The 140,720-nt window shown below is 39.6% G+C and overlaps 3 protein-coding genes across 4 annotated transcripts; all 3 read right to left on the reverse strand.

Annotated features, from left to right (window-relative positions):
• Positions 1–11,555: 11,555 nt before the first annotated feature.
• Positions 11,556–33,302, reverse strand: slc6a5 (solute carrier family 6 member 5). 2 transcript variants are annotated; one of them, XM_053324546.1, is made up of 15 exons: positions 32,835–33,302; positions 31,041–31,188; positions 30,282–30,413; positions 29,975–30,148; positions 28,165–28,315; positions 27,134–27,266; positions 25,397–25,531; positions 25,179–25,282; positions 24,208–24,332; positions 23,947–24,059; positions 18,011–18,142; positions 17,491–17,590; positions 15,628–15,728; positions 13,577–13,744; positions 11,556–11,711 (listed from the first exon to the last, which is right to left on the reverse strand). In XM_053324546.1, exons 1-15 carry the CDS (start codon positions 33,300–33,302, stop codon positions 11,556–11,558), a joined length of 2,340 nt encoding a protein of 779 aa, XP_053180521.1. The 2 variants fall into 2 exon arrangements, with proteins under 2 accessions (XP_053180521.1, XP_053180520.1); XM_053324545.1 differs by having other exon boundaries at positions 31,041–31,238; positions 32,831–33,302.
• A 5,674-nt stretch (positions 33,303–38,976) lies between these two features.
• Positions 38,977–97,333, reverse strand: prmt3 (protein arginine methyltransferase 3). Its single transcript, XM_053324537.1, has 16 exons — positions 97,293–97,333; positions 96,959–97,088; positions 95,774–95,856; positions 95,637–95,686; positions 95,242–95,347; positions 93,151–93,304; positions 92,485–92,626; positions 90,519–90,584; positions 88,269–88,390; positions 84,814–84,913; positions 70,253–70,331; positions 62,619–62,806; positions 59,887–59,973; positions 50,032–50,082; positions 48,906–48,993; positions 38,977–39,231 (listed from the first exon to the last, which is right to left on the reverse strand). The coding sequence occupies exons 1-16, from the start codon at positions 97,321–97,323 to the stop codon at positions 39,122–39,124; spliced, it is 1,587 nt and encodes a 528-aa protein (XP_053180512.1). The 5' UTR covers positions 97,324–97,333; the 3' UTR covers positions 38,977–39,121.
• Positions 97,334–101,564: 4,231 nt separating this feature from the next.
• On the reverse strand, positions 101,565–105,951 carry htatip2 (HIV-1 Tat interactive protein 2). The gene is made up of 7 exons (XM_053324540.1): positions 105,800–105,951; positions 104,664–104,853; positions 104,448–104,555; positions 104,089–104,226; positions 103,896–103,957; positions 102,950–103,194; positions 101,565–102,548 (listed from the first exon to the last, which is right to left on the reverse strand). The coding sequence occupies exons 1-6, from the start codon at positions 105,922–105,924 to the stop codon at positions 102,978–102,980; spliced, it is 840 nt and encodes a 279-aa protein (XP_053180515.1). The 5' UTR covers positions 105,925–105,951; the 3' UTR covers positions 101,565–102,548; positions 102,950–102,977.
• Between the last annotated feature and the right edge of the window lie 34,769 nt (positions 105,952–140,720).

A 140,720-nucleotide genomic window follows, 5' to 3' on the forward strand; every position in this document is an offset into this window, starting at 1 on the left:
CTCCATTCCTTCCTATCCTCTATCCTTCTTTCCTTCCTTCCTCTTTTACTTTTTCTCTCCTTCTTTGTTTCTTTCCTTCGTCCTTCCTTCCTTTCCTTCTTCTTTCTTTCTTCCTTCCTTGACTTGAGGACAACAGGAGAGTTAAACAAGTGAGAGTAAGCCCTTCAGTTTTAAAGAAAGGAAATATTAGTGTTACAGCATTTTTTTTAGACAAGGCTCTTTCTTATTTCAATGTAACAATGCCCCCATGAACTCCTTAAATACAAAATAGTTTCAGAGCAAATCACTCCAGCCAGGTTCCAAAGACTTGTGGAAAGACTTATAATGCCATTGGTTTAGGAATAAGATGTTCAAAGCAGACAGAGCAACATTTTGCCATTTCAGAGAGTGTTGCTTCCAAAATATACAGGTTCTTCTAAAAGGCCTTCGATATAGATTTTTCTTTAGCTTTAAAAGTGGACCATTTTTAATTCCCCCCCAAACACCTGGAAAGCGTTTGACCTTTCAGCAAGCTAAACACAGCTTAATTGATCATACCTGCAGGGCTACGCATCAGCTCATTTGATCGTACAGTAAATTAGATGGCTGAAGGCCATTGTGAGGTTTAGTTAACCTTTATCCCCCATATCAATCAATTAATCAATCAATCTTTATTTATATAAAGCACCAAATCACAACAAAGGTTATATCAAGGCACTTTTCACCTAGAGCAGGTCTTGACCATATTCTTTAATTTAATTTAGAGACCCAATATTCCCCCAGGAGCAAGCACTTGGCAACAGTAGCAAGGAAAAACTCCCCTTTAATGGGAGGAAACCTTAAGCACAAGCGGGCTCTGGGTGGGCGGCCATCTGCCTTGACTTGGGTTGACAGAGAGAGAAGCGAGGATAGAGATAAAGATAGAGAGAGCAAGTAAAGAGGTACTAACTAAGGTCAAGATTTCCTTAATCAGCCCATTTGGGATGGGGTCTAAGACACAGATTGATTGTTTCGACGAAGTAATTGTTGCAGTTAGTTAAGGAAGGTCAATTGGAGAAATATAAATTGGGTTTTATAGCTGTTTCTAAGGTTCCTGTGTTTGTGGATAAATATGTGCCAGTAGAGAGTGGGAGGTGATGAATTTTGTCTCTAATAGTTAGATTTTTATTATTAAAGAGGCTCATGAAATTGTTACTACTGAGAGTTGTAATAATACATGGATCAATAGAGTTATGACTCTTTGTCAGTCTGACCAAAGTGCTGAAAAGGAACTTAGGGCTGTTTTTATTCTGCACTATTAATAATGAGTAATGGCCGGCTCTGGCATTAAAGAAGGCCTTCCTATATGTTTTAAGACTATCTTGCCACACTAAGCAAGATTCGTACAGTTTGATGGAGCGCTATATTCTTTCAAATTTCCACAATGTTTGCTTTAATTTGCCGCTTTGGGAGGTATACCACAGAGCTAACCTCTTTTGCTTCATTGTCTTCTGTTTTAAAGGGGCTATGGAGTCGAGCGTCATTTACAGTGAGCCTGCAGCACTATCAACAAGATGATCAATTTGGGAGAGAAGTTTGGGAGTCCTCTGTTGTATTGAGACATGGTATTGAATTCAAAAGCTGGTAGAATCACTTCCTTAAATGTAGCTATACAGCACTATTAGATTGACATATAGTGAAGACTTTTTTATTTAATGGCCTGTAGTTCAGTAATAGGAAATTGAGCATGTGGTTATGACAGTGAGTGGGTTTATTTACACTCAGGGGAAAGCCAGTTCGGTCTAATAATGAGATAAACACATTGCTAAAGCTATCATTATTGTGTCCATATGAATAATAGTCAACTACTATAATTACTTCATCTATGCTAAGGACCAAGCTTGATAAAAACACTAAGAATTCATATAAAAGTTCAAAGTAGGATGGTCAAAGAAGTGGCTGTAAAGTTTTCCAGGTTGGGTGTGAAAGACTAAGAACAAGGCTTTCAAATAAGTTGTATTTTGATTATTAGGCTTGAGTTAAAAATGCAACTCCACCTCCTCAGCTGGTATCTCGAGACGAGTATTAATATGACTGGGAGAAATGGATATTGATTTATTTTGTGTTACTAAAAAAATGGCTAATACAGTTTTAGGTGACAGATGTTAAGAATCCATGTTTAATTCTCCTATTTTGTTCTTTTTTTATTAGATTTTTGTGAATAACTCCCTTTTGTATTTCCTTTAGGTTTAATTGATGTACATGGTTGGGGGGCAGACACAGTTTCTATGGGGTTTTGTTGGGGTAACTGCTGTAATGAAGAGACATGAGAGCAGCTCCATCTAAAGTAGGTATTTGCTTGATGCTTAAATAAGTCACTGTTTTGTAGCATATTTGCCCAATTAACGTTTTTAAGGTGATAATATGTCAGTTTTAACAGCTTGTTGCCTGCCTCCAAATGACCAAAAGCAACACATTTATATTTATATTTAAATTTAAAGGCACTGTATTTATTGTATGGCCTTGGCTGAAATATTAATATTGTATATCTTGCCTAACAGGACACTTTAAACAAACTCCAGTCTAAAATTGAACCAGTTTTAAATCAGCATGGAATGTATATTAAATGGCAGGTAACCATAGCAACAGTACTTCTGCTTAGTGCTGCCTTATTATTATTATCAGTTTATATCTCTTACTGAAACAGCCATGAGATAAACTGACTACCAACTTTCCAAAATTAGGCTAGAATTTTAATGTCATCATCTCTTAAATATTATACCCCGACACCATCAAAGGTGCACAACTCAAATAATCAAAAGAAAAAGAAAGAGAGGGAGGGAAATGTTGTCGGTGTGTGCTTGACGCTGAACTTGACAGAGGTGCAAATTAAAAGCAATGTTTGCCGAGTGTCTCTCGTGAATGATGCCCTCAAGTCAAGGAGAAACAATTAACACAACACTGGCTTTAAAGTGTGTTTAGACAGCGAAGCATTCTCTGACTCATTGCTATTTAATTACTGAGCTAATATATTTTACAAGCAGAAAGTCAAATAAATACATAAATAAAAGAGTACACAGATAAGCCGCACTACATTAACAATGTTAGGGAACGGGATAAGAGGCTTTTAAAAACCTAATTTCCTCCCTTATCTGTTGTTATCGTGTTGCATCACTTGACATTATGACAGGAAGCCAAAATAAAATGCTTCATATTTTAGCAGAGCTGATGTAAATGTTTCAATAGTGCATCTCATTTTTTTATACAGATCATGAAGGATTTTTTTTGTCAGCTGTATGGAGACAGGACTCTGCTGAAATTGTTTCAATTCTTCTTTCCTTCCTTCCCTCCTTCTTTCCTATTTTCCTTTCTCCCTCCTTCCTTCTTTCCTCCCTCCTTCCTACTTTCCTTCCTTCCTTTCTTCCTTCCTCCCTCCCTCCTTTCCTTCCTTCTTCCCTCCCTTCCATCCTTCCTCCCTCCCTCCTTTCCATCCTTCCTCCCTCCCTCCTTTCCTTCCTTCTTCCCTCCCTTCCATCCTTCCTCCCTCCCTCCTTTCCATCCTTCCTCCCTCTCTCCTTTCCTTCCTTCTTCCCTCCCTTCCATCCTTCCTCCCTCCCTCCTTTCCATCCTTCCTCCCTCCCTCCTTTCCTTCCTTCTTCCCTCCCTTCCATCATTCCTCCCTCTGTCCTTTCATGTTTCAATTCTACCCTTAAAACAAAGGAAAAACACCAAAGAGAGTCTTGACAAGGACATTTAAACATATTACGTTGGTGTCAGCAGTATTCATGTTCCTCATTTAAAAGCATGTAATCATATTTTTGCTATTGTAGTCGAGAAGTTTTTTTACTCCTCAAGGTCATCTTACTTCATTCTGTATCTCACCGAGCTTTCACCAGCTGACAAAATAAATCATGAAGGATTTTCTTGTCAGTTGAATGCAGACAGGAAACCATGAGCTGGGTCTTGTGTCTTCAAGCTGGGGGCCAGGCAACTTTTAACTGATGGTGAGGTAAACAAACAGGCTGTCGGGGCTCAGACTGCCGCGGTCAGAATGATAAATGTTTGAATGTCACCACCTGCAAAAAGGAGACAAAGTGTTTGTGAACACATCAAACTTTATATTTTTCCCTCCTGCAGAGATCTTTGATCTTATATTTGCAGGTTGAGCAGAGAAGGACAGAGCTGGCAGCACTTTTTTCCTCGATACAACGCTTAGGTTTGAGTGCTTTCAACAGATGCCAAATGATGCTATCGTTAGAAACAAAGAAAATAACGCCTCTGGTTTGTTATAATTGCTCAGCAGTTCTTCTGTTTTACACATCTATTGTGAATCTCCCCTTGGAGAAGTACTGTAAAGGTAAAATTCCACTGCAAATTACTTACCATCTGATCATTTTAGTTAAGTAGAGTAAATGGCTTAATTTAGGTAAATCACAGAGAAATGCATAATTCCTGTCATTTAGATTTGCATCTTTTTTTTATTATCTTTAAGCAAAAATTCTGAATAAAGAGGAATTGCAGTTCAAGTGGAAGGAGCTCGAGGCTTCTTTTCAAAGGCTCATCCAGCTTCTCAGTATGGATTTGACTGTGCTCTGGATGTGGCGCAGCCTTCTGAGGAGGAGAGCTTTTTGCTCCTGTAGGGAGACTGAAATAGAGGATTTGTCAAAGGAGGAGAATGCCAAAGATAATGAGGTAATGAGGTGATGCTGAGTTTTCCTGCTTGATGCTGCTAGATGTATCAAAGAAGCATCAAAGAAGTGCAACAGACTGTATGACATGTTAGTGTTCAACTGTTAATGTTATGGTTGTCACTGTGTTAGAAACAGGAGTTCAGCTAAGGTAAAAGAAAAAAAAAATAGACTGTTTATAGCAGCAGGTATACTGAGATTTCCAGGATGCACGTACAGGATGTCAATGAACATGTTATGAAGCTGTGAAGCCTGTCAATCATTTCAGCTACCTATGACAGTGATTTGAGTGAGATAGCATACTTTTGATTGGCAGAGTGTAAGAGAGGATGTTTGTGTTAGTTTGGGGAGTGAGAGTTAGACTAGAAGAGGGAGCCAAGCTGAAGATGCTAGTTCAGAGAGCACACTTTAAAGCAGACAGGTTTTGTTTTTTTGGCGTTGGCTGTGGCTTACAGTAGTCTGTGTGCTGCCTGCTAATAAAGTGCTAGCAAAACATCTTTTAAGCTTCTTACTTAGGGATGCTGCAGAAGATTTGATGTTGAATGTTTAGAAACACTATAAAGTGCAGTCACCTGTTTACTGTCTCAGCATTGGAGAGGTGTAAAGTCAAACTAAGATATTTAGTCATTGTCAGTGTGTTCAGTGTTTGTGAGGAAATATTTTTTTCTTCTGCAAGCTATTTCAATGCACAGGTAGTTGTGCTACTTTTGTCATGGGTTGATCAGTTGTGGTCATGTTTTTTCACTAATTATCCTGTCATCTCCACACCTGGTTGCAATCATCATCATCAGTTCCCCTTCATATAGGCCCATTTCCACTTGTCCTCTGCCAGATTGTCTAGTGTTTTCATGCCTAACTTTCCAGTGTTACTCTGCCTGTTTCATTCCTGCCTGTCTTGCCTGGTTCCCGGTTTTTGGATTTTTGCCTGCTCCCTTGGATTTGTCTGCCTGATTGTCTGTCTGTCTGTCTGCCTGGTTTAGACCCCTGCCTGTTTTTGACTCAGATTAAATATCTGTGGACTCTGAAAGATCTTCCTGTTGTTGTGCTTTTGGGTTCCCTGCCTTCTGAGCCGTTTCAACTTTACTGACTGTCTCCTCCAATATGGTTGGAGATACTCTTTACTAAAATGGTAAAACTGTGTAATTTATATCCTCCAAAAATACACACAGATGCACATGGTGCTTCAGAAATTATCTTTAAAAAAGCTGTAATATTATATAACTATACAGCAAAATTAATTTTATAAAAATAATCTGTTCTTTAATCCTGAATCACCGCCCATTTGGTATCGCTAACTAAAATCCTAATTATAATGCAATCAAAGTGTAATTAATAAGCCATTGGCATAAGCAATAGTTAATGTCGAAGTTTCTCTCCACTCAAAATGTGAGTTACATCACTGTGCAGAGTTCAATACCTGAAAGCTGTTTTCATATGAATCTGCTGAAAGGGGAAACTTTCTTTGTGCTCACCAATAATCTGAGTTCAGGACGTGTGCTGAACTCAGATAAATGCACTTTATACTACCAGTCTTTAACTATGTTTTATTTGTATATGATGTTTTAGCATGTTTTAGCTTGTTTTTAAATTAGATTTAATTTATTTTAGTATCTGAGACCTGAGTACTATATCTCGCTCACATGTCTGACATGATGACAAATAAAGCATCTTGAATCTTGAATCTTGAAATCTTGTGCTTACGAGCAGGATTTGCGACATTGCAACCAGTTTGGAGCCAATCCTGGTCCAGCATTCAACAAACGACATTTCAGGGTAATGGGATGCATCTTTGTCCAGCAGGTATTTGCATATCTGTAGATTGGAATAATTAATTAGAGGGAAAGAGTAGATTTTTATTGAGCCTATTGAACACCTTTTACAGAAAAAAGCATATTAGACTCAAATTAGTATTCAAAGTAAAGTCATTTATATACATTTGAAAATATCTGAAGGGGATGTTTTGACTTTTGTATTCAGGCACAAATTATTATTCATAGTATTTTTATATGTCTTTAAGCATGTCCAGAGGTGATTTATTTTAGGGACTTCTGGCATGATGTGAGGATATATTGCACTAATATGTGTGCTCCATGCAGATGGTTTGCTAATTAATTTGACATGAAAAATGCAAGCTCCTAGTGAGTGGTGTTCAGCAGCATCACAAAGAATGTATCAACAAACAAGATGCCTGCAGGAGCATTCAAATCATCTTTCTCTTTTTAATCTACTCCTCTTTGATCACAATTTCCCAGTTTAAAACAACAGTGTGTACTGTTTTCATATGGCTGCAATGCCTTCAGTTCAGTCATTATGCAGATGAATATAAAAGTTGACAGGTTGAACCACAGACGGGATTTATTATCTTAACCTAATTTCCTTGTTGTAAATTCTAGCATCGCAGCGGGGGGGGGGGGGGGGGGGGGCTGTCTGAAAGAAGCCAGCGACAATAAAGAAAACAATAACATTTATTTATTGATTCATAGGTTATACATTTCATGATATAATAGCGATATATTATTATTGGCAAAGATACTAATCCAATTGCATTTCTATACATAAATACAAAATCTGAGGTAGGGCCTCAAAGATTGGTGACAATGAAAATAAATAAATGCATTTCACATATATGATATATATATATATTTATATTCTTTTCTTTTTTTTATATATCTCACACCAATTTTAAAACATATTTGTTATATATCTACTCCCTATTTTTTAAATCAAAGGATGTCATGGGCTGTTGGAGGCACATATCTATATCCATAGGCAGCAGTACCTCACATAGAACACACAGAAATATATGACATTACTCAAGTAATTAGAAATTTAACCTATGCGATCATAGGTCACACAATAAAGTGCCAAAAAGACACAACAGACATAACAATAGGAATACTGGTACTATATGAGACAGACAATAAGCTATTCTGTGGTGTTATTTTGGAAATACATACAATATTATCTACCATTAGAGGACATCTATAAGGCCAATGGTTACCTGAAGATGTTTTGTAACGTATTGGCAAACATCAAGGAACACTACATGGGATATGAATGGCAGTATCTCAACCTCCTGTACGCAGATGACACGTTCCTTTTTTCTTCTAAAAGTTTGTTTTTCTGTTTTTCTCTACAACTCTACTTAAAGTTCTCTTTCTTTGGTTACCTATACTGCCCAAAGTTGACTTGCAGGCAAAGCGAATTAACACTTTTTTGTTCGTTTTTTTTTTTTTGTTTTTGTTTCTTTGTTTGTTTCTTTTTTTTCTCATTCTTCCTCCTCTATAAGAAGGAAAACAGCAACCCTCTGTTTCTTATGTAGAACAAAAAGCTTCCTAAAGTAAACATGCACGGACGTATAATAGTGTGAGAGGAAGGACAAGGATTACTATACGTGGACACTGAGTTAGAGCAACACAAACTGCACATGCAAGCTCTATATTTTATGAAGCTATGTGGTTGTAACAGAATCCTAAGCCGATTTTTTTTTCTCTCAAAACAAAAGCAGAGAAGCTCAGAGGAAATGGAAACACGTGGACGCAAAACACAAAAAATTATGGCTACTTATCTGCCGCCCTTAAGGAAATCATTCAAATCCATCTTGGGGCATAAAAAAGCTTTTTTTTTTTTCCAAGTCTACAAAGAGCATACTCTCCATTACATCCAACACATGATTTGAAATGCCAACCTGCTCCACCTAACCTTGCTTTCAAGTGAGCAGCTGCCATACGATTGAATATCTTTGAGCATTTTATACTGTTAAGTTTGTTTTACCCAGCTCAAGTTCTCAATTGGAGGTCTGAGATCCTCACATCCATCAAAAAGAGAACAAGGAGCTTCAGACCGAGGCATCCTGGGAAAAAAAAAAAAAAAAAAAAGTCCTGTGAATCTCCTCTGCTTCTTTCAGCAATCTACTCTGAGACTGGCCATGCAAACATCTGATTGACAGTTAAGTAAAACTAATTCAGAGACAAACACACACACACACACATTCATACACACACACATACACACACACAAGCATACGCAGACATACGTTATCACATTTGAACAAATAGAGCTAAATTGCACTAAGTCTTAACAAAAGCAACACTCTGGAGCAAGCAAGCTATTTAACAACAGGACGTTTGTGCTCATTAATTGATTATGTTTTGTTTTCAAACATACAAATCATATCTGTGCTATTTTCATGTCAAGGTTATGAAAAAAGACATGGCTTAGAGAAGTGGTTAGGGAGACCCTTAAACCTCTGAGCAGCTACTGTATCCCATACCTGCAGCCTTCATTAAAAACACTCAAGCAACAATTAAACACCTGTAGTGTTAAAAGTGTACTTAAGCCTGTCAAGACTGTGTCAACATCAAAATGCATACCCAACTAGTCAAATTGCAGAAAGGACTAATTGCCTCTGAGTGGATACATGGTGTTACTTTGAAGTTAATCGGTTGGCAGCCCACAAAGGAAAGGTTGTCTGCCTGTCACATTAAAGAGGCTGCAAAGTTGGTTGGACCGCCCGCTGAGATGGACTGGACTGTTCCTTCAGGCTGCTGTGGTGTTACATCTGAAATAGACATTTATGCTCCACAAATGCTCTTACATCTGCTCATTTGTGCTGATGATGTCTTCGCAGCACTTAAAGGGAAATATGTGCTTAATGACAGTAATTTGACTGATCCTGATGGACCGTTATTGTCTCCAAGGAAACCAAAAAAGTCGCTGAAAGCCTTTCATTTTCTGTATGTGCAAAGCAGAAAAAGGACAGTGTGATGACGGTCAACAAATTGGCTCAAGAAGAAACAATAAAATGTTCCAGTGGGTTACGTTGCATTTAAGGTAAGTAATTTCTTTTGTTAAGCCTAATTATTATTTGAATTTAAACATATTAAAAAGCAAGATACTTGATTTGGTATTGCACATAGTTGGTCAAAACAGGTTAAGTCACTTGCAATTGCACAATATGTATGATCATCATAAGGCTCATTTAAGTAAATCCCATGACGCTGCATGAAGAACCCATCAGTATTTGAAATGGCCAGCAAAAAGCAAAGACATGGTGATGCACTGAGGTCATCAGGAAGTAGTATTTTGATTCTGACCTCTTGCAACACACTTCCACACACCCCCTCCCATTATAATTTAGCATTGTTATGGCTCTTCTCTCTTGATTCCTATGCACTGAATGCTATTATTCCCACAACTACCGTATAGAAGTAGTCTGAATCGAGTATACCTGAGACCCTGTTTTCATGAGATCACACGGAGAAGCAAGAGGCATAAGTCTGAAATGGCAAAGAGGTCTCCGGAGCTCTACCACAAACAACAAGAGACAAAGTACACTTTCAGGAAAGAAAGAGGCAATTTTCTAGTCTAATCTTCATCTACTCACACATAGCAGCTGCTCCTAACACTGTAAGGACGTGACAACACACACGCTTACTACTTAAAGATCTTCTTTTTTCCAGAACTATACATTTTGTACAAGATATTAGAGAAACATGGGGTTCAGAGAGACATGAAAACACACACACACACACACGCACACACGCACACACACACTCAACCTCTGCCTTGCTAGCTCTCTCCTCTGCTGGAGGCTATACATACATATATTACTGTGTATGCATATATATATATATATATATTTCTATATATTTTATACTATATATTATTTCCCTACTGATGTCATGTAAAGATGGTTTTCACAAATGGCGTAACAGGTTCACAACACATACAACAATAAATACATCATCTAAAATATATGCACAGAGTGACTATCAGGTTGGGTTCTTGGGACTTAAAAATATTAAATGGCCACTTTATCACCTACTAAGGGAATGATAGACTACTCTAGTGGCATCCTACAATAGGAATGTGCTACTTTACATTCTAGGATAATACAACAGGAATAAGACTTAATAAATAGAGAAAGAGAGAGGGTATCACAAATGGTCCCTCAGGTTCAGAGAGAAAAATAGACCCAAGCTTCTATCACACTGCAGAGTCGTTCAAGGCCAAAGTGTATCTACAGAAAGTGGTAATCAGGATGTATTTGCTATACTCTACTGGGACGTCGGAGGCACAAATTGCAGATCTTGTAATCTATTTTTGACAAAGCAATAGCAACTGAGCAGTAGCTAGTGTGAATATACATATAGATACTGTTGGATAGGAACAAAATGTGATAACAGTGCATACAGTGTTTTTTTTTCTTCCTCTTCTTCTATTTTTATGAGGCAGTTGATATTATTTGTATTGCTGATGGAATTTTAGTATACAGATGGAACAAAACGCAAATCCCCGCCGAGCTTGTCGAATAGTTGTTTCTCTGTCGCTCAATTTTCTTTTAGTTTTCCTGTGTCTGCTTGCACCAAGATGATTCATTATCTCTGCACACAAATATGACGGCGCACACACACAAACACACACACACACACGCACACACACATACACACACACACACGACTCCATAGGGAGCAGCTATGGTGAGTCTAATATTGCAAGTGCAGTCTGAGCTGTGTCTTTTTATGACACAATTTTTCTCTTGGAATAAAGATCCCCGGAAAGGGTTCTGGTGTAATCAGTGGTCATGTGTGGGAGGCAATGATAGCCCATTAACTGAGTACAAAGCAGCAGCAGAGGAGTAAACTCCACCTGGGCACTCCACCCTCCTCCCTGAGAGGAGAGGGGAAGTGATGAAGAGGAGGAGCAGGAGGAAAGGGAGCTTGTTCCCACATCCACAATAATATGGAGGAAGAAAGGAAGCAAAGGTGGTGAAGCACAGAGTAGAAGAAAAAGAGGCAGAAGGAAGGAGAAAAAGAGGTGGAGGAGGAGTTGGTCTGAAGCGAGCACATCGCCCTCCTCCCGGCGCCCCCTGCAGGTGGTGGGTGTTGCCCCCTGCCAGGGTGGCTGTTACTGGTAGGAGCCCAGCTGGAAGTCCTTGGGTGGCAGTTTGAGGCCCAGGGAGTTGGTTCCCAGAGGGTCGATCATGTTCTTGTAGCGTTCTCCACGGTGCTTCATCAGGAAGGGACCCCAGTCGGGCTGAGGGGAGCAGACCAGCTTCAGACGCTGCAGGAGGAGAGGAAACACACAGCAGGTTCATATCAAGTCATAGCTTAAGTGAGAGACAGGGCACTGGCTGGCTTGCTTTGAGAAATATTTGGGGTTGCCTCCTAGTGGTAATGTATTTTTTAAAGCAGCCAAAACTCATAATTTTCATATACTACAGAGGGAATGAAATGTATAAGAAATATCACTAAGAATTTGGAATATGTTATTCCAGGTTTAATTAGCTGTACATTTGCACTCCCAAAACATTTTACATACTGATTGTGAGGAAGAAAAAAAAAGATTAAACAATATAAGATACTGTACAGACACAATCTTACTCTAAGGTGGAGTTAAATGGAAACTAGAACTTGTTATAATAGGATCAGACCACTCTGGCCTTTGATGCTGAACTGCATTTGGACTACATTTATGAAGCACTTTTATCCAAATATGTTTACAATGTGCCTCTCATTCCCCTATTCACACAAACACACTCTTATGGCAGCAAGCCAGCGTGCAAAGTGCAAGGCTAACCGCCCGGAAACATTTGGGTTCAGTGTCTTTACTCAAGGACACTTTTCAATTGATTAAATAATCACATACAGTGAATGTGTTGGTTCCTGTGACTTCTGGTATATGTTTATTAGCAGATTGCCCCGAAATATCAATGGTGTGAGCCACAATTAACTAAGGCTAGTTAATTGTGGCTCAGGAATTAGTGTTTTTCCATTAAGTGCAGGGTTGGTGGTTCGATTCTCTGCCCCTGCTGTCCACATGTCAACACCTGACCAATATATTGAACCCCAATTGGTCCCGATGGAAGGCCAGTGACTTGAAAAGCATCAATGTGAGTGTGTTGGTTTTCAGCATGTTCACTGTGGGTATGATTATTTAGACTACATTTGATTACTTACAGATATGCCTGTTTATATTTCATTTAGTGCAAAGAAGCTCTGACAGTCCTCCAGTTTATGGTCCCTTTTAGTCCTTGTTTTCATTGCTTACTGGTCCTCATGATATGTTGATGATAATGAGTAATGTCTACAGACCTCTTGCACTCCTCATTTTAAAACATTTTGTTTCATATTGTTCTTATAGTAAACTTATTGTATAATTCACTGAACTTGAGTGGATTTTCCGCACCTTCTTGGATTTTTACTGGAAACTGTGTTACTCTGATTGCATGGACTTTCATGAACTCTAATGACTTTGTCACTGTTGCTGAGATACAGTCTGTAATGTTACCTTATCAAACAGATATAGGAATACTAAAATCTTAGTGTATTTATTATGTAAGTTAACAACCTTAACCCAGTTGCCCTCATTAGCAAGCTTCTGCAGCATCAAATACAACTCAATGCTCAGCCACCCTTGCTGGATCCTCATGGTAGTTTAAAAATGTGAAGAAAGTTGTTGGGCGACACCCCTTGCAAATTATCCTCAAAACCTGTGGTGTGAAGTTGTTTTGCAGTAGCACAACACAATATCCCCCAAATCTAGGACTTAAAACTATGATTATGTATTTATTACAGCCTGCGAAAGACAGTAAATTAGAATGTAAATTTGGAGGATGGTCTATGATAGAGGCTGCTGTCAGAACTGCTAAAGGACCAGAGATGTTAGGACAGAAAGCCATGATCATCACCATCCATTAATTGGAGTATTTAAAAGGGACCTGCCGGGCTCCCAGAAAAATGTCCATATTACTACTCAGCCAGCAACCCGCCTCTCCCTGCTAATGAGCAAAGGATGAGACTATTGATTCCTCCAACAGTGTGTGTGTGTGTGTGTGTGTGAGTGTGTGTGCGTGTGCATGTGTGCAAAGCAGACAAAAACAAAACATACGTGCCAATGTCTCGTCACGGCTTCATCTCAATTATTACCTCACTTAGGGAGCCAGGGGCGAGGTACATCTTAATGAGGAACATGATAGGGATCCAGATGACGGAGCAGGTTACCATGAGCCATCCCATTATCATAGACCAGGTGGGGTAGGTGTAGTCCTCGTACGTCATCACCTTCCACTGGTACAGACTCAATCCCAGGATGCCCTGCAACGACCAGGCGAATTCACCAAATGCATGTTAATAAGATTTGTTACCTACCAATGAACAAAGTCAATTTAAATCAAACTGCTCCAGTGACAGTGACTGCTCACAATAAGGATGTGATTTTAACTGAAAAGTACCCACATTTTTTTAATTTAAGAGAACATTTCTCAGGACACTTCAATTTAGAGTAAAAATGGGTCATCTTAAAGCATTATTTAGCAGTATTTTAATAACAGTAAATATACTAATTTCTTGTTGAAAATCATTGCAAACATTAGCAACAATTGTGGCTATTCCTTCTGTAGGTTACTGTCAGGCCACAGAGAATAACCCCAAACCTCTAAAATTGTAGTTCCCAGCCTTCAGATATCACTTTTTTAAGTTTACAGACTTGTACGTGCTGATATTTATTGTAAAAGCCTGAGGGTTGTGTTGCAACTTCAGTCGCCTCGTAATAAAAGTACTACTATATTTGGCTATTGTATTGTTTCTACAGTGTGTGTTGACATCAGTGGCAGTGCAAAACCTTTACAATATGATATAACATCAATTAAACCTTTGAACCAATAACTAACATACAGTGTATTGGTAGTGGTATTAGCCATGGGTATCTGCAGATCACCCTTTTTTTTTTTTGATGTCTTAATAAAAGTACATTTTTAAGATAATATAATACAACCAATTCACTTAAATGAGAAAATGTGTCCAAAAAAACCTTATTTCAACATTCAGTGTAACTAATGGTGAAAAATATATCACATCACAAGCTGGTGTGATCCTAAAACTACGGCAAATTAGAGGGCTTACTTCAAAAGCCAATTCTGACTAAATTACTTTCCTTCTCTGCATTCTTTAGTTGCAAATCCTCAACGGTAAAAGTAAAAATGACTTCAAATTTTTAAGTAACAATGCAACAGTGCAAATTTCTTGTTAGATTGCTGCAATCACACATTAGCCTTGACTGAATACTAAGGGTGTTTATTGGCACTGAAAGGGAACTGTAAAGTAGATTTCTCCCCAATTAACTTGATTAAACTCAGGATGCAACACTAGAGCTATGTCCACTCTCCCATATAAAGAAGAAGATGGATGAATGTGGAAATAAGACCTTGCTTTTGTGATAAGTACAAGAAAGGGACCAATTCAACTTCTACAGAACAATTGGCTGAGAAAGATTAGCATGAGAGAAAGAAAAGGAAAACTGAAAAACAAGAGAAAAAAGACAGACAGGAATAGATTAGCCTGAGGTTGTGCATCAATGAGTTCCCCAAGGAAATCTGATCTCCCTCGAGAGCAACAGGATGACCAGCTGGCCAACCGCTGGTCCATTTGTCATCGTCATCTCCTCTGCTTTGGTGCTACAGTGGTTTTCATTACAATTACTGACATTAATGCTGGGCCAGTATCCAACACTGACATCCTGGTAAATACTGTGCATTGGAATTTACACCCTCTGCTATGCAGCATGTGAGCAAATGAGTGGCTATTATACAGAAAAATTTGTTTTCTGGGGCGTTAAAAGAAAAAATATAGTTGCTCACACTGTGGTTTGACATCATGCTAACTACTTGGCAGATGCCATTTTGAAAAACACCACACAAAAAAAAGATTGGGACATGACAGGAATTGGAAGGGAGAAATAATTTTCGATTCGAGCGTAACAGGAGCAATTTCCTGTACCTTGTTGCTTTCCAATGGCAAATCAATGAACTTGAAAGGCAACAGCGGAAATGGAAACATTTTCAGCTGTGCATGTCTGTGTGTATGTGTTTATATGTGTGTATGTGTGTGTGTGTGTGTGTGTGTGTGTGTGTGTGTGTGTGTGTGTGTGTGTGTGTGTGTGTGTGTCTGTCTAAAACTGAGATAAACAAAAACAAACATACCGTCAGGATGGTCGGAGTTACAAAGGCCCAGCAGATTCTCCAGAATCGGTTTGGCTGGAAACCAATCATCATTTCAATGTCCTCGCAAAACCTCTGCAGACCTGCAGAGGGAAAGGAATAAATATAAAAATATAAAAGTGACTAGGACAAGGCAGAGAGTGACCTGGATTTAATAAGGTCCCTTAATAAGGATCAGCAAATTCAATCCATCCTCATGAGAGAGTGTGTGTGTGTCAGAGAGGGACAGCAACAGAACATGAGTTTCTTTCATGACGAAGAAAAAGTGAGGGAGCAGATGGCTTCATCCTTCTGTCTTTATTGATGGATAACAATGAGTGACATGAAGAGGCAGAGTCATTTGATTATGTCACCTGTACTGATTCTCTGACAAACTGGAGGAGAGCTGTTTGCTTTGCTCCTTGGTATCTGCTTCTTTACTCACACCTGAGCTCTCTGTCTGTGTGTGTATGTGTGTGTGTGTGTGTGTGTCTGTGTGTGTGTTTGGCTTAGATGTTACAACAGAGACACCTAGTGGTCACCTCTGGAATAACATGATGTACAAAAGAGAACAGGGAAGCAAGAGTTACTGTATAGTATGAAAGATCTCTGGATGACCAGTCCCTTCTCTCATATATGTAGTTAGGGTATCAAAATGTGATAGATGATGATAGAATTAATTTAATTTTAGCTAATCTTTAATGGGGCACCCTATTCTCTGCACATGTAAATTAACTAGTCATGTTATGCAGCCTGTGAAAACTGTTGTAATACAATGTTTTCTGTGGCTTTGGAGGAGCTTTGTCGAGTCTGAGAAAAATCGAACTACATTACCGAGGTATCTCATTTGCTTTAGCAGACTACACATTTTCAACCTAAAGCCTGCATCACAAACTATTGGTTTAGAGTGGAAGGACGTGGGTCATTGCAAGTCTCGCAAAAGACATTATCAAGTTGCAAAACGGAAAAGTGAGCTTCATTATTTTTGGAAAATGGCCCATAAAAGCAACTAAAAGTCAGGATATTGCTGGCTTCTGTGGGAAAGATTGTGAACTTTTTTTCCTAACTGTCTCTCACAACTCAACTCGTGCCATACTAAATAGCTGAACTGCTCAGAGTAAACCTTGAAGCCTTCCCCATCTTGTCCACTGGAAGAAAACTCAATACGTTGATAAAAGTTTAATCGAATATATCAAATGTGTGAATGTCCTGTCAGCTCTTAGCAGAGTATTGATGTGATGTTAATTATGATATCTGACATCTAATGAAAGCTCTGAATACTGATGTTATCTGAAGCCAAATATGATTCCTTATGGGTTTTGTGGACTCTAGCTCTTTCCTCAAATGTCACCATCATATTTTTCCATCGACCTATTATTTGTTTAATGACAAAGAATCTCGGAAATAAATTTACAGTACACAAAATTTGCATAAAGTTATTCCTTACAGTCATAATGGCTGTCTGACTTTCAAAATGTCCAAATGTTCAAAAGAAGAATGTGAATATTGGACAAATTATCATGATTTTTGAAGATATTCGTGCCTCTAGATGGATGAACCTTTTCTAGATTGGACATTAATAATCTTTGGCCTATGTTTGTTTCCTTCTTTCTTTTTCATATTTGTATGTGTTAAATTGCTTTTATCATCTACTGCGTTGTTGAATGTCTGGTTGCAAACCAAATCTCCTTGGGGATTATAATACAGTTTAAGTTTAAGTTCAAGTTTCCTGTAGCACCACCGTCAAGACTAACAAGAACAAAATTGTCAGCATATCTCATCTAACCTTTTCATGTTGTGAGATGTAATGAACCTCTAGAGGCAGCTAGCAGGTGACGTGATGAAACAAGGAACAGCTATACTCACCATACAGGTAAGAAATCCCCACCAGCTCGAAGATGGCAATGATGACCAAAGAGTAGGAGGCTGCGAATGTGTCCACCAGCTGCAGCATGTACATCCCATTCTATCACAAACACACACAAACATACATAAATAAAATATTACAGCAGCGATTCCAGGAATTGGGTTAAAAATAACAACCTTCCTCTGTTACTTTTTTCCACCTCTGACTTGTCTGTGGTCATAATTTTCACGCTGACTTGTAGCAGATAATAAGAAATGACGTGTGGATCCTACTTTAGGCTGGCTTTTCTCCTCTGAAGTCTGGAGGGATTTTAATAAGACTCAGCCTCTCTTGTTCCACTCAGTGAGCCTGTCCTCAGAAGGCCGCTACTTCACTTTACATGCAGACATCTGTCGGCTTATTCAAAGAAAGAGTCGAAGGGCAAGGCTATAATGCTCAAATGTCCCCGCTCGGTGTGTATACTGATATATGTCTGTGTGTGTGTGTGTGTGTGTGTGTGTGTGTCCGTCCGTGTCATACCTCTGTGATCATTGGAAATCCCAGGATGAAGAAGCAGACGCAGCACACCAAGGTGAAGAGCGGTTTGTGTTTCCTCAAGTACTTGGGGAACTCGTCTGACACAGAGGTCACAATGGTCTCAATGGTGGCAAACTTGGATAGAGATGATTGTAAATGAGGAAGACGGAGGGAAAATGAGCCAGAGACAAAGTGAAAAATGAAAAGAGAGGGGAGACAATGTGGATAAGAGAGAGAGTGTTATATATTTTCTGTTTAATCAAATACATGATGAAAGGAGACGCTGCTCAAAACTGTTTAAAGGCTGTTAAAGGAAGTTAAATTCAAATAAATTAATATAAGAAATCACTTTGAAATATCAGTTTTTAAAAAGCAGTTTCAGGCCAACTCTAGAAAACACATATCCCAGCAGATTACAATTGGCTGCCTTCACTATAGAATTACTGAGATTTAGCCAATCAGGCCAGTATGCAGCAGCGTTTCATCTGGAAAACCCTCCAGTCAGCAGTTTTACTTCATTTGAATCAGAGCTGCTGCTGTCAGCAATTCTGTGTCCAGTGTTGTGAGGCGTTCCTCTTCAATTCATCCAATAAACACATTTTTACTGTAATTTCATTTATTTGCAAAACAAAATAAACAACATTATTCTAATGTTGAGCAGGAATAGATTTGAAAACAAATCAGCATGAAGAATTTAGATTACAATGGAGGGACCTGACAGGTGGAGTCTGCCTGGAGATTAGCAAATGTAACAAGATGGTAAAAGGGGCTCAGGACCCACAGGACCGCAGTGGATGAATATACAAACAGGCAAATTGAGGGAGGTCGGATTTGTGAGTATGTGTGTGTGTGTGTGTGTGTGTGTGTGTGTGTGTGTGTGTGTGTGTGTGTGTGTGTGTGCGCATTGAAGAAACCCATTGGCACCGAGCTATCTGCCACTTCTCCGCTCCTCTCCTTCCTCCTGAGCTCCCAAAACTAATTTCCCGTCAACATCCCAAGCCTATTACTGCCGAGTTGCTTTCTACAACAAAGCCACCAGCCTTCTCCTCTGAGCCGCAGCTGCCAAAGCAAAGTAACATCATCATTTACTGTTACTGTTGACTTGTGTCTTAATGCGCCGCTGTGCCCTCTGGTCCTCTGCTTGGCTCAGGAGCATCGCTGTGCACTTGGAGGAGTTTGGGTTTTATCTGGAATTGTTTGCACAGAATTGTACCTGGAGGCGCTTTGGACTTTTAAAAAAAAAAGACTTAAGTGTTTGTTCACTGAAGTTTCATCACGAATAAATGAGTGGAGTAACTGGCTTCTTTTTTTCTTTTTTTTTTTTGAAAAGTAAACTGACAAAATAACATTGATAAATTATCACTGTATAAATTTGTTATGGCTAATGTGTTCAGAAACAGGCCCGCCGCGGGGTCTAATCCAGCCCACTTTCCTTCCTGTGTTCTTTTCCTTCCTTCCTTCCTTCCCTCTTTTCTTCTCTCTTTCTTCCTTCTGTCCATCCATCTGTCCTTCCTCCCTTCTGTCCTTCCTTCCATCTTTCTTTCTTACCTTCCTTCCATCATTCTTTCCTTCCTTCCATCATTCTTTCCTCCCTTTCTGTCCTTCTTGTCTTCTATTTGTTAATTCCTTTCATCCTTCCATCCCTCTTTTCTTCCCTCCTTCCTCCCATCTTTTCTTCCTTCTGTCCTTCCTTCCATCTTTCCTTCCTTCCTTTCTTCCTTCTGTCCTTCCTCCCATCTTTTCTTCCTTCTGTCCTTCCATCTGTCCTTCCTCCCTTTCTTCCTTCTGTCCTTCCTTCCATCTTTCCTTCCTTCCTTCCTTTCTTCTATCTTTCTTTCCTCCCTTTCTGTCCTTCCTGTCTTCTTTTCATGTGTTCCTTTCATCCTTCCCTCCCTCTTTTCTTCCCTCCTTCCTCTCATCTTTCCTTTCTTCTGTCATTCCTCCCTTTCTTCTTTACTTAATTCTGTCCGTCCATCCTTTCTTTCTTCCCTTCCTCCTTCCTTCCTTCTTTCCTCCCTTCCTTCCATCTTTTTAATGATCTGGCCCACATTAGATCAAATTGGGCAGTATGCGGCCCTTGAATGAAAATCAGTTTGACATCCCTGACTTATATCATTTATTTCTAGTAGTTTTTCAGTCCACTTAATGAATTTAAGTCCAATATTCACTCTCTGTTTAGCTTCAGTTTGGTCTTCGCAGACTCCTGGGGGAAATATCTGGCTCTTTAGTTGTGAAATCCTCCATTTTTGTCATTGACTAATTGCTAACTTTATTATCTGCCGTTTGGCTCTGGGGGGAGGATGAATACGCTCAGTTTATCAGAGAGCTTCTTTTGCTGAAAGGTTGTTGCCTGCTGCTGGAAACCAGGGCTGAAAGAAAGCAGAGTTTGCAGGTTGGAAAACCAAAAACTGAGATAAAAGAAGACAAAAAGCCCCTTAAAACTGGAGGGGAACTGCAGAGCTGGTTAATAATTATCTGTGGATTATGAGAGACCCCTTTCAGATTACTTACAGTTATTTAATGAAACATATTTATTAGTGCAGCCTTTAAAAGTGTATGTATTCTTATTATTTTAATTAAGAATCAAAAAGGGGCTAATGTAGTCCTTGGGTTGAATTTTGCTGCCAGATGTTTCTACTGCTGTAAAGACATGGAAGTGTACTATAATGTATAATGTATTTGAACAACCCAATGAGATGTGTCTGATGATGTAATGTCATATTCGGTAAAAGAAACAACCCATGATGGTGTGCCTTCATGAGGAATAAAGATTAACGGGCTAAACATCTTTGCTAGAGATGAGTCTAATTATACAGTTTTAGTGTTTTATTAAAATAAATTGATCAATTTAAACAATCCCTAAATGGAGATAGTAAAGCAGAAGACAAATGTATGGTAAGATTGAGTTTGATAGGGAGCCACATAAATTCAAAAGTCATTATGCACTTTATTTTGTGATTCCATATTAAAATCCATAAATTAAGGACAGAATAAGAACTTAATTATCAGTTGGCAAATTTAATCATCTTTTTATAATTATTTTTAATGTTTAAGCTTAAAATTTAAGTTTAATTTGTCATTTCTTAGTATTTTAAAATTGTTGATTTATCAGTTTAATACTTTTCTGGTGGCACAAACCAGGCTCCAAATCAAACACACAAAGGCTAAAATGATTCTATTTTCACCATTACTTAACTTTACAATTTATTATTTCTGATTCTTTAGTGTATAAAACATCCTGAAATATAGCATCAAACAAAAAAAATACCATCTTAATTCTCCACAAGCCAAGATGACTTCTTCAAACACTCACTTTTAGAAGTTGGAGTCTGTAGGGCTATCTCTCTGAATTACGATGTACTTGAATTGTACTTAAATACGGCTTTAACATCAGTCTTTCTGTTCCAAAACTTTACGGTCAACTTAGTTCCCCTCACTCCAATCATACAGACCCCCCTCTGCTCAAGTGGCTAGGGGGGCTCCAGAGCACTTCAGCTGAAATCAGTCACAGTAGGTGGCACGCACTGGTAATTATGTTAATTGGGTCAATGTGTGCAGCATTTATACATAGCGGGATGATGCTACTGAAGTTGAGTGTTTACTCTGGGGCAGATAAAAGTCAAGAGACTCTCATTAATGAAGGAAAGCAAGTTGATGTTGGGAAACTTTGTGATAATCACTGTTCCGTGTTTCAGCAACAACAGAAATTGTGTTTTCGTCACATTGTAAGAGCCAGAAAATGTCAGAATTTACAAGCTACTGCACACTCACACACTAAATTGCATAAGTGACTATATTTCTTTCTATATGCCTTTTTCTGATCTGAGACTAATCTTAATCCTTACACTAAAATTCCTACCTTAGAGCTCCAATAATGAATATTTCTTATATTAACACCCATTAAAATGTGTTGTATGAAAGTAAGTGGCTGTTTGCATCATTTGATTTTTAGCCTCCTTTAGCTCATTATTTCAGTTTTATGGCACATGTACATGTACTGTAGCTGTTTTAATACTAAGCAGCAAACTACAGTAAGCAAAGTTAACAACTAGCTGGTGAAGAAATGAAATATCTAGCAACTAAAGAGGAAGATATATTTCCAAAAGGAAAGTGAATATTAAACTTGCTGTCATCAGGCGCACAAAAACATGACTATAAATGAATGCTATGTTGCTATGTGTCCCAAAGATGTGTAAATAGGCAACTGTTGTCTGTTAACATAATGTACATAATGAATTCATGAGGTGATAATGTGTCAGCTGTCTGTCTTTCAGCCTGTTTTGGCATTTTACTGTCCCTGCAAGCATTTTTAGATAAATTATGACTCACAATAAGCCTCGGATGTACTTGGCGTAGCTTAGCTTAGCATACAGCCTCAAAGCAGGGAAGGTGTATCCTGGCGTTGTCATAATTGAATAAATATGCTCCTAAACAACTCTAACACTGTCTTTACATGTTATATTTGAGTCCTTTGACACACGGGATAATATAATCGTACATCTAAGAATAGTTAGAAAAATCCAGTTGACATCTGGATTGACTCCAGACTCTATTTTTTTCATTTTTTGTTATATTGATCTTCTCGTCTTAATCTTGGACCTGATTCCTGATATAATTTCAAGATTAAGATGATTTTCGTTCCATTGCACGCTGATTAAAGAACATGGCTGGTGATTTTCTATTTTTTTCTGATTGCCAACAAATCTAATCTGATGTGCAGAGCCAAACCAATGACTCGATCTATTTAAAACCATCTTAAATTCAACGAATGTCCAACTGTGGAGGTGAAGTGAATGTTCATCTTACAGAAACTGTGAAGTTTTAAGATTTATTGTTGTGTCTTGCAACTGTTTTACAATGTTTCAGAGCATCTTGTCCTTTGGCTTGATGTATGTGTTTGTTAACCTGTGCATCCAAGCCCAAGATAAGTCGCAGTGCATTGTCAAGATGGTGAGTGGGGGGGGGGGGGGGGGGTGGGGGTCATTGGATGTGACCAGACATCAGCTTCTCACCTGTGTAAAGACCTCTGAGGCAAAGGACCCTGTTCACCCTCTCGACACAAAAGCTTCTAACTAGGTTATCAAAGCAAAGACAATATTCTGTAAAGGAAAATAAGAACAACCAGTTCCTTCAGCAATTACACTGTTAAATAAATGAGAGGCAGAGTACAAACTACAGGACTTGATGGTATATTAGCCAGGACTATATGCAATGGTAATCTTTGTGCAACACTTGCATGATGTAATATATTCTATATTTAATTAGTTGCTTCTAACGCCGATGCAGAGTTTGCTTCCCAGGGATCATCTAGGCAAACTATATATGAAGTATTTATTTGTCTCTACATGCATGTGTTAGTGTATGCTAGAGTGAGGATTCTTGCATAAGCTCTGTGTGTGTGTGTGTGTGTGTGTGTGTGTGTGTGTGTGTGCGTGTGTGTGTGTGTGTGTGTGTGTGTGTGTGTGTGTTTGTGTGTGTAGTGGGGGTTACTTCTATCTTTTAATGACTGTTCTGTGTACTTCTGCACCTTAACCACCCCGATTCCCCTATTTGAGATCATAAACAAGTATTGTGAGTGTATCCAAAGCCGGATATATCTTATTTTTCCATGCTTTAGACTTCTGTTGTTGACCGAAAGCTATTACAAAAATGTCAGTGAGCCACACTGCTGCACTACGTTTGCCACAAAGAGTATGGTTATGTTGGTTTGTTCAGATATGGCTCCAATATCAAATAACAGCAACCGTGATTTATGAAAAATCAACAGCCATATCCTTTAAGATGACAAACTTTGCCAAACAAGCTTATTTCTAACAATTTTGAGATATTGGCATCAATAGAGGAAATGAAAAGCAATATATCCTTAGTCTGATAAGCTTAGAAATGAACACACACATACATACATACACACACACACACACAGGAGGAGCGGTGGTTACCATGGTATCCAGGCCAAGAGTCAGGAGCATGAGGAAGAAGATGATCGCCCAGAAAGGAGACAGGGGAAGTCTGGTCAGTGCCTCTGGATACACCACGAATGCTATTCCTGGACCTGACAAACACACACACACACACACACACACACACACACAAAATTAAGGATACACACACACGGCAAATACCAATATGAGACTTGTGTATATGTGTTTCAGTGAGCAGCATCGGGCCTGCTGCGGCTGCCTGCAGGTCGGGTCTCTTACCTTCATCTGCCACCTTCTCAATCGGCACCTTCAACTCATGTGCCATGAAACCAATGACCGAGAAGATGACAAACCCCGCAAATACACTGGTGGCACTGTTTGTACATGTCACTATAATAGTGTCCCTGCAGGGGGGGGGGCGAGGAAAGAAAGAAACACAGGCTGAATAAGCAAAAACATCTATTTTACCTACTGCATGTTTTCTACACATACTACATGTAACAAGTTATATAGAATATGATACAGCTTTTTGATTTGGTTCAGGACATCATTGGCTTGTATAGGAACACAAAAGAGATCCAACAGTGCCCTCTGGTGGCGGGATTAAAAACTGTCTGCAAATATAGGGCTCTAGGAAGTGTTAGATTTACAGACAGTGTACATAAGAGGGTGTAATGCATTATACTGTAAAGTAGTTTTCTTTACTTTCTTTTCAAGTGGGAAATAAACCAGACACACATCTTCTAATGAAAACTCTAAAGAAAAAACCTACAAACTGCAGCCTCAAAAAAGAGTTAAATCACTAGTCTCTGAATTGAATTAAACATTAAAATCTTCACAAAGAAGGTTTTTTTTTTAACATTATTAATTTTATATTCATATATATTGTTGTATTATGGACTTTAAAGATTCTTCAGTTGCTGCAGGAAAAAAATATTTTTACAAATTATAAACAATTTTCCACGTGTTTATTTTCAAAAAAAAATCTTATTCTGCTGTTAAGTATGTTCATATGTTTTGGGCTTAGTGACAGTGTGATCAATAAAATGTATTTATATTTTTATGATTTCAAACACAGTGAAACGGATGCTTCAAGTGAGAGAAAAAATGAAAGAAACACTGAACTGCCGGCTGCAAAAGCAACATTTATTATTCACATCTCTATCAGATACATAGATACACTATCATGTGTCTATGGTGACAGTTTGAATTTGTTTGCCAAAAGCATAGTTTACCTTTTGTGTGTTTACCTGTAGCAGTTATTGTGAAACTTATTGTAGGAGGAGAGAGTGATGAGGCCTCCCCAAGCAGCCGACAGAGAGAAGAAGATCTGAGTGGCTGCGTCTTTCCACACCTAACAAAGAAAGTCAGAAAGAGCTGCAGGTAAAGGAAAAACACCCAGAAGATTTTTTTTCTGCAGTATGGAAATGTATATTTTTATGGATTTTAACTGGCAAGCATCAGGTACCTTTGCATCATTGAGTTTTTCCCACTTTGGTGTGATAAAGTAAAGGATGCCGTCAAAAGCCCCAGGGAGGGTAACTCCTCTGATCAGCAGGATCACCAGCACCACGTAGGGAAATGTGGCTGTGAAATAAACCACCTGACCAGAGAGGAGACGGCATCAGGCAAGGTGAGTGAGGGAAAAAAAGAGCAAGAATGGCACCAAATATATGATAATGAGAGCAAAAACATGTATAAAAAAAAGAGTACACTGGAAATCAGGTGGTGCTAAAAGAAGCATAGGTGTATGTTTTTACACCCCTCCTGTTCTGCATAGCACATGTTTGTAATTCACAGACAAGTGGGTCAAAAAGTTGCTGTTTCTGTGACACCATTAAATCAATTTTAGCTGACATATTTTTGAGTGATTATTTCCTGCAGATGAAAGGAACCTTTCTCCTTTTTACAAGTTTACATTAACTCACGATTCTCACGATCTTAGGTTGGTGTTTAATGCAACAATAAAGACTTTTTATTATGCTGAACCTACAATTACTTTTAAATGTATTATTTATTAATTATGTGGTTGATTAATCATATAGTCTGTAAAATGCCAGAAAACTTGATAGCGCTCATGATGACATCATCACACGTCTTATTTTATCTGATCTAGAGTCAAAAATGTAATGATGTTCAGTTTACGATCATGTATGACACAGAAATACTTGAAAACAGGGTTACTTTTTTGTGTGTTAGCTTATAAATGACTGAAACAATTATTCAGTTATCAAACTAGATGGCAATTATCTGTCCATTATCAATTAATCGTTCAAGCTTTAAAGGTAGCTTTGACTAACAATTAAATGAATACACACAAATAAATAACAAATTGATATGAGTAAATGTTGTGTAACTGAAATATCTGTCTAATAAATCTCTCTGTGTGACCAGCAGTACGGTTGAGAACACCAGTTATAGTTATTGGGATAAAATAAAACCATTGGTATCATTAAATACCTGAGTGTCACCACAGCAGCAAGGTGCATGTCACCTCCCTGTCCAGCAGGGGGCCCCATGCTCAAACATTTAAATCTCATCAGTCTCAAATCACATTCACATCTGGATACATTCACTTTAAAATTTTCCTGAATGCTGTTAATTCAAAATTAGAAACCCTGTCGACATTTTTGTAAATGCAAAACAAGTTCAAAGTAACATTTAATTTTATAATTTATTTTCTAACATCTATAGTTTGGGTTTGACAGAATTTTATCAAAATACAAATCAATTTAGAAACCTTTATAAAGTCTATTTAAGCTCTATGTGAGTGGAGATAAATTATTGACAACCAAATAAGTTTGAGAGGATCAAACTCATCAAACTGACATTGAAAGAACTACAACTAAAATTATTCTACACAGATTACAGCCCACATGAAAGAGGACATTAAAGACTCAGTATTGTTAGGCTCAGAGACGAACACATCCAGGTATTTTACAAACTTGGAACTGAATCTAAAAGTAAACCAGCTATCAGAAAACAAATGTATCTGCAACACAGCTCTGAGGACTGTTTAAATTAAACATTTGTAGATTCCTGACTGAGAGCTCACTGCTTGTATGTAACATATTTCACCACTAGGGGGCACTGTCATCTCTGCATTGAAAAGAAGCCTGAAATTAAAATTAAAATTGTTCTGCTGTTGGTAAACAGGTAAAACCAGCTGAGGAGATTAATTTCTGTAGTTAGTGTGTTTTCTTACCTTTCCCGATGACTTGATTCCTTTAGCTAAAGAGGCGTACACGATGATCCAGGCCAGGAATAGGCAACCTGCTAGAGGCCAGCGAATGTCTCCAGGAAATTCAATCCCTTTAGAGATGTGCAACACATTGTACCTGCGTGGGTGAATCAAACAGCAACACTCAATAAACTACAATATTATACACTCCAAATTCATCATTTTATCAAGTTATTTATGTATATTATTGAGGCTAACAGACCTTAATTCTCCTAGAAAAAGTAAAGAAAGAAATCTGGCAGTGCAGAGAGATTATTTTAGCTTGTTTCTAACACAAATCAGGTCTCATGTCTCTTGATTCTAGTATAGAGTGTCCTTTATTTTCCTGTTTCTAGAATATAGCTAAAACTAGTCTGTTTTGTATTTTCTGTTAACTTTGTATCTTCTGTTACAAATGAATCAAGAGGCAATTTGAACTTTTTGGAGATTGTTCTTCTTCTTTTTTTTTTAAGATGTACATTTTTCATTGAACATTACTTTCTTTTTTACACATGGGCCTTAAAGTTAAGTTTTGTGGTCTTATTCTAGACCCACAGATATAAGACATGTGGCTCTGTGAAACTTTAAGGAGCAACTGGGCAGATTTAAGTTGAAAAAAAAAAGATATAATCAAAAACATTATGATCAAACCAGGTCTTTTGTTGCTGTTTTCGATGATGGGGAAAATATTTTAAGTTTTGGTTGCCTTGTATTTGCAATTTTTCATCACCTTCACAGGCATTTAGGAGATTCAAGGTTTATGCATAGACAAGAATAAATTGTTAAACATGAGAGATGAGAGCAAGATCCCACCAAACAGCGAGGAAGTGCTCAATTTAAAAGTCTTGTCTTTGACCCTGGAAAACTTTAACATCTATGAGAAGATTAATCCTCCAGTCTTTGGACATATGGAAATTAGACCTGCATACCAGAATTTAAAGGCCTAACATTAGCTTCTATTTCATGTAAATCCTACTTTTACGCTGCAGTTTTCATCAGACAGAAGCTTCACTCACTTGAAGTACTCCTCACTGGGGCTGACGTAGGTCTTGTTACCATCCACAGTCATGTTCAACAGTTTCGTTAGGTTTCCCACAGTGTTAGCAGACAAACAGAAAGTGGAGTTCTTGATGGAGGTGATGTTTCTGTCCCGCAGGATGCACGTGTCTGTTCCAATCAGAAACCAATAAACATCAACTAGGAGAGACTGGCAGAGTGCTGCCGTGGGACAGAACTTACTGTCCGCTCAGGTTTTCACACTGAAAGTAAAACGGGAAGGGAACAGATGCATCTGATTTGGAGTTAAAGGAGGATTGACAGGAGGCTGCTGCAACAGGAAGAGACCTGGAGACTGCAGTATGGAGCCTCAGTGAGAACTGGACCCAGCCGTGTTAGATTTAGAGTTTTGTTCTTTTAGATATACAACCAGATAGAAATCATATATATTAGTATACTTAATCTGTGCCTTATTTCAGATCATTTCTAAAATAAAGACAATAAAACTTTCTTTTTCAAGCACATTTTTTCATGCAGATACAGAAGACAAAATGTGCAAACTAAATCTTTTTATGCTTTTTTTAAATGACAGAGATATACAAACACTTCAGATGCAGATAATAGACTTCTACTTTGCACAATTTGTTCTAAATTCAAGACTAAATACTTCTATAAACATATCTGATAATAACTAAGTTTTCTGTAACTAAACGAGATAGACAAAAGAACAAAAAAAATGACATTAACTCACACACAAATATAGCATAAAAATGCATCACTTCACGTATTTCGACACAAAAGTGCTACATTATAACATTATAAGTGTTTATAATTTTATCACATTGTAAATGTGTTGAAATTAAAATGTCTTCCTCACTACATGTGCAGGATGTAAATATATCAATACATTGGTAAGTCATATTCTAATAATTGTGTTGTCATTTGAACATGTTCTTATTTCCCATATTTTGTTGTATGTTGTTTTCCTTATTTATGAGATTTACAGAGAGGGGAGAGAGAGAGAGAGAGAGAGAGAGAGAGAGAGAGAGAGAGAGAGAGAGAGAGAGAGAGAGAGAGTGTGAGAGAGAGAGAGAGAGAGAGAGAGAGAGAGAGAGAGAGAGAGAGAGAGAGAGAGTGGGAGAGAGAGAGTGGGAGTGGGAGAGAGTGGGAGAGAGACTATTGTGTTGAACGGGCCTGTAGTTCATGTTGCAGCCAGCAGGGGTCAGTGCCGGGCTCACTGCAGCACTGCAGCAGCTCAGTCTGTACAGTAAATTTGTCAAGCAAGCAGTTTTTTGTGCTGAATTCACAGAATCGCTGAAGGCAAATATTACACGAAATGAACCGAATTTCGATATTAATTCGATGCAAATCGACATTAAACACCTCCGAGTTATTGTTCTGACGTTTCCTCACAGTTAAAACTGGATTTAATCACCAGTTTCATTCAAAAAAAAATACAAATCTCATGAAAGGGGGCTGCCACAGCTGCACACTGCAGCCTCACAGGAGTGAAATCTCCTTTAAACTGACTTTATAAGACTACAAATGGATCGAAATGATTAAACATGTTTAGTTTCTAACACAGTTAGGCCCTCTTTACATATTATTGGCCTATATCATCAAGAAGAAAAAACGAATTGCTCTGGATTTAAAGTGTTGAGAGTGAAAACACTGCAGAGATCACAGGTCAGGATTCATTATACCGCAGGACACCTCAGCTGAGGGAGCCATGACGCATTGCGCATTGTGGAGAGAGAGGTGCTTTTGGTGTGTAAGTGTGTAACTGTGTGTGTAAGTGTGTAAGTGTGTGTGTAAGTGTGTGTGTCTTACCTAGCAGCAGCATGTCTTTGTCCTTACATTCCACCGTGTTCCACTCATTCCTACAGTTAGCCCATGGCAGTGAGCCCTTCAACGAAGCGAACAGGTAGTACAGTGTCCAGCACATTATAATATTATAGTATATGGCTATCAAGACAGATATTATCAACATGGCAATCCCGCAACCTAAAATAAATAAATGAGACGAAATATATAAATTACTCTTAAGGGAAGTAGAGACTCGTGGTGATAAGAAATGAGTTTTATTTTTGATTTTTTTTTTCTTCTTGTAGTTGATTAGTTGTGGTTTACAGTTTACCTTGCAGAGCTGGGATGCATTTCCACACTGATACGGGCCCCTGGCTGGCAAACTGGCCCAGGGACACCTCCAGTAAAAAGATTGGGATCCCGGCAATGCCCAACATTGTCAGGTAGGGGATCAAAAAAGCTCCTGCAAGGAAATTAACAGCAGGCTACAGATCGCAGTCTAACAGACAAAACAAACCAAGAAAAAGCCTGAAAACTCACAAAGCTGTAGGATAAATGTAGCCAGCACGTGCGTACATAGATTATTACATCGATTAATGAATAAAAAATAATCAGTTATCTGTAAATAAAGTGGAGCATATATCACAAAATCAATAATAACATAAATTGATGATAACAATAATAATAATAATAATAATAATAATAATAATAATAATAATAACAATAATAATAATAATAATAATAATAATAATAATAATAATAATAAGAGAGTAGGAAATTCAATTTATTATTATTATTATTATTATTATTTGTATTATTATTAATAGTATTATTACTGACGTTTCACTTATGATGTTGATACATATTTTGGATTTTACAGGTACTTTTTTTTTATTATTCTTATTCTTATAACATTATTCTTATTTCTTTTTTGTCTATTTTTACATGTAAAATAGTCACTGGTCTTGTTCCGCATGGTTAAAGGCCTACACTACTTATAGTCTATAGCCAGTAACTTAAACCTTGACTTAAAACTGATTTTTCGTTTGTTTCTGTGTCGGATTTCAAACCATTAACCCTCAACTCTTACCTCCACCATTTTGGAAGGCAAGATAAGGGAACCTCCATACGTTCCCCAGTCCCACAGCATAGCCAACCATGGACAGAATAAAATCCAGTTTATTGGACCAGTTTCCTCTGGCCTTATTCTCATCTCCCCCCTCGTCATCATCTTCATCCTGAGAGGAAAAAACATGTTTTGTTTTTTTTGGTTGTTTAAAAAAAAAATCTCCACAATAAACTTCCTAAAATACAAATTAACCCATTTAAACCAACGCATAAAGCACTGAGACTGGGCCTGGCCGGCTGCCATAGATTTAATAACTGGAATTTATGAATGAGTGAACAATAATATTTAATAAGCAACCAACAAAATAAATACATTATTCTTACTCCTGAGTTTTCCCATTCATGCAACCTGAGCAGGACACTGCTAGATACATTTTACTAACATAAAAACATCTATTTCATTTTAAAAAAACAAAAAGAACCTCATTTTACGTCTAATTACGTCAATTAAAACATTTTTTCGGTGCAGTTAACCTCACTAAACTTACTCTATGCTCCTAAATATTACTGAATTTCCTCTTCTTTTTTCTTCTTTTTTTAGTACAGGGTCACAGATGCGTTTCACCATCAAAGCTCAGCACCAGCTTTCCATTTACAACCCCCCCCCCCCCCCCCCCCCCCCCAAAACTCATCTTTAACTTCACTTACAGACCCAATATTGGTATCAAACCGCTTCAAATGAACACCCTAAATCTCACATGCACTAAAAACTTCATTAATAACCATAACTGATGAAATGGGAGGAAAGCTGACCAAAAATCAAAAATAAAATGTGCACAAATCTGCACAAATTCCTGATGCATGAATATTCAGTCATTAAAAAACCCCACTATGCAGGGGAATGTGACAATGTGACTGTGTGGAGACTGGAGAGAGGGGGGGTGTTGGAGGGGAGGAGTGGTGTTACCCTCGCGGGGATTGGAGACAATCCGCAGTCTCATGTAATACAGTGCTGTCTATCAGCCAGATAACACCTGCGCTTCTGGGCCTTATCAAGCGTGTCTGCTCGGAGTATAGGGAACACCGAAAACATCGCGAGAATAACAATTACTGAATCATGTTATTATTTTAAGCAGGGAGGCAAAAAAAAATCAAGCATTACTAATAAACAGTTTTATTTCTGAAGAGAGAATTTGTGTCATTTCATTGAGGAGATTAAGCTCCATCTGAAATAACTCCAACATCCAACATCTACTCTCACTCTCATTTTTAGCTGACATAAACGAGATTGAAAGTTAATCAGATCTATGCAGGGGGATACCTAACAGGACAGCCCAGAGCAGGGACGCTACATAGCTCCTGATCCGCCCCCCAAAATACACACTGTGCATGCAAGAATTTAACCAACATACTGATCTACTGCACAATTTATACACAACACATATGGAAGTGATACTTTTTTTTTAAAGTCTCACATGTGTGCAGCGACCAAACAACAACCCAGTGTCTCTAGATAATCACATATGGCTCTATCACAGACCAACAACACTCATCTACTAAAGCTCTGCATGGTAGACTACACTGAGAGCTCCCAGGCTTTTGCACCTTCCCAGTTTTTAGAAGCAGCAGGTTAATCCAAGTCATCTTTCATAATATCAGCCACACACACACACACACACACACACACACACACACACACACACACACACACACACACACACACACACACACACCGACCCTGCTCTGCTATCACACCACCACCAGCAGCAGCAGCTTCAGCTCTCCGTTAAGGAATCGGTTCATTTAGCTGACTTACCCCCGTCAAGGTGCCGGGCTGAACAGACGTGTTCCCATCTGTTCCCAGTATGATGGTGGTCTGGCTCATGGCCGTCCAGTTGCCTGCAGTGTTGTTCTGCTCTATGGTGGCCCGGAGTGGGTCGCCGTATTGGGCGGACCCCCCTCGGGCAGAACCGACGGAATCCTTCCTGAAGGCCGAGTTGGCGGCCACAGATCCAGGCACAGCTGGCGCGGTGTTTTTAAACGTCCCATATGCTTTATTGCTGTCAGATTCTCCCGGTTTATTTTCCGTGGGACAAAAAGTTTTGCTCTCGTTGCACGGAGCCGGTGGCTGAGGCGCAGGGTGATGGTGAGGGGAAGCCGTGTTGTCCGGTTTGTTTGCTGTAAGTCCCGCAGCTCCGTCGGGCTGCTGAGTCGGGATGTAGCCGGTAGGAGCGCTGGCCGGTGGTTTGGCCATGTCTCTCTGGTCAGAGAAATCCTGGAACATGGTAAATGACAGATCAGCAAGACAAAAGGCGACAGAGTGTTAGAAACCGTGAAGCTGTGAAGCTGCTGCAGCCCATCTCTGCTCTGGGACTAAAAAAATGTTCAATTCTGTTTCTGCAACGTTTTTCTGCAGCATGTTCTGGCTCTAGCTGCTCCACAGTTTCAGCTCACAGTCTACCGGGTATGTTAGAGTATGTGTGTGTGTGTGTGTGTGAGTGCCTGTGTGTGTTTGTGTGTGTGTGTGTTGGAAGGGAGGGGGGTTGCTTTGCTTCTCCAGTTCTCCCTTTCTGCAAGATTCTTTAATTTTACGCCCCATTTCCCCCTCATGTCATTCAGCCACACACATCCACTGATTTTTATGGGCAATAGACAAGCTGCTGCGGGTCTCTCGGCAGCTCCGCTCTCCCCGGCAGGCATGCTAGATCACCGGCGTTACAGCAGTGAACGGACCCGGGGCGGCGGAATTACAAATGACTCCCTGAAATTTAGCTTTGAGGGTTTGGGGTAAAAGAAAGCAGAAACGCAAAGATAATCTGAAAAAAGGAGGCTTTAAAAAAAACAACAGTTGATTGATTAATGCTCAGCTGTGTTGTTAATTGGTGGGGAAAACATAACAGCACCTGGCTGTAATCTGAAAGGGTGAATGACATGTATAATGTAAAGCGCTTTGAGTGGTCGCACAGACTAGAAAGGCGCTATATAAGTACAGTCCATTTACCATTTACAGTCCATTTAATCTCTTGTTTCAAATGAAAATAATAACAATAAAACTTTCTTTCTAATTTAAACTTTTTAAAAAATTGCAGAAAGTAAAATAGTGAAAAAATAAAGTGCATAAAGTTTTAAATGTGGCTGTAGCTGCATTTCAGCACCACGGACAGCGAAAGTACCTCCACATGCCAAATTGCGTTTTTTAAAAAAAGTATTAAATTAACATGAAAACTGCTCAAAATGAGTCCATTATACAGTTGAAACAGCAGGTGCAAAAGTGAAGAAAATGTTTTTAGACACTCACCATTTTTGCAGAGCTCTGGTGGCAGGGCTGGAATCAGCTGTAAAAAGACGAGAGGGGACTGGAAGCAGACTGGTTGTAGCTGTGCAAAGAACCAAGTGCAAAGCTTTTCTATAGCTCCGTGGGAAAGACCTGGGTTTGCGTCAGTGCAGAGCAAGGTGCCCTTCGCGTGACATTTTCTTGATAATAGGACTTTGATAAATCATTGGCCTTGGATCCGGATTTTTAAAGGGACAACTGGCGCCAAGACGTTGGGGGGCGCGTGTTGTGCGTGAGCGAATTGTGTGCGTTCTAGTTACGCACGAGGCATGCGTGAGCGCTGGACGTACTCTTACAAAGATGATTAATACACTTGTCTCCAGGGATGTGTAGGATGCTCACACACACACACACGAAGAAGGCATCCAAACTATCTCTCTCTCTCTCACACACACACACACACACACACACACATAGATAAACAAACACCTCGTTTGGGATAAAGATTTCCAGGTTTAGGCGATTATTGGAGGAGATCTGATGCATCAGAGTGGTGTGTGGGTCTACTACACTGAGGTTTGCAATGTGCTGAGTCGAGTTTCTCTGCTACAGTTACAATTACAGTAGCAGCTCATGGGATAAGAATTCACCATCCACAAGCTTATTGGATATTATAGAAAACGCTCCTAGACATTGTCCTTCACCAACATCCAGGCCTGCAGATTCAGAAACTACAATATAAAAACAAAATATTTATTAGCCTATAAAAGTGGAGGTTGACACTGTTTATAAACATTATTATGCATATCGATATACATGCATAAATGTAATTATGGGAAGTCGTATAAGTAAAATAGAGTGTTAAAACGATGTTCTAAAAATGGTCTGAACTATAAATAGTTTTTCCACTTGGCAGGTTTTACGCACGGATCTCTCCAGGCCCCATATTACTTTGTGCGTCACCGATAGGAGAATTGATCATGTAAAAAAAAAAAAAAAAGTGGGCGAGGTCTTTATGAAGCTACTCATTTGTTAAACTCTTACGCAAGAAGGAGGCCTTTTTTTTTTTTTTTTAACAGACATCACGTGTGTCAGGAGGAACCGGAGCCAACCACTGGAGCCTGGAGTGGAAGCTGTGACAGCGGTAGGAGGAACAAAAAAAAAGTACCATACTGTAGAGACCCTAAAACACTGCATTGCGCATAACATTGTTCAAGTCTCTCCCTTTAGACGGTTTAAGGCATATCCAAGTCAAGAGTGTGGTCATTTATCCACAAACTAAAAATACCCGAGCGGCCTCATTTGCCTCATCAATTCAGCTCAACTTGTTGTTAACTGTAAACTATCTTTAGGCCTCCACAGACCGATACAGTGTGTGGTGGAGGAAATGAAGACAACACAGACACACATTCACGCACACCGTATGATAGGCCTACGTAAGCTAAACATTAAAAGACACACATATGCCTACACACACACACACACACACACACACACACACACACACACACACACACACACAGCAGGTTTAATTTTGACGCTTTGCAGCAAAACTGAAATATTTTTTGGCCAATAAAGCAAATTAGCGCAACACAGTCATTTTTTCTGATTGGCTGTGTACCTTGGACACTAAACAATTGCAAACGTGTTAACGAAAAATAAACGATTAGGTATATGCAGTTGCCTAGCAACCACGTTCAGCTATTGTTCGGGAATAGGCCTAATAAGAAGTAAAGCCAAATTGACAGATAGCTTTTAACAGGCCTAATAATGATTACCCTGTAATAATCAAATAGATCGCATTGTCAAATCCTTATAATAATAATCACACTAATAATAATGCTAATAATAATAATACTCAGTAATTTATTGATGCTTTAAAGTTGAGCTTGAATCATTATAGGCTAATAATACGTCGCTTAGCACTTGCACTCAAATACAATTACAGCCTACGAGATAAGAAAATCAGGCTAACCAGAGAAGTTAAAGAACTATAAATCTTTTTTTTTCTTTAATCAAACTGTAATAGACTAGTTTAATGCGTTCACCCAAAGCCTATAAAAATAACCTAACTAAAGGCCTGTTCTTTAACCAACTCAAATAATTCTTAATCTGTTCTCTCATCCTCTGGATTTTCTACAGGCTCATTAAAATGACAAGCCAGCCGGCTTTTTTAGGCCTATAGGTTGTCCTGATTTTAACCTGCGCTGATTTCACGACAGTTGAGGAGCTTTTCAGGCAGTCTCTCCCCCCCCCCCGCTGGGATCGGAGTGGTTACACCGGGACTCACAGTGTCCCGCTCCGGGGGCCGATCACTTGCTATGCACGCTGAGCTCCCTCCGCTTGTAAATCTCCGTCCGTCCCAGATAAGAGACTGGAGCGGGTGTATTAGCCGCCGCCTTGAGTTTAATTACATTGTCAACAGAGAATAATTGTAATTGATTTCTGCTCCTCTTCCAGAGTCCGCTGAACACAGGGACTGACACTGACACACACACACACACACACACACACACGTGCACACACACCATGCCAGCACATCCAGCTTGTCTTTATGTTGCAGAACATGGATTGCTGAGCTTTACGCATAGAGTTTAAAAAAGGCCACATGTACCAGAGCTGCATGCATTAAGATATGTCCAAAACAGCTGACGTGTTAAAAAAAGAAAAAAAAAAGTGGTTCTTGGATGTTAATCATTTTCACAAAATACGGAGGGAGGGGGGGTTTTTAGGTTTTAAGATCACCACCTTTTATAAACTAAAAATATTGTTTATTTGTTTGTTTTAAGCTCCAATGGAACTAAAATTGGTCAGTTTCTTGTCTTTTTGGTTTTTTTGGGATCAGTTAAAGTCTCGAGCAAGCAAGCAGCTGAACTAACCGCCTCGTGAAAGGGGTATTCTGGGTGTCTTCCTCGTGCTCGTTAATTACACTAGCTTCGTGTAATTAATTGATCACTCCCACTGTCGCCTGAGTGATAAGAAGACGCATCCATCTGAGGCGCCTGGAAAGCAGTGATTCAGCGCAGGAGGTCACCCAGAGGCCCACGGCTGCCATCATCATCACCACCATCATCATCATCACCATAACCATCATCATCAGTCCTGGCTGACAGAGGCTTCACACTTTATAATTCAAGTTCAGGCCATAATTTGTGCTACTGCCTCAGCAAAAAAAAAAAAAAAAAAAGAGGTTAAAACGTAATAATGGTGTCTTCTCCATTCAGGCAGGTGTTTTGTAGTCACCTAAAACAAATAGGAGGAACATATCGGTGAAGTGATGGGCCTTTTCTCAATTTAGGTGACAACTTGGTCCTTAAAAATGTGTTGTTCAGTAGACAGTGGGTCTATAGGCCACTCTAAAATAAATCCTTTAATCTGCTGTAGATTGGATGCTAATTAATCAGTTTGGAGAAGTAAAACAAATTCCTGCAACTACTTAAGATAAATAACCTTCATTTTCTTTATGAATGAACAAATGGACTATTTAAGAAAATGGATATCTTTTTAAAGATGTAATCTCTCATTATGTCCCTGGAAAAACTAATGAGAGCCTATGAGACGTTTGACATAACTGATATTTGCATTTTTCACAAAGAAAGCTCATTTAAAGCACTTTTATGATTTTCGAGAACAAAGTCAACAGTTTTAAAAGTTTGATTTGAATCATTACCAATCAAATCAAATTACTCATAAAGATTATTTGTTTATTTGAAAGATATGGCACCAAGAAATGTCTAATGGGATGCTCCTGGAGAGATTCAACATGGTCATCTTTCAAAGAGAAGTCTGTATAGATTCATGTGACTGTGGACTGTGGTTGAAGAGCTGATGATACATTAAGGATATAACTGCAGTCGTATTGAATAAACTTTCATAACACACACACACATCTTTTCTCCCATAGAAATGCCCATTCTTGTGAGCATAAACCATATTTTAGTTGCTGTGAATACGCAGACCAAACCAGACTCTATTAACATGATGGCAGAGAGAGGACATAGAAGTAGTAGAAATACATCAGAAAAGGTGACTGCAAATCACCAATAAGACAGGCAGCCAGCCCCAAAGTCTGCTCCTCCTCCGCACAGATGACTACTCAGTCCAGGATTCATCATTTCAGGAAGAGAAGCAAAGAGAAAAAAAAAATCTTTAATTGTAAGCAGGGCTGCTCAATGAAGTATGTAAAGAGGCTTCAGTCAGCCTTTTTAAAGCTTAAATTCATTTCGCATTGTCCCAGTAAACTCACGGAAGATGGATGACGCACCCCGTGAAATCCTACACAGCTGAAAGTAGGACAATAAAAGGAGGAGAATGTGGATGGAAATTAAGAGAAATAGTTGGAAAAAGTACAAAATCTCTTTAAGTAAATGTTGGCAGATGGTCCCTCTTATGGTTTTTTTCCCTTTAGTAAAGACGATTTGCTCAGAAAGGAGGATTGTGCACAAAGATAGTGGTCTAAATTACCCTCATTAAGTTTTGGTTCTGGTGATTAACAGGTTTTTATATTTGTTTCAGCAGCATTTCTATGACTATACTTTAATGTGTAATTAGGATTAAACTGAAACAAAAGTTAAAAGTCAAAGTTATCTAAAACAATGATTATATTTAACTTTAAAGTCACCAATTGATGCTTACTGGGCTCCGATCATCTTCATAAAACACACTCGCAAAGACAAAATTTAATTCAACATTGTGTTTTTTATTACAAGGCACAGAAATAATGCTAACATCTTGTTTTTAAGTCTAATTAAAAACTTGTATTGGTTATTTACTATTCTAACATTGGTCTGGTTGGGTCAGCTGGATGTTGAACCACGTAGTGGCTGACTTCACTGAAGGCTGTAGGTCAGCTTCCTGTCTCGGAGGTCAAAGGTGACCAACAGTGAGCGAGGATCCTTCTTGTTTTTACGCACGGTGATCTTTCCCTTGAGCTCTTCCCCTAAAAAAACAATGACAGAGGATCAGTATCAATACACACTTTTGGTAACCACAATACAGACAGTGTTTCCCTTTAATTTGTCACCCAACATAAAGTGTCTCGGTGAGGTGTTGGATCACCACCTACCACCAAAACACTGTGGCATTGATCCCACGAGTAATTGAGTTGATATCTGGTGACTATGAAGGCCAGAGTATATGAATCACATCATTTTCATACTCATCAAATTACTCAGTGGCCTCTCATGCTCTATGGATGAGGGCATTGTCATCCTGGAAGAGACCACTCCCATCAGGATAGAAATGTTTCATCACATGATAAAGGTGATCACTCAGAGCAACTTTGTATTGATTTGGAGTGGATCTAAGTGGATCCAAACTATGCCCCCCATAGCATAACCGAGCCACTAGATCCTCTCACTGTAGGGCTCAAGCATTCAGGCCTGTACCAGGTTTTCCTTTACTGTGTCTCCTGTATATCGACTGTATTTACATATAAAAATCCTGCAACATGTCAATCAGTTCACGAACCTTTCCTGATGAAGGTCTGAACATCGCTAATAAAGTCAGTACAAGTGATCGACAGCACACAGATCTATTTGGTGCTATCGCAGTCAGTTTATTTCTATAGTGCAGAAACTTTGTGTGTTATCTCCTCATCTGTGTCTGAAAAGTGTTCAAACTCACGGAAATCAGATAATGTTGAGTTTAGTTGGAATTATAATTAAGTTTGGTACAGTCGTCCATCTCCGCTGTGCATGAAGCAGGAACTTTTAGTTCAGCCGAACAAACTTCAAACAACTTGTCTGTTTAAATCCAACGTTATTTCAAGTGTGAGGTTTCCCGAGACCACTCACAACAAAACCATTAACACAGGGTTAAAAATAAAAGATGAAATGTCAAGGAGTAAGAGGAAAAAGTGCTCTCAAAATCCTAAAAGATAAATACAAAACGGTTGCCTGCAAAAAGATTAAAGTAGCCAGAGATAGGTTTTTACCCCACATTTCATCTTGAGTGTTTCCAGTCAGGTAGCATTTTTAACAAAGGTGGGTCAGTCTGAAGCATTGGACCACAGCAGAAAAAAAAGTTTAAAAGTTTTTTTTTTTTCCTTTTTTGTTTCTGATGAGTAAGCAACCAGAGTTTTGTGAACATATTTAGTTTAGTGGTAGTCCTCCTCTATATTGAAAATAACAATATAATTGTAAATCACTGTAGCTACAGTAGGCCATATAGAGTCAAACCCACAATCACAACTAATGCAACATTACTCACAGATGTTATGCTTTGCTTAAAGCTAGAGAGGACAAAATATATACTACTGGTTAATATGAACACATTTAACACATTATTGATGCATTTCATGACTTTTTGGCAAATTCTGCCTCCATGTATGTACAGTTATACATGTTCAAGTAAATAAAACTGTTACTCCTTTGATTTCATGCTGATAACAATCCTCAGTATATCGTGACAATAACATCATCTTTACATCACACTTTAAAAAACCCAACCATAAAAAGGCAGAAACTATTTCACTGAGTCAGACATCGATCAATGTGTTCACAATAGAAAAAAAAATTAACAATGATAGATAAAAAACTCTTCCAGCTGCCCTGCAGCAGTGCAGTGCTGCTGAGCTCAGGCCTCTGCAGTGTGAGCAGACATGCACTGCTGCTTATAGAAATGATGATGTGTGTATAAAGGCAATATGGTTTAATATATGTTAATAAGTTAGACTGTAGATGTGTGTATGAATGCAGACCCCGGTGAAATCTCCAGATGGTAGTGAGAAGGAAGTGCGTTTACAGTACGACGCACGAGTGACCGGGAGGCCAAGAGAAAGACGATGATTATGACACATAATCACTCTGATTAACTCCACGTTTGACTGCTGGATGTAAATTAATGTTTATCCAAACGGCAAACAAGCATCCTCTCACCCACCCCTATCCCCCCCACCCCCACCCACTTACCCTCTCTGTACTACACACTCGTCATTGCTGGAAGTGAGAGTAAAACAAAAACATCTCACAGAGCGAGAGGAGTGCTTCTGATCTGATCAAGTGCTGCAGTGCTCTTCTTCTCGTAGCGGCGCAAACCACAGCGGTGCGCTCTGCCCTCATTTTATATAATGCATGTCCAATGGCAATGCAGCATCAACAGGAAGTAGAAGGTATGATGGTACTAGCTTAAACGTAGCTGTAACAGTTACAAGAATCGATATACTAATTCCAAAGGAGTCTGCAGCATCCTAGTTAGCTGCTTTGTGTGCTGGGTAATGATTTATGTAATGATCTTCATCTTATGCTCTTCCTTCCACAAACTATGCATGCTCGCTTGTTTATGTGTTAAAGACCCATCAGGGAGGTGGTTCTAACCCTTCAGAGACCTTATAGTAAAGACACAATCACCATCAGTCCTCAATCTGGTTGAAAGAGGCTGAAGATCTCAGGCTGTGATCTTCTGCACAGTGAGTTAGCCATTCAGGTATTTAACTAAAAAGAGTCCCAATAACAAGGGAGGAGGGCTGCAGAGTTTTAGAAATAATCTCATAAACTCAGTTACAGTATCCTAAATGGAAGGTAATGAATTTGTGAAATATCAATATCAGTAGAAGAAATGGCTGAATTCAGGCCTGTATTTTGTTAATGACGAAAGGATTACCACACCAATGACTTGGTTTGAGAGTCAAAGTTAAGGCTCTTGACATTTCTGGGTCAGGACAACAATCTATAGTTTACAGATAGAAACTTTGTAAGGCTGCAGAATGTAGGCCGTCACAGGAGGCTAGAAAAGACGCTCGTCTGCCCTCTGCTCCATCACAGAACTAATGAACTGGATCAGTAGTCGACACCGTGGATGCAAGACAACCCGACTGTAACACAAAAGGTCACTAACACATGCCTGGTTTGTGCTTTCTCTGCGGCTAAAAACATTGGTGAGCTCGATATACATACGAGGAGGGCTGATGTGTGCGCTCAACCTAAAAAATAAAATGCTGAGTCGATGGTTTCAGCTGGTCTTCCTTCAACTCTCACCTTGGTCCTAATATCAGGTGATGTAAATTTTAATATACTAGCCCTCCTCCATTTCTGGATCCATTCCCTTCAACATCTTTATAGACAACAAACAATCTTCATATGTATCTTTAATTATTTTTATAGGAAATTAGATAAGAAACCTCAATTTCACAGTAGCTGTAATCTGGTGAGTGCAACAGTGCCTGGCGCTCATGGGACGTGGCAGACGGTTGGAGTCAAATTCAAGTTGGCAAAAAGCTGATAAATGTCAAAGGAATAATTGCTTGATCTTTGGTAACCTTTTGTTAAAAAACAACAGAGAAAAAAAAAAGAGGTTTGGGACCAAAGACCTTTGCCCTTAAAATAACTGCAGCAAAACTGTCCAACTAATGCCTCATGTTTCAGATTGAAGTATTAAAACAGGAACTGAGTGTCTTGTTGAGTAGTGGTGCGGCTACAGCAGCTCTACTGCAATCAGTCAAGCCCAAACTCCCAGTGGAAGAGGGTCTCGATGCCTATAGTAAACTGGTGGTCGCTCAGATGCTGGGAGAAAGAGTTAACCATGTGTGGAAATGAGTCGGGGAATGGAACCGGGCTTTTCGCTGCCATGTCGTACATCAACATGCCAGTGTCATTAAGCACAAGCAGACCCACAGAAACAGCTCCACGTAGTCCTTCTCCATGAAATTACACTGGAAATACACAGCCCGCATTAGTGATTCATTTAAACTGTTGTCATTTACATTTTAACCATTTAAAGCTTGCACTCACATCCACAGCTCCATACAGTAAGGGGGGAGGAGCTGAAGTACATCAAGGGTCATCATTTTTAGTTCTGACATATTGTCAGAGAAAACACTACATTTTCTTGAAGGTATCAGTTTCTCTCAAAGGCCCTGTGCAGATATTGAGTATGTCATTCATTAGGTGCGTTTCCACTGCAGGAACTTCGGGGTAATTTTACGGGGCCAGCCCCGTTGGTGCATGTCTCCACTGCAGGAACCTCCCCCACAGGGCCATTTACAGGAACTTTTACGGGGGCCAACGGAGTACCTACTCCAGGGTAGGTACTCCGTTCGGCCCTGAAAAGCTCCTGGGTGGGGCTTGAGGTTAACCCGGCGCATTGATTGCCGTCTACGGCACCGAAGAGATTCAGAGGGGGTTTGTAATCACACAACGATTACGTGGAGACTCTGCAGTGGAGACACGGCCACTGAGAGGGCCGAGTGAGAGGACGGTTCCTGTAAAAGTTCCTACCCCCTCCTTTTACCAGGAACTCCTGCAGTGGAAACGCGGCTATTGGTTGTCTGTTGCAGTGTACGAAGGTGATCATGTCTTCTCAAAAGTTTAACTATTTTCACCTGATCACTGCGAAGCCTTTTCTTCCAATGAGTTTAAAAGTATTAATCCAAAAGGAACATCTTATTATTATCTGATTATTAAGATTTTAATTATCATAGAGAGAGTTAAGTTAACGTCAGATTTGTAGTAAAACTTGACAAAACTATAAACTATGATTTTCTTTTTTTTGGCCATCTGGGGGTCAGCATGATAAGCTGTGAACACATTGACGCAACAGTTCATTAAGTTTTTAAGGAAACAGTTGCCTATTTACGCATCCAGTTGAAACACACCAACATTAACATTCAGAAGTTGTGTGTCTGGCCACTTCCTGAATGTAGGTATCTAATATTCATTCTCTTTTTAGCTCTGGTTTGGTCTCCACCATCTCCCTAAGAACATATCTGGCCCTTTACTAACCAAATGTTTCATTTTCTTACCCAATTAGTTGCCAACTGTGCCTGTGTGCTGCTTAGTGCTGAGCAGGTACCGTGGGGTGGATGAAGGCGTTGACACTGAACCAAATCAATTGAGCTTTAAGTCACAATGCTTCCAGAAATGTAGATCTCTCCTCTAAATACCAAAAACATTTAGATCAGACACTGGGATTCATTTGTCTTATTTGTCCCCCTTTTGACCCCATCCCGGCCACTGGTGATGCTCACAGCTACATTTCAGCCCAGGCCTCTTTGACATCCTCCCTCTTGTTCCAATCTACCTTCCATTTTTTACTTCCCAGGTTTTTTGTGTTCTGTGCAGTGCAAAAAAAAAGTAGAGCTGATGGGCCGTATATCCTGAACATCACACTGCAAACACAAATCCAAGCCTGTGTGTTGAATTACAGCTCTAAAGAAGTCAAGGCTTGGCTCAGCAGCAGTGCTGTTGGACAGCTCAAGGACCTTCAGAGTTCAAACGAGAGAGAGGGAGGTAGGTGGGGTGGGTGAAGTGTTTAAACCGAGCCAGAACAGGTGAGGGCGGGGGGAGGGGGGACAGAGGAGATTGGGAAGAGCTACAGCACGACTCAGGACAGAGGAGGTGAGTCATGAAAGTAGGCGGTGACAAAGACTCACTAACCATCCAATGAAATTCTGGACAAGGACAGACGCCTGTGGCCCTTAGCGCAGGTAACCAGGCCACCGCCTCACCTCGAGGATCATGGGACTTTCTTGCCAAAAAAAAAAAAAAAAAAAAAAAGTGTGACCTCCTTTTTCTCGGTGAACATTAAGTAGGTAAAACAGTGAAAAAAAAAAAAAAAAAAAAGGGGCCCTCCTCTTCAATACTCGAGCTACACAAACACATCAGAGCATGACAAATGATTCGCTGGTTAATTTATTACGCTGCCAGCCGGGAGGATTTGCAGGAATGTTTTGTTCCAGCCTGCTGCGTGCGTTCTCTCTCTTCTGCCGGCACCTCCCACAGAAACGCAGCCTCAGAGTTAATTACTGCTGCACTCGTACAAACACATCAAATAGGATTCAGTCTGGGCCACGATAAATCACAGCAGACAGAGCCTGTATTAAAACAAACCACTGGATGTTTATGCCCGGCCCTCACTACAGCCGATCAGAGCTGAAGGTGCTTCTTAGTCAACACCCAGGAGTAGAGGCCGCTGTGTGTGTGTGTGTGTGTATGGGGAAGTTTTGTCATCTTCAAGGTGACTTTAGTAAGTTTTCTCTTGTATAAAAGTATGCAAGTACTCTTGTGAATTTGAGTGTGTAAAGGAGCGGAGTCGTCGTGCTTTAAAATACACCATAGGACCCTAGCAAGCAGCGCAGTGAACGCTGTTAAAAACTCCATTTCTGGTTTACGGCCCCTGGAGGAGGCTGGGGACTGTCAGGGTGCTGGGGTGGAGCGAGTTCATCAATAACCTCTCCCTCACTTTCTCGCTCTCTCACACACACACACACACACACACACACAAACTCACACTCCTTGCCTTTATTTTCTTCATTCTCTTTAAGTTTTCCTCTTCTTGGCTCACACGTACAGCACGCACAATCTCCGTTTAAGCTCGATTCTGCTCCATTGAAATCATAACTGGCTGATTTTGAGCTCAGGCTGTAAACACATCTGTATCAGTGTGTGTTTCACTAAACCCACAATAGCCCAGATGTTCTGCTGACTGTAAAATGTGGCACAAGGTTACAAAAAGACACTGGGAGAAGATGCAAACTCTGCCAACCAGTGGATTTGCACATTTGACATTTTGGCCTTAAGGTGGTGCTAATGGAGTTCATCGTCTTGGGAGAATTAATGTGCTCAGTGAATGTCAGGGCTATCTGCACTTTAGATCTTGATATTTCTTATGTTCGAATGGAAACTTTAGCCTGATGTAAAAAAATAAATAAATATGTATATATATATATATATATATATATATATATATATTCAGTGGGGTAACAAGATATTTGAGCTTTCATCCAGCGGAGATCATGAATATTCACAACAAATGTAATGAACATCCAATTAATAGTTTTCTGGATATAGTGAAATCTCAATAGTATTTATGTTAGATTATCTTAAAAAACAGAATACAAGTATAATATATAAGTATTGTTTCATATTGCCCATGAAAAGAGACAAAATATACTTCAAATATAGATGAAGGGGTGCACATATACATGCATACTGGTGACAAATTAAAGGAATAACCAACACAGAGAGTTTTTATAAGCCACAAACTGATAAAATAGTTTTAAAGCTTCGTATAAGAGATTGTAACTCTGTTTGAGAAATGAACCAAAGATGAAGCAGCGAGGCCCCAAAGATATTCCCTTATTTAGTGTTTTGATGGTGGTGGAGAATGCAGGAAATGTTAGATCTCCTACAGATGTTCAACTGGTTTGATTTCTGTTAACAGTGAAGGCCATAGCAGATTATTAATAATCCAAACCATTCAGTGACCTCTCGAGTCTACTATGGAAGCATCTGCATTAGTTTCTTTCCACACAAACAAACACGGGTGTGTAAAATAAAACTGAGCAGATGCAGATTTTTCTAAACCACATTCGTCAAAAGAAATCTTCTCGGTGTTGCTCTCCAGTTTCCAGTTTCTGAACGGTGTTAGCATACCGTCGTCCTCGGCGCTGCTCTCAGATTCGTCTGTGTTTATCTGACCCAGCGGAGCCTGTGATAGTGTTTGAGCAGCGTCAGAGGTTTTGAGGTTCTTATCATCGTGGCTGCTGCCAGAGGAGGCTGAGCGTGGCTAAGGGCCGCTGGACATCAAGCGTCTGCGTACCCCCGCAGGTCATTTATTACAGTAGACTCCATCTGATATCTGGTCAGTGAGTGGACAGCCGGCCCCCAGGGCTCATCCATCCTCACGTCACTCGACAGATTCGTGATTCCCATTATGATACTGTGCACAGAGCTTACAGCAGTAATAAAAACTGGATCACTCACACGAGAAGCAAGTGAATACACTGCACTGCAAAGTAATAATTAGCGATTAGACCAGTATTTAGTTAATTAAAGCTTTAACATTTACTGATCTAAACTCATGCTCAGGTAATGAATCTACAAGCTATTTTTTATGGCATCATCTCAAGATGAAGTGGGCAGTGAGTCTGAGCATGGCTGAAGTTAAATAGAAACAGGCTAATCAGTCGAGAGGAAAAGCAATGATGTGAACAACGACAGCTTTCTTTGAACTAGACTGATGCTTATCTGAGCTCTCAAAGATGAGAATGAAGGATTTGACTCTGTCTATTGGGACTCTTTGTTTTTCATCTGTTAGTCGTTTGCTGGATTTTCCATTACTGTGCAGTCCAGAGCAGGCTATCGACTAAAGAACTCGGAGGTTTTATTTACTGTACCTTAACAAATAGAGTGAAATACTTGTCGGTATCAGAAGAAAGACATCAAATTAGAGATACTTACATTTTCTCATATGCCCCACAGGTCTGGCAGCTGTTAGCAGTCCAGTGTCTTATAATGTAACCTCACTGTAATAAAATAATCTCTCGGGTGAATTAGCCCTTATATTCTTCAGACACACACGTCTGTACTGTGTTTGGTGTATTTTAGTGTTCAGCGCCTGCAATTGGCACACTTGTAGCTGTGCAGTCACATTTTTGGTGGCACGCGTTCGTCCACATATGGACAGAAGCAGCTGGTGAAATTTTCGGCACTCATAACTTGGTGGTTATATGGATCGGAAAATGATTATCTGGTCTTAATTTCCAACAGTGACAACTCTCGCACACTAAGAGATGGAAAAATTCCTCTTCAGTCATTTACTTCACGGCAGCAAGTTAAATAACTGAGGAGGAAACTGCAACTTTTTGCTTTAAGCACAGTGTCTGTTTGCATTTTTAATATAACCATTCACCAGTAAAGATATCTTACTGTAGATGAAATTGTATATGGGAATTGAAGAGTAAAATGGGCACATTAGGATGGAAATGTTCTCTATACTATGCTATTGAAAAGAGTGAATTTGTTGGGTAACGGTACCGTTTTTCACCTGATGCACCTTTTTACCTTGAGCACAGTGTCTGATTGTATTTTTAATAGAGTTTAACCTTAAGAATCACAAAAAGAACCACTCACCAGCAAAGATATCTCATCATAAAACAAAAAAAAAAGTAATGTCTTTCTATAAACTGCAGATGAAAGTGTGTTATATCAGTTTGTATATGGAATTGAAGAGTGAAATATCACATTAGGTTGGAAACATTCTCTATACTATTGAAAAAAAGTAGATTGGATCTTACCTGTTTAGTTTAAGATTCCACTACAGTAAGAAATATATTTGGTCGATGACATTTTTACTACAGACCAACAGCAGCGAGGTGAACTTCACAAATAAACATTGGAAGATGCTGTGTCATGCTCGCCCCGGAGTTTGAAGGTGCGTAACATTATTTCAGAGAGCGTCCGCCCAGCTGTCTCACAGATAGCTGCACCGGTTAATAACATTTAAATCTGCTGATCTGCTGATGATACACTGACTATAAATATTTCACTGGTCAGTTACAAAGCTCCACTCGTGTAAAGTGTCATGATTCTGAGGCCTGTGATCGGCTATCAGATGAAGTTTTACACGCTGTCTCTGATGGCTGAATGCGATTTATTTTGATCCCTCGCTGTCTCCGTGGGTGACAGATAACGGGTGTCAACCAGTCTGACTACATCTCCACTGCAGACAGATTACCTGCCGCAGCTTGCTATGACGCACCGCCGAGGTGTTAAAGTAGAACATAAAAACACACAAATACAATCATATAGAACATTTAAACACCCTACATACAACAGAAACCTAAACTCGACACAAAGCTATGAAGTAGTGTGTTTCTGAGTGGAGTTTACTGACCTGCCTGGACAGAAACAGGCCTCTCCAGTAGGAAGACTGTCTGTTTCCAGTGTGTCTTTGTGACCTGAGGACCTGTGGAAAACATCACCTGAAAGGACAATATGTCAAAAGAAAAACATGATGAGTTGAAACATCACAAAACACTATCACACTATCTAATTCTTAAACTTCATTAGCCTCAAGCCTTTCCAGGTAATTAAAAAGTTTGTAGTAATGGAAAAAAAATGTCAGATTTCTGAAGCTTGTCATGACGGTGTAAAGGTCCTAAAAAGGTGGTTTTGGAACAACTGTGTTAACATATGGCAGACATAGCTACAGCTCATTATTTTCATTGTATTACAAAAATTGATTTTGACTTTTAACTCTGTGGTTAAATTATTATTATTCTCGCAGCCAAAAACAAACAACAGCTTGAGGATGTTTGAGGACATAAATTCTGGGTGTAAACCAGTTTAAACTGATCTACTAAAAAATCTGGATATTTTTAGTGAAAACTGGTAAAAATTGAAATGGCAGATCTTAATGAGAACCATGCTATAAAAAAAGAGCAATACTATTTAAAAGCAGAAAGAAAAAGTTGAGAAATAAAGTTGGAAGAACTCACAGTGTCACATTTTCAAGGAAAAAACTAAGTGAAAACTTACTGATGGTCCTAAAGGAATTTAGATTTAATGAAGCTGTAAAAAGTGTCATCAATCTTCTATTTCATAGTTTCTGTTACAATCAGTCTACTCTACAAGCATGTGTGTAGAGATCGTCTATAATTTAGTCTGCATTATAAACTGAAATCTAACTGCACTGCGTTTATGAAGCACACAGATAATCTCATGTTACATTGTCACATCTTTACTTCCCAATGGAGATTATAATTAACTGAATCATCTACAACATGAGTCTTGACTCTCAGGTACAATACAAGGCACTCAAAAGGCAAGTCTGTGTGTTGCTCACAGAGCTTGGCATCGGCTGTTCCAACTGGCCGGCTCTGCTGGGTAAGTGCTTATATCAGCAGTAGGCTAGGATGCCCGTCGATTGCCAGCGAACGCCTCAGGGAGGAGGAACACGCTAAAGCGTGAACATAATTGAGTTTCCGTTAAATGGCTTGGCTGTTGCCGCTGCCGCTTACCTTGTTGCTGCAGCCTTTGTCAAAGAAAATGTCAAAGTAGCCGACAATTGCCTGCAATGAAATATGAGGGGCGTGTTAGAATGTGACAGTACAATAAACCCCTGGATTTGTTTGACTACACTGCAACTCTGACACGTAGAGCCGAGAGAGAGGAACAAGGCAGAACACGTCTCAGGTTTTAATGAGCAAAATAAGCTTAAAGAGCTGCTGTGTGTGGAGTAAAGCAGTAAAACCAAACTGTGAACAACATTTAATGCTAAAATACTCAATACTTGATATAACTGCAGTATTTTTACCTCATAGTCTTACCTTGAATGTAACATACACTTCTGATAATTTGCTTGCCATGCATACCACTGCCATTGATGAAAATGTGTGTGTGTGTGTAATGTGTTAGGTGAGTGTGTGTGTAGACTAGCGAATTGTATTATCGATGTGAGAACTGTACTCCATTTTTCTTCAACCCTCCTTCGACCCAAAACCAACTTGGTTTCTCATTCGGGCTGAGTCAACAACACGTCCCATGTGCTCCCTCTCACCCCATCTGGGAGACTTGTCACCGGACAAAAGAAATAAATTACAAGGCAGCCGCCGACAACACTGAGGCATTTTTGCTGACAATAAAAAAAATAAAATCCAGCTTGGTATATAATATTAGCAAAGGTGGCTTTTTTTTAAGTGACAGTGTTGCAGCAATGTGGAAAACATTCAGCAGAGTGGAGGAATTGCTGAAGGAAAAGTGATTCTGTTCTGACTAAATATTTTACAGAATTATGCCAATTATGGGAAATAAATTAGACAACTTAAGAATAAACCACACAGGCTGAAGCTTCACAAAGGCTCATTTTAGCTCTTAAATTCATCCAGACGTGATATCCACTTTTTCCTTAGGTTAGTTATTTAATCCATCTACTGCATGGATGTGTGTGTCTGTGTGTTCTTGAGTCACCCATAAAAAGAAAATTCCACGTTATGTAGTTTTTAAATGTGCTGCCTGCTGGTGAGGATTTACAGAGCTATGAACACATCTGAGTGAAAACCAATTCACACACCTAAAAACAAACTGAGAGAAGTCCAGAGGGCCCAGACTGCCTGTAGGTGACCGTTGTCTGATATGTGAGGTAAAAACCAACCCCCCCAGGGTTGTTTTCCTCCCATTCCCCCCCCTCTCCATTGGAGGAACAGAGGCACTATCAATCTCAGGAGCACACTTGTAGTGGCAATGATGCAGAACTAATAGCTTTTAATACTGACGCAGCTGACAACTTGGAGGCCGGCTCTCAGAGACAAAGAAGAGCCGAATCAATGCAAGAGAGAGAGAGAGAGGGAAACGGAGGAGGGGGCAGGAGGAGAGAGGAGAGAGGAGAGGAGGAAAGAGAGTGGTTAGGACAGGAAAACAGAGAGAAGGGGGACATAGGAAGTTGAAAGGGAGGGATGAAGGAGCATGTATCATGATGTCAAAACTGGGGAGGGGGTTGGTTTCATAGGCTTTTCTTGTTGGTTTTTAACACTTAGAGAGGCAGAATACAGTAGAAACTGAGCCCATTTTTTTTCACGATACAGAACACACACATAGAAACACACAAGCAGACTTGATAATCATGATGCCATCAGTCCGCATGTTTTACACACTCCCTTCACTGAGGCTTCAATCACCCTTTATCGACTCAGACAGGCAGGGGCGGCACCGCTAGCTCACAGCTAAACCGCCAGAAAAAGGATCCAAAGTGGATAAAAGAGCATGTCAACCCAATGCAATTATGGCTTTTAATGAACGCTACAGAGACGCTCGGTGCTGAGGTAATTAGGAAATTAGCCGTAATTACTCGTCAGGCAGAGAGAATTCACCTCTCTCAGCCGGCGAGGCAGAGATCATCCTCACCGCGCCTCGCTGATGACAAGCCCTCATAAGCGAGATTGATTGTCACTTCTTGCGTGGTGCAACTTTCACACACTGCAGCGAGGCGGGGGAATTAAAATTTTGGGGGCCACGGAGTGAAACTTACACACACAAAAACATGCAGCGAAGTTCAGTCCTTCACTGCCCCGTTAAAAGAGGAATGTAAAGGAATCGTATAGGAAGTATAGGATGGAGTTCAGACCAAGCCGAGCTAATCAGAGCCTTTTAATACATTTTGATTTAAACTGTGCAGAGGAAGAGAGATTATCAAACCTTTTGGGGGTCTTTTCAAAGAATTTAATGATAGCTTTTATGACTGCTCATATAATGGTAGCGAGACTCAAAATTTTAAACAGATGGAGAGACTGGAGTTTTTATGTTCTTCTGGTGCCACTGTGATATTATAAGCATTAAAACACCTTAAAAAAGTATCTGCTCATGAAGTTCAAGTTCCACCACACAAACACTAATGTATGTAAAGTGATAAACACAAGCTGATGTTTAGGATACTTAAAGCTGTATTGACACATTTTTGGTCACCTTGAGGCAAATTAATATCAGAGCTAGTGGAAAGATATAAAACCTTCACCATTTTACAACACCTGAGTATAATATCTTGTTTTTGGCTGCTAGACTTTTTCATCTAGTCACCAACTTAGTTTGGTGCTGTATTAACTCATTTTTGGCCATTCTGAGGCAATCAGAACTACCTGAAAGATATAAAAGATATAAAACCTCCACCATATCACAGCTAGAAGAACTTGTGACAAATACCTGAGAAAAATATATGGTTCTTTGGCTACTAGACTTTCCTCTCCTAGTCACCAACTTAGTTTGCTGTTTGGTGTTGGGAAGGTAGTGCAGCTGCCCAATACTGCTGTAAACAGGGTTGATGAGAGACTGAACCATTCAGTAAAAATGTTGGAAAACCAAAACTAGTGAGCTAAATGAATCTAAAAAGCTCCAAAAAGATGCAGAGTTGGTTATAATTGTCCAAATTCAGCACAATGAGGAACTTTCACACCCCATAAAGTGATGAGAAATTAATGTTGTCCTCTTGAGCTTTATTTAATGTGAGGATGAGAAGAAACCTTGCAGTTAAAAACTTTATATCCTCACATCCCTACGTTCAAAAGTTCCACTAATTTATGCTAATTTTAACAACCCTTTGTAATCTATCTCCTACAGATTATGGCATTTGTGAGGGAGGAAGGGTTAAAAAAGAAAAAAAGAGAGGGAGAAAGAGAGCAAGAGAGAGAGAGAAGAAATGACAAGGAAAAGAAAGGGTAAACTTAAGATATAGAGACACATACACACACCCACACACACCAAAAACAGGACAAATCAGAATGAACGCTTTTTATTTTCATCAGCGTTTAGCCTTGGGCCCCGGCTCTGTCTGTGATAAGTGATGACAGTGGGCTTCCTGATGGCCCACGGAGGAGGCTCCGCAACACTGCAGCTCTCCGGCCCCCATTCTCTGGGAAGAGCGGGGGGGAAAATTAATAATTATCATCATGGATAACACCAACAGGGAGCAATTCATCATCGCTCCCCTTTCGCCCGGCTGTGTGTCAGCGAGCCGCGTGGCCCGACCAGATACTATTATACAACGGTGGGGTGGGGGGACGCAGGAAGGAGGGGGGGGTTAAGGGCTGGGAGAGGGAAGGGTGCTGGGAGGGAAAGGAGAGGGGGCTAATGCGCTTTTGATGGGGTTTATCCAGGCGTGGAGGCTTCAAGCACGACCACCTCACGGGTGGATTGGTGTGAATTCCCTCCCTCCACCTCCTCTGTCTCTCTGCCCGACTGCTGCCGCTACAGTGAGGTGGAGCGTGAATCGGCCTCGGCTACAGCCTTCCCTCCAGCCGGGGTGCCTCGCTCACGATGCCTCTCACACAAACACACAAACAACTGTACTGTAACAGTCGGTGAAGGTCCTGATTCAAGCTGTGCAAAGCTGTCTGGTGAGCTGCATCGCTGAGCTTTGTTCAGCAGATCTCAAGGAATTAAAAGAATTTGGAGACAGTAGAGAAGACGATAGTGGACATGAAAATTGGTGGTGTTAAACGGGACATAAAATGCTTTTTTGTGATTTTGTTATTTTTATACAGTATATAAAGTTATAAAGTCAGATGTCTATGTTAAACATGCTCAAAGTGCCAAAACTGCTGTGAACACATCAGTTTTCTCCTCCGATTTTCTCCTCGAGATGACATCAGATTGAGGATTTCCATTTCGAGTAAAGAACATGAAAAAGCAGTGAAATCCTGCTACTGTCTGTTCACGTAGCCTCCAGAACTGGAGAAGGTCTATTGAAGGGCAACTTCCTAAATCTGGCCAATCAGAACAGAGTGGGCTCTTCAGGAGGGGGAGGGGCTTAAAGAGACAGGAGTTAAAACGGCCTGTTTCAGACAGACGCTGAACTGAGGGGCTGCTCAAAGGACCAGTATGAGATATATAAGACTTTTTTGAACTGCAAATCATGCACAGATATTGCAGTAGAGCCCCAAAATATAAACATAGACCTGGAAACGTGCATGAAATATCCCCTTTCACCTATTTACATCTTTTCCAGTAATTCCAGTATTTGTCAGCCTCTCTTTTTCCCCCTAATAATTACTATTAGTCATTCTAACTTTAGGAATTACTCTGACATTAAGGCAAGGAGCTAAAAACTTCCTTCTTATCTGAGTCTTTGAGTGTTCCCGAAAGTAGACACAGAAAGTTGAATTCCTTTCATGGTTTGTAAGTACAGTCTAGTTTGTTTTGATTAGTGCGAGCGAGGCAGTGATCTGCATTCAATTTTGCATATTTGAAGGCAAGCCAAACATTAGCAAACCCAAGAAAATAGGTTGTGTCAGTAAGTTTCCAATTTGCAAAAATAAAATGACACTCTAGCGATAACGAGTGACTCTAGTTGTGACGAATGACCCTGCAGCCGCTACAATATATAGTTTGCTATAACAGCAATATGGATTTCTAGAGAACTACTCCCCTGGTTTACTTTCAAGTGTTGAGCTCATTGACCTGTGTCTGAGATCATTTCCATTGAATTTAGGTTTTTTTGGAAAGTAGTAGGGGGCTGGCACTCCTCGACCAATAAAAGGTTCTTGCTGGAGTCTCATTGTTCCAATTCTCACGAACATAGGTGGTGAATAACTTCTAACAATCATAATGGACGAAAAGAACAGCACTGTGAAGAAGAGCAGCCCTCATATGTGCTTATACTGTTATATATTCTTAGTCTGTGGTGCAATGCATTCTTGGAGGCGTCTACTATGAAGTCGTGTATATAATCTTTTCTCTAACCATTATCCCTCTCAGTGACGGCCCACATTTCCCACAGTGTCTCCAAACAACACCCCAACAAGCCTGAAATTGATACATTAGGCTCATGTTGGATGATAACGAAAGAGTGAGGTTGTTTTTAGTTGAGAAAAATTTCACCCCTCGCTCAAAAGACATACATCTTGTAGCTGCAGGGCATCTGGTCTTTTATTGCTGCTGCTGCTTGTGTGTGTGTGGACATTGGTCTATGTCTCCTCTGTTGTGGTTTTTCATTTAAAAAACTGGCACAAATGCTAAAGGCTTTTCAGCTGCTGCTCCTCTTGTCAAGTTTCTGAAGCTGCAGTTCCTCTTGTTGCCACTAGATGCTGGAAAATCCTAGAAAACCCTAACTATATATTTAGAAGAAATCGTCATATCTTCTACTGTAACTGGATGATTTTTACAACTTCAGGGTTCTGGGTTCATCTCCTAGAAGTAGTACTTATGTTATGCTTCCCATGTTGTTGATATCAGGAGTTAAACCTCAATCTCTGGTGTTGTGGTAGACAGTAACTTCACCACCTCAGCCTCCAGCCTAACCCACTTATCAAAAGATGGGCCTTACCTTTGCAATTAGATTTCAAACCTACAGTAATATCAAGGATGTTGACATAAATCACTTTGCTGAACATTTGCTGATAATCCGTCAGAGGAAATAGTCTGCTGAAACCATTCTTGTTGACAGTCAGCTGATACCTCAGTTTAAAAATGCTATGAACTTCCACATTGAAGAGAGAGTGGATTTTTCCATTAACAATTCTCCTGCTAATGTGATGAAAATCGTCCTTGAAGTTTGACGAGTGCCTGCCCTGTCAAGTCCAGAAGGCCATGCCCGTCCCCCCTCACACACTCACACACTCACACACACAATTTAAATATGATGGAAAGCAGGTGAGAGATGGATTGCGGGGACGTTTTTTCCCCTCTGTAGCGCTACAGTAGCTACGTCAGCAGCAGTGAGACAGCAGTGTTAAAATTAATTACACACAGAAACTTATTCTCTCCTGTCCTGCCACGCTATCAGCGTACATCATTTTCTGCCTTTAGGAAAAGGATGAGAGATTTTTTTGCTCCCTGTTCTCCAGTTCAAGTAAATGGATCACGACTAGAGGAGATTTGTGGGGGCTAAAGTGAGAAAAGGCAAAGATAGAGATGTCCTGAGAACTATTTAGATTCAAGTTTCAGCAAATATACAGTCATTCTTCATTTTTTTATGACTGTTTTTTTCCTACTTTGTCAATTTTGATAGTTATGCACCATAAAAAGCCAACAAAAACGCAAATGAAAACCTACTTGACAATAAACCTGCTACTATCCTTTATGTGACTTTGCAGTTTGTAAAAGCAGGCACGCTGTATACAAGGCGCAAAGCATGTGAGATATATATAAAGAAAAAAAAGGAGGTAAGAAAAAGGAGGGTTAAAAAAAGCGAGAGTGAGAGGATTTGTCTTGTGCGTGAACGGCGCAGACGCAGGGGTTGTGCTGTTCATTTAATGCAAGGTTAGGCAGCCTGAGCTGATGAATGGACTGTCGACAGGAGAACAAAAGCAGGCGCTCCATCACAGGACGGCAGGCGCAGCAGCTCTCCCTCACCAATCCCCGAGCACTGGTCCAGGAGCGGTTTACCCTTCACACATCCTAACCTTAACTACTACCAAGGAGCTGCAGCCAATACTGACTACAGATCAGTATCTTTATGGTAACAACACACGACTCCTGCAGGTCAATAATGCATCTGTAAATCCTGAGACAAGCAGACTGGAAGCTGGAAGGTGAGTGGCTAAATTGTAGACTCTGTAGTAGTACCATCTACACAGAATACCAGCATTATAAAAAAGAAAACAGAAACCCCTGGATAAGACGAGTGTGATAGCATGCCTGAATGATGAATCTCATACTGTACATGAGATACCAAGACACGTGTACAGTCTGGCATATCGTGCTTACCAAATAATGATGTGATGAGAAGCATGAAATAGGAGAAAGAAAGCAGGTAAAAAAAAGTAGTTGGGCAACCTGGGAAAAATGACACCTTCTTATATGATCCCATCATCTGCTTTACTGCAGCATTCCCCTGAACATGACTAGACTTACATCCTAGAAATAGAAACTGAATGTTTTCAATTACAGAGCAGGGAGAGACAGGAAAAAATGAGAGGATGTTTACAAATCCCATTAAATCCACCAGCCTACCCAAGGAGCACAGGCCAGATAATAACCACCTATTGATTAACCATTAAACCAATACACCAGACAGCGCAGTAACACTGCAGCACAACACAAAGCTGCTCCAACACAATGGGATTTATTTATTTATTTATCTTTTTACTACAGACAGATCACTTCTCAGGGCTGCAGTATTGAGGCTGCTCTGTAGTCGGCAGGTGGCTGCTGGTTCCTTGGAGAGCAATGTGGCTGAGACACAGGAGGAAGTTCAGGGGAGGTAGGTGGGTGGGTGGAGGGGCCTAAGAGGGGGGGGGGGGTTGATGGTGGCTGCCAGCGCCCTCACCAAATAGACTCATAAACCATTTTCCATGCTTTGGTGCCTTTAGCTGACCCTCACTGAGGACACACACTTTAGTTTTGTGTTGCAGTCGTTGGTCAAGCTGATCTACACATCACAACTCAAAAGGTTCAGACAGCTTTCAGATTAACCATGTGGGAGTCATATTTTCTATTTTTGTCTTTTATTTAAATATCTAAACATTATCAGTATAAAAAACAAATGACAAATGTATGTATATATGTAAATATTTAAATCAAAATCTAATTATAAGGCTATCATTTGCAGTACAAACATGTAATTTAACATTTCTAGGGGTTTTACTAGAAAGGACTACAGCTGATGTCTAACTTATAACATTTTCTGCACATCTGCCCACTTTTTCTTGTCACTTGTTATTAGTAGTGTATCTTACAGTTGTGATGTGACACTGGTAATTGTTTCAGTAGTACTGGGCAGCTTGGCAGATATCAGTCTGGGTGCACATACAGCTGTGTAATGTAAAAGATGTAAGAAAAAGGACAATCTCATCTAAATTAGTCGATTTAATACAGTTCTGCTTTGATTTACCGCACAGATACATGGATGTACTTGGCATTTTGCCAGTAAAAAAATGTGTTATATTTGATATCCTTTAACGTATCTTAAAGGTTAATAATTTTGTATAATATTATATTATGTAAATTTGTGTGCACGATTAAGTGTGCTTTGTTTTTATGTTTCTATATTGCCCTTATTTTAATATATTATATTTCATGTGTTCTTATGAAGCATGTACAGTATTGGTGCTCCTGTTTTAATATATTTTATGTGTCTTTTGTAGCTGTCATTACGCCTGTCCTGGGGACTGCAGTTGAAAAGTAGCCAACATGTTTAAACTGGTACATTTACAGAAATATTTAATAATGTACACTGTCCCTGTAACATTAAACTGTACTAAATAAATAAATAATCTTGATTTAACAAATTGAGCAATCCAAAAACACCATTTTCACACCTATCAAAGGATGAACATATGATTATAAAATATGTAGTCCATTATCAGATGGTACCACACATTCATTATGAACCTGTAGTAATCATGTAAACACTGTTTCCTCCACTTTCGTGAGTGACGAAGAGGCAAAGGAAGGACCTCAAACAGAACTACAGAACCTCCATATACAAACTCCGAAAAACTCAAATGCAAAACCTTATCCCTTCTTTAGTCATACCATGAAATAAGGTCATTTTAAAAGGATCAGTACACCCAAATCATATAAAAAGGTCTCACAGCAACAGAGCCATGCGGTCACTCTTGGTGAGATTTATCACAAACATGCTAAAAAAACCCTTAAAGAAAGCATCTCTTGAATAAAATATGGCTACATTTATACAAGTAAACATGGCCATAATGTCTGTCTAAAATATCAGGAACTACCCTTTGGCTCAGTGGAAATATGATCGGGATTGACATTTTTTCTTCCCATGACCTACAGCAACTCACATGCTCCAAGAATGTGAGGTAGGTTGTGAATGAGTAAGTGTTTTTTGGTGTTTGTGACAATGACAGGGCAAGCACGATGAGAACATTTACAATGTTATATGACATGTAATTCAAAGTCGCATTAGCCTCAGTGTTCGGATTCGATTGGAAACTCTATTAAATATCCGACTGACAGACATTCTCTTAAATACAGACACATAATCCATCAACATGAGCTGACTGATGTCTCTGCTGTTTGTTCTGCCTCGTTCCTCGCACACAATTTCTCTGATAAATGACAGGTGCTAACAGTGGATGAGAAAACTTTTGTTTCCAGTCAAGTTTATTTGTGTATCCCTTAATGTTTAAGACTAAATTAGAAAAAATGATCTTAAAAACTATGGGATTTTTCTTCAAAATGCTTTTTTTGTTCATTTGAGATCTCAGCAACATAAAAAATGAAACATTAAGTTAGTGATTGATTACTTCAAAGGTATTGTATTCTCTACTTGGAAATAATTAACAACAAAAATATCATTTTAAGATAATTTTGAGACTAAAACTAAAAATTTATCAACTTTACAAACTTTTCCATAGCAATAATATTATGGGTGGCTCATGGCGTAAGTGTCTGTATGTGTGTGTGTGTGTGTAACTTACCGTGCATTCTGTGGATTTTGTTATCTTCAAGCAGAAATCTGATGCAAACTCCAGCTCAGATAGACACACTTTGTTACAGTCAATCGTCTGTAAAGAATCAAAAACACACACACATCATCATGACCTCACAAATGTACAACAGAAGAAGAAACAAACATGGCTGGACTTTCTGACTGCAGTGAGAAAAAAGGATCTGAAAGTTGTGACCATTTTTTCGAGTATTTGAATTTTATAAATGGTCCGCTGTTCCGTATCGGCCCCAAAAAAACAGAATTGGTTGCGCCCTACATCTGACTGTGTTGTTTTTGGTAATGTGATCTCAGCAACTACTTTGGTGAGTACAATGGAAATCCTAACTGATGATGACAGCTTCAAAAAAATAAAACCCAAGTTGTAATGCCCTTTAGTTTTCCTTTAAGTCTTTTCTTTAGGAAAATGGTTACACCTGAAAAACAACTTACACCTTGAAGACAACTGGTATCAGTGTATATATCTCCAAAAAAACAAGTCTAAATGTGTTAAAGAGGATTCCCTTCTTAACCTGATGATTATAAACCATCTTTCTCATTTACTTGGTGATTGAGTTAAATTTATACCCAGCACGCAACATTATAGATGACAGATTATAGGATTAAGGCTCAGTTTTTGCTATTGATGAAAAAAAAGCCTAACAAAACCTTTGACACAATAAATATGTATAATCTTGGGCAGGTGAGGCATTCAGATTATGAATTGCACCTTTAAGAGACAGTTTGGAGAAACACACTCCCTTAGAAAAATAACCGAAACATGAAACACATTACATAAGGCAGGTTTAAAGCAGCTTAAAACGATTGTAAGTTTAACATTACTCAAATTGAACATTCCTATCTTGGTTTAAGAGAAGAAGAAAAAAAAAACCCATCTGTTTTGCAGGAATGTATAATTCCATGAGAGGGCTCTCAATTTTACGGAGTAGCAGCCAGCCTTAATGGAATGTTATTGGATCGTATCAACGGGAGGCAATAGATGAGAGTCCATGTAATTTGGGCAGAGGGGCTGTCTATTTGTCACTGGAGGGGAGAAACTATCGATTAGAGGATTCAAATTCCATTATATCAAGTTCTCCTCTCATTCATCACATCCACAGATGGGTGGAGGGACATGCTGCTTAGCAAACAGGCCAACCAGTGAGGAAACACACGATGGTACGAGAGACAAGAGGGAAGAGAGCGCTACGACACGGAAAGATTCAGAGGAGGTATCTATGTTTAAATGTGGGACTTTGTGTGTGTGTTTTTTTGTTTTATCTCTGTGTAATGTTTGTGTGTGTGTGTGTATGTGTGTGTGGAGACTGCTCTATCCGCAGGGAAGCTGAGAGTAATGAAGTTTCCTTAAGAGGAATTTAAACAAGGATTAGACATATCAATCACCGAAGCACTACAGCATCACCACAAACACCTCCAGGGCCCTATCGCTCTCATCGCGGCTAACCCCTGCTCTCATTCTCTGTCTATATCCCAACAGCTTGGACCCCACATACTCTATTTCTCCTGTGTATAGTGTAGCTGTAGCTGTAGCTGTAGCTGTGTGTGTGTCTGTGTGTGTGTGTGTGTGTGTGTGTGTGTGTGTGTGTGTGTGTGTGTGTGTGTGTGTGTGTGTGTGTGTGTGTGCCAAGAAAACACACACACACACACTGTAACATTAGGATCAGACTGACATATCGGTTTGCCAATATGTTGGTACTGATACAGCTGTTAAAAATCAGAGAGTTGGGAGATTTGGTGAGTTTGTGACACTAACAGATAACAAAATTGAAGATACAACCCTGCACTGAAAGTTTAGTTTGGAGGAAATCTTTTGAGGAATCATTTCATCTTTGCTTTTTTATTTATTGTTTTTTTTATTAGTAATGGTTAATATCATCGGTTTGTCCTCTTTGAGCATCAAGTGCTACTCAAAGCCCAAAGTTTAAAGTGACTCTCAGCAACAACCCCTCCTCCCTCCTATGTCCCACCCTCGCACTCCCTTCCCCTCCACCACCACCCCCCTCCCCCTCCGCGAACGACAATAGTTTTCTGATATAGTTTTCTTTTTCCCCATGGGAGCGGCTGGAGGTGGAAGCCGTGGCTCCAAATTTGGTTTGGAGGGAATCTTTAGGGGAAACATTTGATTTTGTTTTTTTGAAATATATTTTTTAATGGTTAATATCATCGTGCTTTCCTAGATTGTGTTTGTATGACTTTAAGAGGCCAGAAGAGGTCAAACTATACAGTACATCACATGACATAGATAACTGCATAGGAGAATTTTGTACTTATTTCCAGTAAACACCCTGTGAAGCCTGTTCTCTTACCAAGAAATACACATTTTCTCAGTCCTTAGTGAAACAGTTTATCACATGGTTAAACAGAGTTCATACAACTTCACCCTGACCCACTGGGTTAAGCCAGTTAAATTTGTGTTAGTGTTACTTAATAAAACACAGAAATACAAACGCAATTGAACCCTATTCATTTTACTTCCTTGAAAAACATAATCGTTAATTTATTATTTTTTTAAATCCACGTTTAGGCCCCACAGTACAGCTAATAATACGCCAAATTATAGAGAACAGTCACTCAAATTAATGTGATTGTCATATTAGAGACACGATATTGGTTTAACATATCAGCTAATTGCAGTTTCAAATCATTAATAATTACTGGATATTGTAGAGTGTTGCAGTATATATATTCTCTAAGCATGTTTACCTGTATGACTGTAGGTTCAGAGATGAGTGTGTCTGCGTTCAGCACTTCCACCACAGCCTCGGGTACCACCGCCTTCTTCATACATGCCATGTTGAAGCCGTACACGTCATCCCAGAAAGCAATGCGGTCTTTGTGTTTCTGTGTGTCTCCCACTGCTGCCAGGCTGATGTTACAAAGGTCTGGATAGACTGCGGAGAGAGAAACGAGAGGAGCAAAGGGAGTCAAGGACTGATTAAGCACAACAGCACGATTACTGCAGTTGTTTTCTTGACATTCAGATCACAAGGTGAAATGGCAAAATCCCCGGGACAGATGACTGATTGAACTGATCAGCTGTCTTTGAACCCCAGACCAAAATGGCTTAGAGCATTGACTGGAAATAGGGTCGAAGGTCACTGACCAGGTGTCACTGGATGTTAAGAGAAAGATCAAGGAGGACATATCCAACAAAGGTCCTCCTTGAGTAGTGACATGTTATGATGTGAAAGGTTAAAATGCTTAAAATGATAGTTATGCTGACATGTCTGTTTGGGTGTAATAATGCATCAAGTATTCATAACAACTCCTAGAAGTCAGTATGAAACAGTTTAAGTATTCGCCCCACTCTTTAGGGCCTGTGTATCTTTATCAAGTGTGAGTGTGCCTTTAAAGAAATTTCGAAAATGCTATATAGAGAGTTGTGTCTTTCCACATTGAAGTCAAGTGCAAAAGATAAAATTGCCATGTGTGCACATTTTTGACTGACAACATTGGAGACAGCCCCATTCACTGAAGAAGACTGTGAGATGCCATTGAAGGTCCAAAAAATGAGTAATGACACCTTTGATTTTAGATGTTGTATGCCTTATTGGCAGATCCCACACATCAAACACCTCAGCAGTGGAGAGACCCCCAAAAAAGGTCTTTGAAACTGTTATATAACCCAAAATGTTGCTTAAAACTCCTAAAAGAAACAAGACACTATTACTGTAAAGTTACCTGATCTGCAGTGAGTAAATCATTTCACATTATGCCCGAAACCAAAGACCATTAATCATAACTAAAAGGAAAAGGGCGGCTAAATTTGGTTTCCATGCACGTCTATTCTAAGTGCTGCGACATCCTTAATATCAACAAATTTAATGTCACACAACCCTTTCAACAAATGTAATTGCAGGAAGTCTTTAACATCTTGTGGGTGTGGAGCTCTGCATCAATTTCTTGAGGCTGCTGTAATGACTGTATCCATCACGTGCGCACAAAACATGACCTGATTTTTGTCCTACTTTCTAACTTCATTCTCTGTACAGCACTTATTTACAACACCAATTGATAGAGTACAAATATAAGAGTAAGTACATACAGCAGGCAGGTAAATTATGAGACTCAAATGTGGACAACTGGACCAAGTTATACTAAGATTGTTGAACATTTTATTTCAAAACCCTGAGATTTAATATGTTGATGTTGCTATAAGAGCCCTCAGTTTTCTCAGCAGGCTTTGCAGAAAAAAGGATATGGATAACACTTATTGCCAACAAATCTGATGTTGAGAGCCAAACCAACAATGAACTGATCTACTAACATGTATTGTGTGTGTATCCAAAGCCTGATATGTGTTGTTCTGCTGTGTCAGACCTCCATTACTGTCCAAAAACTGCTAAAAACATGTCATTGAGCTACATTGATGCACTCTGTGACAAGTTCCTTTATTATTTTGTTAAAAAAAAAAAAAAAAATCAGCATCAGAGTATTTTCACATCTAAATCCCAGTATTTTGTCTTCCTTTAGAATGATTTCATTTTCAAAAGTTCCTCTATTCAAATTTGACTTTGGACGTGTAGCTAGCGACACCAGCCATATAAAACTGCAGCTCACTGTTCATAGGTTGTAGGAGCTAAGAGACGAATATGGAGAGAGGTTCATTTCTAAAACCATGAGGCTGAGGTTCATCTCTACTTCGTCCTCCTCCTGATCTAACAACAGGTGATGGAGGTGTGCGTAAAGCCAACAGTCCTTTGTAGCTCAATTTCTTTCTGCAGATCTGTATCACGCTAAACTCTAAGCCACTCCAACTTTTAGCAGCCCAGTCAAATGCAAAGGATTTCATTTAATCCCCACTTAAATGCTCAAATATTCAGTTTCACTGAGATATTTGTCAAAGACGCTCCAACATCTGTTTCATGAGACCTTAAAATGGGATATAAAAGCAATGAGTACACAAAAAGTGGAAAGGCTGACACGTTTTGAGGTTTACAACAGTCTCTGTAAGACCTCAGAGAAATGACTGCTGCTGTAATACAGTTTGCTGTTTCTGTGGTCAAACAAGGTTCAAGGAGTTTTGTTTTTAGCTGACTGACAAAATGACAAAAAATAGAAGCACGTCAATAACTTTGAAACTGTGCTTCGAGCTAAATTTTTCAAAGCTATGACGACTGAGCATGGGCAGTGATTACATCATTACATAACAGTCTACTAAATGAACATTATCCACGTCTTAAAATGAGCATTAAACATGAGCCTTAATGTCTTTTCTGAGTGTTTTCACATCTGAATAGATTCCTTTGTATGGTTAATTTGCTTGGTGATTAAGCCAGAGCTGAGATGCTTGAAGCCATTGGTATCCCTACTGTGAAGTAACATTAGCCAAGACTGAGGCCTAGGGCCTAAACTAGAGCTTAGAAATCAGCTTGGAGTGAGATTTCTTCTCATGGTGGTGGGAGAGAGGGGGTATTTGGTGTTTACCCACTGAATATTGAACCACCTGTGACTAACGTTAGTATAACTGTAACACAGATGTAGTGAGCTGCACAGTATGAACAACGCAACCAGCACAGTCTCTCTAGCCTTGTTAAATTAATGCTCAGCAGGTTAGTTGCTCAACCACAAAATCACTGTGATCGGCTGATCAACGCAATTTGCAATAATTTATTTATATGCAAACAGATGGTGATCAGTGTATTCATGAACAAGCCATGAAAACTGCTGCTTTAACCTGTTCATAAGGGAGAGTCTGAAAAAAATCTGATTAGTTTAGTTTTTAGTTATAGCAAATATACCTGATCATGGCATCATAATGATTTCAAGAGAGAAAAAGTCAGCCTTATCAGTGAGAACAGAGTGAATGTAGCCAAATTATAACACTATTCAGTATTATCAGTGCATATGGCAATATATCAGATGTGTTAAAGTATTCATTTATAACATTAAAATTTGCTAAATCACTGATTTAGCTATCTAGATTAAAGGTAGAGTTGGCAAGCAGTTAGCCATAGTGGTAAAATATTCAATGGTAGCAATAGCATAAATAGTAAATGCTTAGCAATAGCAGATAGCAAGCTAGCAGAGGCAGCATCAGACAGCTGCTACTGTTACAACCAACACTAGCACAACATAGGAACAGGTACAGTATGAATTAGGAGAATCAACACTCAGATGCAGCATTGGTTTTACTCAAATAATCTGGCATAGTTGCTATACTTTACTTGAACTATGTTGATGAAATTACTTGAAAATGTCTCATCAATAGCAGAAAAGTGACCGTTTTGATACATTGCAAGCAAGCAAACTTCATTGATGTAGCACATTTCAAAACAAATGTTATTAAGTGTGTTATAGGAAGAAGCAAACAGAGAAAAAGGGGTAACTAACTGCAGCCTCAGTTCTCTATAAAAAGGAGCAAATGACAAACTTTTGTTACAGACACTTTTTATAGGTTTGGAAATATAAGCCTTCCAGTGAGCAGATTTTATTTATTTTGCCGAGCATGTGTGTTAGTTCTCGGTCTCATAACCTTCAATACATTGGCCCATAAAATGTGTGAATGGATGCTGACAGCTCAGTGATGGGCAACTCATGGCCCCTCATTATTGGCTGAAGTCTGCTTGTGACCCTGTGAGTGTCACCACACCTAATGACAGCGTTTGCAAACAGCAGATTTGTCACTTCATTTTACTCTGATTACTGGACCAAGTGAGTAATTATGAGGGCCAGGTGAGAAGAGAAGGGAGGGCTGCTGATTGGGCAGAATCAGGACAGGCCTGTTTGAGAGACACACAGAAAAAAAGAAATGGAGACAGAGAGACAGATAGCCAAAGGAGGGGGTGTCATGGTGTGGATGGAGAGGGAGAAAGGGGAAAAGGAAGAAGGGGGGGGGGGGTACATGGGCGTCCCCAGATTCATGGCTTTGACATCTGCGTCCTTCTCGACTCGCTGCTCCCAGCCCGTTTATCATGCCCCCCCTCCTCCTCCTTCCCCACTCTTCTCTTGCTCTCTCCATCTCCCCCATTGGTCGGCTGTGAAAAAGGGAAAGACGGTTTGGGAGGGGGGCATGGGACAAAACAGATCCCTTTTCCCCGGACGCTATGCTGTGCCAGGCATGCGGGGACACATTTAAGGATGAAGGGGAGGTTAATGTAGTGGGGAGAATGAGGGAGCCGCTGTAACTCTGTTCTAATGTAGCTTAAACACACATACAGCAGCAGTGCTGCAGGGCTGGACTAATAACTCAGCACTGCCATGTGTACGCACACTCAAAATCTGAAAATAAACTTTAGGACATAAGTTGATAAATCTAATGTGACACGATGACTGTAGGATCAACATTCAATTAATTAAAAAGGTAAAGGTATGTACTCTGTACCGTGACTGCATTAAGGTGGCTTGACAGATTTGCACATAAATACCACCTTGGGCATGTTTACCCTCTGAACAAAAGCATCGACATGGAAGAGCCTCCACTCAAAGGACGGACACAGGTAACAAACATATTTTTTGTACCTGGCATCATACATGTTAAAAAAAAGGAAAAAAATCAAATTAGTAGATTAATTAATTCCTGAATGTCAATAAAGAAACTCATCAAATAGCTGCAACCACAAATAACTTGAAACCAGAAATCCAAAAACTAAATAGCCCCACGGAATCTTTAATATATCAGAAGTGAGCAAAAAACCCCCCAATAAACTATCATATACTGATGCTTTATAAAAATGTTTCTGTCATTACATTTACCATTATTGCTATGAAAATTAAGAAGTTTATCATGAACAAGGCATTTCTTCCACCAGTATGCTGAATCTCTTTGAGTAGAAAATAATGACTATTTTTTTGAGCATGTTGCTAATCAGTGTTACCCAACAGTACATATACTGCTGTCACTGTTGTGTCAAAGCTCACATGGAACAACATGTATCATCTACATCTTAATTATTATGTAATGGATAACACAAAATTAGATGTGCAGTTATGGAAATATAATGCACAGGGTCATTCACCTTTTCCTCCATGAAGTTTTGGTTGCACCACAGTTATAAAGTGATGAAAATAAAAAACTGTTTGCAGATCAAATTCAGAAAAAACTATTCAGGACAATATGCTCTTGAGTGTTTCAGGCTGTTGCGTTTGAAAAGCTACTTCGGCTGCCAGACTTGAACTGTTTCTACCTTTTTTTGGGGGGTGAAGACCTGATCATAATCATTTTATTTCTTGCAGTGCTGGCTGACAGTAGATCCAGTGTTGGGAGTGTCAGGGGTTAAAGGCTCATGACAAACCATACGGCATCCTATGACCTGTCACTTTCTGCTCCACTCAGGTCACACCTTTGCCTGTCCAATCTCCCTCGCTAACAGATCTGTCTCTGTAGGTGCTGTCATTCTGACTGTCTGTCTGTGTGTGTGTGTGTGTGTGTGACCTCTCCCTTATGTCCCAAGGAGCCACTAAAAGCAGCGTGGTGGAACCGTTCCTTAGATGGGTCACATTTGGCACAAACCATTAAATCTGGTCAGTGGCAGGGTTGGGATGACCCAGGAGAGCGAGACACTCAAAAGCAAACCCCCTAAAGAAAGAGGTTTATATTCTATTTATATTATTATTATTTTGACTCCAGAACTTTAAAATCTCCCTTGAAGTATCTATCTTATATCCTTAGCTTCTTATTTTGATCATTTTTCTTGTATGGGTAAAATGCAGTCATATTAAATAAAGATAACTAACAGAAATGTAATAGTTGAGTAAATATTTGGAAAGTATACCACATATATATTTACCACTTTACATTTTCCAGTACTACAATAGCACCTCTCAAATGTAGAATTAAAAAATGTAGATATTATTGTTACTTTACAGCCTGAAACTGTATTTACTTGTCAAACACAATCCCAAAAAACGGGATTACAGAGCCTGTATTCGACTCCGTGTGCATATTTTCCCCCTCTTTGCCCATTCTTCAGGTCAGCCACACAGGAGACATGTTGTCTTTACAACAGCTGTGTGTGGAGGTGTGTTGGGCTGCTGAGCCTCTGGACTGATGTAACTGCCCCCCCGCCGTTCCCGCCCCTCCAGCTGTTTGTCACACCACCTCTGAGTATTGCTGGGCTGGCCTCCTTTTCATGTTTAAGTCATACATGGGGAAAAAAACCTCAAAACAAAACACCTCAATGTCCTTTATGTGAGGAAAAAAGGATATATATAAAGAAATAGATACTGTAGATATAGATATAAGTTTAAATAGAGGGTTTTTTCGTCTTTTTGTACATTACTCTGATTATTCTATGTCCTTGGATTGCATAGATAAGGGAAGCATGGCAGTCTATGCAGCTTATGTTGACAGGTCCACACTTTGACCAGCTTAGTGAGAAATACAGTAAATACACCCCAATCATTCCTGCATGTGTCACTTATAATAACCATAAGGGGAGGGGGTGGGGGGGGGGGCTGATTTGAACAGATCTTTCCTGCTGACAAATTATATTTATACTAAATCTAAAGTATCACACTGCACTGCCCCACCAAAATGATTCAGTGAGGAGAAGGGGACACCAGGGGGGAGCCATTAACTCAATCATGTACACTTTATGTGGGGAATATAGAATAAATGTTGGCAGCATTGCAGATACAAATCATCTTTAGGGGTTAAAAGTAGAATTAGACACCTTTGCCAAACCCCGCCCACGCATATCAGACCAAATATTTCAAGGGCTGTGCTCCACTTGGCTACGTCGGCTCGCCGCTTGCTACGTAGCGACAAGAGTGGGGAAACCTGCTTAAGGTTGGCGCAGGCTGATAATTTAACAGTCAGCAGTGGAGATGCTGTGTTGAACCTTAATATAGTCTTTAGTCAACGCTTTTTAGTGTTGGCAGAGAGTGTACATACATTTTCCATTTGAATTCAGCCATTGCAAGCCTTCTGATACTCAGTATGTGTTTATTAGTGTGTATTGGTTGCGAAGCAGCTGGTTCATGTGATATGTACTTTACTTGAGCTGCTGATTCACTTCACTTCACAAACGAGGTTCATGTGCCAGAGCCTGGTGGATTTAGCTCACTGTGTCAGTATAGAGTTAAACAAGTAGAGCGACGTCCCTCAACACTCCGCCCCCTCGCTATTCCTTTTCTGCCGCCGTATAGGACGTATAGGACACAGAGACAGGCTGACATGCTGTGTTTAATAACTCATAAAATTAAGAAGTAATTTACAGGAAACATTATTGAAATATTAAGTAATGCCTGGAGGAAAATAATGTCATATAATCATGTTCTGTGCATTTTTTATATGTCAAAAACGCCAGATCAGATATTAAGAAAAAGAAGGGAAAAAAAGCATGATATCAGAAAACAAAGTGAGAATTTAAGAGGAGTGATAATATGTGACCTACCTGAGCCATCGTCAGCCAAGTAGAGGTCTCTGGCATGTAAGACTGAGTCCAACATAGACTCAAACAGTAAGAAGTAACCCTGGGAAGAGAGGAAATGAACATTACTACCTCAAAATAATTAGAAAAAAGTTTACCAAATAAAAAGCCAAAAGAAGCTTATCATTTTGGTATCTTTGACATTCAAGGCACGTAATGAACGCATGCAAGGAGAACGCTAAAGAGCTGCTGGTCAATTCAATTATTTTTTAATTCAACATCACTACGGTGGAAATCTGAATTAGCCGTGACTGTGAATCAAGTGATGTGCCCACGTGGTCTGTCACCCAGCATCCAACGGTTTGACACTGGGTTGACCTCCTGTTCTGCTCCAGTAGACGGCACATTAACTGTGGTATTATTCCATTAATGCTGAAATTGAGTTTTGTCCACATCTTGTTGGCTTCGACCTAAGTGGCAGATACTGCTGACAAATGGCTTTTTCTACCTTTCTACCCCTCCAACCGACAGATCGGCCAATCGCACGAGCCCGAGCCGCAACGCTGGCCCCTTCAATATGTTATTTTTGAGCACAACATTTGGGCGGGTTCAAACATATGGGAGGGCATATTTCCATCTGGGAAAAAGAGGTGGAGTGAATCAGTACATGCACATGCAAAGATGCAACCCCCCCCCAAAAAAAACACATCAGCTTTCAGATCTGTGTTTTTGGATCCAACCAAGAGCTCACAGAAAAGAATACTGAGAACACAACCATTGCAATTTTCAACTTGGACCTTCACTTCCCATCATTTTCCATCAATGAATTCTGATTAAAATCTCGTCAGCTTGTTCAATGGAGGTCTACTGAAACCTAGTGCAGTCCAAAACACACCATCTGATACTCAACAAAAAATAATCAACCCAAAAGCAGCTTAACCATGTCTTTTTTGGCATATTGACACCTGAAAATGGGTCTTATTATATTGTAGATTGACAAATACTGTAAAAAAAGATGTTAAAAAACTATTTACTGGTTCTTTTCTTAGTGGAAATGTAATAAAAGTAGTAATGTTTTAGCAATAGACTGGATTGATTAAGGCATGACTCATAAAAGTGATAAGTGAAAGAAAGGCCTGTTTTCTCCTTCAGTTTTCAACTTTTTCAACTAACATGTCTCATTATAGAGGAAGCAATCGATATTATAAAGTGATTCTGTGGTGCAGTTTAAGTTTATCTTGTTTCTAAATGTTTTACAATAAAAAAAAAGAGGCCAGCAGCTTTAAATCGACACAACTGATGACATTTGTTGAGTGAACTCATCAGTATCATTTTAAAAAAAAAAGAAAAAAAAAGAGTTAATATCTCTACTTTCTCTTTGGTGATGGGAAAGAGTGACAAGGAGAGGTGAGGGCCAGGGCAGCAGATACAGACTGGATGTGGAGAGTGTGTGTTTGTGTGTGTGTGTATGATGAAGAGGAAGTGGAAACGAGGAGAGGAAGAGTGGAACGGAGCCATATAGAAAGAATCCTGCGGCCAGCTGAATAATAATTCACCGAGATAAGAACCTTATTATTCAAATACAGACAACCTTTCATTGGAGGGAGGAGAGGAGAGCAGGCGGCAGACAAACAAGGGAAACAACCCTGATTTATAACTCTGACTCTAAAATCGTCACCATCTCTGTCATGGGCCCGAGCTGATAGTGATGACAGCGATGGAGCTGATATAAACCGACTCATCCTCTGCGTGGCGATAAAGGGATACATTCTCTCCGTTTATCGACAGCGGATTGGGTCTCAAACCCAAAGTCAGACATGCAATATTGTCCACTGCTGACTGTTTGTGGTCCAGTCGATGTCCTTAGCGGTGGGCCAGGTCGTTTTTAAAACCATCACACGGCGTACACCGGCCTCGTAATTTAGAGCCCAATTTCATGGGACACTGCTTCACTTGAAGGAAAAAGGATATGAGAGAGAGAGAGAGAGAGAGAGAGAGAGAGAGAGAGAGAGAGAGAGAGAGAGAGAGAGAGAGAGAGAGAGAGAGAGAGAGAGAGAGAGAGAGAGAGAGAGAGAGAGAGAGAGAGAGAGAGAGAGAGAGAGAGAGAGAGAGAGAGAGAGAGAGAAAGAGAAAGAGAGAGAGAGAGAGGCCTGAAAGCAGAGTCACACCTCACTTTTATCATCAATGATGCTTCAGGATTACTGCCCCCCCCACCGACCCCCACCTCCACAGTGCCTTCCATGTCGTCCCAGCAGCATGTTTACCACACCCCCCCTATTTTTATACATCTGCAGTGTTAATTACCAAAAACAGAAGACACAGATCCACGTCTGTGCAACTAGACCGAGATGAGAGGAGAACTGGAGGTGGAGCAATACTACTAAAGTTTGTCTGAGTCTAATTAGATCTGACAAGAAAACTTCAACCACTACATGAAAAATCAACAATAATAATCCATCATTGAATGTGTTATGATGATGATGATGATGATGATCTAGCAGTTTCAGTGTCTAACAGTGTTCAATTTTAGACTACATGTTGTTTCAGTTACACCTACTGTATGGTATAACAAGGTAGGTGCTGCAAAGTTGGATGTTTAATTATACAAAGGACTCCATTAGCCCAGTCATGAGAAGACAATGTTTAAATGAAGTATCCCTCATAGCTTCATCATACTCAAGACCATTAGTGTCTTAAAACTTTTAATTAAAAACAAAGCCATTTTAAAAAAAACTGCTTTTGAGCTTTGTAAAAAGGGCGTTTATCTCTCTCCGAGTTAATCTTAATCGAAATGAAAGCACCGAATGTGACTCAGTCTGCATAATGTGTTAAATGTTATAATGCAGTGAGAGCATCTATCACCACAACGCTTTCCTGCACTAAATGACGACATATAAGGACAACGTGATGATACCCTGCCGTGCATGTGTTTGAATGTCTGATGGGCTTGATGGACAATACAATCTTCCATCTTAAGTCAGGTTTGGGGAAGGTTGTATGAGCTTTCTGGCCTATAAGGAAGGATCAATCATTTATAATAAGAAGAAAGCATGATCTGTAGGGCTTTGCTTTATCTGTCCAATTGCTGCTATTTAGCCACAGGCTGTGAACTTTTACTCATTCTTGTCTCTAAATGACCTAAATATCATTTGACAGAAGGGAGAAACTATTGACATCAGAACCTCTACATTTATAGGCTCTCTATTCAAAACAGGGATAGCTACATGTTTAGCCTAGCTTAGCATAAAGTGTAAAAAACTAATCTTTGTTGAAAAGTAAGTAATACATGTTAACTAAAAGGCAAACCACTAATAAAAAGAGTCAGCTGGGGTTTGTTTAGAGTTACAAAACTGTGAAAAGGCAGGAGCATCACCATGAGTACAAAACTTCAGAGATGCTATATAAGCTAACTGCTTGCTAACCCACAGCATTTGATATTTGTACGCTAGTCAAATACATACGTACAAGAACCACTGAGCAAATCTGAAGGACCTACAAACTAAACACTGTGTTCACTCGTAATAAAGTCACAGTAAAGTCAGTTCAGTGTGCAGTGGTTAATTACATTTTTTCAATTAAGATGTTCCTGTGACCAACCTAATTGAAAATACTGGCTGTGCATGGGAACTTCTGTTTACTGACATACAGGAACCACCTTTGGATTTGTTGGATAGCAAAGATACGCTAGCTGTTCCCTCCTGCCTCCAGCTTATTTTGTAAGTTAGACTAACATTTGATATTTGTACACAAGTCAAATACATCCGTACAAGAACCACCTTTGGATTTGTTGGATGGTGAAGCTATGCTAGCTGTTTCCTACTGCCTCCATCTTATCAGGCCAAGTCAGGCTAAGAGATGAAAATGATATTGATCTCCACATATTTCAACAAAAAAAACCCCAAAAGGAGACTTTTCAAATGTCAAACTATTCTTTTAACTACAAGTGCCTGCATTTCATTATATTATTGCATTCTTATTCTTGTGTTCTTGTTTACGGCATCACAAAAAGGATCTTGATGTATCGACTGCCAACAATGATCAATACCAGTGAATCAAAGTCAAGTGATTTATCTGGTTTAAACACTTGTTGTTGTTAGTTGTTGAAAATAGTCGAACAGTTAAAACTACATCACGAAAAACAAAAAGAAAGCCTATAATTACCTCACTTTGTTTTATCTCACTTCACTTTATCTTTATTGACTTGTGTTAAAAAAAAACTAGATTAAAACTAAACTACTAACTTTTTTTTTGATACCGTCTCCACCAATCGATCCGTCTGTCTGCCGGCTCAGTGAGACAGACAGGGCCGAGGTGTTAGTGTGAGGAAACGGCTCCTGTTTACTGTCAGGCTGCCTGGCTCGTGCAACCGATGCTCTGCAGTATCGTCACTATGCATTTCCATAAAAGAGACTAATGAAAACCTAATGAGAATGGGCTGGAGCAGCTTATACACATTAACAAAATTAGCATATAAAACACATTCCCCTGAGTGGGCTATACCACACACACACACACACACACACACACACACACACACACACACACACACACACAGACACACACTAACATACACATCTACATATGCACCAATAGACACGCACAAAAGAAAAATGGTAAATACACTTTTACGGCTGTGTTATGTTTGTCAAGGACTTTTGTTTTTTTCACTGAGTTATCGATGCCTTTAAAATTACACAAAATGCTATTAACCATGACTATTATATAAAAACTCCACGGCAAAGAACTTTTATAATTACTCTTTGTGATGTTTTTCTTGTTTTAGTTGCTGCAGGCGGAGTGGAGAAAAAAAAAAGGCTTGGTGTACTACAATTTACAGATTTTTTGTGACCATCCACCCTTGGGAAACTGAGTTGCTGTCAATTATAGGTACCGAGGAGACGCGTTTCAGTACAAAATCTGCATCAGCAGTTTACACTTTCCTCCGCCCTCCAGTACCTCCCTCTCTCCTTCTGCATTCAACACACGTCTTCCTCAATTACTGCAGATCATCATCACTTCCAGTCCCAGGAGGGCCACAGCAAAATAAAGGAGATGGTGTGCATGCATGAATGTGTGTGTTTCTGGATGTGTGTGAGTGAGGAGGGGGGTGTGGGGGGTGGGATGGGGTACTTCCATGCTTCACCGAATTCTGAAGGCAGCACCTCTACATCAACAAGCCTCTCCTATACTAGTGTACGGTCATGTGATACCAAATTAGCATAAACATATCACACACATCCCTGTAATAGATTTTAGTGTGTTAACGTTTGCCGGGTGTAACACTGTGCAGGTTCCAATATCACCTTAATTTCCATTTAAAGCCATGGGGATGAGATATAGAGGAGAAAGACGCTATGAGAACGAAGTAATTTGCAGTATAGATGTGAGGTTATTAAAGGCAGTGGCTCCTCTGATAGCGATAAGGACATTGTGTGTTTTAGAGGATTTTACAATGGACAGTAAGACAGTTCAATAAAATATGCAAATGTATGTAAGGCATTAAAGATTTTAAAAAGGAAAATGGCAGTTTTTATTCTCCACTTTTATACTATGGCGCATGAGATTTGAACATGTGATTAAAGGGACTGTGCATTCATCCATTATCTTTGTAGTTTGTCCAGTTTTATGCTATAATTATTTCCAAAGTCTCTAAAATATGTGTTCAGACTGAATGAAAAGTGAATTTTCACACCTATAATTTCCACAGTTTTGACCTTTGGATCTCTTTTTGCATTTGTCGCAACAAAAACACAATAATCAAACTGTACAGATGTTAGTTATGTGTATCTGTGTTTGTGTCTGATCTCAGAACTCACCAAAAACTTCATTTACTCTGTTATTTCCTTTCATTCTGTATCACTTTCCCTATCATTACCTGTCTATGTTCATGAATTGGAGTCATAAAGCATCTGGATGAGAATACATTTGAAGCATGTTCGCCTCGATTTCTTCCATCATGAAAATTTGGTTGATTTGCTCCCACTCGCGTCTTTAAATTGGCTTCATATGCCCTCACTTTGCCTCTAAACTCAGCATTGCGTTCAGTCTCATACCTTTAAAAAGGCATTTAGATCATCATGGGACATTGAGACTCTCCATAGACAATCACACTCTTTTTAGGTTTAGCATTTTACTTTTCATTAAAGTCTTTACCAAAACATTAGTAAGCGAAAAATGAATCAACAGAGCAGAATGTAATTAAATGTCTGTTAGACTTTACAGGTTGTTAGTAGCTGTAATGAGCAGAAGATGTCATGGTTAGGTAGTCTGATATTTAACACAGGCATACATCATTTCCCTAGGTATGAATTTACCATTTGGATTTTGGGAAAGGCACCTTTACTTGAAAACTCATTTGGTTTTAAAGTCAAAGTGTAAGTCAGCAGCGTAAAAATAGAACAATGCTTGCCTTCGTGTGCCTTTGCCTTTGTGAAATAAAAAAAGTTATTGCTTGGAATACCGCATACACTATAAAAGAAATCCTAATATACTTGTATACTGCAGTGTACTTGTCCAAGCATTCACAGGGCTGTTATTAAATTCATCATTTTTGAGGGAACAAGAAGGCCATTTCTCTCCACAAAAACAATGTCAACTGAGCGATGCAGGATTATAGCTTTGGGTTTATGAGGATGTCTGTTTGAGAGATACATCAGGTTGTCACTTTCATGTTCGGTGTGTATCAACATTATTCAAACCAGAGAGCAGTAACTCCTTTCATTTGGTCGCTTTGACCAGATGGGAGCAATGCAACATTGCACTTTGGATACATATAGTATATATATCATTGTGCTGAATTGCATTTTGGGTCTTTACAGTAAATGGCTGCCTATATGTCCATGGGTCTATGCTTCATTAAGAAAGCAGAGGGAGAAAAATAGAGTCACATAAATACACGAGTTGGTGCACTAGTATGCAACACATGCATGTCTTTGACTTGTGGAGTTACACATGTATAAGAAATATGAGAAAACTAGTTTAAAACAGACGCCCCCTCTTTAAAAAAAAAACAATTATTTTCAATTTAAAACTGCTGAATACTGAAAATGATGAGCGTCATCAGGTGATAAATGTTATTAAAAATACATATATACAGATACATAATCAAGATATAAATTGGAAAGTAAATGTTCAGTTACGAAAGCAAGAGTTGCATAGTTAATGTACATTTTACAATTTACTTAAAATGCATGATCAGCATCTTATTTGCGTTTATTTCCTTTTATTCCCAGCACGGTTGCTCTGTTTCACATGACTTGAGGATTTTGCCCATCGCAAGAAGACGTAGTTTACAATGAAACAGTGGGTAAATGGTAAACGGTAGACGGTACTTTTATCGTACTTTTCTAGCCTTTCAACCACTCAAAGGGGATTTCCAGTACAAGTCGCATTCATCCACTGCTGGCACATCAGGAGTAATTTGGGGTTAAGTATCTTGCCCAAGGACACCTCCATCGACATGTAGACTGGAGGAGCTGGGAATCGAAACACCAATCTTCTGATTAGTGGATGACCCGCTGTACCTCCTGAGTCCACGGCCGTCCCTATGTTTAATATGTTTCCACAGCAAGAACAATTTACTTTTGGGTATGCTGGGACAAACAATCTGGGTGAATAATCTGTTTAAACTTCTTTTTTTTTTATCTGGATATTTTTCAGTGAAAACCTGCCAAAATGGTCTGCACTAGCAAACACCACATCACCAAAAATTCTGCCAAATAACAAACAGGATGGGTGGATGCATCAGAAGTTTTGTTACACAAGCAGCTGGCTAAATAACACTTCCCCAAGTGTTTGAAGGTCCTGAGGAAGTAAACACAGCCAATAAATCCTCATTAGAACATAGACACACCTGTGGCGCTGTCACTGTGTGTGTGTGTGTGTGTGTGTGTGTGTGTGTGTGTGTTTATTTTGCTGCTGTTGAGTCTATTTGTGTGTGTGTGAGTGTGTCTGTGAGACTGACAGTCCGTCTGACTGAAGGACAGGATGACTGATGACTACCGTCCTCTTTTTAGGCAGGTGAGGCTCTCGGCACTGATAATGAGGCTAAAGAGGAAGGGCTGCCATTAATTTGACTTCGTACCTCTACCACACACAATGCTTCGGACTTAGTGTGTTTGTCTGTGTGTATAAATGTGCTCCAGTGATACTTGTTTTGCAGTCAAGACGTGTCCACTTCAAGGTAAAAAAAATCAGAAATGAAGGAACAAAGAAATCCTCCACAGAAAGTTAGCCAGGGCTCTCTGACACTTTACGTGCTCAGTGTTCCTTTCATATTTTAATGAAACAGACCGAACGCGCTCACTGTCGCCGAAGAACAACTTCGACATTCTGGAGGAGTTTCTTCAAGGTAAGTTAGCACATACCTCAAGAACCTCACTATTCAGGGTCGTTGCCGTACACAAACTGTTGTCAAGGAGACAATATATGATGCAAAAAAGTAAAAAAAAAGTAAAATTAGTTATTATTAGTTCACATTCACACACCACCATGAGTCATTTAGTAAATCAATCAAATCTAATGAATGAATGGTGGGCAATATTTCAACAACAGGGTTTGATTTCATGGAAATATTAGAAATTGATGAAAAAGTGTTTCACAAATGTATTCTACTAAATTAGGTTCAGGTCTATTTAAGTCCTGGTAAGTCCTGTACATTTCATCTCTGACCTCAAGATGACAGGATCTATTTTAGAGAGGAAAACACCTGGCAATGTATGCACTTCATATTCTTACATTTCCTTTCCAAAGTCTACAATGAAAAGTAAAGATAGGAATTTTGAAGTGGTGCCTGAAGAGATAACACGCTGGTGTAACCTGCAAGTGTGACTGACAGTAGAAAAGTTGGTGAGTGTGTCAGTGTCCTCTCATGTCTGTATTTGTATATGCAGGCCATCAAGCTAGCAGGCCCATCACCTGTGACTGATCTTAGAGTTACAAACTTTATTTAGCCTTCGGGAACTCACCCCCCCCCCCCATCCTCCCTTCCCTTCTCCCCATCAGCCCCCTCCCTAGTCTCTTATCTGCTGTGGACTGTTTGTTTTTCAGCTTGCTGAGAGAGAGAGAGAGGACCGATCAATGTTGTGAGTTATGAAATGACAGCGTTGCTGCTAAAGGCAGTCTCTCAAACACTGCCAAGGCAGACAGACACTCATCTGCCCCCTTCTCCTCCACCACCGCTACACCACATTCATCACTCATCTCTGTCTATTAGCCCTGTAACCAGTGTCTGTCTGCCCGGTCCAACGACTCTGACAGCTGGACTTCAATTATAGAATTCTTTGTTTGTCTGCTAGAACGGCCTTAATTGGTAGGAAAGAAACTCATTGCTTTTGCAAGGTTACGTCTGCAAAGCAACATCCTGGAGTATGAATAATTAAAGTAATATTATTTCTAAAAGCAGAGGTCTTTTATCATAAGTTCTGATTTATGTTGTTTATAATACTGTTTCTATTTGTTATGACGTTTCACATACACATAAATAACTGATGGTCATTAAGTGAATTCAATTATAGAGCAGCAATGAAAATGTGAGTAATACAGGTGTCAAAACTTGTAATAGAAACACTTTATACAGTACATAACAATATTAAACATGTACTACAATGTGAGAGCATAAAACAACTTATGTACATATTACTGAGGAGTTCTGTTGAAAATGAAAAATGAATGAACGACTACTCTGACATTTTAGTGAATTTGCTCATTAGTAGTGCTACTGAGGGTTAGATTAGAAGATCAGTTTAGTTGGTTAAGTTTTATCTGTTCAGTAAGTTTAGGTGATATCTGTTTGAGACATTGTTTTCAAAAGAGACCTGACAACAGACTACATATGCATCTCTATGTATCCAACACAGAGGTAATGCAGCTGTGTGATATGTTAGAAATGCTTAGCTCAAAGACCTGAAGGGTTGAACTAAAGGTCAAACTCTAAGACCAACTGTTTATACACTGTATCTTATAAGCAACACAATGAGGTTAAATTCATGTTGCTTTTCTCATTCAGCTGTCAGCAAAATCCAAATTAAGCACTTTTTAACATCATCTACATACTGTTAAAGTGGCAATAACTTTTTTTTCATCACCTTTTCGGTCAATATGGTGAACTTGATAGCAAACACCTTGTTGGTATGTATAAAAGGTACACAGATAGAGTTCGGGGGGCGGGGGGGGGGTTGTTCTGCCAATAAGCTGGCTACAGAGGTAGTCACAGAGCTGGACCAACATCTGTGTAAAAAGGACACAGATGATGGAGCGGACACTGTTATGTTACAAGTCACGCTTTTGAATCCCATGTAAAAGCACACATGGGGGCAGCATTGTTTAACATCATCTACATACTGTTAAAGTGGCAATAACTTTTTTTTCCATCACCTTTGAGGTCAACTTGGTGAACTTGATAGCAAACACCTTGTTGGTATGTATAAAAAGCAAAAGGTGGCTAAATGACGGATTCTCTATACGGCTAAAATAGAGGATGCCTGTTATGTTCACCAGCTAGTGATTAAAAGTATCTGTTTGTAGTTTGGTGCAGTGATTCAGTTGGGTTTTTAGAGTTTTTCCTCTGAAAACTGCTGCCTGCTGCAACAGAAAATGATGCAATGAGAGTGGTGCAACTGAACTCAAAACAAAGTTGCAACTCGACAGCTAAAAAAATGAGGTGAAACTTGCTATAAAGCTCTGTAAAGCCGAGTGGAACTGCAGAGTCGGTTAATAATAGTCTGTAGGTTCATCACTACTTAATGATCTACATCTTCAATGTAAACACCTGTAGCTATAGCAACAAGCCGTCATACATTTTTGAAATTATGTACTGCATAAGTTTACTGTCCTCTATTTTCTTTTCAGTGAATGCTTTCAACCCAACATAGACTACAGTCATTCATCAGAGACGTGATGATAGATTAATGGAGAACTTTCTTTGAGAAGTGATTATTTTCTTTGCCACAGTAAGTCCAACGCTGTCTCTCTCTCTCTCTCTTGAACCAAACAGAACTTTGTAGACCTATTAATCCTACAAATGTCAGCTTAATTCAACTGTTTTGTGGCAACAGACTCACCAAACTGTTATTTCCTCCTTGAGTAAGTTGAGTGTAACTATGTGGAAGGCAGACAGTTTTAAGTTCTGGCTTTGCAAGTGAGATTTTTCATTCATCTCTTTCCTTGTTATCTCTTTAATCCTATATTCCAACAAAAAGGCTCCTCTGAACAAAAGAAATGCTGGATGCTAATCTATTCTTAGTAGCAGAATTCCCTCCTGTGCATCCCTGCAACTGCTTTGACCCAATTTTGCTGTTCTCTGTCTGAGGACTTAGCAAGCCGAGTCAGACTAAGGAATAAAAGCTTGATCAAAATTACAAGGATGTTTTTTGTGATTTTGACATTTGGGAACAAACTCTACAAACCAAGAAGGACCAGAAGAAACAAAGTGCAATCCTTAAGATCTCAGTTCAGGCTGATTTGGTGACACCTGAGGTTACTGATGGCAACAAAATAACATAATAATAAAAAATATAATTAATACTAAAGGACAAAGACTTCTGGAGGATAAAAAAAGTGCTTCACAAATTTGGATTCTTCCTGTACATCTCATCACTGACACTAAACTCAAGATGAGAGGATCTGTTTTAGAGAGAGGGAAAAGCTTCAACCTTCACACTGTGTTGTAAAAGGTGTTTTATGGGTAAAATTCTTATAGTTGAAAAGTCAAATGGATTTGGTCAGAAATCTCTGATAATCAACATGAAAAGTTTTACACATATGAATCAAATGATAAATTCTTAATTGATGATTATTTGAAAGTCAGTGCAACCCCACAGGGACGAACTATTCCTACACTACTAAAAGTGTTGAGAAAGTTAAAATGCATTAAATATTTGGAGGATTTATTTCTCAATGTAATAAATCATGTTGAGTAAGAAGGTAAGATATATGACTCTGAAAAACAGAAACATACTCTGATAAAAGGTATCTAAAGCAAAAAAATAAAAAAAATTGTGAGAGCGATGACATCTCCAGAGTCTCTGAGGTAATAGGTTCCTACCTGGCTACAAGACAAAGCCATTAAAGTTTAATACAGTCTAAAGCCATTTACACTGGCAAAAAAGTCTCCTCCTTTGACAACTGTCATTTTTCCATTTTAAAACAGGCAGATTGGAGGGCAGCCTTTGAAGTCTTGGCCACTGAGAAATGTCTGCCATTGCTGCAGTGATGGGAAGTGACTGGAGAATTCTTAGATTTATTAGTGCTCTGTGAGCCAGTGTCATCAGAGATTACATCCTATCCTTCACCGTTCCACCGGCACATCACCCACCGAATTTCAATTTCCCTGGTGAGGGGATGGGAAGGCTCTGTCTGGCGACCCCTGTTCCTGACCCTGGGGTTTCACGATGGATGGGGGAGGTGGAGGGGGGACAGATACGGGATGCTCATGAATTAGGGATGACTTCAGCGGTGCGTTCAACTTTGGCCGTCCCGCCTGTATCGCCACCAAGAATCTCCCTGATAAATGGGCATCAAGGGGTAGGAAGACTGCTCCTCCTGGTTAGAGATTCAGAGGAGCTCACGGTCGAGTTTAGCCCCGTTAAGGCCATGTTTAAAACATGCATCACTGCTGCTGACACCTTGGATTCTGCATGTTCATTGGCTGATAAAGAACCAAACCAAGGTTAACTTGAGCATCTACTGTACATTTTGGGTATATCCATTAGATGTATTTCAAAGAGATCTGCTGGTGGATGAAAATAAGCTTCCAAGACATTTTAACCAGTGGTGGAAGACGTACTCAGACCCTTTACTTAAGTATCAATACAGCAATGTGAAAATACTTCATTACAAGTTAAAAAGTCCTGCATGAAAAATCCTAAATAAGTGAAAGTACATAAGTATTGCTTGATGTAGTTAAAGTATTGGAGTAAACGTAGTGGTTTGGTCTGGTCCCTCTGACTGAGACATTATTATATATGACACCAGTTACAGTTTAGTCCAGTGGTTCAAACTGAGAGGTCCTGAGATGATTAATGGGAGAGGAAGGAAGAAAAAACTAAATTCTGATACCCAAACCTGTATTCAGTTTTTGGACGTTTTCTCTAATTTTTGACTTTTGCTGAAATATTGGATCATTTGAACGGTTATTGAAATGAAACCCCGTTAAACGTTTGGAGGGGAAAATCTCTATTTGGTGGAGCTGTTAACAACTCATAGACATCTGAAATGTGATCCTGACTACACACTGCTTTTTGTGAGGCGTCAAAAGACAAAAAGGTTGGAAACCACTGGTTTCATCTTTAACAATGGGTTTTAAATGCTTGTTATATAACCTATTGTGTCAAATCGGTCAAATCTGTAGTGAAGAAGAAAGTCCAATATTTCTGACTGAAATGTAGTGGAGAAGTATAAAGTAGCATAGCCCTGAACTAGGCATAAAAGTTACAGCATGTTGGGGTTAGTTTTACCTCCAACTAAAGAACATATTAAAAAAACTTCCAACAGCAACCCTCAAAACACAAAAGGACCAAACACAGCTTCCTGCTCCGCTCTGTACAAAGTCAGTGGTGCGGGAACAAATGTACCACAACAGAGAATCTTTGTCAAGCTGTCACATATTTTTAGACCTAATGAAAGTGAATACAAAAAGCCTGACTTGTTTAAAGCAGTATTAGTAAATGGTCAATGCATGCAGTGTCCTATGTACTGGGTATGTATTGTAATCTCAAAGCTCTAGCCATAGGTGAGTAATAACTTCCTGCCTTGTACTCACCACCATCACTGTGGTCAGGAAACACAAACTCCAACACAATAGTAAATATCAAGGGGAAAGCAGTGGGAGCCTTGGTTGAAAAATACCAACATTTTCCTTTTAACACTCTCACAATGCGGTAACAGAAAGCCATGAGGTGATTAATGACAGGGAAGTGGTTTGAGTGTGACCCGAGCTGTCCACACCAATCGTGCAAGAAATGTGCTTAATCAAGCGATCATTGAAGGTCTCGGAAGCCGAACACAACACATGGAGCTGGTTGAACCCGCATGTGCTACCAAAATATATTTCATCATATATCTTTTCACCTAATATATAGCCTGGAAGTTGATTGACTGATGTGAAAGTGGATGTTTTCTTCTAACTGAACTGATTTTGCTTTACTTGAGAGGGATCCAGAGGGAGGGTGAAACTCTTTTTGACTTTCACTCGCTTTTCTTTTTATTAAGAAAGTACTTTTCCGTTGTAACTGTGAACCGTATTGTATTAGTTAAATAATCAAACCTAATTTGTGTTAATTTAACTCTGTCTACTTAGTTTTGTCTTTCCCGGGTAACATCATAGTTACTCCCCTCATCCCCTATTAGTCTTATTTTTGGGGACGTAATATGGACCCTTATTGGTGCCCAAGAACTGATTCACATGCACAGATATCAATATAGATTTTATATTTTTGAAAGATATGTTATAACCTATATCACAAAGGTTTCTGAGTCAATCTAGCAAGTAGAAGACTTAAATCTGACCAACAGTCCCGTATCCAATAATCTAATCAAAATAAGGCTGCTACAGTTTGTACAATGTGGGTAAATAATTGTGTACTGACCATCCATTCTGAAATGATGATGTCCACTTTCTCCACAGGGAGTTTGATGTCTTCTATGCGGCCTTTGATCAAAGTGATCTTGTCCTCTAACTGGTTGGACCTGCGGGAAACATGAAGGAGTCAGAGGACTAACAAATTTCACTCATGTCAAATTTAGCACACCTGCAATCCAACAAACCAAAGGTTCAAGAATGGGCTTTGAAGTTTCACTGTGGTGTGCACTTACTACTAAAATAAGTGGATACCAAATCCCAATTATGGTAAAGAAATGTGGTTGTCCTCTATAAGAAGAATTCATTGATTTTCTCAGGGAGCGTAGAGCGGGATTATCAGATCTTTTTGTCAGAAAACAGCTGCTCGATAGTGAGCCTTTAAATTAGCGCTGATGAGAACGGGCAGACTGAACCAAAACAGTAAAGTTTTAGGCCATGGTCATGTGTGGAATCTCTGTGGTTTCATTGCTACGAGTGACCCCTCTCAGATTACACATCATTAGTCATTTTCACCACTGTTAATATGAAAATAGTGATTAGTGCAGCTTTAAGCTTCATTGACTTCGCTGAAGGAGGAGTAACCAGGAAACTGACAAATCACATTAACTACAAACTTCACAAAATGGACAGCACCAATCAATTTTCTTACATTATGGGCAATTTTTCAAACTTGTCAAGTAAATAGTCACATCCTTTTCATATGTTTCCAGTCTTCCCATATCAATGTGAGGAGTGGTGAAAGGGGGAAAAACTGCAACAGTCGGCCCACAGAGAGGTGTCAGGCTCAGGTAGGAACAGTAAGATCAGTGCTTGCTGTTTAAATGATCTTTCCTTTCAGACCGGCCAGTCTGGGTATCAATCTCTGTGAATATTCCATTATCATGACAGCTAATGTTACCGAGGACAGAACAATTACTCACACCGGCCCAGAGTGCATTTCTGTAGCAGCGATCCTTATCTTGGACCGTCTCTCCCCTCTCTCCTGCTCTGCGTTCGCTGCTATCACCTCCTCCCAGAATCCAACCCCCCCCCCCCTCCCTCCACCTCCCCACACACACACACACACACACACACACACACACACACACACATACACCCACACACCCACAAGCCCCCGCCTCCTCCACCTTTCACAAGAGGGAAACACTGTAATCTCATTATTGGGGTAATTTAGAGGACAATGTCAGGACTCAGGGGAGAGAGAGAGTCAGTATCTGTGCAGCTGTGTGTGTGAGTGAGTTTGTGTCTGTGTGTGTGTGCGTGTGTGTCTGAGAGAGTGTGTGTGTGTGTGCCAGTGTAAGACTTTGAGACAGGAGGAGAGAGGTTGTATGTTTCATCATAGTAAACCAGTCTTTGCGTGGTGGATTGATGGTGGATTTTAGACCTTTTTTTAACCTTTATATATTCAGGGAAGTTTCACAGAGAGGAAGCCTCTGTTTTGCGGGAACACCCTGATCACATCCATGCATGGAAGCTGCCCAGTACAACCACAGTCTGACCTGCCGGCCACTGAGCAGTGAGGATTAAGTGCCTTGCTCGAGGGCATCTCAGTGGTGGCAATGAGCGAGGGGCAAACACTGCTTTCTCACTTTCCCCACCCAAATTTATAGTGCCAGTCTGAGAATTGAACCATAAACCTCTGACTCAAATAAATGGATTAGGTATTGGTGACAATGGGTCGATCTGTTATCAGATACCATTATTTTAATAGACAACAAGTGAGTATATTTGTATTTATGTATTTATTTTGTTACATTTTCTTTCACAAAGTTGGAAAAAGAATGTTAAATTCAACCCTGATTTTGCCTAACATGTAAAATACTGATCCTACTCTCTTCCACACAGTAAGGCATACAGCTTATTAATTCAACACTGGCATTGGATGAGCATGTGGTATCGGTACTAAAAAAAAAGTTGGATCACTGCATTAATCCTGTATTTTCCGGATAAGAAATGACACAAAATTCAACACGAACATTGAAATATAGCCTTTGCCAGAGTGTCCTGAATTACATGCATTCATATTGCAGGTTATTGGCTGGTAATCCGCTAAACAACATTTTTCAACCAAAGTCAGACAGATATCCACAAACTGATAATCTGTCAGTTCATGTCACTATTTAAAAGTTCAATTTCACTCATCTATGTAAAATATTTACCTAGTAGTATTTTATCACGTATTCCACTTTGCTGTCACAATCTAAAGCATCCCATTGGATAATCCATCAATTCCAGCCATTTAAAAAAAAAGTATTTAGACATTATCCATTAAGGAAGTGACTGTGAAGGAAGGAAGTCACATCCAGTTTTTCATTTAAACTTCGGCGACGGAGTGGAGACAGGAGATGGATGCTCCTGCCCAACCAACAGGAGCCACTTTAATTACAATCCTGATATTAACATCACGAGGAAGTGACGGACACACACGGGCCAGCTGCGCACATACAAAAGTAAGAGCTATAAAATCACAACCCAAGCAAACAGCAGATTTAAAGAAAAGGGACCCAAAGGGCCTAGTCTGTGTGTGTGTTTCTGTATGTATGTGTATTTGTGTGTGTACATGTGTGTGTAAGAGTGTGTCGGAGAAGGAGGAGGGGGTTACAACATCTTTTTTTTAAGCTAAATCTTCACCGCTGGCGAACCTGCGACGCACCCTGCATGCCAATTCACACTTCAACAGCGAATCAGTGGGCTGTAAAATTAAAATGTCCTATTCCTTCAGCAAACCCCATTGTTTTGCTTATACGACATTCTCTTACATAACGGTAATAATAGCAGTCATAATGGCCCCTAACTCAAAAATGCATTTTAGAGGTAGGGGTGTGATGGAGGTAGTGGTTGCGTGTAGACGTGCGGACAGTTGAGGCTCTGGTGGAGGTAAATGGACTCCGCTGTGGAGAACCATGTACTGGAAACTAGAAATACACAGCACCTGAAATTGGACTGAGGACTGTATTAAAAAATACCAGCAGGGGGGTCATCTACATGTTTGTTTGTGGGAGTGGGACTGCAGGTCTAGGACTGGAGTTACTGCGGGGGAGCGGAGGCGAGGGGTCAATCAGTCAGACCGCAGGTGTAAATTAGGTGCATTATGGCCACGCGACTGACAGCAAGCTCAATTGAAGTCAACCAGCTGCAACAAATAAAAAGGTGGCTTGAGGTCACAAAGACTCCTATTCCAGCGTATTCCCACAATCCTCTGCTGCACATAGTGGGAAGAAAACCCATCCACATTACAAGCAGACTCATGAAGGACCGCTACGACCTGTAAGGCGAGGCTAGACCTCCTGCTGCCAAGCTAATCTGCCAGCATGTTGACAGCCAAATGAAAGAAGAGTACTGATGAGTTTTACACATGTCATTTTTCATTGCTGTGAGCATTGAGGCAAAAAGAGATTTATCTACATACAAGTGTGTTTCAAAGAAATAGTGACAGATTGTAAGTGTGTACGTGTGTCTCACCTGACTATGTCCATGGCCTGATAGATGATCTCTGATTGGTCGACTGCTATAACTTTCTTGGCTCCGGCTCTGGCTGCGAACATGGACAGTATGCCGGTGCCACAGCCCACATCTAGCACCACCTGCAGGATGGAGGAGAGTTGGGGGTGAGGGTGGGAGTGTAGGAGTGTAAGAGTGTGGAGCTCACAGATAATAATACAGAAACTTAAGAAATTGGTAGAGCAGTAGTTAAAAAAGTTCCCAATATTTAGGATTCCCCCCTCTTTCCACACAACCCCCTCTGTGGATTCACTGCCATGGGCTACTGTAGATAGTTTGTGACGATGCAGTCTTTTCTGGTTCATGCTGGTTGAGAAAACCGAACAAATTACATCCAAAACAATTCAGCACACAGCCTGAAGTAGGGAAAACTGTTATCTCCACACAGCCAGAAAGAGAAAATGCTGACAGACACAAATAACTGCATCACCAAAAAAACTTCAAAAGCAGAAGCGGCTTTTTGAAGGATTGCTACCAGTATTCAGCAACAAGTGCTGCCTAAATTAAGATAGATCCAAGGGTACTTTATTGTTCAAAAATGTTAAAAATAGAAAAGAAGATATGATGTGGATTTTTTACCCACAAAGGAAAGGCAACCATGTTGGCTCCAGACATTGTTGTCTGAGCAGAGTAGGGCTGAGTAGTACCTTTAAAGTGATACCGATAACAATTGAGTTCATTTGATAACCATCACTCCTCCACATCTAAACAATTTGATATTTACACAACTGCATTTTAAAAATCTTCAAATTATCAATATTTATTAAACTGAAGAATGCTTGGGTTGATTGGCTGTCAGCAGGTTTGATTGCAGGTATAATTTGATGGGAGACATTTCGATACCCAGCCCTAAAACACAGTATCTTCAGTTGTTTCTACAGTTAAAAAGAAAGAAATGTTTTCACTGAATAGTTTATTAGATAAAAACATGAAAACAGCTTTGGGTGAAGGGTTTGATTTATCACAAGCAGCAAAAACTGTATTTTTCTTGCACTTCCTTTTGGATCTTTTAGTGTTTTGCTTTTTAACAGTATGTTACGTTCATGCCCTGTTTGGAAAGTCTTAAGGTCAGTCACTAAATGGTATTACAGTCACCTCTTAATTTGTTAAGACAATCAAGATAAGCATATCAATGATAAACAAGTGAAAACTGTCATGAGACTGGTTTGGATTGTAGTAACTTCATGATATACTACATGACAGCCTTTGCATCTGGAGGTCAACTTCTCAAACGTAATGGTCTTACATTCATCATGCTGAGTTTGTTCCAAGACTTCAACGCCTTTACTCACTACTACAAACTGCTTCTAAATCATTTATGTTCACCAAGTAACTTTTTAATTATGTTGTTAACTTCATAATCACCTCTATTTCTGCTTTCCATATAGGCTACTACAGTTAATTGGTTCATCTTTGCCCCCCAGTGGTGTTAAAACATCAAGACCAGCTGCAGTGACTATACACCCCGTCTATATGTAACACTGTGTTTATTTGTGTCTCTATTTAAGGCACCCTCAACTTCTCTGTAACCATCCCGCTGCCTTTATGGGTTCACAGAGGGTCACCAGTACACTGCTGACACAACATAACACACACAACACTTCATTCCTCCCTCCATCTTTCTGTACCGCTACCCCCCCTAACCTCACCCCTCAAAAAAAGAAATCTTAGCAGTATTGAAATAAGAATATCCTGTTTTGTTCTCTATCTCCTGCTTCCTGTAGAAGGTGACACCTCCCTCTCTGCCGAGTGCTTCGCCCTGACAGGGATAATGTACGTTCCCATCAACACAACCTGCCTCCCTCCTCTACAGACTCATCCCAGCACTAACCAGCAGCCGCCCATATAATGGATGGTCATGATACAGGCCACTGCTTCCCGCAACTAAAGGCAATGGAAAAAGAGAGGGGTGGGGTGTAAGGGGGCTTGTTGGAAGGAGCTTTAGGGGGGGTGGGGGGGTGTTATGGCTCTGGTGGTGGATTGCATGCGTTTGTTATCAGCGCTCTGCAGTCGACAGTCGAGACACTAATAAAAGCACACTGTGTTTTAAATCAGACATCATCGTCTTATTAATGTCTTTCCTGCAAAATGCACACGCCCATTCCTGTTAATAGGCTTGGCTGTATATTAAACCAGCTAACTTGCACATTTACACACACACATCGACACTCACCACAAATATCTGTTTTGCATTGGTTCAGTGAGGCTCACCTTGTCTTTGAACACTTCTGGGTTGCGGTACATGAAGTCACGGTAACTCTCCGTGCGCACTTTATCCTGGAGAGAGAAATATTCAGAGTGAAAGGAGAAACGAATGTTAACATGTTAATATGTACAACTCATGTTTTTATGTAACGATACATTTAAACTGACCCTTTTCACCCCTTTACATCCCAAACATGGCATGTAAAGCTTTTCTACACATGTTCAGAATCATAACAGACTGTAGGAACCTTTAAGAGAGAAATGATTCGATAAATACAGCTGGAAGAGATTCTGGTATTTTTCTAATGGAGGTCAGGTCAGGACTCCAGGCTAATTAACCTGCCAATCAAATCTGCCCACAAACCCCAGCATATCCTCCCTGGAAGAAAAGCAACTAAGCCTATTCAAATGACAGAAACATGACTTGCAAGATACAGTGTAATTGAGGAAGTTTAAATACTTTGTATGAAGAAAAAAAAAAATCAGACCTTTTGCTTTTGGAAAATGATTCAGTAATGTGGATAATATGACCAAAGAGTCATTCACTAGTCATTTCACTTAACTAGAACAGTCAAACAAGCTATGAAGCAGCATTTAAACCATATCATAATATTACAATATATGATATGTAGTATAGTTTGGCATTTAGACTTAGGATTGACATATTTGGGAAAAATATCTACTTGATTACAATTTAGATTACAGCCTTGGGTGTACTTTTAGGTTTCTGCAGTTCACGCACTTGTTGTGTTTGAGTTTAATTCTACCTCTTAAAACTGTGGAGTGGATGGACGGTAGCACAAAGAGGACACAAACCAAAGAAAAACTGAAGTATCTTTGGAAAGTACCCTCATATTTCATCTAACTCACACTGCTGAAGTTTTATAGTAACTTTGGTTGAACTTCAGTATGAATTTTTGCACAGGAGCGAGGGCTGTGGATTTTGTGTCCCATCACTTAGATTGGAGTCACAGCAGAAAGGATGCGTAGAGAAGGTCTGTTTAATGTGATCTAGAGCTCTTTAAATGACCATGTGGGTATTATATTAAGGTAGACATGATACAAATCTGAGCCTATGAATTAAGACAATATTATTAACTATTATTAAAGCTCTTGCAGTTTAAAATGGTTGAAACAATCGTAGGTAGGTTAATTTAATGAAGCAAAGTGAGGCAGATCCTCACCTCTTTCATGTCACACTGATGGGTCTGTTCCCACTTTTTTATTAATCAGGCCAGCACCAATTTTAAAGTTGATTTATTTTAAACGGAAGTGACGCACAACGAGTACAATCCGAAAACATCACACACGTACAACACAATGCGTCAGAGGTGATGCACTACACGCCAACCTGTGAAAGAGTTGCCCATGTTTTACCGCAAAGCCCCCCAATCACGTGTGCTCAGCCCCTCCTGAGCCTCTGATGGAGTTTACAGCTTGACGCACACACACATGACGCAAAACTTAACAGTGCTTAGCACCAATCAGGACAGCCAACAGGAATATGTGTAAGCACTGCAGTAAGTAGAATAGGAAGGGAGGAGACAGCTGACCACCCATCCACCCCCCAAAACCCACCCACACCCACACACACACACACACAATCCCCCTCAGCTTGCTGACACTTTTAGGTTTCTGCGCTTAAGCAGTGTAAAAATTAATTTCCACGTTTCAAACAGTGCTGCTGTCTCACATGAGAGCTCAGCATTTATTGCTGATTTGACACTTTTGAGAAAATGTCTTGTCCTCAGTATCAGAAGATGATCACTTCCATTTACATGCTACATTGAAATCTTCCAACCAAGACGCACGCTGATGAACCTGCTCTCGCTCTGCGGAGACTCCTGCACCCAGAGGGGGGAAGTGACTCACAAGATAGTAATGAGACCTGCAGGACTGGCCAGTGTGTGTGTGTGTGTGTGTGTGTGTGTGTGTGTGTGTGTGAGTGTGTGAGAGAGCGCACAACTCAGACCTTCAGCATCTCCTCGTGGATGCCGTAATGTCCGTAGGAGCTGAAGTAGGCCTCGTCCTCGTCGTCTCGGAGCTCGGCTACAGTGCCCAGCTTGCCAGATTTGCTGGTTTCTACATTGAGCACCAAACCCTGAGCCAGCAGCCTGAAAAGGACAACGGACACATCTGTGCTTAATGTCTCATGTTAGGACAAGGGACAAAAGCAGTGACCAGAAAGAAGAAAGCACACACAACCTTCATGCAGGACATAGCGGTAAATGGAGGAGATGGGAGGCATTCATCTTTCTAACTCTCTTTTCACCCCGTCTCCTCCCTCCTCAGGCTCACTCTTTCTGTAATTTTCCCTTATTGCCCCCCTTGCTGCCTCCCCTCCTCACTTTAACCTCCATGCTGCAGTGGAATTTTCCCTTCCCTTTTTTTTTTATCTCTTCCCTTCCTCCAAACTTCTTCCACAAGGTACTCTTGTTCATGTTTCTGCAATACTGGGTTCACTGTGTCCCCCTGCTGGCCTCAGAGGGGTAGTGCAAGGGTAAATCAATACACTGAGTACAGTGCAAGCTCTCAATAACATAAAACCTTACTAAGAATGACTAGAAATAAAGTAATAGAACAAGCTGTCACCCCTTGAGGTTATAAAACTATGTGAAAACGCAGAAACTTGACTGACTTGAGTTTGTGCAGATCATCCATGGCTCTGGCCAGCGCGTCTTCTGAGTGCCGGGCTCTCTCCTCAGCGGCCTGTGCCCTCCGCAGCACAGCATTATGGGACTCTGCCCCAGATGATAGGCTCGACACCTCCCTGCTACACAACTCCTCAGGGTCTGCCAGAAACACAGAGAGGGAGACACAAAGATGTAAAACACAGAAGTTGAACACAAAGGTCAATGATTAAAGGGGGCTACACTAACAACTACAGCTTTGGTTTATTTGTTTTAATGATTTCTGTTTTTTGGGGTTTTGAATATTTGTCATTTGCTTCAAGTCAGGTTTCCCTTGAAAAGGACAGAATTTAAGTCGGAAATCAGTAAATGTATCTTACAATTAGTTAACAACATTAATCAAAACTTCCAAATGACTTATTTTATTTTTATATACATTTTATTTTCACTGCACCTCTGCTTATCCATAAGTTTTCCAGCAGGGTTTAAGAAAAAAAAAAACAAATACCGTAAAAACCGGTGTATAAGTCGCTGTCTTTTTTAGGGGGTGTCACGATGGGAAAAAAGCTTTTCTATTAAAGACTGGTTTATTTGAATGTACCAGTAGCTAGTTTATAGTAGTTTATATTCCAAACCTTTTTAATTTACTTTTATTTGAAATGCAATAACACACATATTACACCTGAAATAATGTGTTGAGTTAATGGTTAATGTCCCATAATGATTTGCTTAACTGAACTGAACCGGTATATTCACACAGACCGGGTTTGGGTTAGGCTATGAGTTTCAATTAAACCTTTTAAAAGTACAGAGTGACTTTACATATTTGATACAGTGTGTAGCTGTATGCTCACTGGAGTCCCAAAAACTCCATCAGAGCTGTTGCTGTGCGCTGTAAGGCTCACTAAGCGCACTGTCCTCGGACTCAGTGTTAATCCAAGAGTCAAACAAAGCCTCATCCTCTGTTCCATCCAGTGGAAAAACAACATAGCGAATACTTTAGGCCTCAGATCAGTACTCATACTGTGTGTCGCTGCCACAGCTCAATAAAAGCTGCTCATCTGTGCGCTTTCAGTCATCGCGCTTCAACATCAGCTGCTGTCCTGAAATAGCGTCTGAAATACTTCTAATCAACACACTGATTCAGCAGCAGCGGGTGAACTCGCCTGGTATTATTTTTTTTTATTTTTCTGTACATCACACTGCATTAACAGGTCATCAATAGTCTATATCTATTAATCTATTTTCATTAGTTGCAGACATAGCTGGATTGCACAGTGCATGCTTGACACTGCTGTTTATAGGACGTTATAGTTGATGAAGTGTGGACGCTCACATTGTTATCTTTAGAGTTATAGTTATTGTTCTTAGTGTGGACGACCTTTTACATACATATAATCATATCCACATCCAACCTCTCTTGTATTTTACTGGTGAATGGGACAAACCGGTGTATAAGACGCACCCCACAGAAGTTGTGTTAAAGGTGCGTCTTATACTACTGTAATCAACAATAACACTGTAGAAAAAAACAGGTTGCTTCTGTATGGTACAATTATGTTATTCTTGTCAAGATTTGGGCAAACATGAAATTATCTTACATCCTATTTTATATTCCAAGTACAATGTAGCCACAAGACAGGTTGGGACTACATAAGAAACATGATTCTTGCTTTTTCCTTAACCAGAGAGTCTGTTACTTCACTCCACTAATGCTCTCTGCGCCTACACACTACACTAAATCCGGCTCATTCTTTAAGGGATATTCAGTGGGAAAATACAAAAAAAAAAAAAAAAAATCACTGACTGCAGTAAACACAGCTGAAGTTGGTTGAGAGAAGCTGCACCAGAAAATCTTATTTTTCCCCACAATTGATTATTATTTGAATTACAACCCTTTCATCTGTATCACAGCTGAGACCAAAGACAAACTCTACAGTACCATCCTGCTAGATGTGAATGAGCATGTGTCAGTTCCATGAGGTATTTAGCATCTAAAAACTTCTGCCCCAAAAATTGTCAAGACAGACATATCTGTTGCTCTAGCTTGAGGCAGTTACTCAAAATCTGTGCAATAAAACTTAAAGTAGTTATTGTACCTGTCTGCAGCAGAGGGTCGTCCTGCAGGGCCGGTCGCAGGAAGTCTTCACTCTCCCAGGGTAAAGGAGCGTCTGGCAGCCCCGTCAGATAAGATGCATCACAATTCTGTGAGTACAGATTTGTTTAGAAAAGAAATCCATCTGATCCATTGCTCTTTTTTTTAATATGTACAACTATTACTTGACAATATTTGCAGATGCTTTCTTGTTTTGGACGAAATAAAGAAAACACTAACCCTAACCCATGAGGCAATGACTAAAAATGGCAAACTTGCCCAATATATGAATTTACAGCATATGAACCTTTAAGACTTTACAGTGTATGTAAAGGGTGTCAACCTGAGCATGTTACTCTCTACCATTAAGTTTCAAACCATGGAGATGAAGATACTTACTTTTGAACGAACAAAGTTGATCATCTTTATGTAACCGTAGTCATCTAAATCTAACAAGGAAAAGAAGGGTGAGTATTTTTTTTACCGAATAATCCTCTGGTCTTTGAATGAGGTACAAAGCTTGAGTGTCTACTCACTGTGTTTTCTTATCAGGTCTACAAGGTTGACCTGGTGATCAGCTGTGCAGTGCTGCAGGGTGGCCACTACAGAGGTCAACAACCTGAGAACAATAAATAAGAAAATGCTTCAATTATATATGCAACTCTGACACAATTTAACTTTGAATTTTGTGAATAGTTACACCCCTATGGAACCCATTACGTTCTTCAGTTATTGTATCTATTTATGGCACAGTATACTGATTTTGAAGCAAGGTGACTATTTTTTTTAGCTTTTAAATAGACATTTTTTTCTGCCAGAATACTGACTAAAGTTTGGACATCTGGACCCACATTTCTCATATACAGGGAATCTCAGAATGACTCCCTGTCTGACATTGTGCTGAAAGTTAAATCAGTACTATAACAATCATCGAATTATTCATCGGAGCATTGAAGAGGTACTTATGAAGCTTCCCAAACACACACGCACACACACTCAAGTACACTTTTCAAAGTGAAGGAGAGCAACAACAACGCTGTGTGGTAGATTTTTCCAGGACATCTGAATTCAAAAAGGCTGATCCTGATACAGTTTGATGTGGAAAAAATAAATTAAACACTCTGGATAAGTAATTAGTTTGATCAATGTATAAATGCACAACGTTGAGGATGACACATTTATGAAAGGTTTTTGGCTCCACTACTGTCCTGCAACTGTGTTAACTGACTATTTTAATTAGGTTGCACTGAAAATATAATGCATCTAATTCCTATGTATGACTTAGGGGGCAGGTTCACAATTGTGTTTGTCTTAAAACAAACAGTCACATGTGTGAACACCGAAAGAGGTTTTCCTTGCTGTAATAATTCCTCCTGTTCATAATGACCATTAAAACTGTGGATTTAGTCCTCCATCACTTCTATTGTGCATTAGGAAGGGATCTTCTAATAGTAAGTATGAACAGGAGGAATAATTACAGCAAGAAACAATCTGCTTCAATGTTAATTTGGGCTCCTGACTGTTGTTTTGAGACAAACTAGAATACATTGTGAACTTGTCCTTTAGAAGTCGGGGGGATAAACATATGAAGGGTGGATGTAAAGAAAAAGGTTTTGAGAGGAGCACTTCAGGTGATGTTCTGCAACTCAGTAAAAGAAGGTAAAACAAACTTTGACCAGTGTTGTTTATATTGTAAACGTGTGCAGTCTATTTCCTCTCACCTGTCACAGAACAGACATTTAACCGGCTGACTGTCCTCATTCTCATCCTCATCCAAACACTGCCACTGCTCTTCATCACCATCATACTCATCGTCACCATCCGAGAGCTCGGGCATATCTTCATCACAATCTATTAAAAGTAAAACAGTTACACTCAAAAAGCCACGAAGCAACACGATCACTAGCAAAATAAAATCTGCTGGTAAATTAACATCAAACGCTGTTATAGACGCATCATGTAACGAGTTCAAAGACAACAATTAAGTTACACATGCAATAAAAGTTATCATTAGCTCAAATAAGCGCTGTCCTCTCCTTATATTTGCTTTTTTACCATACTCACGTGGGTCTGTGTATGCTGCCATGATGTCTGGATGTCGCCTTGGTTTCAGCGGACTTCCTGGTGACGTTTAGTGACGTAATGTACGGCTAAAGCGTCAGTTCCAGATTTTAACCACAAGATGTCGCCAAAGGGCAGAGTTTTTAAAAAGGCACAAAACAGGTGAAAAGTACGATAATGACAGGTCCATGATCATACAGATCAGTTTTGAGAATAAAAGTACCTCCTCCTCCGCTTCTCATGAAATAAAATAAAATAAAATAGTCCTCCTTGAAATAAGCATTTTAAAAAGTCACTCTGAATGAATGAAACTTTACTTCTGTAAGTACTTCTGTTCTTTACTTAAGTACTGTACCCAGGAACAATTTTGAGGTACTCCATTCCAGATGGAAATATTGTAGTTTCTACTCCAATGCTGCTGCTAATTTAAATTCATATCTGAATATGTCAAGTGGAATTTGGGGATAGTGAGTAGTCCATTCAAAAAAAGCAGTTTAAGAGGTCAATCTGAACAAGATAGACATTTGCAGTGCTGGAAAGTAAGTACATTTAAATACAATTTTGAGGTAGCCTACTGTTTTAGTATTTCCATTTGCTGCTATATTATAGTTTCACTCCACTACATCCCAGATGGAAATATACGTTCACTCCAATACTGCCGTTGCTGTAGGCTATATAATATACATCCATAGCATGAACCGGATAATGTTTAGCTACTAATGCCACTTCCGACCGCCATCTTTGTTTGGCTGACCGGAGCAGGGCAACTTCAAAAGTCATTTAATGTTGTTCCGGTCTTTTAGGAATAGGAGGTAAGTGTTTGACAAAGGGCCCATGGTTTTGAAAAGTCTTGCTGCGTAGTATTTGTCTTCAGAAAGAAAACTGGCATAGCTAAGTTAGCTTTTACAAACTTGCTCAGCAAAAGTGTCAAGTGCCTAAATCATGATTGGCACCGAAAGGAACCTGGGACATTTTTAATCAACTACAATGACCGCCACAGCGTCAAAATATGAAAGTAAATTCATTTGATTTTACAATTAAGGTTTTACTTGTTTGCAAACTTGATGCCCATTTCTCCAGTGACTGCAGTAGTAATCTACCTATGGAGTTAAAATTAGAGGAACCACAGCACGCAGTTTCAATGAAAGTATGAGATCAACCTCTGACTAAACTCAAAACTTTGAATCTTCAAAAAAAACAAAAAAAAAAAAACACTTTTTCTACTACAATAAGAATCATGTTAAAATCATCCAAAATATAAAAAACACACAGAAATAGATGAATGTTTTTATTGAAAGTCAGACTCATTCCGGACTTGCTGTGTAGAGCTCCAGGTTGAATTTAAAATCTGGGGAGGAAAAAAATAAATCTTAATGTACAGTTTGACAACTTTGAGTGCCCAGATAATCATAAACAAGAGTGTACCTCTTGCTGGTGTTGCCACTACTTACATTTGCATCAAAAGCAGCAGCATCTGGCTGGTCTGTGGAAGACCGATTTGTTTCTACAGGACTTTTGACAGCCGTGTCACCTTCTCCTGCTAGTTGTAGCTTTGGAGGAGAATCTGGTAGTGGTTTATTTTGCTCCGAGGATGGTCTAACCTCTGCTGAACTCTCATTCTGGCCCTCGAGGATTAATACTTGAGGTAAAAGCTCTGTATCTGGGGCCTCTGTCTGCATGGGTGAAGAATTTGTGCTCATCTCTCCAGTGACTGTGCAGTTCAACCTAGCCTCCTGAGTGAGAGCGTCTGAACTCTCAGTCTGGCCCTCGAGGATTAATACTTGCGTGGGTGAAGAAGAATTGGTGCTCATCTCTCCAGTGACTGTGCAGTTCGAACTAGCCGCCTGAGTGGGAGCGCCTGATAGAGGGGTGTGAGCTGGGAGATCATCAAGTCTTTCAAAGGGTTTGAACTTTCCTTGGACAACGATTTGCACTCTCTCTGGTGCAGGAAGCCAGATGCTGGGTTGGCTTCCTCTGGAATTCTGATTAGGATTTCGCTGCCAGTCACTTGATGCTGGAATACCAGGACCAATCCCTGGCAAATCTGTTTGAGAGAACTTTTTACCTGTACCATAACTAGCGTGGGGCCCCGTTTTGTCAAAACCAGGCTTGAGGCGGCGGACATTGGCATATCGTCTTGCTTCAGAGGTCTTATCACTGCTGTAGACCCTGGGACTCCATATTGGATAAGTGGCTCCTGAGTTGCTACCAGGAGAATGTGCCTTTATGGTGAAGTCCATATTCCTGTTGGTGGTAACTTTTGGAAACAAGTTGGTTTTGACATTAAAACTGCCATGGAAGAGATGAGGGGACTGATATCCACTGACCTCTGGCCTGCTTGTGACAAGTGACTCTTGAGGGTTGAGCAACTGTATGTGGTGTCTCGTGGGAGTAACATCAATCATGTGAGACTCAGATTTAACAGCTTGAATATCGGGACTCGTACTGCTGTGTGAATACAAGCTTACTGGAGCGTTGTCTACCTGAGCAGGCAAAAACCTTCCTGTATATTTAGGCCCGACACGAAATGTAAAGGGATAAAACTGACCCGCAGAGAACATTGAATCCGAGCTTGCTTGAGGAATCTTGCCTTCAGGAAAAGTGACTGCTTTGTGTCCAGAACGGTTGACCATCACATTATTTTGTCGTCGTGTAGCTGAGGCAGGGTTGAAGCCAGATTCAAAATGGTTGACTTTGCTACTTTGTGTGTCAGGAATAACAGGATAATGACTTTGAATTTGTGAGGATTTAGAATCAATGATACGCTGTTCTTCAGCAGGGATAACATAGCCACTTTGCCCTATGACCAAACTTGGCATCCTGTAACCAGCTGTAGGTCTTTTGAAAAAAGACATTTCACTCAATCTTTTATGGTCTTGGTTGTCATTGTTGACTCCCATTGGGGTCTGTCCTCCCCCGTCAAGCAGGACATAACCTACAGAAGCAAAACACATTGACAGATAGTGTACAGATGTGTCTATACAACAGGAAACTCATCTTCAGTTACATTAAAAAGTAAATTAAGTGTTGAAATACCTCTCTGGGTATTCTCACAATCTACATCACCAACCAGCAGCCAAAAACAAAGCACAAACAGCCTGCAGAGTAAAGAGCAACATGGGTTAAGGTCACACTATAGATGCAACAAGTAATCAAATAGCTATAATAACAAGTAGAATTTACCTCAAACAATCTGTAGAGCTCATGGTTCAGCTTTTTTTCAGCAGCACCATGCCCAATAGAAAATCTGGCTATAGCTAACCAGTTGAAACAGGTAGCACACACATACACCTCTTTATCAACTCCAAGCAAAGATAGGCAAATGAACCCAGCTGCTCCTCATTTGAACTAATTGTTGCATGGTGATGATGGCAACCACCTACACTGCAGGAAGGTGATGAAGCTGTATGTTCATCCCAAAAAATCTCAAAGTTTGAGGTAAATTCTACTGCACAATGTGTCCTTTTGAGAAATTATGTTTCTTTGCTTTGATGTAAAGTGTAGTATACTGTGTAGAAGCTATATTTGTTTAGAATTAAGTGTGCTGGAGGAGCATGCTTGAGTACAAATTGTTCTATGTTGGTTTTCTTTTTAAAAAAGGAGCTGAAGCTACTCAGGTCACCAGGTAGTCACTTACTGTTAGTGAAGTCAGTGTAAGAAATGTGTAATCCAGCTGTTTTTTTTCCTGCAATTTATCTGAAAGTAAAACTTTCACTTAAAACTGGTTGACATTGAAGGGAATTGATGATATGATATTCTTGATTGACTTCTTGCAGAACACTTTATTCATAGTTGAATGTTTTATACCCTCACCTAATGGCCTTTTTCACAGCAGATGTTTTTGATTAGTCATAGCAACTCACAGGTGTTACTAACCTTAACAATGCCCCAGTATATTCAGATGACATGTCAGGGATTAGCATTAATCATCAGTTCAGTTTCAAATGGAAAATATCACCCAAGAAAGCATGATTTCATGGAGCCACTAATGTACACAAGTGCACTCTATTTTAAGAAAGAGCAGACTGTATCAAGTTTATCAATGCCATGACTGTTTTCTGCTCTCTCACTGGCATGAATCTGAGCAAGTGACTTCAAAGGACTACTGCCTGGTTTTAAAAAAAAAGAAGAAAAAAGCCAGACCTCATTTGGCTATCACATGAAAAACCAACAACATTCAAATACAGTGTTCTGTTGGAGAAAGAGCGGCTGTTATATAGACCTTTTTTAAAGCATAATTAGTGTTACAACAAACAGTCACAAGGGGGTGCTGCTGCATTTATTTGTACATCTTTCACCCACAGGCAGTCCAAAGGGCTTTACAGAAAATAAAGAAATCATCATTAAAATTACACACCAAAAAGATTGATCGTATAGCAGTTAAGAACTCTAACTATAATATTATTGATAGGGCCACCATTTAGTTTCAAAACATAGACACAAAGTTTGTTATCATCAGTATATTCAAAATTGGTCTGTTAGTGGTATCACTGTATAGATAACATTTCAATAGATGGTGTCTGTCTCTCTGTTATATCTGGAACAGTTTTTTAAAGTTTTGTTTTGTTTTTACTCACTTTACATGTTTTATTTCTTTTCTTTGAACTGTGTGTATCTGTTGATCTGGTGAGCTGCTTCCAAAGGTTGCCCCTTACAAGGACTTTAAATTGTATTACTTATAATATAAAGCATAGTGCAAAATACATTCAATATATATTACACAATATGGCACAGATATTGACCCCAGATATTCTTTATGTTTAGATGTTATGCAAAGAATTCCCTGATGTAACACACCTACATACAAACATTTATAATAATTAAGTGACAACATGTCAAAAACAATATTCAATATATTAATCTGTGAAGAAAAACAAAAAACCCTTCAGGATTCACTTTGAGGCAGTGTTTCAATGTTGATTCAAATGGAGAATAGAACAATAACAGAACAGTTGTTTCTTTAATGAAAATATTACTATGTCATTGAAAACCAAAGAAAAGAAGCCAACATACAATTTTTATAAAGATTTTATATTTTACTAGCTTCACAGGCTGTTTTAACCATAAAGAATCGAGCAGATCCACCAGAGTGGAGTACTTTCATATAAAAACAAAACATTAGTTTTCTAACAGTTGCAAAAGTCATGGAAAAATTAAGAATGTTACTATTCATGTACTGTGAAATTACTTTGGCATGTTGATATGATGAGTTGTAGTAGTAAGTTGTCTTGGTGTATCTGCTGAAATAACCTGAAAAGAGAAGATAAAATTCCATGTTTGGTGCCAAAGATTACACAGACAGTCAGATTAGAGTGAAATTAACTTGACACAAGTAAAGCTTTAGAGCAAAATAAGCATGACTTTGTGGAGTTTAGTTCCTATAAATCTTTAGCACAGCTGTGAGAAGGATGCACATGAATTTGCATCATGAATTATCTTGAGTTGAAAGCTAAAATCCTTTGTTGTGGCAGCTGCCTCAATTGATCAGAGCGAACAGCAAACTTTTAAATCTGTAGTAAAATTAGTCAGGATTTGAGACCTCTACTGATCTGATTGTACATCAGATTTGGTTTAAAGGAGTCCAACATCAGTCTAATTTCAGGAAACATTGCTTAACAACATTAGCGTAAATGGAAAATACTTATTCTCACCTCCTGTGTATTTCATGCTCCTTCTCGCTTATTTCCCTGCATTCTTTGACAGACTGTCGATGTCTTTGTTCTCCAGGATCTCCGTCTTCTGCTCAGGTTGAAGCAGAGTGTTCGACACCATAGCCTTCGCCACCGCTTGGATCGGGATGGACATAGACGTAGAACCCAGAGCAGACAAGGCACTAAAGAATTTCCTGGCCATCCACTCGGTGGGCCGACTCTCCTGCCTGTCCACCAACAAAACCCTTTTGGAGAAACAAAGGTATTGATCGTATGGATATGGATAGAGATTGTAAATAACCAGTTTATATGGCAGATTTGACTTTTTTTCTCCTCTTGGGTGATTTACATTTTCAACTCCACATATGTCGAAGGAGAATGACTTTGGTACAGCAATATAATCAAGTACAATCAGCACTTTGTATCATATAAAAGGGTACAATCACATGTGCTCAGTGGGCTGTGCCACAGTGAAAAACTTGACTTTGTTATAATTTTGTATTTGGAAGATTAAAATTTCACACCACACTGCTATGATCCATCCATGACTTTAAATAAAAGTCACATGATGTCACAACTAAGTGTCTTGTTTACTGGATGAGTTTTGGTAAATTGTCAAACTGACAAAGTAGCAGGGTGGGAGGAGCATAAAGGATTTGTATGCGTTTTTCTTTTTCTGTGTTTATTTCAGCTGAGCAGACGAATGATTACACAGATGAATATCAGCATCCCTGCATGCTTTGTTTATCTCTTGTTGGCTTTTCTAAGAATTATGAACTGCCGGCAGCTATCGCATTCCCACCATCCAATGTGTTTGGGTCATTTCCAGTAGCTCTTTGAGAGAAAATGTTGACATGGCTAACAAAAGTTGCTACTGTTGTTGGCACATCATTCTCACAGCACTAGTGATATTTACATGTAATGCATTTTTGTTACTTAATCTTACCCAGGTCTGTAAATGGCATATCTGTCAAATCCAAGTGCCTCAATCTCTGCTTCCACTTGTCCCTAAACAAGAAAACAAGAATCCATGAATTTTAATCCTTCAGTGATTTCTCAATGTCATTATTTCAAGATAAAACGCTAATGAAACAAGGCAATGTCTTAGCATGCAGAGAAAATTAATAGAGATAAAATACTTTGACTTTGAGGTAGAGGAAGCCACTGTTTTTATCAGCTCCTCTGGAGGACTCCAGGTGGAACTGTGAGCAGCCTCCTGCTTTAGCAAGCTCTGCTGATTTTAGAACATAGTCATGATCAACACGAACAAATCCGTCCTGGAATGAGAAGAGAGAAGTAACAGAAATTATTTTTCTATGGTTTACAATGCACCGTTTGGGTTCATGAATACAAGGACAAGCAAATATCAGCCAGACCATAAATGGAAGATATGGGTAATTGCTGAGACAACAACCCAAACAAATATTCTGTACTTTAATAGTATTGTGTAATGCACCTTTTTAAAATGCCCTCAGTGTATTTATGGTGTTTAACTCACAGCCCCTGCTTTCGCTCTGGTTGTTCCCAAGCAGCAGTAGCCAACATCGTGGCCCTGGAAGGCAGCAGCGTAATCATCAAGTTTCTCAAAGTCCACCACCTCTTGCACCTGGAGACAGACACAACACACACAAAAATACACTCAATATGAGGATCTGAGGTAAATGAATCTCTTATTACCAAAGCTGTCAGCTGACTTGAGGATAAACCTACTAACCAGGTTTTCATATGCTTTCCCCTCAAAGGTGAGCTGTCGCCTTCCGATGAGCGTTATCTTGGAGAAGGTGTTGCGCTCCAGCAGCTCTTGAAGCACCAACCTGCCCGTTTCCCCGGAGGCACCGAGGACGAAACAGCTTTTATTCTGTTGCCTGAAGTTTTCCTCCAGAGTCTTCATGTCCTCAGCCATGCTGTGTGCCAAAAGAAATTGACTGCCCTTTTAGCATCATGCAAACAACAGGTAAATGACCAAACACTGTGACGTGTATTTTAAACAAATAATGTGTGCAATAGGGCTGGGCGATATAGATAAAATATGTTTGACCTAATACCTCCATTGTTATCGCAACAATATTGTAGGCATGACTACTGGTGCTTTCATAAGATATTTACATAATGACATTTTTTTTTTTAAATCATCAGCAATGTGGATATAATGATAAAATGGGAAAAGGTAAATCATAGAGCAGCTACAACAGTCTGGGAAGTTCACAATATAACATCAGTTTACTGTAATGTAGCTTTTAAAAGCAAGAAAAGACAACACTTATGCCATATGATGATATTGCAATATCAAAATCTAAGGCAATATCTAGTCTCATGTTGCTATATTGACCTTTTGCCCAGCCCTAATATGCAAATGTGAAACCTGTCATGACAGGAAATCTTGAAACTGAGATTAGTTTGTTATTGTAGGAGTCAGTTTCCCTCTGTCCTCAGAAACAGCTAGATCATTGTTGGGCAATTAATCCAGTTTAAGAAATATTTAAAAATTGGTATGTAGTGGATGCAATTTATGACGAATTTAATATAACATACAAACAATTCAGAAAACAATATTTCCTGTATTCTATAAGGTGTGTACGTTTGTTAAATAAGAAGAGGAACCTTAAATTGACAGATTTCTTAATGGACTCTGGCTTAATCTCCGCTCAGATTACACAAGGAGACTGCAGAATGAACCTGATTTTATAACATATTTGTTTTCCTCTGATATTAACCCTGTTGTTGCACATATCTAAGACCCCTCTATCTGACAGCAACCATTAACACTAACCCTCGCTACATTCACATTTATATTCGCCATTGTATCGACAGGTGTTGCATAGCTTTCATGAACGCTAGACGTGACTTTACCTGGTGTATTTAACCGGTTCAGGGTCGTCGAGGTGCTTTAAAACCACTGCAATGACAACGACTATCACGGTTAAGAGTCCAGTCGCGTTTCCCAGGGCGGTGCACAGTACTTTTACAACAGACATCACTAGGAGCAGCTGCTGCTGCGACACTTCCTGGTTTCCTCATGGACAGTCAGACGCTCTCTGTCTGATAGGCTGAAGAGGAAAGAGACTTTAATCGCAGTCAGTATATCATATGTCGCTTGGTGGACTGTTTGTGTTTTTATTTATGTATATTATTTATGTATTTAGTGTGATACTAACTGCAACAGATAGAGACATTTGAACTTGAACAAGCCTCGTCCTTATCTTCATTCACCAGCATAGACAATGCTTATGTATGGCGCATGCGCACTTGAGATTTAAATACTCTAGAATCCCGACCACAGGGGTATTAAACTCATTTTAGTTCAAGGGACACATACAACCCAGTTTGATCTCAAGTGGGTCGGACCAGTAAAAAAATTGAATAATATATTATTATGACTTTACTATGATAAACCATCTATTTACAAAACAGACAAACAGCCTAAGATAAAGATAAATATTACTTTATTGTCATTGTACAGAACATACAACGAAATCAGGTGTGCTCAAGACAGGACTCATATATCTAAATGATAAATAAATAGAAATAGTTAAGAATAAATAAAATGCATCCATCATTCATATAGTCTCATCTTCACAGCAGACCAAACACTCTTTCATGCCAGCGTATGAAGTCAAAATGGGATAAAAGAAAGTGCACATAGATATTATTGCACACAATTTCCAACAAAGTATTGCATATTTTGTTGTGATGTGTTCCATGATGTCTCAGTCATTTACAGATTATTCTACACAGAAGCTACTCACTGGCATTTTGCGCACTGTTCAATATATAAATACCTTTTAATATAACGACAGTATGTACTCGTTTTCTCAGAATTGTATTCTGGTCAGGGTGGGAATTGGAGATGGGGATTGGACCCCCCTTGGCTTGCCGATTCTGGCCCGTGGGTCTTATGTTTTACACCCCTGCCCTACAATATTGCTTCTGTGCTCAGTTATTTCTTATTTTGCTATCCTGTAATAATGTACATTTCCTCACTGTGGGAATAATAAAGGATCTCTGATCTCTTATCTTAAAAGATTTAGTATGTCCCAATACATAGTATGTCCAATGCAGCATGCGAAAAGTATCAGGATTTCCTACTACATCCAGTCACATTTTGTACTATATGCAAGCCAGCATGCTTTCATGCTTTCGCTCTGGTTGTTCCCAAGCAGCAGTAGCCAACATCGTGGCCCTGGAAGGCAGCAGCATAATCATCAAGTTTCTCAAAGTCCACCACCTCTTGCACCTGGAGACAAAACACACACAAAAATATACTCAATATGAGGATCTGAGGTAAATGAATCTCTTATTACCAAGGCTGTCAGCTGACTTGAGGATAAGCCTACTAACCAGGTTTTCATATGCTTTCCCCTCAAAGGTGAGCTGTCGCCTTCCGATGAGCGTTATCTTATCTTAAAAGATTTAGTATGTCCCAATACATAGTATGTCAAATGCAGCATGCGAAAAGTATCAGGATGTCCTACTACATCCGGTCACATTTTGTACTATATGCAAGCCAGCATGCTTTCATGGGTACTCTGATCCCCAATCCTCTGCATAGTACAAAATGCTTCACATTGACCGAGCCACTGACAGAGCACAGACCAATAGCAGCGTATTGACAACACAATAATGGAAGCCAGTGCAACGACAGAAGCCGCAATGGTAGATGAAGTAGTAGGCTACTACTATGTAGCCTACTACTAATACTATGTCCCAACTGTGTGCATATTGCATGAAACTGTACATACTTTGAAAGGGCAGCTGCAGGCAGTACATACTAAAAATAAAAAGTAGAGGTAGGTGAATGCAACCATAGTCATTTGCTTGCCAGCATTTTTCCAGAATCGTTTCTTTTTGGGGAAGCTGTTGCAAGCATTTAGTTAAAACAAGGTTTGATAATGTGTGTGTATGAGTGTGATACGACATAAATACTTAATGTGTTCATTAGGGATAAGTTACATGTTCTTTTCCCATTATAGCAGCCTGTTTCACTGTATTAATGTAAAGAAACCAGGAGAAACCTATCCTCACCCTAACATTAAGACAGTTAAAGTCACCCTCCTCTCTTGAGCTTCACTCTGCAGAATGATGCATGTGAAGAGTTTGAAAGTAGAAGGCTGTTTTCATGTTCATCTGCTGAGAGTGTAAATTTTCTATGTGCCTGTTGAAAATCAGATTTTAAGAGCAGCACAACTAGTATGAAGCCAGTACAGGTGCAGTGTGAAAATAATACATGGCATGTGTAGGAGACATGTTGTGATGTGTCCAACAGTTAAACTTAATAGTATTTGCATTTTCACAGGGGGGAGTAGTAGATGCCTTTTTGAGGATTTTAAAGTGGTATTCATACTTTTTGTGGAAAATCCATATAAGACACACGTTTCTCCAAGCAGAGTATTTGCTGTCTTAAAACATGTCTGAAAGGCTTTAAGCTTCTTTTTGTAGACCTCAAAGATACAGTATACATTTTGTTTCAGTTCAGTGCTGCTGTGCTGGATGCATCAGAAGGAATAAACACACTTTTAAAGCAGTGTACTTGAATTTCCATTACATGTGGCATTGTGAAGTGCACCTTTTGAGAGTATTATTTCAAAAGTGTGTCCTGAAGTCTATTTGCAGTATTTGGTTTTGGTTCCTCGCTTTAGCTTTGTTAAGCTGGATATTAAAAGGTATTAAAACAGATTCAGCTCACAACTCTTTAAAAAAAGAAAATAAACCCTCTTACTTTCTACAGCAGAGTTACACACTTAACATACCTGACATGATTGTGTCCTCTTTTATTGGTTGCAGCTGGAAAATTGAAAGATGCAGCTTTTTCTAATACATGAATTGAATCACTTTATGACCAACCAACCAGAGACTGAACTAACACCCAACTCTCACATCAGGTCAAGATTCAAACATAACAGAAAACTACAAGTGTCAAAACATTCACTATAACCTCTTTATTTGTCACATAAAACTGTATGCAAGCTGTAAAACCTACAAGAATTGAGTGAAATCAACACATTTAATGTCATTAATAATATGTGGTGTTATTGATTTCAAGTGTCAGACCATTTCAGGGCTTAAAAACACAAGATCACCTTACTTGAGGTCTTTTGGCTTAAATTAATTGAACGTACGTGTCGTATAGTCGGGAAATGATGTGTAATTTGTTCAGGAAATCCAGCGTGGACCTGGAGTGTGAACCAAACGCCGAAAAATGTATTTGCCTTTTGTCAGATCTTCAGGGGGTTTCATTAGCCAAAACCTCCACACAAAGAAAGCAAGTCCAGTCACATGCAATGAATTCATCAACACCCCATGTTTTTAACACCCCTGCCACTTCGAACACAAGGCATCGACCCAATCCAATAGAATATGATGGAGGCAGGGATGATCCTTTAAAGATGTCAGCAGTAAGAGACAGAAAGAAAATAGGCTGAGGTTGAGAGAAGAGGCCTTAAACTGGCACTCTGCTGAAATGAAATGTCGTGTCTTTGTTCCTGAGCCGTGGGTGCTAATTGGGCCTAGCGGTGGGGAGGAAAGCTACCGCTGGGCTCCTGTCTGTCGCACCTGTTGAGTTATTGTCTCACACATTGATCAGACAGGAAGTTGGAGTAAGAAGGCTTATGCCTCAGTGGGTGCGTGGCAGAAACGTGGTTCAATTTCCATTTAGAGCTCCGCTGCTGGAGGTGGAAATACCAATGCTGGTCAGTGGTCAATTGCGTTCGACCATTGATTAACTTGCACTAAAGGACATATAGATCGTAAAGAGTTGGTTTTCATTAGCTTATTCACATTCTTTATACTTCAGTCAAAGTCCCTGCTGCAGTTTCTCAACATTGCATAATGTGTTTGATGTCTATGTCACTGCTGACTGCCACACTTCACCTGAAGTCCTATTCAGACAGGATTAGCTTTTACAACAGTGTACAATAAAAGCTCAGAAAAAATGACTCTTTGTAGCTCTTATCAATGTTTTCTCACCTGTATTGGCTGATACTGACTTAATTCTGTAGCACCTTCCTAAAACAGGTAGTATGTAATAGTATGCAGACATATTAAGGCATTTTCAAATATTAATGGACAGTTAGCCTGATTATACTAGTCTATTATTATAATAATGATTATGTTTATTTATAGAGCACTTTACAAAAATTCAAGTTACAAAGTACTTCACACAAGGCAGCAAATTGAAATACTAACTAATTATGAAGTCATTAACTAGATAACACAGGTAAAACAAATGAATGTAAGTTAATAGAAATAGACATTTTAAAGATAGAAAAACAGAACCACTTAATTGAAATTGAACAAAATTATTATTGACTCAACCAACCTGATTTTGTCAAGCAGTTCATTGCAGAGCCTTGGGGCCCTGACTGCTAATGCTCTCGATATAATGGGACTTGTCTTTATATGGTTTCACCATGTGTTACATGCAACTTTTACTTGATCAAACAATTACAAATTCAGCCTGGCTGCAAGTGCAAAGAAATGAGATTTGAAGTTAGCTCAGTTTCATATAATACAGAGTTTAAACATGTGATATTTTAAGTTGGAATACAAACTGTATTAATTTATTTCCACATAGGTTAAACTGTAAAAGAAGGTGTAACAGATTTATCTTTATCTTACCATTTTAGTGCAGAATGAAAATAATTAAGCTGTTTTTACCTACATAAACCAAGCAGGACAGTTAAAAAAAAAAAGTCAAGATGAAGATAAAACGTCTGAACTCAGATTTCTGTCACTGGACATTGTTTTTAAGAATTGAAGCTTGTTAACATTTTCAGACAGCAGCTGAGACCTCTGACAGTTCAAAGTGTTAATAGATGACATTTGATTGCGCCCTAGGGCATTCAACAAAAGTACCATATTTGCGGACATCAGATGTAATTAATAGTGTGATTGATCAGTCATCGATTTTGCCAACCACTCTCCAAACTAAAACATTTTCTTTTATTGTAACATTTTGTGCCACACTATAGATTGAGGATCAGAGAATGGATTATTTCTTTATTTCACTGAAGCAGATGCTGAAATTCTCTGACATGAACATTTTTATATAATAAATTACCTCATGTTGTTCCTGGAAAAAATAAATTCAGACTAAATGACATTCTAGGCGTATTTCCATTTGAAACACACAAATACAAACGCATGCCTACATGTACACATATGTCACACACACAAACACAGATACACCGACCCACTCAACACACAGCTTACAGTTTAGGACCCCCTTTCCACAGACTCTGGAGTGTGATGCTAATGATGGTAATTAATGGAGCCTGACAGCACAATCTGCTGCCCATTGTCTCCCAATAAACAGCTTTACAGTCCACATGAGCCACAGAGGGGACGGGGAGGTTTAAGCTGAGAGCTGAGACGGTGAGAGCAGGAGACAGGCAGGACGGAGGGTCAGACCTCAGGGGACAGCACTGATCCTGAAGTGGGGATTAGCTCAATTAGAGAGGCACTGCACTGTCTGATCAAGATGCAGGGTTTGATGGTACCTATGATGTATGTGTGTGTGTGTGTGTGTGTGTGTGTGTGTGTGTGTGTGTGTGTGTGTGCGTGTGTTATGAGAGAGGCCTCCATCATTAGAGCCGACTGTTGCCGTTATTTGTTGCTGTGTCTTCTGATGCAGCTGGTGTGAACAATAGTCAAGATGATGCCTTTTGCTTCTCTGTGACCTTCTGCTCAGATATCCATTTATTGTCATACATTTTAATAGTAATTAATCTCCAATGTGTTTCATGTGATTTTTTTTTTATTGTCCACATGATAACAGATCTATGAATATTTCAGTGTCCATAAGGTCAACTCGTCATTTTTATCAACAGGAGCAAAGGTTTTTTCACTTGAATTTATTTAGCTGGAAACGTGATTTAGCTTCAATGAATTGTTGGAGCTAATAGATACGGAATATTAGATGACGATTTTTGCAGATTTATGTAAGAAATTAAGCATTTTTTTTAAAGGAGCAGTCTGGTTCAAGCTGTTTTTCACTAGTATTGTCCCCATGCATCAAAAAATGGCTGACTCCTGTAAAAGGACACCGATATCTGTAGTTTATTTTAAACAAAGGCGTCTTTCCATCACAGCAGCTCAGAAAATATCATTTTTTAAAATTAAGAAATAAACAATAGAAAATTCACTTTTCATACATTTTTTTTTTATTGAGGTAAAATTACATTTTCACTGGATTTTCCTATATAGATAAATATTATATTGTTCATTCAAACTTTATATGCAATAAACAACAATATCCGATTCCATTTAAAAATGTAAAGTAAATGTTGAAGCAGTTTTAAAGTAAAAACTACTTCAGGGAAAATTTAAAGGGGAAATTAAGATATAAAGGGGTTAAAAGGCCATACCAGCTGCCAGATCCTCTGATCAGCTGTGAAAAAAGGTACAATAAAGTAACTCCTCAGTAGGACAGAAGCTCAGTCTTCCTCAGGCTTTGTTACAGGCTCAGACTTGAGGCTCAGACCTTCACAATATGTTGGAGGCAAAGCAGAGTATCAGTGGTGCTCAGGGGAGCTTTTCCTTCTCAAAGAGCCACAGCTAAGCAGCAATGAGACCTGCTTTTCCTTCTCTGAGGAACAATGTGCTCATTAAAGGAGCAAATAGATTATCATGGTTTTTCAATAGAGGATCCTAAAAGGAGTCTGGGGGACCTGGCAGCTCCCAGCAGGTAGAGATAAGACAACACTTGCACATCTGGCATACTGTCTGTCTGTCCATGTATCTGTCAGTCTATTAGTGTCATTTAGTTATGCCTTAAATTTGTGTCCATCTTATATTTCCTTCATTTGAGCATTTCAATGAGGTTTCTTAATTATTTCTTAACCTGAACTTTACAGTATAAATCTAGCATTTAAAGAAACCCTGTTCCTTAATAAATGCTATAAATAAATAGGAAGGCATGGATGTCAGACAACTTTTTGAGGAATTTGAGGGATTATTTTCCAGACATAGACACAAAGTGACTACAATAAAATGAATCACACATGTTTTTTTTATTTTATGCTTTTCTATGTCTTGCTCCTATGCTGACTTTGCACAGTTTATGAAGAATTTTAAAGGACACATCAACAAGCATAACAAAGTAGTCTTGCATTTCTTCCTCTAATCCAACACAAGAAAGGTCTGACAGATGTCATTATTATCCTGAGATGCATGAAAAAAAAAACCTTCTTGGTTTTGATTTTCTTAAACGTATTGTCTGTAGTTTTAATACACTGTACGTATCCGTGTGGTGTAGATGATCCATGTGATGGGAAATGTATCACCTGTAGTATGTGTTCAGGAGTGTAGTAGTACAAGTACCTGTAGTTGTTTTTGACAGGAGGGCGGCGAGGAAGAAGAGAGACAAAGGAAGTGGAGAAAACCATTGGAGACGTATCATATCAGTACACATCTGTTGAGTCATACTAACATACCTGATACAGAGACGTAACTGTAAATGTTGCCGGGTCACCTTTCTGCATGTGTTTTATTAATTATTTACTTAGATGACTGATGTTGCATGGAGACTAAAGAGAAAAATCTAAACCTTTTATGAAGTTAGAAAAGTCATAAAAAGCTCAAAAAATGGCCTGAAATAGTGATAAAGAAGACTAAATTAATTGTAAAGCTGTTTAAAAAAAAGTTTGGTTAACAATAACTCAGCAACGTCGTGAAATCAAGTCAAAGTTTATTTATATAGTACATTTAAAACAACCTCAGGTGACCAAAGTGCTGTACAAGCTTAAGACACAAGATAAAATACAAGAACAATTATGAACAAGATAAACTATAAAAACACAATATAGATAAAAGCAAAATATAATTACACAATAAAATTTGGGATGTCATTCAGGACATCAGTTCACATAGGAGTTCACCACCATTTATTAGGGTAGCAACTGAAACCAATACACCACAAAAGGAGATGGAGACAATTTAGCAGAATTAGTATAGTTGAACGTCACACTATTTTATCCACTTACCAGCAAGTCTGAAACCAAACTCATTTTTTTGTTATTTTCACAAATGTCATTGTTTCACATCCTCTGAAAGTTGTTTCCTCCTCTAAGTGTACAGTAGCCTTTGTTCTGTCGCTGAGCTGCAAACCTCACAGTCTGAATGGATGTGTATTGGCCTGCAAGTCCTTTTCATCAGCGGAGCTTTGTTAAAGTCAATCAGCTAATCAACATCCCATTGCTTTTTCTCTGTCGTTGAAAGTTATGGTAACACTATTCAAGGCTTTTTTTTCAATATTAAACATATTTCAGAAGTATAGTTAGTCAATATGTACTTTGATTTCAGTCATGTATGGTCTCGCAGAGTTTAAGACCTCTATGGCTTTCTACAATTCCAATATTCATAATTAGTTATCTGTATTTGGTTTTTCAATTTCTCAAAGGGCAGATGATCATTTACGATGAGATTTTCCCAGGAGAATATTAAACTTGAAACAGTTAAATCTTGGATGGTCTTGTATGGGGTAGTAATAGCATAATGCACCAAAAGCCTCTTAGTGGATATTTCTGTTTGGCTTTGAGTTTTTCACTATCAGATCTATTTGCTGTCTTAAATCTCTCCTTTGTGGCAGCACGGATGAGGCTTAATGACTGCTTTGAACTGCCGACATCCCCGGCAGAATGGCTTCGGGAATGTCAACCAACTAACCTTTAGTCTCTTTCCCACATCCAGCAACAGTGAAGGCCACGTAATACCCATCTTTCAATTCCTGTCCACCTCCTATATTCATACTCGGTTAATCGTCACCATCACGCATGCAAACATGGAGCAATTATCGCAATAAACAGATATAGCGTAATACTTCGGACACTAAGACCGGCACATTTTATTGTTTTTGCAGAAATTGAGTTTTGTGTCTCTTGAAGGTGAAATACAGAAAATGTTATCAAATCAGTGTCAAATACAGTCATGCTGCTTTTCATGCCTGCTGGTTGAATCCTGTTGTCCATTTAAAATGACTCAAAATTCAAGACAATCACACTTAATAGCATTTTTATTATTATAGTTATTATGAAATGTGTCAATTAATGTCCAACTGAATTATAGACAGAGGTCATTTGTAGATTTATGCAAACAATGATCACAAGCTGCAATATTTGCTAAGAAATTAGACAAACATTATGATTGCATGTCCATCAGGGCTGCAACTAATAATTATTTTTACCATTCATTTTACTTTCAGCTAAGTCCTCGATTAATTGTTAGGTCTATAAAACATCAGAAAACCATGACTCTTGGAGCCAAAAATGACATCTTGTCCAAAACCTCCACATATTCTATAGTATTTTCTATAACGTAAGACTAAGAACAGCAACAAATTCTCAATTTTAAGAACCTCGAACCATCAAATTGTTGGCATTTATGTTACGAATATGACTTAAACAATGAATTGATCATCCAAAAGTTACATACAATAGCTTTGCTTCCTCAGTAACATGTCTGGATAATAGTAAGGTGGCTTAAATAAATGATTTACTAACTCTTGTACGTCTGGTTTAACTGGGCAGTAGTTCAATATTCAATTGTGTTTTTACTCAAAATTCTGTTGTCTGAATAAACTGTGTTATAATTCATTCCAAGTAGATAATATTTTTAAATGAGATAAGAGTGGACAATAGAGTTGGGTTGAACATAAATATCATTACATTTGCCATATTGTGGTGTGTGTCTATATATTGATATCAAATACCTTGCTCTATCTTATCAGGGTAAAGCTCTATTATGTTGACTCCAGCTCTTTTTATCACGTTTTGTTGTTGTAATATAGCTCATCACACAGTACGGATATTGTAAATTATCTTGCTTAGATCTGAGAGTGTGATGTTACTTAACAAAAAAAAAAAGGTGAGGTGAGACAAGCCTCATCCAGACAAGCAGTCAATTGGTTTTAAAGGCTAAGGATTAGATTTTTACCCAAACTACCTATCTGTCATTAATCACAGTTTAGACTGACTTTCTTCCTTTCTCACTTTTGAAACCCCAAAGTCCAGTTTCTCCCCATCTCTCACAGGAATAACTACAAATATAACCCCGAAAATGTGATCCAAGTTGTGATAAACTGAAATTATCTTTTAATACCAACACCTTTTTATATAGTGGGATCGACTAAACTGAAAGACGAAATAGATTATCACAGAGGGAGTTTCAGGGGATTGAGAGTTGTCCTGTGAAAGTTTTATCACATGATAATCATAGACGAGACTGTTTTCGATGGCGGGGAATGTTGGCTTAGTGTGGCTGGGAGGCCAAATCATTGTGGGCTCTGCCTCAGCGTGATGCTGCTGGCTCCCCTCTGTTCCCATATCTTGGCTTCTGGCTCTTATAGAACCAGCTAAGTCTGTCTCTTGGATGGGCCCTGGTGTCCAGTGGCCTACAGGGAGACTGAAAGAAGGAAGGAGATCATGTCAGATCATGACGGACCCACCACAGCACAGAGACCTCCCTGCCGATGAGCAAACACAGCTACAAATGGCAGAGCTGGCTGGACAATCACTCGGTGAATGGAAGCTAATTAGCTGGAGTCTAATGCCAGTTTACTAACACCTGTATTAGCGTGCTAGCTCAGCAGGGAGTCGGGGCTGGCCAACAAGCGCTAATCCCTCATAAGCCCAAAGTACTCCTCCCAAGAACTGGCATTAGCATATTCTGCTTTAGCCAGCTGTTGCTAACCTAAACCTGGAGGAGATCGGCCTCCATCAGTTGATGGAGAGGAGGAGGAGGAGGAAGATTTTCATGAGTTTGTATTGGGCTACCTGTGTGTTCCCACGGATGCCAAGTTTCCTTGATAGAGTCGCCAAATACTTTCCAATTACTTTCATGCTCTATTTGATGAAAATTCAAGGATTCAAAGTTTTATGAAGTAAGACACCATGGAGGTCTCAACCCCCCAAAAATGGAGATGTCCAGATTGTGTTGAGTTTGAGGACTTATGTGAAATCAAAACCTGGATATATATATAAAAGTTTTAAGCTACCGAATACGTGCAGGATCCTCTCCTGATTTTTGTCACATCTCACAAACCTTCGAGAACATCTAGTCTCCTGAGAATCGCACCATGTGTATGTATACGCTTTTGGTCTCATTCCTTTACTCTCGCGCTCTCCCATCCACTCCCACTGCCTGGGTGGTGGAGTGATTACCCGGTAGCCATGTGTGTATCAAGGAGAGTGCGAGGCCAGTATGTGTGTGTAAGGGATTAGCGAGCTTTAGCATTATCATCATGACATGGACTGGCTACATTCCCTTGCTCCACTAATAATTTGAGGGGAGGAGAGAGCGGCTGGTCCATTAGCTCGGTGTGTTTGCTCAGGAGTCGGCCGACTCTGATCCCCTAATTTCTCCCCCCGATTCCAAGAGGATCTCTGGCTTTTGTGACAGAGGGATGGGAAGATAAAGGATGAGACTCAGGGGCACATTGATTCGGAGATCACCATCCTTGGGACATTCTGTACACTTACCAAACTAATCAGCGTGTGTAAACACAGCGAGACATGTTGAGGGCTGGCGGGTAAAAGGCGGGGGGCACAGGGGTTGATTAGGAAGAGCTGTTGATGGACCACACTCAGTGTCGGTGCGCTCTGATCTGTAGACCACAAGCAGACAAACTTGACAAGCTCGGCTCATGTGTCGCTTTGTTCTGACTGATTGTGGGTGGTTGGAGAAGCTCTGTAGTGGATCTGTAGTGGTCTCTGGTGCATCTATAACGCTTTAAACAGATAAATCAGATGTTTTTGCTGCTTTAATAGTATTAGTCATAACATAAAAGTCACAATGAATTTACAGCTAACAAACATGTATTATTCTACTCTGCAATTATTATTAATTATGCAAGTATTTGGAGTGACCGCATGGTGAGAGCACTGACTCTAATAAGAGAAACCACTTTTCCTAATAGCACAAATGTGAATTTTACCAATAGTAAAACTATTCCCCTGTGGCAAATGACTTACTTAGACTTATAGAGGCAAGGCAAGGCAGTTTTATTTATATAGCACATTTCATACACAATGACAACTCAATGTGCTTTACATAAAACATGCAATTTGAGAAACAATTGGGCCAATTGGTGTCAGTTTATTTTTTAATCAGACTCTAAATAAACGTAGTTTTAATTTGAATGTGCATCCCTATGTGTCTCGCTGACATGGTGATGGTTCCCCTGTGTGAAGTCTTTGTTTTGTTATTGTGTACATAAATAACACACTCATTATAAACCCTGGTCACACATACTCTCTGCATGGCAAATAAATTAACTTTCTTGTTTACATTACATTTGAGAAGTGAGATTATGGCCTGAAGCAGACAGCAACCCAGCTACTTAAGCACATGGCAATGCACTTGTTTTCCAGCCACAGGTCAGCTGAGTTTTCATGGTGCATCTCTCTCTAAAATTATACAGTCACGCATCCTCTCTGAAATGATTCACTGTTGGTTTTATTTTGGCAGATGGTCATCCCTTCTCATTTAGTAGCTGGATTGTATAATTGATTTATTTTTCTTGCCTCCAAGATGCATCCTTTTCATCGTTTGATTTGTTTGACCAGGGAAAACTCAAAAACACTGCACTAAAAATGCTTCCCTTTCAGTGACGACATTTTGAACTAAGTCATTTGGTAAATATCCTCTCAACACTAGTCTATAAGGAGATGTTGATGTTTAAATGTAATAAATATTTAATAAGTAAATATGTCTGAATGTTGTATATGCTCCCAATATTAATAAGAGAACAGCATTTTACCATTAGTGTGAAATTTCATCAATCCCTCTCATTGAAAAAAACCCAATATCTCTTCTGTGGCAGGAATACAAGTGACTTAAAGTACTATATTATATAAGTTAATTTTCAGTCCCTAAAACATTTTTCCACAAGCCTTGGGTCACTTTTAATTTGTCGGTATAAGCAAAAATGAACCAACATAAAACTGCCATACAGTAAAAACATTAGCTGTGGTCTGGACCAAAGAAAAGAGACAGAGGAGAATCAACCTTGACACAGGGGGGCTTGTATTATAATAACCCATCAATCATCAGACCCTGGGCTGCATCCCAGAGGAATAGTCTTCTGTCAGCACTCTATGACTCAACATTGTCCTCATTTTAAGTGGACATCAGATCAGATGTCACTATCAATTCCCCACAGCCACAACCTCTCCTAATACACCTTCACTGCCAATTAGGGGAAAGTAAGGGTTGCAAACCTTCAATGGCAACGCAAAGGAGCTGGGTAGAGCTACACATGCTACCCTGCTAGCTGTCAGTAGGGACAGGGGCTAATGGGCAATCACAGGGGGGCTTATGTTGCAAATCAGCCCCGATCCACGGGACTCTTCTGGGGATTCCTGTCCAGTGTAGCATGATTCTGCAGCTTATGATCCAGTAATGGGTGCTTTGGTGGAGATCTGAGAGGGCCTTGAGGGAATATGGTGTCAAACCGGCACAGTCGTCCTCGGGCTAAGAGGGGCTTTGATAGGCAAAGTAGTCCGATGCAGTGAACACAGAGGAACAGGTCCCTCCTGATAAGATGTGTCACTACTAACTTGTAGAGAAGCAGTTGAACTGTTGGTAATGTGCAGCCTGAACAGATAAACTGAAAGGTGACAGAATAGGAATCATTTTGTTTACATCATCATTATAAACCACTGTGTTATAGATGATAGTGTATTTTTCTATTAATGATATAATTTTTGTTAAGTGTTTTATTTTTCCATGCCCTTATTATATATTAATAAATCTGAAAACGGGTGATCTTTTGGGTCAATTTAATTTCTTCAGCAGATTTGTCACCAGAAAGTTGAAAAGTGTTTTTTTCCACTGGTTCAACAGTTACCACCTTCTCAGGACCGAAGCTCAGTAGCCAATCAAATCAGAGTATTGATAGGTATAACTCCCATATTTGTGTGTTGTGTTTAGTTTATTTGCACATAGAAAAGCAAAGAAAATACATAATACAAAAAGTAACACATGCAGATTTGTTGAGATAAGGAAAGTAAAACAATAACTAACAAAAAAGAAATGTATAGGAGGAGCCAATAAAACCCATCAGGGCTTGTCAGGTGAGCTCCTATAGTGAAACATACAACCTTAAAAACTTAACAATGAAGAAATACAGACGAATACATAGAAAAGCTAAACAAAAACATGAGGTGTGTGTGTGTGTGTGTGTGTGTGTGTGTGTGTGTGTGTGTGTGTGTGGTTAAAAAGTTGGTGTGAGGTCATGTTTTCTCTCTGGTGTGTTTGTTTTGACCATTTCTCATTTTTGGGTGGAATTTCCAATCATAAATCGGTGTTGTGTTTATGAGCATGTTTTAAATAGTCAAACATCTGAGATTTCCAAGTTCAGCCAAAACAGTGTGGCATTCACTTTTTTTTTTTTTCTTGCACAAACGCAACAAATGCTGGAGAATAAATGATAAACAAGAGGAACTCCTCACAAGGCTGCACATTTGCAAGTTTGAGAACACACAAAGCAAAACACTGTGATACATCCCATTGATTGATTGATTCAGGAAATGTATAGAGCTCCAGATCTCTATGGCAAGAGAAACCTGAGAAAAATAACATGATTACAGCAAGATGGGTTGGACACACACACACACACACACACACACACACACACACACACACACACACACACACGTGGAAAAGGGCCTTTTTAAAAATGAATATATTTTACTCCAACCTGCTGTTCATTTTATTATTGAGCTGAATAATACTAAAAACCAGTTGATTTTTCTAATTAGGAGGAACTTAAATCTTAAGTCTAACCTATCATCATCTGGGCGTTCTGGTTATTGGCTTTGATTTTAACTATTGACTCAGTTTAAAGCCTTATAATTTAAGGCTCAGATATAACCATAATTTATAAGAAGGTAGGAATTATATTAATGATTGAAATCCCTTGTGACTTTCAAGAAAAGGGGGAAAAGTCACATGTGTTACTCCTTTCTACACGGAGCAGAATATTGACATGATAAAGAAATTGACCATGATCATCACTCATTGCTCCTTATTGATCACTGTAATCCTATAAAGGGAACACTAGCTCGGTCATTGTGGATACGTGCGTTTATACTTGAGTTGTGTGTGTGTGTGTGTGTGTGTGTGTGTGTGAGGGGCGTTGAGACTTGAGTTACGGGGGTTTATTCCGTCTGTTCGTCCTGTCAGTGGACGGGTGGGTACGTGTTGAAGAATGGTGAAGGCAGGTGGTGTGACTAAAGCAAGGACTGGACCGAATTGGGCGGATGCAGGCTTTAGCTGAGGGAGGAGGAGATGGGACAGGGGTGTCACCAGTCGACAGGGCCTGTCCGAAACAGCGCCGCACACCACACCCACCCAACTGTTCCTCTTTCAGCACCCTTCTGCCCATTTTCTCCCTCTCTCCTTCTCTCTCTCTCTCTCTGTCTCTCTCTCTCTCTCTCTCTCTGTGCCTCGCTTTATTTCTCTCCTCTCCTCCTCTTTTCTTTTCAAAATGCATTGTTAACAAAACGGTTTACAAACCCTGGCTGGTACATTATCCACGACCGCCTCCTGTGAGATTGATTTAGGCAAATGGATTCAGAAAGGGAGGGAGGCATGGAGTCGAAGAGGAGGAGGAGGAGGAGGAGGAGGAGGAGGAGGAGGATGGTGGTGGGGGGGGTTTGCATGGAAAGGATGGAAAAGGAGAAAGTGAAAAGGGGTGTGTTCCTCGGTGGAGCAGCTTTACAAAAACCACCACATGGGCCACGTTGAATATTCCCTATTCTCTTGCATTTTGAGAAGCCATACATTAAACGCTCATTATACAGCCTTTATGTGCGAGAGGAGGCTCCGTCTCTGTGAGGGCAGAGCGGCTGAAGATGGACTATGATCTCCTTGCATATGCATGGATGGAGCATCTTTAGAGGCTCTCTCTGACATGTATGATATCATCATGACTTTAGAGATTTGACTTTCATAAAGGCCCGACCGAGGAAAAGGGGAGGGTGTGTCTGATGCACGGATAATTTTTTTACGGTGTGAATTAGATTGTGTGTAATGTTTAATAAAGTTGACTATTAGGGGAGAGCTGACTTTTCTCACCGACTGGTACAAGAGGATGCGACAGTTTGAGGAATGGAAAAAGTGCTTTGATAGATTGTCCTTGATAATAAAGTTTTGGAAATAGAATGAGAGAAGCAGAAAGAAAGCGTTAAAAAAAAAAGCAGCAATAACCCCTGAAGGAAACTACCAGCTTTCTTTTTTTTTTTTTTTTACTAGTTTCACTATTTCAGAATAAAAGACGTTTTGAGTGTGTTGGTCCTTGCCGGCATCTATTCTCACACACTCTGAAAAAAGGACACACTTCAGCTACGGATGGATTTTCTTTCACTTTTACTTTTCATTTGACTTTTTAACTATATCATTTCGCTTTCAACTCCACTTTCACAGTAGCCTCTTCTTTCTCCTACAATAGGATCCTTTTCTAGAGGTGTGAGTGTGTGTGCAGGGGGGCAAAGGTTGAACTGGGCATCCCATCATGATAAATCACTGGTTAATGAGGAGTCCATTGTGTCTTCACACATTGTGTCCCCCTCCTCTCCTCCTCCCCCTCCACCACCTCCTCCTCCTTGTGTCCCTTAGACCGCTACCTTCGGGTTGTTAAGCTGACACAGATAATGAACTGGCCGCTTTGAACTGTCCTCACAATATTGACTGGTTGCACACAGCAGATGTCTCCCTGGCAGAAAGCAACTGGTAAAAGCACATTAGGTTAACAAAGAGAGCTTTGCTTTGCAGGGGTGGGGACTTGGAGAGGAGGTGGCAGAGGGGTCTGTGTGGGTGTGTTGTGGGGTGGGAGGAGCGGAGGGGATGGGGGGCAGAGGGCAGGCTTCAGAGTTGACAGATCTGGGGGATTATATTAAAACAACACATTTGTCGATTATATGACGAAGAGAAGGAACGACAAAGAGCGGACGTGTTTTCAAAGAGAATATCTTCACTGGCTTACGTCATGTTGTGAATGAGCTTTGAGTGATAATCTTTTTTTATTTAACTTGCAGTAAAAAAAAAAGGATGTTCAGAGATAAACAATCAACAAACAAATGATTGCAACTATTATTGAGTAAGTAAGTGTGAGTGGTAAGCACCTCAGAACTTTTAGCACAAACCATGTAGCTTCTTTCTTCTGATTATTTTTGAATACATGCTTAACAGTTTTTTATATTTGTAGATGCACTTTCCCTACAGTTCAAGGCAGCCACTGGTTTCCATTCATTTCTGTGTGGAAATAAATTAGCAGGCTTTTAAATACTTTCTTCAGTGTAATCCATCATTCATTTTTGTCAGTTAAATTATAACTGAGTGGTTTTAAAGTTTAAATATATATTGATTTGAAAAGTCTGCCCCATTATCTCATAATAATAATAATAATAATAATAATGACAGTTTTATTTCAAATTTAAGCAGATTTGATGTTTACTTTGATGGTTTGCACATCTCAAGTGTTTTAAATCTTCTAATTGATTATTAATGTCTTCCAGATAAATAAATGGCTGCTTCAAATAGTAAAAAAATACATCCAAATGTCAAAAACAGGAACAGACTTTGTTAAATGGTTAGTCATGATGTAAAACATGTAAAACCATTGGTATGACCCCCTTTTTTTTTTTTTAAAGATAACGATCTTGAATCACAGTTTAGCTCTGATGAGTTCATTCATTACGTCCACAGATACCGAAATGATTAACTTCATTTTCAGTCTCACTCTCTCTCTCGCTCGTCGTCGTTGTTGTTGTTCAGTGAATGCAGCGCGGCCTGTGAGCCGACTGGTTTCTTTCTGCCAGTGGGACGGGTGTCTAATGGGTCAATAATAAGCCGTGACTAACCGTCTCCCTGAGGAGCAGCTTGGCCAGACACACACTCACAGAAAGCAGCAGAAAGGTATGAGCCACCAACACTGATTACCATATAATTGCAGCCATTGTATTTGACATGGAGAATTAGTAGCCCGCTAGGTGGCTAACTGGCCTTTTATTCTGCTACGGACCGGACAAAAAAAAAAACACCCACACACAGACAGACGTACACAACTCTTACTGGATAGAATATACATATATGTGCTCACAATTGTTTGTGTCGAAATAATATCGACCCCTGCACTGAAGCTTCAAATTTGCAGGATTTGGAACTTTTCAGAAGCAGACTAAGACAAATTTCCCTTCGGAGAAAAAGTATATATCTATCTATCTATATATCTATCTAGACTATTTGTTTTTTGGTTTAGATTTTTACACAACAGCTATGATAAAATATGTCTTGATTTAGACGATTTAAGGTCATATTTCAGTGACGAAAAATCTACTTGGAACAGGGGAGCTTTACTTCTTTCAGGGAATCTGATAAGTGACATTTATACCTCTGAGGCTCTTTTAACATGAACATCAATCCTTCATCACCTCTCTCACACCTGTTCCTGTTGAGCCACGATATCGAATCACGCCAGATATGCGGAGAAACATCTTTCCTGTGTCGGTAGCACCATTTTTAACCGAGTTCAGGGATCAGTGTTCATACACACTGGATAATCTGCTGTGGCCCATTCAGATTCCTCCTTTCCACTTTGAAAATTACACACACCGCCAGTTGTGAAGTTGTGAGCTTTTCCCACAAGAAAAACCACGTCCTCGGACTTTGAAGCACGGAACAATTTGATTTGGTTTCTGGCATACGAGTCAAGAGGGTTAACAAGACCCACCGCCATGGAAGTTCCTTCACCCCACGTGTGGCTAAACGATCACTTCCCTGCGCGCCTCACATCACAACAAATCTCTTTTCATGATCACTTTTCACTCTTTCTCTTTCTTGCCTGACTGGGTCTTTTTAAACTGAGAGAGGGAGAGGAGAGAGAGAGAATCAGGGAGAGAATTTTCTTTCCCTCTTTAAGGTTTTGTGTGAGGACGGCTGAGTGAGCGTCCATTATAGAAAAGGCCCAGACCACCACTGGATGACCCTGCTAGGAGCGACAAAACCCAATTGGTCACGGCCGCCAGCAGCTAATGGGCCAGAGAGGAATAGCCCTGGGTGGGTAATGACTGTATTCTCTGCCTTTCTCTTTACACCCTTCTGTTGCCCTCTTACCCCCCACCTCTTACCCCAGCGGCCACCAGCCCCGTGCCCTCCCTGTACCCCTTGCACCAACCCTGCGTGGCCTGCCTGTCACTTACACTAACACACACACACACACACACACACACACATGCATACACAAGACTGTCGGTCACAGTGTCTGTGTGGCTCACTTGGCAACAGATGCTGCAGACAGATCAGGCAGTGGCAATCAGAGGACCATATGTTTGAATAAGTCATGGTCCTTTTCCCACACAGCGGAGCTCGATGGAGGAGTCTCCGTCCGACAGAAATTAGGACCTGAATTCATGAACCAAGTCATTACATTGAAATAAGAGGCTGTGTTAACAAAACAACAATAATGAATTTAAGAAAAAGAAGATATATGACTAATAGGATGATCTGTCGTCTAACCAATATAATGGAAGCAGTGCAATAACCAATGCAATATACACTTTTTGGCAATATTGCAATACTGCATTGGTAAGAACAGAATTGGGAAAGAAAGCATTTAGGTTTTCAGCACCTGTTGGTTGGAACAATCTTCAACCTGAACTTCATCTTCAAAATCTAGTACCCTTGACTGATTTTAAAGATCTGGTAAAAACTGGAGTCCAGGCTGTCTGTATGCAAATGTTTTTATAAAAGTATGTTTTCATTTGGCTAATTATTTGTTGTCTGATTTTGTATTTTTTTAATACTATAACTGTACTGCTGCTGTCTTGGCCAGGTCTCCCTTGTAAAAGAATGCAATATACACTCTTTAGCAATATTGCAATACTGCATTGGTTAGACATAAGCAATACCTAGAAGCTGTCCATCCTACTTGGCCACAGGGATTTTCAATATCTACACCACTACTGCCTTTTCTTAGTCTTGTGCAAACATACTTTATGTCAAAAAGTTGGTTACTGCACCTTTTATGAAATGCTCTTACTGTGTCCAGCTTTCCAGATCTCCCACAAGACAAAACAGGTAGTTTGTCAGCACTTTGAAAATGTCAAAAAGTTAGTTACTGTGCTTTTTATGAAATGCTCTTATTTCCAGATCTACGCACTTTTAAACCTGTCACATATGACTTTAACAAAATAGGCAACTAAAACTGCTTGATTACAGTTAAAGGAAGATTACCTACTGGAGCTGGATGATTTTTCATTAATGCAAAGCACCAATAGTAAAATGTAGCTTGTAGCATCATGCTAATGTTAACCTGCTACCGAGTGCCTCAGAGCAGTATAAACTTTGCTGTGCAGTGTCTTGGTTTCTGATGAACTGGACTTTGTAGTTTGTAACTCACTCACTATAGCAGCACTCTCTCTCACACACACACACACACAGACAGACACACACACACTGCCCTTTTTTTAGATTAGTATCCTAAAAATGATGGTTTATGACAATTTCACAGATCACAAATAACAGGAAGTGGTGTGTAAGAAGCCCTACGGTACAGTTGTGGAGGTCAAAGTGTTGGATGATTGTGTCGCGCGTTCAACTTTCATGAAGGAGACCAGAGTTTTTGTCTGTGTTTTGCCATAATTGTTATACTTCCCTAATTTAAATAAAGTGCTTTATTTGCCAACCCCACAACACACCCACACAGATATCTTAACTATTCCATAACTACAATGTCTTTCTAACCATATACGAGTTACTTTGTGCACATATTGCAGGAAGAAAATCATTTTAGAAACACTGGCAAGAACATTTATAAGTGGAAACAGGTGAAAACAACTGCAGGATCTAATCTGCCCATTTAAAATTTAGTTTAGTAATGAACCTGACATATTTTATGTGGTCATATTATTTTCTATATTATTGTGAAATATTAACATTTTTAGGTAGAGGTTTTAAATAAACACATTTGGATTTTTGGTCTCTCCCTACATTATCTGCTGTCATTTTTTGTGTAAACTTTAACTTGTTCAAAATAAACTAAACTAAATATGTTCTGCGTGACAAGATGACCATTTTTGTGTTTTACATGTAAGTGAGCAAATTATTAAAACTATTTTTTTTAAAAAACAACTAATTAAAACTACAATTTAAATATATAGAGCCCAAAATATTTTTTGTTCTGTCTGTTTTATGTAATCTCAGCTTAATGAGTGAAAAAAGAGCATCCAATAAACATTTAAATGTAGATACTGATTAATAATTATATGAGGTAGTTTGACAGTATAGACTTTGAGTGTGCAATTGTCATCATTTAACTATTACTTACAGTACAGGTGTATGTATATCACATGTAAGTTGGTTAGAAGTGTCTGCCGATGCTGACATTACATAAGAGAAGAAAAAAAAAGACTAAGCAAATTATAAACAATGGTTCAACAGAAAACAAATAACAGCAAAAATAAATCAAACCTCAAATAAACCTAAAAAAAAACAACAACTAAGCACTGCTATTTGTGACATTTTAATGTTTGGAATTGTCAAAACAGTCCATAGCAAACTGCAATTCATCCCTCAGCTCCTAACTTCATCATTTCCTGTTTGTAGAGTTAGTATTTTGTATTGAGACAGAGTCAGTGTTTCAGCAATGAAGCCATTCCTCTACACATCGTTAATAAAACAATTAGTCCACTTAGAAATATATAAACACAAACATAAATCTGTCTATATAAATAGCAAATCTAATATGCAGAATATTGCTTATCTTAAATGTCTTATTCAGGTCAATTAAAAACACCATAAACATTATTCAATTAGCCTGAGTTGTTACTAAAGTTACCCAGAATTCACAAAAGTGGAAATATTTGATTCCATAACTTTTTGATTTTTTTGAAATGGATGAACATTTTTGTACATAGCTGTCAGGGGTAATTTTGGCCCATATTATTATAAATAGGTTTTTGAAAAATAATCACCATTCAAAAATCATTATGGCTATTATGTTCTCCTGCCTTTGGTAACATAGGACTATCATATAATGTGATTTTTGAATGTTGTTTCTCCACAAACAAATAGTGTAAAATCTAAATAACACACTCTATATTCTCAAAAAGCTTAATTTGGGATAAATCACCAAGTTTTAATGACTGATGAGAAAATCAGATATGGAGACTAATAATGTGGGGATACAGGGCAGAATATGAACAGCATGTGAGGGTTAAGTAATGTTTTGGCAACATAAATTGAGACCCCCTGACTGCACTATAGACAGTCACTTGTTGGTGCAAGTGAAGTTGATAATTAGGCAGACAATATTAGCAGGATGGTTAGGGATGCTGGGTGGTGGTGGTGGTGGTGGTGGAGGTGGAGGGGTTGGCAGCAGATAGGAGGGGTAGATGGAGCAGAGAGGAGGAGGCGGAGGTGGTGGTGGTGGTGGTGGTGGTGGGGAGGTCACACTGGCTCTATTCAAGGCCTAAGACAACACCACACAGAATGATAGACTCCTCAGGATTGTTTGTCCCTCACAGGCCATTCTCCCCTCCGTCTGCCTCAATGGCACCCTTAGCCGCACATGAGAGGCTCTCACAGGTACCAGAGAGAGAGAGTGAGTGTGTGTGTGTGCATGTGTGTGTATGTGTGTGTGTGCGTTTGAAGGGTGGAGCGGGGTGGTGGAGGTGGGGTTGTATTTTAGAGATAAAGCCTCCTAGTCCTATGGTTGATTGCCCCGCTATAGACACTCACTCAGCGGCTCTGAAAGGCTCCCTCAGACGCCAGTGAATAAACTCTTACTCTTACGCTTCCATACATCACCCTCCACCCTCCTCCTCTGGCAGATCCACCCCCTCCACTCTCTCACTTTGAATTTTCCGGGGATTTGAGCACAACCCTTCAAACCATCCTCCCTCCACAAAAAAAAAAGTCTCCACACTTCTTCTTTAAAAAAAAAAAAAAAAAAATCTTCGCCTTTCTCTCGACCTTTTCATGCTTACAAACGTTCATGACTCACAAAATGGACAATCAAAATTTCCATATTGACCATTGTAGGCACGATGCTGGTTTTTGGATATTCATGACATGTCGTGACACCGTTAGGCTTCCTTTATCTCTGAATACTTTTAACTTACATCGGATTAAAGATTAAATATTTGTGAATGGTGGTGTTTCTCAGTTGCCTCTGTCTTATACGTCTCTCATATTTGTGACTTGATACGAATCCCCATCAGTGTCAAAAATCCCTTAATTCAGCATTCATATCATATCTAATTGGTAACACTCTCCTTAAACCTCTTCTTTTTTTTTTAAAGATTGACAGCTGATCAGATTGAACAGAGGCAGGAAACAGAAGTGCTGCCCTCTGTCAGTTGTCTTCCTTCCTGTTGATGTGTGAAAGAGATGCTGAAATGGCTATGTTATCCTGACAGGCTAACCATTAGCCTGCGTCTCTAAAGGCCCCTAGTTAGCACTGTCGTGGCTTCTGTCAGCAGTTTCCTGGCAGCAGGACACTCCCCGACACAACGGGGCCTGACTGATCAGAGGTCACTAAGTACATTTACTAAGTTACTAAGTACTTTACGAATACAGTTTTCGAGCTACTGGATCTTAATTTCCAAATGTTGATGTAGATATTGTCTAAACATTGATAGATTGATATTATCTGATAGCTTTAGTTGCTTCAGTCTTCCCACTCAACATGAGAGTTGGGTAAAAAGACCAAATTCTCCGGACCTCTGAATAAATAACTCTGAAAATCGATGACACAATTCATTTTGAGACATTTTTGAAACATTTAATAGAATTTACTCAATTTATAGACGATCATTTTACCCACCAGTTGATCTGAGAGGAGAAAAAATGATCCTAAAATTGAATATATTGGGGTCCTTTTTACCCAGATTGAGGATTTCAATTTTCTTAAGACACACAGAAGCATTTCTCACAATGACAGTTTGTGTTTTCTATGCTTTTTTTAAACTTTTTTAGGTCTGGTATTTGTTAAAAGTTGAAAATACATGACTGTTACGTATAGTAGACTTATATGTATAGTGATATACAATTTTTACCACTGTTGCAGTTAGAAAAAACAACTACCAGCGATGGAAAAAATTAACAGAAGAGCAAAAAAAAGGAAAAATATTCTGTTGAGTGATGTGTCCTGCAGAGTAGAATGGAGGAAAAAGCCCAATAGTCTTTTTGAATGCAGCTCCACTCTGATGTAGTTGTTCCTCAGCAGCATAGGACTGTGCAGTGAAGATGAACAGCGAGTCAATGCGCCCTCAAAGACCTGGGCGGTGAGGCTTTCCACACAGCGGTTTGATTGACACTGTCTATCACAGGCAATGAACTCAACTCTCTCTTTTTTTTTTACTCTCTTTGCCCTCCCTTGTCAAATGTGTGTGTGTGTGTGTGTGTGTGTGTGTGTGTGTGTGTGTGTGTGTGAGGGAGAGAGAGAGAGAGGGGAAAGTTTTACAGTTATTCATTTATTTCTGTCTGTTTGACTGTTAATTAGCCTTCCTCTCTCCCAACAGTGACACTATACAAACTAGCATTTCCATTCTTAAACCCTTTACATCCCGGCCACTGTCATACATTTACATTTTCTAACCTTTCTATGTAAAACCAAGTGGCTAAAGACACTGAATGTTGCCCTCCTTATGGTGCAGCCTGGTTTTAAGCCATTCAAATTCAGCTCCAGCGTGGAGGTGCAGGGCTTTGCATATTCCTCAGTCCTCAGGGACCTGGGTGCAAGCAGGCCCTACCTTTGTCTGCACCTCAGCCTGTGGACCTCGGGGAGTTCTTTGCTCTGATCAGGCCTCCATTTAAACAAGTGAAACAAAAACAGCATTTAAACCAACTAGGTTCTCTCCATCAGCGATTTATCTGCAAGCTGTTGCCCTTCTGCTCCTGGTCCCATGGTAAATGCTAATTCCTCAGGTCTTTACATTACTTAGATTTCCTAATGTGCTTTCCTTAGCAACAAGAAATCATCCAGTTTACTGTAAATTTTGAAATCGGCCAGGTGGGATAGTAAATACTCTGAATACAAAAGCAGAATCTCATTTTCAGTTCAATTGAGGGAAAGTAGGCAAACTGATAAGATGTCTTTTTTTTTCCTCCAACTGTTATTTTCTTTTCAATGACACATTCAGGCACTTCAAATCTTCTTGGACAATAGATCTAATATAGACTACCCTAAAAAAAAGATACTTTAAGCCCCTCTGGTCCTCTCCCTCACCTCTGTTTCAATCATCTCATACACTTGTGAGGAACTATGGCTAAATTAGTCTGCTTAGAAACGCAGAAGTGCCTTAATTAAAACTTCATCCTCTCTCCAAATCCCCCTCTCCGCTTTATTCTCTTCCTCTCATCCTCTTTCCTCCACCGTGGCCGCGTCCCATCCAGTAGACAGAAGGGGGGGGGGCATCGTTGACTCGCACTCCAAGACCTTCGCTCGTTCGCCGGCCTCAATAGAAAACTCCCGGTTAGATACAATGACCTTGCAAATTAAAGGAATGACTGTCCAAATTAAATCAAGCAAGGCAGCCCCATGCAGGCAGCCGGGCTCTCCACTCAGCCCCCCTCCACCCCCCTCCCCAATCCCTTCTCTCCCCCCCTCTCCCTCCAGCTCTTCAGTTTTTCTCATAAGCGAGAGGTGAGCAAAAAGAATGAAAGGAGGTTTTCTTCACAGTCCTCCTTGAGATGCTACTTCTTGCTAATTAACTGGTGCTCTTTGTCATCTCTGTGAGTATGAAGGACCTCGGGGAGACTGAAAGGAGCTTTCTCAACTGGCAACCCTTGCCAACTGTCTCTTGCTCTCATGCTCTCTTCATTCTGCTCTCTTTGTCAGATGTTGCAATGGCGCATGAATTGATACTGCTTTTAATTAATTTGTTTTTTTGTGCACCGTCAACGCCATTATCGTAGCTAACTTGCGAATTTTTTGGGAGGGAAACTGGCTAATTATGATCGACATTTCTATGCTTGCCCAGTCATTAAAAAATGAATTTTCATATGAAAGAGGAGTAAAAACATGAGCTTCAAAGTCTGTCTGTGTATGTGTGTGTGTGTGTAGTGTCTTTGCATGTGAATGCAGCCGTGATCCCTGGACTCAGGAGAGAGCCTATCATGCTCTGTCATCTCTAATCCCCGAAATATTGTCCCAGTTCAATGAATGCTGTAAAATTGGAACATATGTGTCATTATTCCGCTCTTTCATTATAGCGTCATTGCCTGTTGCCTCCTTTCACAGACCATTCCACTCAAGCCTCAAACATCCAATATAACAGTTATTTGCAAATAATGTATTTTTTTTTTTTTTAGGCGAACATGCAGAAAATCCAGTTTCTCAGATTGCATGAATGATTGCTGTGGATTTACTCCAATTAGATGCATGAATAAAACTATGCGTCTCCCTCCTAACAACAAATGGTAGCTGTAATTTCCCATCCATCTGCAGGGATCTCGGAGATTGTCGGAGATCTGGCCAGGCTGCGCTGGTTGGACACACGTCGTAAAGCTAATAGGGTTGGACTCCCAGACTGTGAAACTGAGATTTGCTTCTCCCTTGATCAATTAGTCTCTGCTCGTCCCACTGTATTAGCCTCAGAGGAGAGACTGTAAAGATCCATCAAACGTTAGACACAAAGGCAAGACGATGGGAAAGGAGAACCGTAGCCATGGATAATAGCTGGAATCACATTCTGTCCCACGAAAACTAGCAAGTAAAACAACTGGAACTGGAAATTTTAGTCTCTGTGTGTGGCAGGGCAAACAATACGTCACTCTAAGTTTTTAAGTCCTCAAGTCCTCCAGGTTGAGCTCCTTCCATCCTTGACCCTACTCATTTTTTTTTTACCAAATGAAAGAATGATATCTCATCTTGAAGCACCTCAAGATCTTTTAAGGCAAGTGAAAGTTTCAAATTCTTGCTCTGCGGCTTGTTGTCTTTGGAGTGGACTTTCTCTCAGGCCATTGTTCACTCCTTGACCTTAAATGTCTTATCATTTGGCCTTGCAGAGCAGAGGTCACTCTGCAATAGGTGACCCTTCCCCCTGCCTGCTCTATTCGGCTTTTGTAGAAGTACAAGAGGTCTCCATGAAGACTCTCCAGCTAGAGACATTATACAAAGTACTCTGAGATAAACCTAAACACAACTTCAAACAACTGGAAATGGGAGACAAATCTGAAGGTTCAGAGAATACAGGACAAGATTTATCATCTTGAACAGTCTCCTACAGAGTTTTTTTAAACACTTTTAATAACAGAATCTGCCTACTCTTCCATGTTGGTGGACTTGGTTAACCTCACATCCTGGTCATGAGTTCATCATGAGAAGCCGATTGCAATCCTGGTGTCTTTGTTGGCTCAGCTGATAGCCGGGAGAAAATAACATGAAGGAACTCTTGCGTCTCATGGTGTCTCTGATCTGGATAAACTGTCATTTCTTGCTTGTTAAGCTCAAACGGCTCTGAGCTCAACATGGCTGCTAAACCTGGTGAGAGGGGAGGCATGAAGAAGAAAGGGGGAAATGGATGGAAGGAGGTGGTGAAAGGGATATATGGGTGATGGTTTGGAGAGCTGACAAGCAGAAGGGGGAGTTAAAGACCTGGTGGAGCAGAGGTCACCTCACCTAGGGCCTATTAGATCCCCCATAATGCAATGATGGGATCAATTACAGGCCACACTGGGACTGAGAACCAGTACAGGCCACTGGCTCTAAATGGCTGTATCTGACTTTCAGATGCAGGACTTTGACTGCTCCAGGAATCCGACCTGGGGGGTCTGCTGTGTGGAAAAGTCAGACCACATTACTGCTGTCTGTATGACCAAAGACCCTGACCGTCAAGATGGTCATCATGCCTCACAGAGTTTCAACAGGTTAAATGGACCAGCTGACGGTCCACATCCGGGATGAGGAGAACTGCAGTGGCCCAGTTAGCTGCTGCTGACTGCCAACAAACTGCCACCTCACACTGGGACCGGCCAATGTTTCAAACCATGTGGTCACGGCTTTATCAATGGATGTTTAATTTTTACCAACTCCAAGTTACAAACTCTGCATTATTGTGCCAGAGTAGACAAATGCTAAATAAAGCCCAGTCTGAATGTATTGGGACACATTTTCTTGTTGTACTCCATCCAAACATTGGATTTAGACTAGGGCTGCAACTAATTTCAAATCTATCTTTTTTTAAATGTATGAGTAATGGCCATTGTCAGTTCCCAGAGCCTAATGTGGCTTTTTTAAACAGTTTTTTTTTTCCAACCAGCAGTTCAACATACAAAGATATTGAATTTACAATTATACGACACTGAGGAAAGCAACAACTCCTTACATTTGTCACATTTAAGAGGCTGTAACCAGATATTTTTTATGTTTGTTTGAAACGTTTCATGAAAATGAGTGTCAACCCATTTTGTTTCAATCAGTAATAACAGTATTCTCATTATTAGAGCATTACTTTCAGCTTTAACATCCTCCTTTTTAGATGAACAATGTTGCAATTGTAGACATTTTTATACATACTCCACAGCATGCTTATTTGATATCTTTGAAGTCAGTAACTCTGTTAGTAGATACTTGATGTCTTGTCTAGTGATGCTCAGTCAGGCCTGCACTGTGTCCAGCTTTACTTCCTGGTTGTTTCGGAGCATTTAACTTTCACTTTGGTCTTTAGTGAAACACATTATCTGGACTGAGGTCAGGTGATTTTAGTTATTTACTGTTGACCCTAACAAGCTGTCATTGCCTCATTTGCATGCTTGGGGAAGTGTTCCTGCTGCATGGTCCTAGAATTTGGGGGCGTTCTGCATTAAAAGGCACTAAGAGTCATACACCCTCCATCTGTTGTGTATGTACACACCCTCAAATTAAAGATGAATCCGTCCAAGTATTCAAGTCCTTTTTTGGGTAATCTTAAAATACGTTTACTGTATGATGTTTAAAGTGAGTCCCATCTGTTTCCATTTCCAGGCGTCTTGACTGACGTGGCAAATGAACGGCGGTTTGAAATGCAGCAACAGAAAAGACTTCCGTTATCTTTTGAAAAGTTTTCAAATGAAATCCACAGAATCTGAAGGTCAGCGGTGTTTTTCTTTGGTCGTGTTCATTCATGACAACATAAACACTGAACTCTTGCTCTCAGCCCCGTTTTTTTTTCTCTCTCTCCCTGCAACATTGTGAAAGAAGATAAGTGGAAAAAGCTAATGTTCTGTCGTTTTGTTGTTGATCTTCGATTAATCATGAGAGGCCAAGTGCAAGAACCGTGTCCAGCCTTGTTTATGCAGGACTCAGCTAGGGCCTTTTCAGATACACGCACACACACACAGTGGCACATGCAAACACACACTTGTGCAGCAGGAGCAGCAGCAGCACTGAAAAGATCACTGGTTTCCTCCTGTTATGCAAATGCATCAAAACGCTTGAGTGAGAATTATATATGAATCCAATGAGGCTTTTTCTCTCTTTTAGAAATGCTTAGCCACAAGTACTGAGAGCCCTCAATGGCAAGCGTCCGCTTCACTCCCTGGCCATGCGTATTATTCAGCTTGACGAGACGCAAACTGACATAAGCACCCAGGCTCACTTTCACCCACTGGCAATCCGATTATATGGCCAACACGGCATCAATGCTGCAGGGCCAACAGGCAGTGAAGTCCGTCAAGCATCCCCTCCTCCACCCAAGCCCCTTCTTTCCCCATTCATACCACCTTCTTCTTCTTCTTCAACTGCCCCGCACAGCTACCCCTCCCACACACATACACACACACACACACACACACACACACAAGCCTGCAGCCCCAGTAAACAACAAACCTCCAGACCAGTGTCTTCGAATTTTAGCCAAGTCAAAATCTTCTTAGAGAGATGAAGGAAAAAAAGTTTTAATTACTCAATTTTAGGGATTCTTCTTTCACTGTGCATGACTAATACAAGCAGTGTTTCCTTATTTCATAATCACTCCTGGGTGCACACAGCTGCAACGATAAAAAAAAAAAAGAAATCCACTAAATAAGCATTTTGTTGCATTCTTTTTTATTTATCTCAAGCTTGTCCTCGCCGGCTGTGCAGCTCTGTGGAGCACAAAGACAGTATTAGACAGCTGCATGTGGTGGCCTTCTGAACCCTGTCTAGTGCCTGTTCATTCCATAATAATCTGATATTAGAGGCTATATCTATATCAAACAAGTGCTGCAGGTCGGCCTGAGGAGAGTCACCGCTAATGTCACAACGGGACTCCTAAGCTAAACCGGTGTTGACAACCACACAGCCTGGCCTTCTTTTCCGTGCTGCGCAGTGACGCTTGGGTCTTCAGACGGGGCACCCGTTGAAGCAGCGGGTGTTTACATGACGCTATACCCCGAAAAGACTGCCAGGTGCTCAGGGGGGGTTGGAGTGGAGGCTCCTTCTTGCAAATCGCCTCGCATCCGTGAAACTAATGTAGAGATGAGATTAAACTTGCAGTGAAGATACATTTGCAATTGATTAACGCTGAGCCACTGTGACAAATTGTATATACTTTTGAGGGAGTGTGTGCAAGCCTTTGTGTGTGTGTGTGTGTGTGTGTGTGTGTGTAACCCTCATCAAGGCTCTTCAGAAGGACTTAATACAATATCACTGCAGGATTATTGTTAAAACTAGAGAGCTTGGTTAAACAACAACTACTTACACATCTGATTCAGAGTATTTTTGAGGACCAGATGTTTTTTTTGTTTTTGTTTTTTGAAAAAAAATCAGAAATCAGAATTTTAAATATTTAGATTTAATTAAAAAATGAATCATTTCAGGTAAATGAGCGAGTGGAGGATGTTTCCACCTGCCTGCCTGTTCCCTCTAAAACAAGGATTTAGAGGACTACTGTGCTTCCTCTGCACCCCTCTGTTTTGTCTGGTATTAATGAGCAATTAACTTTGCATACAAGGTCACGGACAATAGTATTGGTTGTCAGATTATGCTAATGCTGTTGGCTGTGGCTGCAGTGAAAGAGGACAGGGAATCCCTGTGAATAGAAAGGGTTGTGGCCTTTCTCCAAGATGAGAAAATGATATGCAAACTGTACCAACATGCGCTTTAAGAGGATTAGGACACCACTCGACATCCATACTGACAACTGCTAATAAATGAACAGCAGAAAGGGGAGGCAAGTGTCCCAGTTTGGGCCAAAAGAGCAATTCTACTTCACTGAAAATTTCTGCAGTTAAAAGTGAAACTTGTGTGTTTTTTATATTTTGGACAGTTAATGAAAATGTAAATGTGAAATGTGTGATCCCTAATGATGTGATATGCTGAGCTGTGAACGTGGGGGGTGAAGATGAGATCAAAAATGATGACAAAAGCCCAACTGAAAGAATTCAGTGTGGGATGAAGCAGCAGAAGAAGAAAAAAAGAGCCTGGGGTGAAACTAAGAAGTTGAACTCCCATGGCCGAGTGAGAGGGAACAGGTGCAGCCAGAGTTCATACAGAGCGCTTTGTGCACTGATATGGCTCCAGTCCATTTGGGGAAAAGGGAGGGGCCCATGTTTAATACAAAGTTAATATCGATTTAATGCTTGTCACTGGTCTTCTGAATCTTGTGGCATTGCTAATTCGCTCAGTGTTGAGCGGGGCTTTTGCGCCGCCTGCGCCAGATGCTGCATGAACCTTCAGTGCCACCGGTGAGCTGAGGTGAAGCCGCGGCCAAAACACCCCAAGTGGGAGTCAAGGCTGAGGTGAAGACCGGAGACGAACTGAATCCACTGAAATAGATGTTTGGTTAACTTCACATGGCAGGAGCAAGGATTCACTGCAGCACAATGATCTCACGGATGAAACCTGCACCAATTGTGACTTTTTAAGACGTGTTTGGCACAAGTCTGACAACTAATAGAACATCAATACCACAATAGAAAACTACTTAATTACAAGTTAAAGTCTTGGACTCAAAATTGTACTTTTAAAAAATTTTGACAAAATGAGACAGATGACATATTAGCAGCAAAATTAAGTATAAAGAGTGAGATGCAGATTGGCTCATTTTGGTTACTTTTTTGGGGGGGTGTTATTTATATATTAGTATCCAAGCAGCATTTTAATATAACTGGTTGAGGTGGAGCTAATTTGAACTCAGTGTGCTAGTGGGAGTTGTTTTTGTGTGTAAAAAATATTTCACTATTTGAAATCACCTTTCAAATAGTGAAATATAAAGTATCATAAAATGAAAATACTCCATTAAAGTGCAGTAAAAAAGTTTCTGGATAAATGTAATACCCCATGAAGGGCCCATAATATTCAATGACACTAAAATTCAACTTTCTTTGCTTGTAATAGTATCATTGACATCAAAATATGTTATGTTTGGCAATATTTATTTTAGTGAGTCTAAAGTTGATCCATAAACACTCATATTGTATTTTTTTGTATTATTATACTCGAAAATGTGTCAAAAATGTAGCCTGTCTGGTTGCACTTGGCAAGCATGTACCGCAACAGTAGCCTAAATGGCTCAATGACAGGATGGCTGTGTTAACTAAATAAATCGTTTTCATTTACCAAACCCTGATGGAGCTGGGCGCAGGCTGAATGGATGCATGTCTGAGATGGATGGACTGCTGACCGGTGTCATATACGAGGCTGCAACCAGTCAGCACAATCTGTTCATCCCCCGGTTAAGTGAAAAGATGGGGAGTTCCCTTTCCTCGGTGCGCCCACGTCACCGATAAATAATGAGGGAATAATAAACAGTTAACCACCTGTCGGACCCGCAACACAATGGGACGGCCCATAGAGAGCCTCTCATGCATGGGTAACATATTTACTCAGCCCCTTTCACTTAACGAAGCAGAAAGAGACCCAAAACAATGGTTAAGTTCATCTATTTAGCAAGGCCCTGTCGGAAAAAGTTTAACAATCCTGTAATATTTTATAAAATGTATATAGAAAATATTTTAGGAGAGCATAAATCCGTGTAGAAATGATTAAAATTCCAGTCGTCTATAGGCAATCCCTATTGAGATATAATAAGGATTTTATATCATAAGTGATGAATATTAGTAATCCTATTCCCTATAGGGACAGTATGAAGATGCCATAAGCGATAGACATAAGTAGGTAATCCCTCTGGGGATATTAGAGTAATTTAAATAAGCATAAACATAATGAATATAATATATAATGCATGTCAACTATATATGAATATATGTACTGTATATAACCAATTTACTATGATGCATATGGACCAAAATAAGAGGAGAAAAAACAGCATTAGACTCCGTTGTAAACTCAAGCACGCGCACTACAGATGATATATTAATATTAATTCATATTAAACGTACAGCTATGGTAAAGCATCTGGTGATCTGGAGGCTAAATACATTAAATCAGTCCTATAATCATGTAAACTTTTTAGCATGAGTCCCTATAGGATAATTATACTATTAAAGTGATGGGACTTTAGTGGGACCTAACAGGGAGAGAGAGAGAAGGGGAGGAGGAGGGAAGGGGGGGTGTTGGTGGTGGTGGTGGTAATATCTCAGAGATGTGCTTTTAATGGCTTTAATTCAGCCGCAGCCAGCTGTTTTTACTCGGCCTGGTAAAGGAGCGGGGACGTGGCAAGCTTGCAAAGCTCGTAGAAATTAGTCTCGGTCAGCCAGAGCAGCCTGTGCTTCCTGCTAACCATCTGCTTACCGCTCACAAAAGGAGGATTTCGGGCAGCCAAGTAAAGGAATATGGGCTCATAAAAAAGCTTTGAAGGTCTCGTTACTTATTGGAGGTGTAGCTGTGGTGACTGAGCGCCGTGTTAACGCCTGTTTGTGCGTCCTGCGCTCATAAAAGCAGACGCACCTCTGATGAGCGTTGACTCTCCCGCAAAGGATCATTTCACGGAGGCGTTCCCCTTTAATTATCGGATTGTGGCCCAGTTAATATTAGATTGATGTTGAAGCACTTATCATCATTTGAGCTGATCCTAAAATGATGCAAACAGACTGAATAACTGCCTGTAACTTCAGCCAGAGAAGTCAGTCAAGTGGATAAAGGTGTCAGGTTCATGTGGACTAACGGGGGTGCCGTACTTTTAAATACACTCTTTAATTTAAGCTTTTTAAGAGTTTCTTAACACACAGTTTAAATTAAAATGGAAAATCTTTCACTTTTTTTATATTGACTGGTGTTGAAAACCATAATCATTCCAGGGTCATATAATTAAATAAATATATAAAAGATAATTGCACAAACCTCACCTTTTTTAACACATCTTAATATGCTACTGCAGAGATTTTAATGGTGTTAATATAAAGTATGAAAGTATGAGAATGGAAAACATATATTTTAGTGAAAAAAACTAATTTATTTGGACACAATTTAGACTTAAATATAGGCGTATAAATTTAAAAAAGAATAAAATCAATAATATGAATTTAAATAGATGCCTTAATATATGAAATAAACAATACACGTTTCTATTTTCGTTTCTTGAAGGATTTGAAAAATAAAATCAAGTAGTTTTTATTGTAGTTTTTCTTTTAATTTGGTATCAATCTGTTAACAATTGGGCGTTTTTCCCTCTTTTGGCTCTGCGATGTATTTTCGCCTGATTGCGCTGTTTTAACTGGTTTTCAGGGGCAAAGCTGACAGAACACGACTATCAGGCTCCAAGTCGCTTTAATAAGAGTTTTATATGGGGGTCTCAGTGTCCGCTCATATGAATGCGTTTTAAATCAAATCACAGATGCACTTTTATTCAGCCGGTTAAAATAGCAGAACAAAACCGTCTTTAGAAATAAAGCTTTTTTTTATTCCACTGGGCTT

Source organism: Scomber japonicus, chromosome 1 (genome assembly GCF_027409825.1).
Source record: "Scomber japonicus isolate fScoJap1 chromosome 1, fScoJap1.pri, whole genome shotgun sequence".
Classification (NCBI taxonomy): Eukaryota; Metazoa; Chordata; class Actinopteri; order Scombriformes; family Scombridae; genus Scomber; species Scomber japonicus.

Coding starts and splice junctions, on each gene's coding strand:
- slc6a5 (XM_053324545.1), bottom strand. CDS start 33,302: ATGTTCCAGGATTTCTCTGACCAGAGAGACATGGCCAAACCACCGGCC. Junction 30,414..31,040: donor TGCCTTCCAAAATGGTGGAG/GTAAGAGTTGAG, acceptor ATTTCCTTGCAG/GAGCTTTTTTGATCCCCTAC. Junction 25,283..25,396: donor AAAAACTCAATGATGCAAAG/GTACCTGATGCT, acceptor TTTCTTTGTTAG/GTGTGGAAAGACGCAGCCAC.
- prmt3 (XM_053324537.1), bottom strand. CDS start 97,323: ATGGCAGCATACACAGACCCACGTGAGTATG. Junction 70,332..84,813: donor TCATCATTTCAGAATGGATG/GTCAGTACACAA, acceptor CTCTCTTCCCAG/GGTTACTTCTTACTGTTTGA. Junction 59,974..62,618: donor CTGAACCTACAGTCATACAG/GTAAACATGCTT, acceptor GATTCTTTACAG/ACGATTGACTGTAACAAAGT.
- htatip2 (XM_053324540.1), bottom strand. CDS start 105,924: ATGTCTGTTGTAAAAGTACTGTGCACCGCCCTGGGAAACGCGACTGGA. Junction 104,227..104,447: donor CCAGAGCGAAAGCAGGGGCT/GTGAGTTAAACA, acceptor TTCTCATTCCAG/GACGGATTTGTTCGTGTTGA. Junction 103,195..103,895: donor TATGCCATTTACAGACCTGG/GTAAGATTAAGT, acceptor TTTCTCCAAAAG/GGTTTTGTTGGTGGACAGGC.